Raw genomic sequence first — 144,179 nt, 5'->3', positions numbered from 1 at the left:
GCTGTAGTGCTCTCTAGTTCGGGAATCAAGATCTGGGTGGCAAAACTCAGGTCCTGTGAGCATTTCTGATGATGCATGGGGAACTGAAGCCTGGGGCACTGGACCGTGAAACACGTGAGCCTGGGGAACCACAGTCCTGGACACCAAAAAAATAAGGCACTGGAGATAAAGACCCCAGAACATGGGGCACTAAAGACTCGGGGAGCAGAGCCCAGGGCAGCAGAACATGGGGCAGTGATGTGAGGCATACAAAAGAGCTGGGAAACAGCTGTTTTTGTTCGCGTGTGGATCAGGCCTGCTCCAGGTGGACACAGCTACTTCCTATGAACTCAGTTCTAAATAAATCATTGAGAAAGCAACTTGAAACCCAAGTATTGTCTGTAGCTCTAAACTAGAATGTCTGGACAGGTGATTCAATTCCAAATAAAACTGCCAGATGTGCCTGGGCTACACAGAGGAATTCTGTCTCGAAAAACAAAAACAAAACAAAATATCAAAAAACCTACCAGGTGATTTCCAAACTGCAAATTCATTCCTAAAGCCACACAATCTCCCCTTTCACACTGAAGTCCCAGGAAGACACTACATTCTCACCAGATACCTGCTGGGCTATATTAGGGTTCCCTAGAGAACACAACCAGCAGGATGAATATTATATAATTTATTAAATCAACTTACCTTAAGATGTCAGCAACAGCTGAATCACCCTTGAGAGGCTGAGACCCTGGGAGGGGCTAGTCCCTGACACTTGGGCCTTAGCAGCTGGGGGCATCCCATGGTTGTCTCTCACCAGGGAGGCTGACAACCCGGTAGTTCCTGGGTCCTTGGGGCTGGGAGCCTCAGTAGTCCCAATCTGGCACTGAAAACCTGGAAAGTTCCTGGGGAGTCACTGATCCTTAGTCAGTGATGGAATTAGCCAGTGAAGGAATCAGCAGCAGCAGCAGCCATAAGCCAGATCAACTCAGCAGCAAAAGGGAAGGCCAAGCCAGCTAAACACAGGCACCCTCCCTCTGCCATGCCCTTTCCACCTGGGGTGCTGCCGGAAGGTGCCACCCACATTTGGGGTGGGTCTGCCTGCACCAACTAGCAACTATGAACAAGCCTCACAGACTTGCCACAGGCCAAACCGATAGAGGCTTGTGTCAAGTTGACAGCTGACGTTAACTATGCCAGGTGGGCCAGCCTGGAGACAGGCACTCTTGGCGTTCAGATGTAGCCCATCTCAGAAGGCAAGGTCAGGTGGATCTGATGATCTCCCACCTGACGGGTGCGTGGCCTAGAGCATCTCCAGCTCCATAACCGCCACAGGTTGATGGGGGCATGGCGGAGGAGGGAGCATGATGGGGACATGATGGGAGGAGGGGGCACAATGGAGGACATGATGGGAGGAGGGGGCACAATGGGAGGACATGATGGGAGGAGGGCGCACAATGGAGGACATGATGGGAGGAGGGGGTATGATGGGGACATGATGGGAGGGGGGGTACAATGGGAGGACATGATGGGAGGAGGGGGCACAATGGAGGACATGATGGGAGGAGGGGGCACAATGGGGGACATGATGGGAGGAGGGGGCACAATGGAGGACATGATGGGAGGAGGGGGCACAATGGAGGACATGATGGGAGGAGGGGGTACAATGGGAGGACATGATGGGAGGAGGGGGTATGATGGGGACATGATGGGAGGAGGGGGTACAATGGGAGGACATGATGGGAGGAGGGGGTACAATGGGAGGACATGATGGGAGGAGGGGGCACAATGGGGGACATGATGGGAGGAGGGGGCACAATGGGGGACATGATGGGAGGAGGGGGTACAATGGGAGGACATGATGGGAGGAGGGGGTACAATGGGAGGACATGATGGGAGGAGGGAGTATGATGGGGACATGATGGGAGGAGGGGGCACAATGGAGGACATGATGGGAGGAGGGGGCACAATGGGGGACATGATGGGAGGAGGGGGCACAATGGAGGACATGATGGGAGGAGGGGGCACAATGGGAGGACATGATGGGAGGAGGGAGTATGATGGGGACATGATGGGAGGAGGGGGCACAATGGAGGACATGATGGGAGGAGGGGGCACAATGGGGGACATGATGGGAGGAGGGGGCACAATGGGGGACGTGATGGGAGGAGGGGGCATGATGGGAAGAGGGGACACTATGGAGGACACAATTGGAGGAGGGGCACAATGGAAAGGAATCACAATACAAAGGGGTCAGAACGTGAAGGGGATCCCAATAGGGTTATCACAATGAAAGGTAGAGAGGAGCATGGCAATTCTAGGACCAGAGACATTCTCCCGAGAGATGCCTTCACATTTGTGCCTTCACATGACTTTCCTTCTTTCTTTTTGTTTTAGGATGCTTTGAAACAGGGTCTCATATAGCCCAGGCTGGCCACAGACTCACTATGTAGCTAAGGCTGGCTTTGAAATCCAGATCTCCCTCCTTTTACCTCTTGAGAATAGGAATCACAGGGGTGCACCTGTATTTACCCAGCTAACATGTGCTGTCCTTTTTAAACTTCATCTGTCCCCTAGAACACAGGCAGCCCCGGACATGCCGTGACCAAGGAATCTGCAGGGCCAGATGGCAGGCACAGGCTGAAGGGGGTGGAAAACCTGTGGTCTGCACATCTGGGGAGCTGAGGGTGGAGGAAGCTGTGCAAAGGAGAGCCTGCCCTGGGCCTGGGAGCATTCCAGTAGCCAGAAAGAACTCCGACCCTCTGGGGGATCCCCCCGCCCCAGACCTGGCTGGCCACCATGGCTCTTCACCTAGAAGGCCATGCTTCTCCACTATGTAAAACTCCATCGGTGACCCTGGAGGCTATGGAGTGAAATCAGCCCCACCAGCACAGCACCCGGGGCCACCCTGCTCTCTCCAGCACAGCACCCGGGGCCACCCTGCTCTCTCCAGCACAGCACCCGGGGCCACCCTGCTCTCTCCAGCACAGCACCCGGGGCCACCCTGCTCTCTCCAGCACAGCACCCGGGGCCACCCTGCTCTCTCCAGCACAGCACCCGGGGCCACCCTGCTCTCTCCAGCACAGCACCCGGGGCCACCCTGCTCTCTCCAGCACAGCACCCGGGACCACCCTGCTCTCTCCAGCACAGCACCCGGGGCCACCCTGCTCTCTCCAGCACTGCCCTCACCTGCCACCCCTGATGCTGGCTGTAGGGCTACCTCTCTCTTATACGGTATCCATGTCTTTGCCTCTTCCAAGACCACCTGGGAGAGCTCTGCAATCCTGGAGGTCCCCAGAGGTGACTCCCATGCCCCGAGCTCCTGCAGATGGCCTGTGGCAGGCAGGAGTGAGCAGCCCCTGCTCTCCGTTCCCTCCTTTGAGACACAGTGAGACATAGTGCTGCTGCTGAGACTCACTGCAGGGAGGAGGAGGGGTCACATGTCAGGGTCAAGGACACATCTGAATGGAGACCTCCCTGGCCCTAGAAGGCAGTCTGAGAGAGGGGTGATACCCCTGCAGTTCACCCCAATCCACTTTGTACTCTTTTGGTATTGTCCCAAGTTGAGGCAAGAGGCTGGTCATAGATCCAGAGTGAAGGCTGTGGCCATGGGGATGCTTCCAGTGGCCGGGGCATCCTGCAGAGGAGGAGCAGCTCTGACCTCTCTGCTGGGTGACAAATTCTTCACTGCTGGGGTCCAAATAGCGCATCAGAGCATGCCTACTCTCCCCTGAGGGGAGACTCTGACTTCTGAATTCCCATGACCGGAGCACATGTCTTTAAGGAGAAAACATAACAAATTTTCTTCTCTTGAATTAAACACGCTACGGTCAGGGCTTTCTTCTCCCCCTGGTGTCTTCAGGGCAGTGGAGCTTCCCGCTGCTCTTTCGGTGTCCACTGTGACCACCAGATCAGCTCAGACCTCTTCTCTCTGAGCACTCAAAGAGAGAAAGCCTTCTCTTGCTGGGGACCTGCTGGAAGGAGAAGACTCCAGTGTCTCTCCAGTCTGGGGACCCGGCTACAGAGCCGACAGTGATGGGTGAGTGATAGGTGAGTGACACACACATCTCAGAAGTCACTGCTTCTGCCCCATGGGAGTCTAAGGCATCAAAGTCCTGAGCGTGTGTGCACACACACACACACACATAAATATATACATACACACACAAACATACACACAAACATATACACACATATACATACACATAAACACACACACGCATGCATGCAAGCATGCACACAGAATTGCTAAGGGTTGCTAGGGAGCTATATGTCAGAGTGACCCAATTACCTTTGCTTGCAGAGACTATGTTGCTGGGCCTCTGACTGCTAAGTACATTGGTAGGAAAGAGGTACATATGCTAAGTAGGGTCCTGGGTTCTAAGCTATACCTAGGTTTTCCTGCCTCCGGGCAACTAAACTGAAGGCCTTACTAGCCAAGGGGAGTCTCCAGGAGTGGAGACACCAAGCCACAGCATGGGCCAGCTGAGTCCAAGACAAGTGGCCCTGCCCTGGCTTCCCCAGGCTTACTTCCTCCACTTCTGCGTTGGGTACATCCGACACGTTCTGAGGAGACCACCCAGGTTGAGGTAGCCCAGGGAACTGAATACTAGGAAGATCCAGCAGGATGGAACATTTTCATCCCCGAGGAAACTGCTACACAACAGCACAGTCCTCTGATTGGTGGCTGCTGAGCACTTGTGTGCTGGAGGGGGTGATGCGGAGGAGGGGGACTGGAAAGTGGTGTAACTTTGCCTTGAGGCAGGGCAGGGATACAGCAGTGGCTCTGGACATGTGGCAATTTGGGTTTTCCCAAATGCTGACCACACTGAGGGTCCACGGTGGACAGAGCCACGGTGTCAGAAAGACAAGGTCCAGAGTGGTCCGTACACCTGCCAGCGCACTGGGAAGCACTGTCCAGTGGGCTGGATGCTTCATGAACGATGCTGGTGTATTGGGCCACTGATCCCCACAGCAGAGGCAAGAGGCTGAAGGGGTGATTTACTGTTGAAAAGGCAGCCCTGGAGACTCCCCTCAGCTATCAAGGGTCACCCTCAGACAGGTATGCTGCCCTCAGCCCTGAGTCCTGGATGCTAAAGAACTAAGGGATTCCATGAGTACAATCACCCTGACACTGATGAACACAGACCTCACAAAGAGATGCTTTATTCTGAGCCAAATATGAGTGACGTAGATTCAGGTCACATGGAACCGTGTTCCAACGTGGAAGCAGATTCATGGTTCTTGATAGGTACAGCACAAAAGAGAGTCCTAAATCAAGGCACTTGCCACATGTATTTGGTAGAGACATAGGTGGCCGGTTACACCAAAGAGGGGACATTCTGCTGTGGGTTTCTGACATCAGATGGTATCTTTGCTTTTCAGTGGAAGCTAGTGGTCTGCGAAGACTACATCCCCAAAAATGCATCTGATATTTAAAGGGACATAAGTCAGACAGAGAGATGGGCAGTCACTGCTATTGAAGAAACTGAAGAGAGCTCAAGATAACCTAGCTCTGGACGTGCAAATCCCAACTCTCCACAGTCAAGCAGAGTCTTCTACCAGGGTGGGGGTAGGGTGTGAGGGAGGCCTTTTTTCTGGGAATGCTAGTTTACAATGGTAGTCACAGAATAATTCCTGTCGCCCAAGTTCTGTTCATGAGTCACTGTTCCATACATGAGATTCTAAATAACCTTAAGAGTCTCTGTAGGTCTCTCCCTCCATCCCTCCCCCCTCCCCCTCCCTCCCTTCTTCTCTCTCTCTCCCTCCCCCCTTCCTTTATTTTAGCTCAAAATTGACGTCTGGGGGCTGGACTCAGCCCTTTCAAATCACAAAACATTCTGCCCACGGAAAAACCGTGCCAGCCTGGGCAGGCCGTGGTGCCAGGCGCCCTCTGGTGTCCACATCTGGGATAGTCAGTCTGGGAACTTTCATCCGAGGTCAGAAAGGGCCTGAGGGAGACACATGGGCACCTGTGCCTTTCCTACCCTGCAAAGCTGAGAAATCACACAGCCCAGGGAGCGGGTACAGCTGGGCACCTTCACTCCTGCCTACCCTCCCCGCCCACCAGTCCTCATAGCTCAATTCACAGAATCCTTTTGGCTTCCCTGTTAAACCATAAACACAGATTACCATTCCTGATCAGTAGTAGTTCACTTGGTAAACACACACACACACACACACACACACACACACACACACTTCTAAGAATTCCCTCTGAACTACTAATGGGGTCCATCTTTTCAAATACAGTTACATATAAGTAGTTGGGAATTTAGCAAGAGAAATATGAGACAGCCAGGTAAATTTGAATTTCAGATAAATCCTGAACACTTTTTTTTTACCATCAGCATGTCCTGTGAAAACTTAGACTATGCCATAAATAGCATGTGGGACACAATTATACTAAAACACAGGTTGCTGTCTACTTGTTGAACTGGGTGTCCTGTATTTGATCTGACAAACAAATTTACGAGCTATCTAAGGCAATCTTCTAGTACTTGAGGTTCTGGACACATGAAGGACAGAGATGATGTGTGTTCTAGAAGGTGGAAGGTATCCAGAGAGACATGAAGGCATGTCCACCAAGGAGGTAGCAACAGGTGCCCTAGAGCGGGTCTTTGGAGTGCATTTAACAGGTGAGGAAGAAATGACTTTATTATTCATGGGCAGCTGTGGTTTCTTTATAGTCAAAGAACACACTCATTAAGTGCCCTGAGCCCTGTTTGGAACTGTGGGTGACCACAGGAATCTAGTTGGCATGAATGATTTCCTTGTGAGTGAGCATGAGGAAAGGACAGCAATGGCTGTGTCTCCGGGTTACCCACAAACTATCCAAACACTGTGGGGAGAGTCGCTGGGCCTTCTGGAGGACAAGGTGAAGAACATGAACGAAGCAGATCCTTGAGTGGGCTCAACCAGACTCTCAGCTGATGGTCCCCATCTAACTCCCTCCTGCCTTCCGTGCTCCTCTAGAAATAAGTGAAACCAAGTATGCTGGGGTATGCCTGAGGCAGAGGGATTGTGAGTTCTAGACCAGCCCGAGCTATACAGCAAAACTCTATCCCAAAACAACGTCTCTCTCTTCTATTTCTCTCTCTCTCTCCTTCACTCCCTCCCTCTCCCTCCCCTTTGGTTTTTCCATTTGCAGGCACAGAAGATTGATTCATTTTGGGTGTGTCTGCATGTATATTTGTACACCATGTGTGTGCTGGCACCATCAGGAGCCAGAAGAGAGTATCAGATCTCTGGGACTAAAGTACAGACAGTTGTGAGTTGTCATGTGGGTGCTAAGAATCAAATCCAGGTCCTCTGGAAAAGTAGCCAGTGTTCTTAACCACTGAGCCATCTCTCCAACCCACAATACCATAAAATATTAGTGATCTGCCTGCCCTCACACAATAGAGTCAGAAGCTACAATTATTTTGTTATGATAATGAAAAAAATCAAAACACTAATCCTTAGGGCTTTCAGGCACAAATACGTCAACACTGTTTATTAAGCACACAGAGCAAATACCTCCCCAAGCCTTAGTTTCCCTATGGGTAAGAAGCAATGAGGACCCTGACTGACAGTTTTGTGAGATGTGGCAGCGGTACACAGGAAGCATGTTGGGGCCGTTTTTCAAGACCAGTGGCCCGAAAACAGATGCCTAGACCAGTCGGACAGAACAGAGCCCAGTGAGAATTGCTTTCGTTCCCCCCGCCCACCCCCCACCCCCGCACAGTTCCAAAGGTCTACACACCCCACGGTCAGGTTAGTCAGTAGCAACGGCCTCACTCTTATACTGGTTTTCAGTTACTGTTCTCATTGCTGTGACCAAAATGTCTGTCAAAATCAACTTAAGGGAGAAAGGGCTTGTTGGGGCTCCCAGTTTCAGGTTACAGAGCAACAAAACAGGGAAGGCGTGGCATTGGGGAAGGCGTGGCAGCAGGGAGGGCGTGGCGTCGGGGAGGGCGTGGCGTCGGGGAGGGCGTGGCAGCAGGGAGGGCGTGGCAGCAGGGAGGGCGTGGCAGCAGGAGCAAGGAGGCTGGTTACATTGAGTCTGCAATCAGGAAGCCGGGGAGAGAGAAGAGAGGGATGGTAATGTTCACTTCCTTCTCCTTTTTATTCAGCCCAGGACCCCATCCCACGGTGGAGCCTCCCACAGTTCTTCCCCACCTCGGTTAATCCAGTCTAGAAACACTTCCATGTACCTGCCTGGAGGTTTGTCTCCTAGGTGACTCTAGGACATGACGGTGGCTGTAAGCAGTAAGTACTGTGCATTTGAAAATTACTGAGAGTAGATCTCAGAGTTTCTCACCAGAAAATTATAACTACAAAGCTGAGTGCAGTGGTGCCCACCTGCCATCCCAACAGATGGGAGGTGCAGACAAGACTACCAAGAGTTCAAGTCCATCCTTGGCTGCCTCATGAGTTTTAGACCAGCCTGAGTTATATGAGAGCATGACCCATAAATAAATAATAATAATAAATGTAAATGGATTTTTCTTTAGGCTGCCAGCTCACAAAAAAAATGACACGGAGACTTACTATTAATTATGAAAGCTTGGCTTATAGCTTAGGCTTGTCCTGTAACACAAATCTTAGATGGTCTTTAGTAAAAAACCCAGTACCAGATATTGGGGTAAAAGCTGAAAGATCAGAGAAGCAGAGCAAGCCACAGCCACCACCTATTACCTCACAAATCCTCTGACTGAAAAGCTCTGAGTCCTCACCCGAATGGGTCTCAGCTGAACTGCTTTAGTTCCTGTTTCCTCATGCCTTATATACCTTTCTCTGCCCTGTCGTCACTTCCTGGGATTAAAGGTGAAAGAGAAAAATCAGTAGCCATCTTGAGACGCTTCCCCTTCCCCTCTTCCAAAGGTATTTGCTGACCAGCAGTTTTAGAAGTGACCAGAAGTTGAACTTATAAGGCTGGGACAAGAAATCTATGTATCCTGGACTTGGTAAAACAAGATACGGGGAGTAATGGACTCAACTGACCAGAAGTTGACCTCAGAGGAGAGTGGGACTGGAACAATAGATCTGAATGTATATATCTTGAGTTCAAGAAAAACAGGACATAGGGAGTAAAAAAAATTTATGTCTCTGTAGATACCCTGCGTCCTGTTAGCCATCAGTAACCTCATGCTTATAGTTCAGCCAGTAACTTCAAAGAACTACCTCACCCCTAGCCCCCTCGTCCAAGCCCAAGCTGCATGTAAACCTTTCCTATATAAACCCCTTCAAGTGAGTGCTCGGGGCGTCCTCCTCCACCTGCTGTGTTAGATGTTGGACCAAGTCCCGGGCGCGCTTGTTTTGTTATTAAAAAAAACCTCTGTGTGCTTGCATCAGATATCAGCTCTGTGGTGGTCTTGCTTGGGGGTCTTGCAACCTGGGCACAACAAATGCATGTGTGTTTCCCAGTACTGGGATTAAAGGTGTGTGCCACCACTGCCTGACTTTGTTTCCAGTGTGGCCTTGAACTCACAGAGATCCAGACAATCTCTGCCTCCAAGTGATAGGATTAAGGGTGTGCACCACCACGGCCTGACCTCTATGTCTAATCTAGTGGCTGGCTCTGTCCTCTGATCCTCTAGCAAGCTTTATTGGGGTACACAATATATCACCACATGTCCCACTAGCTCTTACAACTTAAATTAACCCATTTATATTAATCTACATTTTGCCTCGTGGTTTTTTACCTCTATTTCATCTTGTACCTCCTGTTTCTTCTCTGTGTCCTCTCCCGAGCCTAGCTTAATCTCCTCATCTCTCTCTACCCGGAAGTCCCACCTAACCTCTTCCTGCCTAGCTATTAACCATTCAGCTCTTTATTAAACCAATCAGAAGGCGCCTTGGCAAAGACACATCTTCACAAAGTACAAAAAGATTATTCCACAACAAATTAAGTAGTCATTTTTAGTCTGGTGCACAGGTCTTATCCTTACAGCTCTACTCTCTCCACACCCTAGACATTCCTGCTGAATTGCCTGAAGGTTAGGACCCCACTTCCTGATGGCTCAAGTCCCCAGAGTCCCCTGCACAACAGGCCTGGGAACCACCTGGAGGAAAAATGTAAGTTTTGTTACCCTATCCACAGAGTACCTCAGACAGGCCACATGACTTTAATTTTAATATAAATACATGTCCAGGGCAACCAGAAGTTCAAACGTGAGCAGCAACCACAGCAGTGGTTACTGAGTCCTGGTTAGTCTCCACCAGCGGAACACACATTAAACAGGCATAGAGGAGCAGGCACAAAGGAGCATGTGCCGGCCTCCAGCTGGGATGTAATTAACAAGACAGGCACACTGGACACTCAGCCTGGAGCACCTTGCTCTTACCGACTCAAAGTTTGTGTGAGGAATCAGGTCACGCAATGAAATTTGTTTTTCTGACCTGTCAAATCTCTGTATTCTATATGCATTCATGGAGCCCTTGGACATGTGACTCCTCACCCCATGCTTGAGCACGCCGAGCACGCAGTGTGGCCTTGCCCTCAGAGCCAGCCTTTGTCCCTACAAACTGCACAGTTCCCCGTCGACGTCGCTGAATTTTCTGTTTCAATTTCCTCGTCTGTGAAGTGAGTATTGAAAGGGTCCCCATTGCACCTGGCTTCTTGTACATACTGTACATGTGTTACCGGGGATGACTATGAATGTCATTAGCTTTTCCAAACTAAAATACAAGACAAAAGCAACCATCAGATATTTATTGCATCTGGAGAGACAGGCAATAAAATGGGAGGTGAGGAGCCAGGACTGAAAGCAGATGGGCAAAGGCACTGGAGGCTGAATGGCTGCTGTCAGCATCCAGGGCCTGATCCTGAACAAGCACCTGAGCTTGCTCCTACAGGAGCCGGACACTTGGGATTCTGGAGACCATGTGCAAGTGGTTTGCTGAAACGAACTGTGAGAAGGGGAGCATGCCCGTGGGCCTTTGCCTCAGATGCAAACACTCACAGAGCCAGCAGCACAGTCCCAGGAATCCTGGTGTGTGGAGTTCAACTCACCTTAGACCACTCTTTCCAACTACAGGTGAATACCTCCATTTTCCAGGCCCCTGCGTCCTTCCCTCCTTTCCACATTGCCGGCAGTCCACTCAAACACCCCAGTGGTGACCAGTACTATCCACAGGTCGGTGTGTCTCAGGGGCACCAGGTAGACACAGACCTTGACACCCACTGGGGCAGGTGATGAGGCCGGACTTGGATGGGGTGCAAGGTCTGGGTGGGAACCCGGCACGATAATGGCCTCAGCTCCACTGCCTTCCCTGGCACGTCCTTGAAGACATTTCAGAGATGACTACTTGGGTTCAAAAAGAGAGCACGCCAATTCCCTTAATGCTTGAAGATGCATGTTTCCCAGCCCACTGATTTACATTTGTGCAGAGCTGTTGAGAATTCCCTTATCTGCCTCTGGCAAGGCGCCATCCCAGCAAGGTCTTCATTACTTCCCAATTGTCACAATTTATTCGCTTCATTTTTCTTGTTAGGAAACATTTAAAAAATTAATCTCCAATCTTGGGCTTCTGCTAATTTAAAAGTCCCTCCTCATTGATTAATGGCATTTTTATTTCAGTGATACTCCACCACACATACCCTGCCATGCACGCATGTGCAGGTGCTGACATGCATACACTGTCATACAAACATGCCCACGCTGTCCTGCATCCACTGCCGCACACACATTCGCATGTGCTATCACGCACACACATAAACACCCTGCTTGCTGTACACACATGTGCACACCTATCAGGTAAGCATTTCCTTTCAAAGTAGAGAGTCAAGTGTGTTCAAGTGGCGTGTCATGCATACACTGACATGAACACACATGTACACATGCTGTCAGGAATATGCAGTATCATGAGCACACGTATCCACAGGCTGTCATGCACATGGCATGTGCACAGACACCCACATGCTGTTATGCACACACATGCACACACGGCATATGCAACTGATTAAAGGACCACCAAGTCCTTTCTTTTCTCCCTCTTCCTGGTTAAAACTTGATTCTTTCATTTATTCCAGTGCCACTGTCAATATAGCATGCACTTGACTCTCACAAAGGGAGGTGAATTTCCAGGAAAGACTGCAAATGAACCGCCTTATGAGTCAGGAGGCTCAGCACTGGGCTGGAGGGATGGCTAAGAGCACTCACTGCTCTTGCAGAGGACCCAGGTTTGATTCCCAGCACTCATATGATCTTTCACAACTTGTGACCAGGAGATCCGGTGCCCTCTTCTGGTCTCCATGGGTACTGCATGCATGTGGTGCACATATATACAGGCAGGCAAAACAACCACACACGGAAAATAAAAATAAATCTTAAAAAAAAAAAGTGTAATAAAAGACAGACTCTATTCCAAAGAGAACTTCAGGAATTCACAAAGGTGGTGACAGGACAGCTGGGAAATGCAGAGAAAAAGACAAGACAAGCCCAGCTCTAGTCACATGATTCCAGCATGTGGAAGGAGCCGGTGGACACTCATCAAAAAGGAAGCCATGTGGCCCTGGTGAAGTGAGACTGGCAGTCCCTCCCTCAGGACAAACCCACAGCGTTCACAAACCTCAAATGCAGCTGCAGGTTCCTTTGGCGAGTGGGTCAGCAGTGGAGAGGCGTTCCATTCGGTCACCCCCTACGACTCAGGGGGCTGTGGTCAGGCGCTATCCTCAGGAGGACTCTATCGTTCAATGCAGAGCTATGCCGAGGATCTGAGAATAGGAAGTGACCGACCACAAGGCAGGGAGTGTGAAGGTAACGTGCCTGCTCCAGTGAGAGAGACGGTCCAAGGGAGCTGTTATGAAGAGTGGAAGGCCCGGGTGCCGAGGAGCCAAAGAAGGCAGGTAGCAAGGGCCTCAGCTCAGCGGGTGAAATGCACAGGAAAGGGAGCTCCGACCTCGGTGGCTCAGCACAGACCTTTCCCTACTTTGTGTCCAACTCTCATTAGCTCCTAAGCTCTCCACACAGCTCTACGGCATCGGGAGGCCGCAAGTGTTCATTGCGAAATTAATTAGAGGATACTTAAGAGGCAAAAAAACAATCTGCTTCATTAACCAGCATCCACAAAGAGCCTCCCCGGAAGCCGCAGAGCAAACAGGTTTCCTCTCAAGAGCCCGCTCTAAACAATCACAGCCACGGCCTCTTCCAGGTCATTCTGCAGCGGAGTCTGTTCTCCGAAGGAAATGGAGTGATGGCGGCACCCCAGAATCAGCCTGGCCTTGGGGGGTGTGGTGTGGATAGGTTCAGGTTCCGCCAGTCAGAGTCCTCCACAGGACCGAGCCAAAGGGTCTGTCTGTGGAGAAACAAAGTCAGGGGACTTTTAAGGAACTGATTCACGAGGTGGAGGAAAGGCTGGTGCTTGCAGGCAGAGTCACAGGCTGGGAACTCCCACAGGTTAGGCAGAAGCCCTCCCTCCCTCCTAGGTAACATGCCTTACTGCTAACTAGACAAGGCCCACCCATGCAGTGGAGGATGGTCTTCTGTGACGAAGGCCTCCTGATCACATCCACAAACCACCTTCCCAGCAACAATGTGCAAAACACCTGGATTAGTCTTCTGTTGCTGTGATGAAACACCTTGATCAAGGCAACTTAAGGAAGAGAAGGTTGATTTGGGCCAATGGTTCCAGCAGGACAAGAGTTCATGATGGAGCAGCAGAGCTGTGACAAGTGGCTGACATGGCGGCCTGAGAGCTCACATCTCGAACCGCAAACAGGAAGGGGAAAGAGGAAACTGGAAACATACTTTCCCCATCAAGGCAACACTTCTGAAATCTCCACAAACAGTTACGTCAACAAGAGACCAAATACATGAGGCTATGGGGGACATTTTCATCAAACTACCATAATGTCTGACCAAGAAATCTTGCCCTGCAGTTCAGCCAACGTGGCGCATGAACCAGCCACCACAGGAACTGTGAAAGCCTTCTGTTTAGAAGTATCACCTCATCTCCAAAGCCATGCTCTGGGTCAACACCCGCCCCGCAAAGCCAGCCAGCCAGCCCCTCAGCAGACAGGGGCTCCATGGGACTCTGAGAGTCTCAACAGAATATGACATGCACAAAGCTGTGCTCGATCACAGAATGCAGAGGACGTGTGTGCTCCATGACTGAGAACTGAAGAAACATTCATTGAGCATCAGGTTATTGCCACTCTCTGGGAGGCCTCTAATTTCCTGAGTCAGGAGTCTCCTCCCCAAGCTGAGGTGGGAGAGGATTGAAAGAAAAAGAAAAACAAACAAACAAACAAAGTTAATACCCAATGGGCACTAAAATAAGTGGATTTTCCACTCGAAAGCAAGAGGCAACTGCTACAGTAAATCAGCTTCCTCCTGCTCGTGGTCTCTGTCCACAGTGATGCAGAGTTAGTTGGTTCCGTTATAAGTGCACCACTAATTAGAGTTTCTGAAAGTTCTGTGTCAAACACCAATGGCCCTCTTCCACCGTCCTTTTCTATCCTCCTTGCCCCAGTGCTTGTCTCAACCCTCTGTCAGTCCCGACGCATGCACCAATCCCGTCTCAACCCTCTGTCAGTCCTGACGCATGCACCAATCAATCCCCCTGAAGACAGCCACAAGTGGTCACCTGTTGCTGGGAGCCTGTTAGTGACCAAGCATGTCCATTTCCTTAATTTTGTCCCAGGTTACAAAAGTTGTCCTCCACAAACTCTTGCCAGCCAATAGAGGTCACACGGCTTTACCTGGCTCTTGCCTAAGAGTCCCCATCCACAGCACCACGTGACATCTGTAGATTATCTGCCCCCTGTAACTCCAGCTCCAGGGGATCTGGCACCCTCTTTTAGCCCTCTTCCATGGGCACACACGCATATACATGGCATATACAGACATTCACAAATAAAAATAAAATATGAGACCTTTCTATAACTTGCCAGGGAGGTATGGAAAATTTCCATTAATAAAAATAAAAAGAAGGGCTAGAGAGATGGCCCTTGACTGGGTGTCCCACCACCTCCTCTGCCCTGGAGTGCTGACCATGACTAGACCTGGAAATGGGAGGGAGGGGCTTTACTCACCAGCTGGACAGAAGTCAGCGCTCACCAGAAAGAGGCGCCAAGGAGCGGCTGTGGCAGGAAGGGCCTGCTGTCACCCTAGGTGTACAGCTCTGATCGCTGAAACATTTTCTGTGGCTTTCACAACAGAAATTTTGAGCCCATGTCTGGCAGGCCTGTGCTCCTGGGGCTCAGTCACTGGATAGCACTTTGACTTACAAAAGGACTGAGTTTGACCACATACAAGTACAGCTTAAGGACATTTGAAACAAGAATTTGTGTCTTCAAGTATCTCCCAACAAGGAGGGTGGGCAGCTGCTGCCCTCCACAGGCCATTTTCCTTTGTCTCTCTTCAGTTCTTTTGCCCCACCTCCGTGTGTGTGTGTGTGTGTGTGTGTGTGTGTGTGTGTGTGTGTGTGTGTGTGTGTATTCTCATACACATGTGCTTTTATGGGTTTTGTGAGACAGGGTCTCATGTAACCCAGGCTAGCCTAACATTATGAAGCCCAGGATAACCTTGAACTCCTGATCTTCTGCCCAGGTCTCTCTAGTACCAGGATTGCAGGCATGCACCACAACAACAGCTCTGCTCTCTCTCTCTCTCTCTCTCTCTCTCTCTCTCTCTCTCTCTCTCTCTCTCTCTCTCTCTCTCTGGATGCGTTATCTGACATCTTTGCTCTGCTTCCTGGGAGCGACTCATTTGGCACCTAACCTCTTTAAACACTGTCCGGGTGTATGGACACGGATGAGGTGCCATATCTAGGGTTAGTGGTGACACAGGAAGGTAGGAAAGGAGCAGCGAGGGCTGAGGCAGCTAACAGGAACTAAGTATTTAGTTGCTTCCTCCAAGGGCACTAGCTTAGGCAACAAACCTAGAAGAGAGCCTTACCCAGCAGGACTGCCCCTCACCGTCCCACCCGGGACAGCCACTGCACAGGAAGCCACCATCTTTCCAGGAGGGTGAGTGTCTCCCTAAGACCTTCCTGACCTCAGACTGAAGCACTGGCTCTGGGTCACAATCAAATGCTTGTTTGTTTGTTTGTTTGTTTGTTTGGGGGCAGGGTCTATCTCTATAGGCCAGGCAGGCCTTCTCCTGCCTCATCTTCCCAAGCACGGGAATTACAGGCGTGTGCCACCACGTCCAGCTGTAATCAAATGCTTTACGCTGACAGACAAGATGTGAACTGCCTTCACCAGCACTCCTGGGAGCTTCTCCCAACAAGAGCAAAACCATGTGGGCATGAGGCTGTACTGCCCAGGACTGTGGGAGGTCATGGATGGGGAGCTTCCTGTCTGAAGAGGGAAGGGAATGGGCAGGGGATAAGCCTGATGTGGGAAGGGCAGGTTAAGGCGGCAGATGGGAGTAAGGTAACAAGAGACTACAGCTCTGTACATGGAACCTTCCTCTGTGGAACCTTCTATTCCAGGCCCCAAAAGGTCAGCAGAAGCTTGAGGCCCACCTCCCAGGTGACCAGGGTGTGCCAAAGCAGTAAGCAGCAGCCACACAGTCAGCTGTCCAAAGCCAGTGGCTGAGGAAGGCCCTGGGACAGCCCACAGGCCCTGGGACAGAACGTGCTCCCCGACTCCACCCCAGGCTGCCATGTTCCTGTCTGAGTGGCACTGCCCATGCTCCCCCTGGTAGTGTGAAGCTGGCTTACACTCTTGGGTTCATCGTGGAATCTGAGACAAACCTTATCTCACAGCAAGGCACAACATTTACCATGCTGTAGCTAAACGCAAACACACACTATTTCTCAGGAATTCTACACTAAACCTCTACAGTCATGCTGTCAGGAGTTAGACTCAAAAGATGACAAATACAAGCTAGTTCTGTGCCAGAGTTTGTTAAAATCCAGAGTAACCACTGGATTAACCAATGTTAATCCAATTGTTATTGTTCTCAAAGTGTATCTACCTCCAAGCTTTGCAAACGGGCGATGAAGGGCCATCTTGGGCCCTGCCGAAGCGGCATGAGAAAACCATGCCTTGTCATCGGTAAGCTCGGGAGGGAAAATGAAGACAAGACCTGACCAAATAAACTTGGGTTTTACCTGATTCCAATGCAGTCAGTTTGACAACCAAGACTAGCCATCACACCCACGGTTAAGAGGGTCATTCTGATCTGAGTTATGATCCATTATGACAAGGGACAGGGTGAATCCAGGGGAAGAATCCAGAGGCAGCACCCAGGCCTCTAGGAGTGTAGCCTCCAACTGTCCCTCACAGTGGAGGAATTACAGTCCTGTGGTGTGCTAAGTGATAATCTCAGTAGCGGCAACTGAGGATGCCACACAGGCTGTGTCCAGTGTCCACTGGGCTCAGGCACAAAGGAAGGAGTCAGGCTCCACATGGCAGACCTTCTACCTCCAGACCCAGAGGCCTCAGGTCCCAGGCCCTATGGTAAGTCCCACCTCAGCCTGGACTATGGGGAGCAAGTCCAACAAGATCGTTCAGCTCAGGGAGGACACCCTAGGATACCAGAACATAGGCCAGAGACTTCACGGTAAAGAAAGCTTTGGATTGCACAGTAAAAAACAAATAACCAGGATACAGGGTGCCAAATGTTTATCAGCAGAGAACAGAACAAACCCTTCCTGAACTTGAGGTCACGGGAGCAGTGCAGGCAGGAAGCCAGAACCTTCTAGGTGCCTTGTCCCATCACCCTGATTCATCATCCAAGTGTAAATGTTTAACAAGATCCACTTGAAATTAAAATGTAGCTTTGGCCCATAACTGCTTCTTCTCTTCCCCGATTTATAAGAAGACTTGTGAGTCAATAAATATGATGGCCAGATGCCCCATGGCTTATTTATTATAGCCTAATCCACCAAAGAAACACAGCATTGTTAAGAATAGGTGTGATTAGGGCTGAAAGGGAACTGGGAACTTCACAGTCAAATCTCCTCCCTGCAGGAGGAGGGCGCTGTGACTGGAGGGCAGCTGTGGGTGAGGTCTATGCAGCTCAGCCCACAGCATCTCTCTTCCTCCATGCCCACTCACCTGCATCCAAGGTCACCAAGGATCTTTGGAACAGTGTGTTTCTGGGAGACCCTGAAATATCAGAGTCCAGTTTCATGGGCATCTAACACAAGATTCTGCCCCAGGTGAAGCTACCTGCTCTCTGCATCCTGAACCTCTGCTGTTTGTGCTAACAAGGGCTTTGTTTCATTTCTCACAGGATCTGCAAAGGAAGTGCCTGTCAGTTACCAGTCAACACAGTGGCTTCAAGGCCCTGCCCCAGAGGAACTGGAAACTCGGAGAAGAGGAGTCTGCATGCCAAAAAGCTCAGAGGCTGGAAAGACCTGGGAGAAACATGACACCTGCATTGTGCCTCTCACAATCTGCTTCAGAGAGGCTACAGTGGGCTGGCCCCCCCTAGAGACTCTTAGGAAAGGATATCTTCCCATGAGCCACAACACCCAGCCCCTGGCCATGCTGGTTTCCACCATGGGCTCAGAGCTTGCTTCCTAGTAGGCAGAGGCAGAGGCAAAGACAGAGGCAGAGGCAGGTGGATCTTCATGAGTTTGTGGCCAGCCTGGTCTACAGAGCGAGTTCCAGGACAGCCAGGGCTGTGACACAGAGAAATCCTGTCTCGAAAACAAACAAACAAAAAAAAAAAACCACAGATGACTCACATGACTCCACATCATGGATTCAGGATGGGAACAACCAACTTTCACATTTTGAAAACTGAGTGATGAGAAAACAAAGACAGACACAAACACCTGCCACCAATTGTGTGGCAGTGTCTTTAACATGCGAACGATAAACTGAGACTAAGCCATGTATGAACAAAACAGACAGGACTTTTTTATGAGGACATTAGCCCAGTGAGCTTTAGGCTGGCAGCCAGCAAGTCCCAGCAATCCTCCTGTCTCTGTCCTGCTACTGCTGGTGTTATAGACACATGCAGTCACACCTGGTTTGATATGTGGGTGCTCGGATCCAAACGCAGGTCTTCGTGTGAGAGCAGCAACTGGTTTTGCCCACTGAGCCATGTGCTCAGCCCAGAAAGCAGCTTTAATATAGCCTCTTCTTCACATTCTCCAGAGAGGAGGCATGGGGCCACCCTGAAGTCCCACAGCCAAGGGCAGGACGAAAGGTAGAAATGGCAGGGCCCACACAGCTTGGAACAAAGCATCATCCAGTTTATAAGTGACACTGGAAACTTTATCTGAACCCCCAACACAATGTCACTAAAATTACCCAAATGAACAGAAATTATTTTCCTCTTTCAAAAACCTCCCTCAAGCACATACCTTTTAAACATGAAGCATGAAAATGGAGCACAGAGCTCCCTAGTCCCTCCTGGAGCAAGCTCCATGGGACACCACATCCTTCTCACTCCCTCTCACTCATGACCAGAGGCTAAAAGACAGAAATCTGATGTCACTGTGACCCCATGGCCACACTCTACAATCTCCACCTGTCAGCACTGCTGAGATCCCCAAGTGTCTGGTTCCGTCCCCTTGGGCTATTGTGTTCACATAACAATCCCAGTTAAAGAACTCTGCTTCTTTTTCAAAGGCTGCTTAAATGCAGCCTGAGGAGAGCTCAGTCCAGATGAGGATGAGCACAAGAATGAGATGAAAGATACAGCAAGAGCCAAGAGCCCCATTTTGCTACTTACAATCTTTCTGCAAAGTGCCCAGTAACTGGAATTCCCCTTAATTATTTATTACCAATGGACATCAAAAGCGCATCATCTTTTCTCATTGGCTCACAATAAAAGTAATATCCTGAAGTTTAAATCTTTTCCTTTCTAGAACCCTTGGGTTCTCTTCCATATTCAATGCAGTCCTCCAGGAACAGTGATGAAAGCATCTTCCATTAGCCAACCCATCTGAGGACAAACGGACAGAACCATCTAAGGGTGGCTGTTCCAGGGTGTCTGGCCAAGACTGACTCCCATACCCTGTTCCCACTGGTTTGCAGCTGGATGTGAGATGATGGCACGGGATCTGTAATATATCTCAAACACTGCTTACAGCACCCTAAAACCTCTTAAAGCCCCCAGCTAGCATTCATGTTCCACTGTAAATCCAAAGTTCCCTAAACCTTAGAACTTGCCCAAATTCCACTCTCCTACGCATGCTCAGGAGCAACTGCTGAGAATGAAGCCCAGTTCACTTGGGAGCTGTCTTAGTTAGGGTTTCAACTGCTGTGAAGCCCAGTTCACTTGGGAGCTGTCTTACTTAGGGTTTCTACTGCTGTGAAGAGACACAATGACCACAGCAACTCTTATAAAGGAAAAACATTTAATTGGGGTGCCTTACATTTTCAGAGGTTTAGTTCATTATCATCATGGTGGGAGATGGCAGCATGCAGGCAGACATGGTGCTGGAGAAAAAGCTGAGATTCTTACATCTTGACCTACAAACAACAGGAAGTAGTCTGAGACACTGGGCGTGGCTTGAGCATATATGAGACCTCAAAGCCCACCTCCACAGTGACACAATTCCTCCAACAAGACCACACCTACTCCAATAAGGCCACACCTCCTAATAGTGCCACTCCCTTTGGGGGCTATTTTCTTTCAAACCACCACAGAAGTCAACTGAGTCGCCTTTATTGGATCCTTATGCAAGGCTCACTAGTGACTCCTGTGTGGTCCTGGGAAGCGACACTGGCCCGTGGGACACAGCAGAGGATGGTAAGCTCCTCACATCACCCATTGCCTCCTTGGTATATAGGGAGGGTGGAAGAGGTGAGCTGCCCATCTCCAACAGTGGGGAGGAGACATCACATCTACTCCCTGATCATCTAGAGGTGGTCCTCCCTTACACTTGGAGGGAGTAATCGCAGTGTTCGTACCGGACAGCCCTCGGACAACCCACTGAAATGATAGTGCTTGGGGAGGAGGGGGATGACCGTAAGGGCACATGAGCACTCAGAAATGCTGCTTCAGCGGGTTTTCTTCGTTCAAAAAGAGGAGGAGGAGGGGGGGGGAGGAGGGGGAGGAGGGGGAGGAGGGGAAGGAGGAAAGGCCCAGTGAGACGGCTCAGTGTTTGCTGCAAAGCCTGGCGACCTGAGTTCTAGCCCTGGGTCCCACATGCTGAAAGGACAGAACCAGCTCCCACAAGCTGTCCTCTGACCCTCTCATGTGTGTTGTGGCATGTGTGCATGCCTTTATACAAACACAAAAGTTAATAAGTAAGCGTAAATTACCCAGCAGGTAGGTAATAATAAATGAATCCCTGCAAAGCTGTCCTGGGCCATGGCTACTGTACCCTATGATTATGGATGCCACCCCACTTCCGTGTGAAATCAAGTACCACTTCACTATATCACGAACAGAACCACTTCCCAGGGTACCAGCATAGGAAATGAGGCACCCTGTTCTTAGTGACTAGCTCTAAATCAGAGGACACTCCCTGCTGGGGTTGCTACTGCTGGGCCTAAAGTCTCTGCTCAGAGCTACCAGCTCTGTAGAAGTCACCCATCCGTAAATCAACCTAGACCTAAAGTGCACATTACTAGAAATTTTATAATGCTATTAATACTTGCTGTTAGGGGACACTGAGGTCACATAGAGTACGGCAGTAACTTCCTTAAACTCTAATTCAGAGAGCTGTAATTACATCACGCAACCATGTTTTGATTACCTATAAAGTTTAATTTATTGTGGGCATAAGACCTAATGAATAAATATGTTAAAACATGCTCATTCAGCTCAAGGAAACGACTGCATAATCAGAATGGCAGGTTGAGTCTACTACCCTAATTAAGATAAAAGATGTCATAGGAAGGCTTCAGCTCGGCATCTAGGCCTTCACGTCGCACAGTTACTCTGCTAGCTAGTTTATTTCTAATTATCATTTGCGTCCGACTCCTGTAGGATGATGTACCTTAAGTTCTTCTTCGGTAGCTCTCCAGGACCACTGCAGGGACAGATCACACTGGGGCTTTTCTTTTTCTCTACAAAATAAACAAGTACAGTCGGAAGAGAGAGAGGGAGTGAGGGGGAGAGAGAGAGAGAGAGAGAGAGAGAGAGAGAGAGAGAGAGAGAGAGAGAGAGAGAGAGAGAATAAGGGGGAAAGAATAAGCAAATACTTCTGAATTTGGCCATTAAATGCTCTTATTGGTAGCTCCAGTTTTAAAACTAAAAACCAGGAACTAGAGCGATGGCCCAGTGGCTAAGAGCACTGGCTGCTCTTCCAGAACCAGAAGACTGTGTTTCAACTCCCAACACCCACAGGGCAGCTCACACTATCTGTAATTCCATTTCCAAGGGATCTGATGCTCTCTTCTTGCCTTCATGGGCACCAGGCATGCAGATGGCTCACAGACATGCAGGCAGGCAGAACACCCACACACACACACACCCACACACACACACACACACACACACACACACACACACACACAAATCTAAATCAAAACTACCTTTTCCCACTAGCCGTGCGTTTGATGGTAATAAACTGTGGCTGTGTCACACATCTGAAGGTGATGGTGTCCGGCCATTCTGACCTCTCCTTTCCTTCTCACAGCCCTTGTTAACTTCACCCACAGCTTGATAGCGGGGGGTGGGGGGGCACGAATATGTCACCACCCCTCCCCCACTCTGTCACTCCACCTAGTCCGGCTGCATTCACAGTGTTTCTTCACCTAGCACTGGCCAGCAGAGGTCGTCTGTCATATACAGTCAGGGTCTCCTCTCTTCCCCAGGTCTGCTCAGCGACTAGAGAAAAGCCCTTGATTAAAACTTGGGGTGTTTGGCCATCCCATCACCAGAGTAGGTCAGTTCGGGCTGTCTCTCAACCATTGCCAGCAGTCTGTTGTGGGAGTATCTTTGTGGATTTCTGTGGGCCTCTCTAGCACTTTGCTTCTTCCTATTCTCATGTGGTCTTCATTTACCATGGTCTCCTATTCCTTGTTCTCCCTCTCTGTTCTTGATCCAGCTGGGATCTCCCGCTCCCCCAAGCTCTCTTTCCCTCAACCCTCGCCTTTCATTACCCCCACTCATGTCCAGGCTGTTCATGTAGATCTCCTTCCATTTCTCTGTCATTGGGCGATCCCTGTGCCAGATCTTGTGCTCATTGCATGAGTTGGCTGTTTGAAACCTGGGGCCTATGCAGGATTGTTTGGCTCGGCCTGGGAGGAGGGGACTAGACCTACCTGGACTGAGTCTACCAGGTTGACCTCAGTCTGTGGGGAAGGCTTTGCCCTGGAGGAGATGGGAATGGGGGGGGGGGGGTTGGGGGGAAGGTGAGGGGGACGGGAGGGGGGAGAACAAGGGAATCCGTAGCTGATATGTAGAACTGAATTGTACTGCAAAATAAATTAAAATAAATTAAAAAAAATAAACAGAAAAGAAAATGAAAAAAAAAAAACTTGGGGTGTCCACTCTGCCGCTCCTGAGTATTTACCCAAGCCAGTGCTGGGAAGCCTTCAGACTCACTCAGTAGGTGCTAATGTAGCCAAGAGCACGCTTAGTGGAGTTCATTGGCTTCATCGATCTGACCCCCAAATATTGGAATTGCAGAGAAAGCCATGTCATTAAATTTTTATTTGACACCATAAACCCCTAGGTTTACAATTATTCACTTTTAATAATTTAAAACTATATTTCATCAATTAAATTTTTATAATTCCTAGTGGCTGTATATTAACTGAGGAATATATATGTAACTATGCAGGAATGCACACACATACCCAGCAAGAGCAATGCATAGCATCCCAAACTAAAAAAAAAAGAAAGTAGAGGGTAAATAGCTGCTTCCTTAATTGAGAACAATACAGGGTTTGTAAAAAGCTTGTATTTTTTAAAACTTAACCTTATATAATACTGAGATGAAGCTACAGCTTCTTTTTTAATATTTACTTTCAATTTTTATTTATATGTATGCGTCCGCGTACAAGCATCCAGTGTGCATGCAGTGCCTGTGGAGGCCAGAAGAGGGCATCAGATCCCCTGGAGCTGGAGTTATAGGCAGTTGTAAGCAACCCTGCATGGGTATTGGGGGGCGGAAGGTGATGGTAGCCAAACTCAAGTCCTCTAGGAAAACACCAAGCATCCTTAACTACAAAGCCATCTCTGCAGCCCCTCTTCTCTCTCTAAAAAGATTTCTTTCCATGTGACCAAGAAAATTTGAAGAAACTGCCAATCGGTGTCCCACGCAATTGCCTGCAATTTACCTTGCCAATCAATTTATATTTCTATTTAGCTAGCCCGACAGTTACTTTAAAAAGAAAACATTATGGAATAGTCTTTAGTTAAGTAAAGAATCATTGAACAAATATTCTTAACAGGGCACTCTTAGGATTCTAAATGGGCTGGCACTTGATTAAGCTGAGAGGTTGACACAAACCATATCGTCAGTGGTTGAGAATAAAAGGGGAGGCGCATAAAGAATGAGCGAGTCACAGGTCTGACCTTCAGTCACGCGAGAGCCTGCTATTCGCGTTAGGAAGTTGTAGCATGAACTATCACCAACCTGAAACACACTCACGCCTTCAAGCCTTCTGTGGATGATTTCTCTTCCCTCTCTTGCTAAGAGAAGATTTCTCACGGCCACCCTCCAGTTATTACCGGTCTGGAGGAACCACCTGAGACTTGCTACATCGACACACAGGCTCAGTCATCTACTCTCTAAGTGCATGAACCACCTGCTGGATTTGAAATTCAATTTTGATTTTTATGATACCATTAAAATCCTTGAGATCGGGGTCATTCATATCCCAACAGTCAAAACCCAGCCTCCACTAAGGGTAGCTGCCGGGCGACGCGCCTCAGTAGTAGGGCACACACCCCCTGGACAACGGTAATGGAGTCCCCAACTCTGGCAACGTCTATTTTCCTCCTGTATTTATTTTTCCCTTAAACTTGGCCTGGGTCGTAACAAGTCATCAAAACCTCAAGTTCTCTATCCTCATTTGGAAACTTAAACCAGAAGGAGCAGCTTGTGGATGTCTGCATTTTTTAAAATGGGAGGCTTTTCCTGCGAGGGCACGGCAAAGAACAACTCTGAGCTAGCCTCGGCAGCTTGTGGGGAAGATGTGTTCATAATCCAGGAGGAAGGAAGTAGAGTAGGGAGGCGTAGGAGGAATTCCAGGTCACGGGAGGTGAGGGGTTAGGGGGGAGGTGGGAGGGAAGGAGAGAGAGAGAGACTGAGAGATTCACATACCAGTACCAGTGTTTTTGTTTTTTAATTGACAGATAAAGCTATTTGCCTCTCTCTTGTACAACACGAGGCTTTAAAGTCCATATTCCTTGTGGGACAGCTAAATCATATGAGGTTTTTCTAAATTAAAGCCATATAATTTATAATACTTTTTTCAACACAGAGGAGAGTTTGTGTCTCAACATGTTAAACAGAACAAAGCAACTTATACACTATCAAAACACTTTAACAGGTCTAAGGATGGCTGGCTTATCATTTTAGGGTATGTTTGTTAAAAACTATACTGATTGACGTATTAGGTTACATGTCCTGGTTAGATTTTTGTCAACTTGACACAAGCTAGAGTTATCTCCTAAGAGGAACCTCAATTGAGAGCCTCAGATTGCCTACAGACAAGGGCATTTTCTTGACTCATGATTGATGTGGGAGGGCCTGGGAATGGTGCCACCCCTTGGCAAGTGGTGTAAGAAAGCAGGCTGAGCAAGCTACAGGGAGCAATCCAGTAAGCAGCACTCCTCCACGGGCTCTGCTTCAGTTCCTGCCTCCAGGTTCCTGTCTTGACTTCCTTTCATGGTAGGCTGTAATCAGGACATGTAAGCCTGAGGAACCCTTTCCTCTCGAGTTGCTTTTGACCATGGTCACGGTCTTGATCACAGCAATAGGAAGCCAGCTAAGGCACGAGTAATCTACAGGACACGTCACTCGGAGACGTGGACCTTTTCCTCACGGGAGCATGACTTTACCATCAGTTCTACTACATTATGATCTAGGCTAAGCCAACCTGAACAAAAGGTGTGTGGGGATTTTCTTTAAATTAGTAATCTAATTCTTTCCTTATAAAGTGACCAACGCACATTACCAAATCCTATTTTAGTTTTCTATACAGTATCTGGTAGATGCAATAAATATACGAAAAGCCTTAAACTCAGACCTACTGACAGCAACTGGGCCCTTACAATGCTTGGGAAACTGAGGAAAGAGGGGACTGGGTATCATTCACTTAAGGAACAGCCAAAATGCATACTTACATGTCCGAGTCAAAAGGTCTCTTTGTCAGGGTTTGTAGGCTGGCACCACCTAGGAGTCTGAAACCAGAAACAAACCATGGGCACCCTCCTTGTTCGCCCCCAACCCCCACTTCTGACTCTTTGTCTAAGATGCATCTGAGCCAGGGTTGCAGGGTACAGTCCTGTTGCAATGGAACACACTGCTCTCTCTATATTTTATATCTAAAATAAACTGCTCAGTTGGTGAAGTGCCTGCCATCCAAGCCTGAGGATCTGAGTTTGGATCCTCAGTGTCTATTAAAAAGTTAGCCATTGTGGCACATGCCTACAACTCCAGCATGGAGATGGGGGAAGGGCAAAGAAAGGAGGCCACTGGCCAGCCAGTCTAGCCAAATTGATGAGCTACAGGTTCGCTGAGAATCTCTGTCCCAAAAACTACAGAGTGATTGAGGAAGACACCTCGCACTGACCCCCCACGGGTATGAACACACATGTGTGCACTCACATGAACACATACTCACATCATACATACACACCCAAGTTTAATGAAAGGAAAATGAATAAACAAAAGGCTTTCAACAACAATCTTGTGGCCCATAGGAGCAGGGAAACTTTAGATGGTCTGGGTCTGAGACCAGGTTATGGTGGCTCTAGTTTGGCCAGCATGAGTGCCAACGCTGACATACAGAAGAAGCCTGATGCTGGAAGCCTGGAGAAGGCGGATCAAAGCAGCGGCCAGCAGAGCAGAGAAAGACAGTCGTCACTGGGAAAACCACAAAGCGCACTGTGTGCAGAAGGCTGAAGACCCAGACAGGAAGGCACACACCCAGATTTTCAGGTTGGAAGGAAGCTTCCAGGGAGGCACCATGGCTGCAAAACAGTACGCAAATATCTTTGCTTGCTTCTCCGATGCTGTGATAAAGCACAGACCAAAAGTAGCTAGGGGAGGGAAGGCTTACATGTCCTCATCACAGACCACCATGGAGGGCAGGAACTCAAGCAGTAGTAGAGGCAGGAACCATGGAGAAACTGCTAACCTGCTTGCTCTGCGGCTTGCTCTGCCAGCTTTCTTATGCAGCCCAGGTCCATCTGCCCAGGGATGGTGCCACCCACCAACCATGGGCTACACCCACCAATATCAATCATCAACCAAGAAAACGAGGCAGAGATTCGTCCACAGGCCAATCCGATGGGAGACAATTCCATGACTGAGGCTCCCTCTTCCCAGATGACTCTAGCTTGTGTCAAGTTGACAAAAAAAAAAAAAAAAAACCCACCCAGTTTAACAATCAGGATGTGAGTGGTAGGAAGTACTCTCCGTCCATGCATAGGCTGCAGAGGGAGTGTGACTGAGGCAGACAGACCAGCCAGGGATTTGTTGAAATAAAACCGCTGGAAAGTGCAGAGAAATGTGTGTCTGGATGAAAGACAACTAAAGGCCCCAAACCCTCGAGAGGGAAATGGTGGTTGAGCATCCCTGCAACACAGGAAACAGCACAGGATACTGTAGGCTTCTCCACTGATGGGGGATGTGGTCCATGCACCCCGCCCCCTGCTCAGCATATGTCTGAAACAAGTAGTGCCCCCCCCCCGCTACACTCTGCCCTATCCTACCCATAAATACCTACAGCTGTGGCCTGGGTGCACTTTGTGAGGGTCTCCGTTCCCTCCTTTCGTACTGGGTGCTGGAGATCAAACTCGGGTTGTCAGGCTGGCACAGCAGAGCTTTTACTCAGCGACGATCTCACTGTCAGAGTCTTGCTATGTATCTCCCTGGCTGGCCTGGAGCCCATTATATAGAGGGCCTTTGGGTCACACTAGGAGCTCTGTCCTCAGAAGAGATTAAGGTAATTCCTAGGAGAGGGTCATTAGGAAAGCCTGAGTCCTGCCCCACCCAGTGTTCTGTGGCTTCCTGAACCCAGATACAGCCCTCACACCTACAACGATCCCCACTGTGACCATCCACAGGATGTGAGCAAACTAAGGGTCCTCAGCAGCGCCAAACTAGTGCCCTTGAACCTCTGAGATCAGCAGCTGAGCAAAGCTCTTTCCTTCCTGAGCACCATCTCACCTGATAGCGCACTAGTACACCTAGAGCATTTAATTCAGACATGCAGACAACACCCTGACTGAAATCGTTCTTGGAATTTTTCACACTCCCAATTTTGTTCTCTGTTGTTCCAGACTAGCAACGTGGCCCGTCACACTCGCTTGTGAAGTGTGGCAGCCGCCGCCGTAAGCTGTAACTCAGTCACACACGCCATCATGGGGGAGACACGCCCCTACGGCACGCTAGGCTGCCAGCATGGCACAATGGTGTTTTACATTCTCTCATGTCTGCACAGTGCCCGTGTGTGCAGTCAACAGTCTGTCACAAAGCTGGCTTTGGGTTAGGTAACTGCCCACGCGTAGGCTCACATGACTGTGATGAGTACACCTAAAGAGTCTCCGCTTGGCTACGATGTTCAGCAGGTGCACTCAACACCCTGGATGTAGAGTTCTCAATGGGCTTATTGGTACACAGCCATATCATAAGCCACATCACATCTCTGTTTGTGTAAGAGTACATATATTTATTTATGTATATATTGGGTTTTGCTATTCTTTTTAACTATTGAAAATATTTTATTAGTAGCATATATGTGTATGCGCATGAGCGTATTTACCACAGCATATAGGTAGAAGTCAGAAGACAACCTTGGGGTCTGGGTTCTCTCCCTCCACTAAGGGTGCGGGAAACCAAACTCAGGGTGTCAGGCTTACACAGCAGAGCTTTTACTCGGGGAGCCATCTCACAGGCCAAGTGAGGGTCTCTGCTCTTACGTGTCCTGGCTGACCTGAAACCCACTGTGCAGAACAGGCAGACCTCAGACGTGTAGTGGCCCTTCTCCCTCTGCCTTGTAAATGCTGAGATTATAAGCATACAAGTACTACCATGCTGGGGTGTGTGTGTGTGTGCATATGTGTGTATGTGTATGTGTGTGCACATGCACACATGCAGAATGGCATACAAGTACTACCATGCTGGTGTGTGTGTGTGTGTGTGTGTGTGCATATGTATGTGTGTGCACACGCACACATGCAGAATGGCATACAAGTACTACCATGCTGGTGTGTGTGTGTGTGTGTGTGTGTGTGTGTGTGTGTGTGTGTATGTGTATGTGTGTGTATGCACACATACAGACTGGCAAGCACGTTGGCAAGCAGAGTAGATGAAGTGTATATTTACTTAATAAATATCCATTAAGTATTTAAAAATAATAAAGTTCAATTAGAGCAAATACAATTACACTGTAATAAAGCTGCATGAGGGGCAAGTGAGATGGCTTGGCAGGTAAAGGCACTTGCTTCAGAAACCTGGAGACCCGAGTTCAATCCCTGGATCCACACAAAGGTGGAAGGCGAGGACTGACTCCAAAAAGTTGTCCTCTGCCCTCCACATGTGGACCCTGGCACTTACACTCACACGTATGCACACCATGCACTCATACAATAATAATATATTTTTAAATCATTGACAGTTAACTGAATATAGACTCTCTGCTTATCAAATTTTCCACTGAATATTCTCAGGCTCGAGATGGCTGTGAGCAACTGAAGATAAAGGAGGCCGCAGAGCTCAAACTTGTTTCCACATGTAAATAGTAAAACCAAATGGTTACAAGGGCAAGTTTTCTGAGGGTAAAACAGACTCACAAGAAGGATTATGGGGGAAAGGGCGGGCACACAGGATCTACTAACCTCCATTTGAGTGAGGGAGGGACTCAGCAGGTATCAGAGACGCAATGGAATCTTTCCTAGGAAGAGGGCCTGGACAGCCTACCCCACCCAAAACACATCAAGCAGGTTATCCACCCACTCCTGGGGATAGAGTGCCATCACTTTTCAGTCTCTCTCTCTCCCTCCCTCCCTCCCTCTCTCTCTCTCTCTCTCTCTCTCTCTCTCTCTCTCTCTCTCTCTCTCTCTCTCCCTCCCTCCCTCCCTCCCTCCCTCCCTCTCTCTCTCTCTCTCTCTCTCCACACACACACACACACACACACACACACACACACACACACACACACACACACACACACACAGAGTATCGATTGATCATCAAATCCTCTGCCGACCTATAACAGAGCCCAGGGTTCTCTGAATGGATGGGGGAGCCAGAAGACATCACAAGGAACAGTTATAAAGATTCTAGCAGCTTTTATTACAACAGTGCGGATAGTATTTCATCCAATGCTCAGCAACATTAACCCATCATCTTCTATAAAACAGCCCAGGAAGCTAAGATACATCTGTAGCAACTCTCACACAACACTGGTGAGTGTTCAGACTTCACATCACCCCAATAACATGTGATCATTTCCCAGCAGACATGTGGCATATAGCCTGCTGTTTTGTTTGCCTATACACACATCAGATCATGCCTCACAATGAAACACTTTATTACAGAACTCTGTGACATCCAGACTTACTCATGCTTAGTATCAGCCGGTTATACCAAATACCATAAAATACAAAATGATAGGAAATATAAACATCAATTTGTATTTCAAGTTTATAACATTTTATTTACAAAAATAGGCTGGGAAGGCCAGGGGTCCGCCCCACATTCTTTCCTGGAGAAACCACTTTGCATCACGTGTTCCTTGAGAAGTTTCTAAGGTTGCAATGAACTCCTTCAGAGCTGTATTTGTCAACTAGAAGCTCAGATGGAAAGGAGAGAACGTGGGAGGGGAAGGAGAGGAGGGCCACGAGGAGGGGGGCTGGGGGGAGGAGGAGGGCCACGAACAGTCACTGGATAAATGGCTTTACTGGAAAGATGGCACCCGGCCCCACGCCCTGGTGATGAAAGCACGCTGCTCACACACCAGTACCACACCGCTATTTACAGGAGCCGTGGCTGCTCTGGGTTCTGAAGGACACTTATTCCCAACGCGACACTGTCAGACGACGCTCCACGCTCCAAGGCAGACACTAGGACATGACTCCGAAGACAGGGTTGTGGCGGCAGATGCTGGGGCCGTACTCCTCATAGTCCTTCTTGGTGTGGCAGACCTGAAAGAACTCCGGCTGCAGGAGGGGCAGCAGGAGGGAGATGATGAGCAGTGGGGGAGGAGGAAACCATCCAGCAAACCTGACCTGGGTGCCATCCCAGGCAGAAGTTCGCTGCACGTTTACAGTTTCACTCAGCAATTCCCGGCACCAGAAGACAACAAGTGTACTCAGTTTCCACTTAGTGGGATCAAATACTTGTTAACCTGAACTAAACATAGCTGCTAACAAACTCAAGGGGGTGGGATAGTAATAAATAAGTAAATAAATCACTTGGAAAGGACCCAAGGAGGTGCTGGGAAGATGGCACAGTTGGTACATGCTTGTCACACAAACATGAGAACCTGAGCTCATCCACACACCCTAGGAAAAGCCAGGGGTGGCAGTGTACACCTTTAATCCTAGTGCTGGGGAAACAGACAGGTGGAGCCCTGGAGACCCCTGGCCAGCCAGTCTAGGCTAATTGGTGAGTCAGGTCCTAGTGAGAACCCTGTCTCAAAAAAAAAAAAAAAAAAAAAAAAAAAAAGGTGATTGAAGAAGATATCTAACATCGACCTCTGGCCCCTTCACACAATTTGCACATTTGTGCATGAACACACACACACACACACACATGCGCACACATACACGCACACATGCACATGCACACGAGAAAGCCAGGATGCTCTAGATTACTTTTAGATCTCACATACCCATGTTTATCTGTAACCCACAATTAGCAGGGTGCTTGTGAATGAGATATACAATTTAAATGATAACTAAAATATTTTCACATCGAATAGAATTTATTTTGTCTGTTTAAAGCCATGCAAACAGACCACATGCAATTTAACTTTCACAGGCAGTATGCATCCAAACTCCACAGAGACGCACAAATGACTCCACAACAGTTAGAAAGGGACTTACAGTTGAGGCCAGCATAGAGCCTCCAAACCACACGGCATAGCGCTGCATGTGGTGTGTTATGACCTGCACCTCCACAGGCTTAGGCTGTAAAAGAAAGCAACTGTGTTTAGTCTGCACCGTACGTCCTTATCAACCCAGGTGTCAGATGACAGACAACAGACTCCTCCAGCGACAGCCTCAGCCACACTGCAGTGCCAGCCCCAGGAGATTCAGGAAAGGAAGTGCTCATGCCTAGCTGAGACCCTCTCTTCCAGTACTTGATCCCTGGTCCAGGTGGCATCCCAGCAGCTAAGAGCTGTGATGGACCCAGCCTCACTCCCTGGTCCAGGAGGCATCCCAGTGGCTAAGAGCTGTGATGGACACAGCCTCGCTCCCTGGTTCAGGAGGCATCCCAGTGGCTAAGAGCTGTGATGGACACAGCCTCGCTCCCTGGTCCAGGAGGCATCCCAGTGGCTAAGAGCTGTGATGGACACAGCCTCACTCCCTGGTCCAGGAGGCATCCCAGTGGCTAAGAGCTGTGATGGACACAGCCTCGCTCCCTGGTTCAGGAGGCATTCCAGTGGCTAAGAGCTGTGATGGACACAGCCTCACTCCCTGGTCCAGGAGGCATCCCAGTGGCTAAGAGCTGTGATGGACACAGCCTCGCTCCCTGGTCCAGGAGGCATCCCAGTGGCTAAGAGCTGTGATGGACACAGCCTCGCTCCCTGGTCCAGGTGGCATCCCAGTGGCTAAGAGCTGTGATGGACACAGCCTCGCTCCCTGGTCCAGGAGGCATCCCAGTGGCTAAGAGCTGTGATGGACACAGCCTCGCTCCCCGCATGCATTAGTTGCCTCACTTTAACAAGAACATTTCCTCACCGTAAAATCATCTTGTCTCTATAGCACCCTGTTCACATACACCCACACTTGATCTTGCAATAGAGGGTATGAGTGGTCTGAAAGGTGTCCTCCAGTACAGGCGTCCAACCCCAGCTGTCCCTTGCTCGCCGTGTTGGAGGACATCGAGCCTGCACCCAGCCCCCTACCTTTATCCTGCCCCCACTGAGCTCTTCACTCAGCTTTAACCGGGCATCCACCACTCTTTTCAAATCTCTCTGCAATCGACGTCCAAAATCTCTGAACATGGTGGAGCCTCCAGAGAGAACGACATTCTGAAAGACAAAAGCGGACAGTGAGCGGCCTTGGGTGAGAGCAAGCAGCCTGTGATGGTCCAGTAATTCCTCCACAGCAGGCCTGCTTGAGTGACTAACGCTGACACAGACACAAAGACACGAACCGAAGCCTCAGCCCTCCCTTCTCCCAGTCTCACAGGGCTACGGTGGCAGCCTCCCCACACCGCTCCCCACTTCCCTGAAGTCTGCAAAGTGTCAACAAGAATTCCTGGAAAGGAACCGTGACTGCAAAGACTCAGTAGAACTGTAGTGATGTGGAGAGGTTGGAATGTTGCAGCTCTAGAGGCAAGTTAGCCATCCCAGGCCAGCTTCGGCCCTCTGAATTCTTTGCTCACCTCTGTGACCAAACTAAGCATCCTGTGACTAATAGCTAAAAACCTCTTATAATCTACTAACTTAGAAGGCCCCTAGCTTCCGCCAAACCAAAAGACAGTCATCAAATTGTATCTGAGGCCCTATAGAAAAGCTCCCCCATCTTGCCTTATCTACCTCTCTAATATGCCCACCAATGCATTTTAAACTTGCCCTGGTTTATTACTTTCTTTTTTTCTGTAAAACTATAAAACTTCATGAAACTGCTTTCGTGTTGGAACATGGAATTTGGGGCAACCTACATCCGTATTTCTGGGACATGGTCACTCAAATTGAGCTCCAAAATAAAATCTTATTTCCTTTAAGGTGAGAGCTGTATTTGTCATCTCCAAGGAGATGACAGCCTGGCTGCAGACTCCTTCCGAGACACCTTCCTCCTTCCTCAGAGACCTATAAAAAGGGGCCTCCACTCCTGCTCCACTCAGGGGTTGATTCTCCTCAGAGCTCTACCATGCTGTCTGTCTGTGGAGCTGGGGCCTGAACTCCTCAGAGTCCCCAACGTGTCTGACTGTCTACCCTGTATTAATAACTATGCCCCCCTTGAACTCCTCACCTGAGACCTTCCACTAGCTCTGAATCACAGGTCATATGCTTTCCTCATTCCCCTCAGTACTCTCCTCCACTGTAAGGAGCTGAAAGCACAAAGCTACTCATGGCTGCGCTCGCCCCGCCCTGCCCCAACCCCAGGCAGAACCCTCACGAGAGCCAAGAAACCAGAAAAGCTATGCTAACCGACAGAGGTTCCCAACAAATCACTAACATTGATCCTCAACTGTTTTGCCTTAATAATGAACCAGGCCTTCCGTTCATACTGGAACCCCTTCAGAGGGGCGATGTGGGAAGAAAGCATACTCAAACCACCTGGGGAAACAATTTCAAATGAGTCCTCCCTCTGCCCACAGCCCATGAGCACTCCAGCCTCAGTCATGTGACTGCATCCGACGTTTGGTGGGTGAAGAAGGACGAGAATCATTAAACCGTCCGGCTGTTACAATGAAAGATAACAGCTCTATTCTCTCAGGCTACAGAATATTACTTAGGACAATGAAAGTGAAATTACCCTCATTTAACTTTCTGACAGAAAATATCATTTGAGAAAACTATAAAGAAAATAAAAATCATCCTTCAAGGAACCCCAAGTCCCCAACCTTGCCTTCTGGGATACCTTGTGGAGCTGCAGGGCCTCGGCAGCCAAGCATTCCCTCAGCCAGCAAACCCTTCACAAGTTTATGGGGAAGGGATGTCATACAGGCCCAGGCCAGAGAGCCCAGGTTATGGTGGGTTTTTTCTGCTCACTGCTGTTCCCCACCAGGGAGGGTCTGCCAAGCTGAGGGCCACTGTGGCAGAGGCAGGATTTGCAGGGCAGGCAGTAGAAACAGAGGCAGAAAAGAAGAGCCATGTGAAGCCACCTCAGATCTGGTCCTCTGCCTTGGGACTTATTCCAGTTCCAACCCGAGTATATGTAGAAATTCCCCTTTAATAACATACCCGTAGACTTGGGAAAGCCTACAAGAAGCCCTCACTGTTCCAAGAGCTAAGCCGAGGACCTTCAGGGATAACACATGACAGGCCATGACAGGCCTGAGCCATGAGGCCATGAGAAACACAGGTGAGTGGCCACTGTGATCTCCAATCAGACGTCTTTGGGAGGGTCCTGGAGGCACTTGCAGGTCAGATGTGAAGCACCTCTGAGGCGAACCTTCCAGAGTTCCCCAGGAGGTAGAGATCCTCCAAGGCCACACCCTGACCAGCCCTGGAGCTTTCCCCAGTTCACTCTTCAACAGGAGAACTACACTAAGCAAGTGGTCCCTTTCTCATGGAGCCCACCTAGTAACAGGTGTGTTGGGCAAAGCAAACCAGAAGTGTGCCATCTGTCCTCGCTTGGGCTCCGGTGGTAAAAGCACCTGGTACCGGAAGTTCTGAAAGCCTGGTGAGTAGGGGAAGCAGGCTGCTGCTGACCCCTTTCTTAGACAGGGCATCTCCCATACTCCTCACCACCCAGACTAAGATCTACTAAGCATCTGCCTCCTTCCTGGTGACTGGTTACGTCTAGACTTCCCAGGTCAGTGTCCTGACCACGCTGTCTCCTGTTGCATGTGGAGAACCCCTCAGGACAAAGTGTGACTGTCAGAGACCAGACTCATCAGCACAGTTATGCCATGCTCGGAGTGGCTTGTCTCAGCATTCATGTCAAGTGTCCCCAAAAGGTGAGACAAGCAGCAACGTTAAAGAATGAGTGTGTACTGACCCAGCTCCTCTCAGGCACGGACCTTATCCCCACATTGCTGTTTACTGTTAGGAAGACTTTAAAAGTGTTCCTGGCACTCGTGTCTGTAGGAAAAGCCTCAAGCGGCCACGGGCACCTCTCTCTAACAGACACAAGCCAATTATTCCTGGAGCAACAGATGCTGGATTCTGTCCAATTAAGAATTAACTGAGGGCTGAGGATGGACAAGGATGGAATGTGACTTAACTGTGTGTTTCTAAGGGTACTCTGGACGGGTTTCTACTTTATTTTCTGACCACTATAAATAAATCCTTCTTGAAATCTTTCAGACTGCAATTACTCTAGTCTGTCAGAATCCTGGGACCCTGGTCACACAGCTCCTGGGGAGCCTGGGCCCCACCTCCAAATGGAGAGAAGACACCTCAGTGCCAGGTGCTTCTGTGGTTGTCACAGAAGGTCATTATCCTTACACATGACGGCCAAAGCAGGGCACCCGCATTAGAATCCAACTCCGGACACACAAGTGCATCTCACAAAGACTTCCCCACCTTAACCTCAAAACTGTGGCCTTGTCCCTCTAAGAGATAAGGAGATGGGTATGGACTTCCCCACCCTAACCTAAGAGATAAGGAGACGGGTATGGACTATGCCTACTCCTCTTCCTACCACAGCAGACACTGCGGGAGAGTTCTCACGGGCTCAGTACTCTTCTGTAGTATCCAACCAAAGGACTTTTTTCAGGCTAAGCAGACTACTGCCGAGACAGGTGAGGGTGGGGCTGAGGAGGGTCTAGAGAGGAATGCCCCAGTCCCAGTGTCAGGAAACCCTGGCCCCTGAGCAGACACAACTGGCGGTAGTACAGCGGTTCCGCTTCTCACAGGCCCTGCGACTTCCATCACCGAGTCTTCCTCTTCCCCGGCTGCCAGAAGGCTCAGTGCCGGGCTGTGGGGACTGTGGGGACGTGGAGCCACTGCCCTTGGCCTGCTGTCCACACTCTCCTATCCTGATCCCTCTAGCTAGTTCCTTCTTTTCTGCCGGACAAGCTTCCCTGGCGGTCTCACACTCCGTACTCAGACAGGCAGCCAGCTGGGAAGGAAGATGAGCGCATCAGAGCTAGACAAACCGAACACGGAAAGAGAATTATCTCCACGCAAAATAGGGACAGGTGACCAGACGAGCGTTCACTAGAGAGTGCGTGGTGCACAGGCAACGAAGGACTGCTGAGATGAGAGAATCAATCAGTCTTCACCAGGAATGAATGAAGCCCTCGCTGGTTACCCGGAACCAGTGGTCAGTCCTGAAATCATCACATACATACAAGCAACACTCAATGGACTGAGCAAGTTGTATGTATACATTTATGCGTGTGAGCATGTGTGTGTGTGTGTGTGTGTGTGTGTGTGTGTGTGTGTGTGTGTGTGTGTGTAGCAATAACACTTAAAGATAGAGAGGCCATAAGTCTGAAAGGGGATGGAGAAGGAATGAACGAAGGATGAGTTGGAGGGAGGAGAGGAAGGGGGAAATGGTACAATTATATTTTAATTTTTAAAATGAAAAATAAATTTTAAGAAATTCAAAAGAATGTCTGGTCCTCCAACAGAATTCCCTTTCTCCCTTCTCTCTATGGAGTCTCAAAGCCTGAGCACTGTGACAGACAGGGCACAGTCCCTCACACAGCACTGTCACCAGGCAAAGGCACTAACCAACACCTAAGGAGCACTGAGCAGACCCTGGACCAATGGGAGCATGACCCGGCCTGAAGAAGGGCTTCAGACCTCTCAATCCAGACACTCTTAAAGGGGCCATGACCTTAAAATGTAAAAATCACATTTCAAGACAGAAGCCTCCTGTCATCCTAGAGAAAAACATTTTAGAAAGACTATTTTGGATCTGATAATAGCATTCATTTCAGATTCTCCAAGAAAAAGAACTGTGCTTGTTCCTTAGATGTAGAACGTGAAGGACTGGGCTAGGGAAATGGCTCGGTGGGTAAAAGCGCTTGTCACACGCGTGTGAGGACCAGAGCATGTCTGCGATCCCAGCCTCCTAAGGTGAGGTAGGGGGTGGGAACAGGGGACTCTGAAGATCACAGGGCAGCCATCGTGATGGATGCGGTGAACAAGAGGCAAAGTGGAGGGTGAGAACCAACACCCGGGGCTGTCCTCTGACCACAACACACCGGCACTCACACCCGCAAATGCCCCCCCACACACATATCACACACACACACACACACACACACACACACACACACACACACACACACACACACACAAAGAAAGGGGGTTGGGGTTTTTTGTTTTTAAGCAAAAGTTTTCTCCAGGAAGCACATGTGGCAACTTCCAAGTGCCCAGGAGACAGGTCTGAGAGCTGTGAAGCCTGGGCTTGCAGGGCAGAAAGGGACCCTGCATGACGTCACACTGTCCCTCGGGTACCCCAGAGAATGCTGTGGCAGCACACACACACAGGGACCCTGCCAACAGCCCTGAACAAGAGCCGACAGCTCACTGTCACAATGCCTGTTTGCTATGTGAAATCCGCACTTCCTCGCTGAGAAACGTTCCATGAGCCGAGGGTTCAGGGCTCGGCACAATGACCGTGCTCACACCACGGAGGTCAGCACAGTGGCCATGCTCACACCATGGAGGTCAGCACAGTGGCTGTGCTCACACCACGGAGGTCAGCACAGTGGCCGTGCTCACACCACGGAGGTCAGCACAGTGGCCATGCTCACACCATGGAGGTCAGCACAGTGGCCATGCTCACACCACGGAGGTCAGCACAGTGGCCGTGCTCACACCACGGAGGTCAGCACAGTGGCCGTGCTCACACCACGGAGGTCAGCACAGTGGCCGTGCTCACACCATGGAGGTCAGCACAGTGGCTGTGCTCACACCATGGAGGTCAGCAGAGTGGCCTTGCTCACACCATGGAGGTCAGCACAGTGGCCATGCTCACACCATGGAGGTCAGCACAGTGGCCATGCTCACACCACGGAGGTCAGCACAGTGGCCATGCTCACACCATGGAGGTCAGCACAGTGGCCATGCTCACACCACAGAGGTCAGCACAGTGGCCATACTCACACCACGGAGGTCAGCACAGTGGCTGTGCTCACACCACGGAGGTCAGCACAGTGGCCGTGCTCACACCATGGAGGTCAGCACAGTGGCTGTGCTCACACACACCATGGAGGTCAGCACAGTGGCCGTGCTCACACCATGGAGTCAGCACAGTGACCATGCTCACACCATGGAGTCAGCACAGTGACCATGCTCACACCATGGAGTCAGCACAGTGACCATGCTCACACCATGGAGGTCAGCACAGTGGCTGTGCTCACACACACCATGGAGGTCAGCACAGTGGCCGTGCTCATACCACGGAGGTCAGCACAATGACCGTGCTCACACCACGGAGGTCAGCACAGTGGCCATGCTCACACCACGGAGGTCAGCACAGTGGCCATGCTCACACCACGGAGGTCAGCACAGTGACCATGCTCACACCATGGAGGTCAGCACAGTGGCTGTGCTCACACACACCACGGAGGTCAGCACAGTGGCCATGCTCACACCACAGAAGTCAGCACAGTGGCCATGCTCACACCACGGAAGTCAGCACAGTGGCCGTGCTCACACCACGGAAGTCAGCACAGTGGCCGTGCTCACACCACGGAAGTCAGCACAGTGGCCGTGCTCACACCACGGAAGTCAGCACAGTGGCCGTGCTCACACCACGGAAGTCAGCACAGTGGCCGTGCTCACACCACGGAAGTCAGCACAGTGGCCGTGCTCACACCATGGAGGTCAGCACAGTGGCCGTGCTCACATCATGGAGGTCAGCACAGTGGCTGTGCTCACACACACCATGGAGGTCAGCACAGTGGCCGTGCTCACACCACGGAGGTCAGCACAGTGGCTGTGCTCACACACACCATGGAGGTCAGCACAGTGGCCGTGCTCACACACACCATGGAGGTCAGCACAGTGGCCGTGCTCACACCACGGAGGTCAGCACAGTGACCATGCTCACACCATGGAGGTCAGCACAGTGGCCGTGCTCACACCACGGAGGTCAGCACAGTGGCCGTGCTCACACCACGGAGGTCAGCACAGTGACCATGCTCACACCATGGAGGTCAGCACAGTGGCCGTGCTCACATCATGGAGGTCAGCACAGTGGCCGTGCTCACACCACGGAGGTCAGCACAGTGGCTGTGCTCACACACACCATGGAGGTCAGCACAGTGGCCATGCTCACACCATGGAGGTCAGCACAGTGGCCGTGCTCACATCATGGAGGTCAGCACAGTGGCCGTGCTCACATCATGGAGGTCAGCACAGTGGCCGTGCTCACATCATGGAGGTCAGCACAGTGGCCGTGCTCACACCACGGAGGTCAGCACAGTGGCCGTGCTCACATCATGGAGGTCAGCACAGTGGCCGTGCTCACATCACGGAGGTCAGCATGGGCAGCAGCTCGAAGGGAACAAAAATCACCTCACTGTGTGACCAAAGCTGAAAACACGGCAGCATGAATACAGGCAAGGGGCGGGCAGCCTCGGCCTTTGAGAATGGCTCTCAGAAGTTAGGAAATTCACTAAGCCCTATCCTGATCTCAGAAAGTACTTGGCACTGTTAAGAACATGAACAGGCCGGGCGGTGGTGGCGCACGCCTTTAATGCCAGCACTCGGGAGGCAGAGGCAGGCGGATCTCTGTGAGTTCGAGGCCAGCCTGGGCTACCAAGTGAGTTCCAGGAAAGGCGCAAAGCTACACAGAGAAACCCTGTCTCGAAAAACAAAAAAGCAAACAAACAAAAAAAAAGAACATGAACAGAGGAGACAGTGAAGAGGTGGATGGGACAGTAAAAAGGGAGTGGGCACAGAAGGACATCTAATTACACAAATAAGTCATGTGTAAATGTGTCTGTAGACATTACAGCAGCGGTGAGGCGTAGGAGAACGAAGCCCCTGAAGGAAGCAAACAGGGGGACAAGAGCAATGAGTCGCCTGAGAAGTGCCTCTTTTTGAGAGGCTGTCCTGACTCCCGCTAAGTCCTCTCCGTTCCCCACCCTGTGAGCAAGCCATCTGGATCTGACATCCTGCAGGCTTGTTTGTGGACTTTGTTGAGGCAGAAAATTGATCAAACACGGAACAGGACTTGAAACACAAGTCAGTTCACATTTAAGATCTTGGCGCAGCAGCTGAACTTAATGGCAAGTCTATCCTCTCCACAAAGGCTTATTGGCCGGTTTTGTGCATATGGCCTGGTAATCATCTCAATAGTTCATCTCCATCAAGCTAGTTATCCAAAAGACACTGAAGAAGATAAGACTGATCATTAAGAAACTTCTAATAAGCAGTTTGCCCAACACAACTCTGGCTTCAGAAACAGACCGCAATACAGGACATCATCACAGTGATACCTCACACCTAGAATGGCCGTCCATTTTGTCAAGGAAATGTCTTTTCATAGGCTGGGGATGTTACTCGGAGCAGAGAGCCTACCTTAGCATGCATAAGGCCCAGGAGCTCAACCCCAACAACAACAAAATTCCTATTCGCTTAAAAAAAATAAGTCACTGTTAACAACGATTTTTCACATTTAAACACTCCATTCATAGACAGGGGCAAATACTAAGAAGCGAGTTAATGTAATGTCCTCTCCTGTCCCCTCCAGTGTCTTGTTATGTAGCTCCTGTTTCAGAGACTACAGGCATATGTTACATGAATTTGTTACATCATTTTGTATCTGAGCAATTTTCTATTTAGAGATAACACCAAGTTAGCAGGAGTGATGTGCCCTGTGGTGTAGGGGATCTTTCATGAACATGGGGCCAGTCATGTTCCCTCCAGCCATCACTACCTTCTTTTTAACCCGAGACCGTCAGGTTCCCTCCTCAACATTTAGATGTGCTCTTATTAAAAATGCTACTACTGTCCAGCTGCTGTCTCCAGAGCTGCATCATAAATACCGTTCCTTTCCTGCCCTGAGACTTCGCCTTTTAACAACTTTTACAGCATTTTCCCTTGCAGTCCAAAATCCAGTCTGATTTTACAATTACCTGTCATGTCTCTGCAATGGATTTCTTAATTAAAAAAATAATAATTCACTAGGGTATAACATAAATGTTCACCAGAATCCTTCTGAAGTGCTGTAAGATCTTCAGTTGCCTCTAGAGGTGGAACACGTCGGGTTCATCTGGCTTCTCTGTGGCTTCAGAGAGGAAGCACCACACAGAGACTATACACAGCACCGCACTGAAACACATCCCCGAGGTGCCTCACTGGGAAAGAGCCACCTCTCCAGACAAATGGTGTGGGAATCAGCGACATCCACACATCACTCTCACCTTACACCAGACGCACAAGTTGACTGGAAACAGACCTCGGACCTAGATACAAGAGCTAAAGACAGAATTTCTAAAACTAATTAATGATATATAAATGTATATATTTCTAAAGCTTTAAGACATGAGGGTGAATTAAATAGTTAGATAGTACATAAAAAGCAAAAAACAAAATAGACAAAAAATAAATAAACTGAACTTCATGAATTCAACATTTCTGTTCTTGTTCAAAATATGTAAGAAAATTAAGGCAATCCACAGACTAGGGGAAAAAATATCTGCAACTCACACACCTGACTAAAGATTATAGAAAGAACGTTTATAACCCAGTAATAATAATAAACTAACCAGTAAAACGTGGGTTGAAGATCAAGCATTCACCTTCCCAGGATACTGCCGCGCAGAGTTCCTTCCTGGCATACCCTGGAGTCTGCTCCGTAAGCCCTTCCCACACTACCTGAGGACACACAGCCCTGAGCTGGCTCCTTCCGTGTCCACTGGACACAGGCTAGAGTCATCTGGGAATGGGAACCTCACGGTCAGACCGGGCAAGCCTGTGGTGCATTTTCTCGGCTGATGATTGGTGTGGGAGGGCCAGCTCACCGTGGCTGGTGCCACCCCGGGCTGCTGGTTCTGGGTGCTGTAAGACAGCAGACCGAGCAAGCTAAGGGGAGCAAGGCAGTAAGTGGCATTCCTCTCTGGCCTCGGCTTCAGTTCCTGGTGATGGAGTGTGACCTTGAGATAGTTGTGGAAGGGAATAATGCCCTTCTTCCTCAACTTGTTTTTGGTCCTGGTGTTTCACCACAGCAACAGAAACCTAACTAAAACAAGCTCTGTGGTGGTATTGTGCTCCCCAAAATATTGTGCACCCTAATAAACTAATCTGGGGGGTCAGGGCACAGAACAGCCACTAGATACAGAGGCTAGAAAATGGTGGCACTCACACCTTTAATCCTAGCACTCCAGAGGTAGAAATCCCTCTGGATCTCTGTGAGTTCAAGGCCACATTGGAAATGGCCAGGCATGGTGACTCACGCCTTTAATCCCAAGAAGTGAGCCTTTAATCCCAGGGAGTGATGGTAGAAGGCAGAAAGATATATAAGGGCGTGAAGACCAGGAACTGGAAGCATTTGGCTGGTTAAGCTTTCAGGCTTTCGAGCAGCAGTTCAGCTGAGACCCATTCTGATAAGGACACAGAGGCATCCAGTCTGAGGAAACAGGATCAGCTGAGGAACTGGCGAGGTGAGGTAGCTGTGGCTTGTTCTGCTTCTCTGATCCTCCAGCAATCACCCCAATAACTGGCCTCAGGTTTGATTTTATTAATAAGAACTTTTAAGATTCCTGCTACAAAGCCTTACACCATAAGCCCGACTACCCCTTCCCCCTTTCCTGTTTCCCTTTCCTCCTTCGCTCTTACAGTGGTTCACTCCCTCACCCACCGTCCTGCTGCCCACAACAGCATCATCCACACAGTGGCCAGGATTCTGTCCCCATTCAAGTGGCAGCTAACCCTACAGCAGATAGCAGGTCCTCTAAGCACCAATGAGGGAGCGGACCTCACAGGGCTGGGTCAGCCCCTGTGCCACCAGCCCCACCCCCACCCCCCAAAACACACACACACACACACACACTTCAGTGCCTTCCTTACCTCCTACCTCCCCTGGCCAGAGCTCCGCTCCCGCCCTGGATCCTCAGCAAACCAGCCTCAGGTGAAGGGGTCCCCTCTCCCCTTCATTTTCATAATATGTAACCTTCATGAGAGTCTTATCATCAGAATCAAAACATACATACATACTCAGCTGCTGGAGATCAAAACCAATCTGACTTATTACAGTCACAGCACAGAACCTCCCCTCTCCTCCATGGGCTTAATTCAGCTAATACAATTTATACAAGTGTCCCATCAGATAAGATAACTGTAGCATTTTCTCTGGACTAAATCTAAGCTGATCTGGAATCGTCTCCAGTCCCCAGCTGCCCCACCTGATCAGAGTCTGCTCCGTGACCCCGCATCCCTCTGCTTTATCTCCACTTGTCCACTTTAATTAGTGAGGCTCCTCCCGGCTGATCAGCAGTGGCACCAGAAACAGCAGCTCAGAGTTACAGCTGGCATGTGAATTGTCTCCCACAGGCTCCTCCTGTATTTGAATATTTGTCCCCAGCCGGTGGCGCTGCTTTTGGAAGGTTGTAGAACTTTGGGAAATTGGACAAAGCGGGTCTCTGGGGAGATGGCCTTGGGGTTTATAGCCTGCCTCTGCTTCTTTTTCTATCTTTGCCATCTGGTTACTGGTTTATGAGAAAGCAGCTGCCACCACACAGGCCCAATAACACATGCCCACCGCCAGGCACCCCCACCACCACACAGGCCCACTATCACATGCCCACCGCCAGGCACCCCCACCACCACACAGGCCCACTATCACATGCCCACCACCAGGCACCCCACCACCACACAGGCCCACTATCACATGCCCACCACCAGGCACCCCCACCACCACACAGGCCCACTAACACATGCCCACCGCCAGGCACCCCCACCACACAGATCCACTATCACATGCCCACCGCCAGGCACCCCCACCACCACACAGGCCCACTGTCACAAGCCCACCGCCAGGCACCCCCACCAGCGCAAAGGCCCACTATCACATGCCCACCACCAGACACCCCCACCACCACACAGGCCCACTAACACACGCCCACCACCAGGCACCCCCACCACCACACAGGCCCACTATCACACGCCCACCGCCAGGCACCCCCACCACCACACAGGCCCACTAACACATGCCCACCGCCAGGCACCCCCACCAGCACAAAGGCCCCCTGTCACAAAGCCACCCACCCACCACCATCCCTCCCCTGACACTATGGATTGTATTACCTTGAACTGTGAGCCAAGGTAAAATGACTTTTAGGCATTGATCACAGAGATGAGAAAAGTGACTCATACTCAACATGTGTCAGCTTCTATGCTACATGCTGTTTGTCCCCCAGAAGCCTCACATCATCCTTAAGGCCTCCTAACCCCTTCTTCTCTTAAAGGACCAGTAGATGGAAGTTAAAGAACTGGCCCAGAGGCACATGGCTAGGAAGCTGCAGACATGCCTCACACAGAGCTCAAGAACTTGGGAGAAAGGCAACACAATCATTTACTTAGAAACTAAATTACTTAACCCTGCACATATTTCCTGTGTGCCAAATACTGCTGGATGCCTTTACAAGTATTATCTAGTTTTATCAGCCAACAGACCTCTGACACCACAAACCTCTGGCACCACGGCATCCCTGTGTGGGCCTTGCTCTAAGCAAGCAAGGCTAGGAAACTGGGGGATCAGGCATGATGATGCTCATGCATGGCTCAGCCAATACACAGCCCAGGCTGTCTGCTCCGGAGCACCCACTCCTGACCATGAAGACAGGGAGATGGTGGGGGATGGTGCTTCTCAAGAAGCTTTCAACAGGAGCCAGAACTTGGTGTGTGCCCCTCTGAAGGGAACCCGACAGAGAGCAATGTTCTTCGTTAGACAATCAACACAGTTCGTGGGTGCCAGTCCTGGCTATAGCGATATATAAAAGACATTTTCCTATACCCAGCCACTCCCACAGACCCACATCGTCTTTGAAGATCCAAATGTACCCAAAGGCCTGGTGAGGTGGGAAGGCATCTTAGTCAGCAAGAGCCAGTTCTGCTCCAATCAAAAAGTTCTCAAATTAGAACCATTCAACTCAAAAGCACAGGAAACAGGGACTCCCTTCTAGGTTAGAGTACGCCCTAAAACATAACAGTGAAGAAAAATGTGACCTAAGTATAGAAAAACACCAAATGCCCAAACACAGGAAAGAGTCAGCATTGAAACAGACTTCATTAAAAAGGATGTTTCTGAGAAGTTTTGACTTGGTAAGTGCTTACCACACTGTGCTAAGTGAAACACACAGGATACAGAATATAAATATGGCAGGGCACATCCATCTACCTACTTATGTTTCAGGGCAGTAAGAAAAGCTCAGCAATGCTGATAATCAGGGACTACAGAGTGACGTCTGTTTTCATGGGAGCTTTTGGGGCATCTCAAGTTTCCTACCTGGAACATTCATTTTAAATGAGAAATAATGCCCTTTGCCCCTCTACAGTGTCTAAACTTCCTATGATGAAGTAGGTTGTTATACCCTAATGCTTTGTCCCCTGCCCAAGTGGCTCTGGCTCCGTCTACAGTGACTCTGCTCAGTATGAGGGTGTCAAGGGTTTGTGAAACCCAATGTCTTATTAGTGTGGTTCTGCAATTACCTCCCTGCCAAAAAGTCTCCATTTTAAGTTATCTTTGCACATGGAAAGGTCCCTTCTCTCTGCTGGCAGAGAAAGCCAGGATACCATATCAGTCACACACATATAACCTGTCAGTCTCCTGAAGTTTAAGTGAGAAAGGTTTAAAATAAAATCTGTACCACCAGCAAGTTCATTTGATAATCTCTAATATGGGCTGGGGGTGTAGCTCTCTGGTAGGGGGCTGGCCAAGTGCAAGGCACTAAGTCCCTCCTCCAATACCTGTTCAAAAAAGGTAACACAACATCAAAAATAAACCTCCAGCTTCTGTTAACATCAATGCATCTCACGCTTGAGGCACTCCTAATTCAGTTTTGATAGGTACATGGCGCCACCTATGAGCCGCCATGTGTAACTGCAGGTATAGTGTTACCGCCGGATCTGGTGGTCCACTACCGCAATCCCAGCTACTCTGGAGGCTGAGGAAAGAGGACTGAAAGCAAGATCTGCCTGGGCTAAGACCAAGTCCAAGGCCACCCTTAGTGGCTTAATGGGACCTTGTCTCAAAAAGAAATTTTAAGGGGCTGAGAATGTAGCTCCGTGGTACAGCACTTGCCTAGCATACACATGGCCCTAGGTTCAGACCCCAGCACAGGAGAAAAGGGACACACTTGCACAGCATGTGGGGTTCTACCGGTTCCATTCCCTGTAGGAAGGACAAGAAACATACAGAGAGGCTGCCTCTCCTTTCCTGAAGTTTAGATGCTACAGTAGCTACAGGTTCACAACTAAAGTACACCAAGGTTGAGCAAAAACCCAAGTAACACACAACTGTGTGACACGCAAGCGTGTCCCTGGTGAAATCCAAGCAGATGTCCGGGGCTGGCCCTGGGCGCTGTTACCACCCAGTAACAACTAATGCAGGGATCACTCACATCTCTTCGTTTCCTTCAACTCCATTACTCCCTCTGTACATCTCCCCTCCCAAAGCTGTTCTGGGGGACAGTGGGGACAGCGTCACCCGGCAGGCCCAGGGACAGTGATCTTCCAGTGTTCTCTCTGAGACTCTCTTAGCTTCTAGGGTGATTAAGTTTGTGTGTTGACTTGCCTCACTATCACACCTGGTGACTGAACCAAACTTGAACGCAGACGTTGCTAACGGTAAGTGACACGCTGTGGAAGGTGATGACCCGGTCAGCTGAAGGCCAGAAGAGCAGTCTTCACTGTCCCCAGAATGGGATTCTATCTCAGCATGCAGTGGCAGTGCCTGCCTGAGTTTCCAGCCTGCTCTACAAATCCCAGGCTCGGCAGTTCCACCGTTCACATATGCCAATCCTTACAACACATCTTGTAGTAATTTCACTATGGGGGAGGAGGAGGGAGAGACGGGAGGGAAGGGAGGAATGGGGAGAGAGAGAACAGAGATGGGCAGAAGAGAGGAAGGGAGGGAGGGAGGGAGGGAAGGGAAAAGCATTGCTGCTTCTGCTCCTCAGCTTTGGCCACTGCACATCCTTTCCAAAATCTTCAGTGGCCCTCAGGACAAACTCAGTTTCTACCCAAGAGTCACAGCCAGCACACGGTGGCTCACCCCTTGCCTCCAGACCCCATGTGATCTGGCTCTTTGCACATCTCAGGCTCCCTGCTCACTTCCATGTTTAAATATCAGGTCCAGGAATGCCGGATCCCTTTTCACCCACAACACACTCTACTCCTGGCCCTGCAAATAGATTCTCCCTTTTAAAGATTTATTTTATTTTTTTACTTATGTATATGTATGTGTACATCTCTATATGTGTATGTTCATACATATGTGCAGGTGCCTGCAGAGGCCAGCAGAGAGCACTGGAACCCCTGGAGCTGGGGTGCAAGCTGTTGTGAGCCACCCAATGTGCTAGGTTCTGTGCAAGAGCAGTACATGCTCTTAACTAGTGAGCCATCTCTCTAGCCCCAAATGGATTGCTTTCATTTAGTTTTAGTTTTGCTTTTGTTTTTTCAAGACAGGTTCTCTGTGTAGCTCTGTGTAGTTCCTGGAACTCACTCTGTAGACCAGACTGGCCTTGACCTCAAAGATCTGCCTGCCTCTGCCTCCCAAGTGCTGGGATCAAAGGCATGTGCCACCACCGCCCAGCCAAATGGTTTGTTTTTATTTCCTATCTGTGCGGCTTTCCGTATTCTGAGCAGGTCACACCAGCCTGCAGGACTTCCGTCTGAGCTGTCCCACAGTGGAGCCCTTAGTCCAGTACTGCTATTTATATCTGTATCAGTTAAAATTAAACAAAATTTGAGTGCTTTCCTGTGGCAACAACACGTTTGAAGGATGCAGCAGCCACACGTGGCTGGTGGCACTGCCCTAGATGCTACAGCTGCAGACATATCTACTGTGGTGCAACAGTCAGGGAACACCAGCTCCAGGGAGCCCCTGGTGTACCATGTCCAACCTGGGCTCCCACAAATCATCACGCTCAAGTCACTATATGCAGCTGCATGCCTGCATCCTGGGTGCCTGTGCTGGGCCTGGCAAGTGGCCAACAGATGCCCCTCAGTGGGGCATTATGGGACATCTTCATCTTATCACTGCAATAAATATTATGGCAATATCATGGCAATTCAGTAAGCCACGACCAGTTGTTTACATCAGGCTTCCCTTCCCACTAAGACAAAAACGAATCTTACTGTTTTAGAGTGCATTAGCAGGGAGCATAGTTAAAAGTTATGGGTAAATAGTGTAGGCGTGGGTTTGAAGGTTCTGGAACTGTTCAAGCCCATGACCCTACTCCAATCTAAGCAGCTGCCTTCTTATCTGCTCTCATCTTAGACTTCACCCTGGATTTCAGCTGGGAAAGGATTATTTGGAAAGGACGGTGGGTTGAGCTGTAGCTCACTAGTTGGAGTGCCTGCCCAGAATGACCTGCGCTTGATCCCCAGTACTGAAGGGTGGGGAAGAAAAGGGATCAAAACGCCACTGGTAGATATGTTTTCTAATTTTCTGCTTCAACTACTGCAGGTATTGGAACTATTCACCATTAACAAAAAATGTACACATCTCACTTGCTTTGCACCATGCTGTTCTGATTTAAAAGGCATTAAGATAATTACTACAATAGACCTGACTCAAGCCACTAATTACAGGAAAACTAACTATGAGCATATCAAGATACACTCACATCTTCTGGACAATAGAACAAATAGGGACTTTTCCCAACCTCCAACCCAGGGCCAAAGCAGGATGACAGACATCCTCCTAAGGTCGCCTCCCCCAGCCCTGCTGCACCCCAGGCTTCAGGAAGGGTGAATTCCTTATGTGCCCCTAGGTCCCCACTTTATGCTCAGAGTCCTCCACCAGGCCAGCCTCTCCCACACCAGCTCCGCAGGCCAGGTCTGACTGGCTTATAAGGTACCTTCTCCAAGCCTCTCTCGATCCCCTCTAATTAAATGCAATCTGCTCATCCCTCAATTACCATAATTGCATGATTCACTTTAATGACATTTAGCTTGTAGTGGTTCCCGTTCATTATTTCAGTATTTTCGGGTTTTTGATCAATTCCCAAAGACAAGAACACCACACATACATATTAAATCTCCTTAAAGTTAACAATAAGCCTAGTACCAGCAGGTACCCAAGACACCTCACAAACTGGAGGAAAAGATACCCAGTTACATGACAGAGCAATTGTAACTGCTCCACCTTCATGCAGAGCAGACAAATTAATACCAGAAAATCCAAGAAAGAACCAGCTGCTGACAGCGGCTGTCAGCTTAGCCAAACTCTAGAAATGCTTTTTTTTTTTTTTTTTTTTTTTTTGGTTTTTCGAGACAGGGTTTCTCTGTGTAGCTTTGCACCTTTCCTGGAACTCACTTGGTAGCCCAGGCTGGCCTCGAACTCACAGAGATCCGCCTGGCTCTGCCTCCCGAGTGCTGGGATTAAAGGCGTGCGCCACCACCGCCCGGCTAGAAATGCTTTTAATACGCAGGTATCCACCTCCACCCTAGCCCAGGCCCAGCTACATGATGATCTGGGGGACAGGACGCAGGTTACGGTCTAATAATGAGGTAGATTGTCCATGCGAATCTGCTGAGAGTAGATCTTAAGCGTCCTAGTACATACACACACAGGAAGCTACGTGAGGTGGGGAGTAAATTAGTCAGCCTACCTTGGCAGGTTTCTGTGATGGACACAGACATCAAATCAACCTGGGTACACCTTAAACATACACAGTTTTGATGTCAACCACACCTCAACAGAGATGAGTGAACAGTCCAAATTGTCAGAGCCATCTTTTATTCTTACCATTTTTTTCTTCTTGCCTGAGAGCCAGGAAAGTCTCAGATCTTCCAGCAGTCTAAAGTGAGCCACCTCTTACTCACTAGATCATAATAAACCCCCTGCAGGTCACCAAGATTGTGAAGGAGGAAAATATGATAGCCTTGGCCCTACAGGTCTGGATTACTCAATGAAGGAGAAGGTCCACACAAGAAGAAAGATAACCACACAGAGAGAAAGGACTCTCTCTGGTTCCCCTTCTTGCTATTCTGTCCACCACCACTGTCTAGGTCAGTGGTTCTCAACCTTCCTAATGCTTCAACCCTTTAATAAACAATTCCTCATGTTGTGGTGACCCCCAAACAAAAAATTATTTGTTGCTACTTCATAACTGTAATTTGGCTATTATTATGAATCTTAATGTAAATATATGTTTTCCAATGGTCTTAGGTAACCCTGTGAAAGGGTCATTCAACCCCCAAAGGGGTCTCATCCCACAGGTTGGGAACAGCTGGTCTAGACAGAGCTGTAAGACTGGAGGGAAGACACACAAGAAGATGAGGTCAGGAAGTCAACATCCTCAGTCCTGGGAGAGAGCATCTTACCACCCAGAATCCAGCAGCTGTGTTATTTCCTCTTTTCTATTCTGAGTTTCCCTGGACCTAGACCACGTTTTCCTATCATTCTGATCCACTGATTGCTGCCTCGGTGTGAAAGGGGCCTGGGCCACTGGCAAGAATGAGTCCAACATTGGTCATGGAGAAGAGAAGCACCTGGGAACAAGAATAAAAAAGAGGCATCCCCTCTAGACACCTGCAGGTGTTTGGCTATGGACAGAAAGACATCCATGTGTGGTCCAGATTACTCAGTGTATTTTCTTACCTATTTTGTTTAGATGCTCACACACCTATTATCTGTACATTCAGCCACTATGAAACAGAGGTAGAAGGATATTTTTCATGACAAACTTCTGTCCACACTCAGGAGAAGGAGCTAGAAAGGGGTCCCAGAATAGAGCATGCCCTGCACAGGAGTAAATCATGATAGTGAAACATCGTTTGCTCCAAGATGCTGGTTCCAGAGAATGCTTCTTCCATCCCGCAGTGTCGGTCCATCTGGGCAAAGGACTGACCACTTCCAAATACCCAGAGGAAGTGCTGCCTCAGCAACCTGCAGCTTGCCCTGGGCAGTGCCAGTCAAAGCCACAAACTCTAGAGTGCCAGAAGCCCAGCAACCATAATTCCATCAAGTCTTCTCTAGACACAGCCCTGATGGGCTGATGAAGAACCACACACCTGTACACACAGCCAGCCGGAATGAAGTCCCACCTAACTCTCAAAGACATAGAAAGCACTACAACTAGGAACTAGTGACTCAACTGTCTATAGCAAACTGCCTGCCTGTTTTTGTAAATACCGTTTTATGGAATCCAGCCTCTTCTAGTGATGCCCATATTGTCTGCCACAGCACTGGCAGAATGGAGTAAATGCAACAGAGACCATATGGCTTCTGCAAAGCCAAAAAGATTTACCATCTGGCCCTTTACAGAAAAAGTTGGCCAACTCCTGGTTTGAGATTGCCATAGAGAAAGAATCCTCTCTAACGGCTGCACCTGGTGGGTTAACGCACATCGAGTGGGTATCTGTACGTCTCAACATGAAACCTCAATTGACTCATCACACCCCAGGCTTTGGAAAGCAGTCCCTTTCTTAGTGGTTGTAGTAGAAGCTGTGGTGCCCACCAAACACTGCCAGAGACAGAAACGTGCCCCCAGGGCAGCCTATCCTGCAGCAACAACCAAGGAGTGACAGCTTCCTGAAGCAGTCACAAGATGACGCCACTGAGGTTCCACAATGAGCAATACCATGAGAAAGACGGAAAAAACCTCCACACGTGAGCCTGAGATTCATTTCCCATGTCAGGATCTAGTCTACACCGATGAATGTCTCGGGAGACAGAGCAGAGGGCAGCCTCATCCGACTCTCTTCTCCTGCAGTGTTAATGACAAAAAAATGTGTGGCCAACTCTACTGTACTCAGCCTTCCCAACTCTCTGTGGGACCTGAATTCTAAATCAATCCCAAGGCTACAATAACAACTAGCAGCCCCATATCTACCTGCCTGCCAGCCTGCCTGCCTTCCTACTCACTACTACACTGATAACTAACTTTTATGTCAACTTGACACAAGCTAAAGTTATGTGGGAAGAGAGAACCTCAATTGAGAAAATGTCTCCCACTAGATTGGCCTGTGGGTAAGCCTGTGGTGCATTTCCTTGACTGATGGATAGGCAGGGCCCAGTTTACTGCAGGTGGTGCCACCCCTAGACAGATGGTCCTGGGTGCTATAAGAAAGCAGGCTGAGTAGACCATGTGGGGCAAGCCAGTAAGCAGCTCCCCTTCAAGGCTTGTTTTTTTTTTATTTATAGGATGATGCTGTGTGGCCTAGGTCAGCTCCTGCCTCCAGGTTCCTTGCCTTGAGCACCTGCCCTGACTCTCCTTCATGACAGACCATGGTTGGGACACACAAACCAAATAGACTCTGCACTCTTTGGGTTGTTTCTGCTCATAGAAACCCTCACTAAGACAGCCACCTGCATATCTACTACCTTCTTACACACACAAATACAGCTGATAGTACACTAGTTACTGGAACAAACTGGATTGTCAGCCAAGGAGTGGTTATCCTAGGGAGAAACAGACTAGGTTTCCTTCAGTCTGTCTGCAATATGGGGATAGAAACAGCAGCCCCCACAAGGAGTGGCCGTAGGCAACTGCTTAATCCAGTTTTTAAACATATACACACTCAATGCACCACAGCTATTTCCTAAATGATTTAAGGCCTAGGATTAATCATATAATTCCAAGAACAATCTGTTCAGATGGAAGAAGTTCAAGGTTGCTTCTGGACAGCAACAGGACCTAGAAAGCAACAAGACACAAAAACTCGATCTGGAATTATATACACTTATCATGTGGTTAGTCTCAGCACAGGACTAATGAAAACTGACACTTTTAAAATTAGTAAGTGCTATAATACAGCAACCAGGGGCTAAGGCAAAGGACTGCAAGTTCAGGGCCAACCTAGGCTACATAGCAACATCCTATAAATAAAAAAAAAATAAGAGAATGCAAGTAACTATGTTAAAACCCCCATATAGTTATTTACTGGGCTACTTGTCTCAGTCCTTACTCAGACAGAGTCTCTTCTGTGACCATGTAGTCCTCCATCAATCCTGACCCTAACCACAATGAACTCTGGTCTCACCTCTTTTAAATAAATGACCCATAGAAAACTGTTGGCTTGTACATCTACCACTACCCAAAATAATTACAGTAGACTGTAGTAGGAAGTTTCTGTCCCACCAGAAACTCCCAAATACCCAGCAGCTGCTTCCCAAATAATTGACTGGGAAGCTCAATATTACTTATAAATATTCGGCCAGTAGCTCAGGCTTGTTACTAACTCTCAGCCTTAAATTAACCCATAATTCTTATCTATGTTTAGCCACATGGCTTGGTACCTTTTCTCAGTACAACATTCTCATCTTCTGCCTCTGGCTGATGACTCCTGACTCCACCCTTCCTCTTCCCAGCATTCTTAGTTTGGTCACCCTGCCTACACTTCCTGTCTGCCTACTGGCCAATGAGCATTTTATTAAACCAATTCAAGTGACAAATCTTTGCAGTGTATAAGAGCATTATCCCACCGCAGTAGATGGCCAATACCCCATTTCTACTTTTTATATACAACCACTGTAGGAACAGCTCTGGGGCATGGTGGTGCACTTCTGTAATCCCAATACTCCGGAGGCTGAGGTAGGAGAACGACAAGTCCAAGGCCAGCATATTGAAAAGCCAGAGGCTGGGGAATGTAGTTCCCTATACATTTGATCCAGAGAGCAGGAGAGAGACAGAAGCTCTAAAGAGACATGCATAGCTGATCAGCATCTCATCCTATCTCCTGATATCAGGATGCCACCATTAGTGTCAGACTTTGACATCCTTGATGTACCTCAGCAATCACAGTTACAGTGACCTGGAAAGGAGTACCAGAATTGCGGACAAAATGGTAAACAGGGATTATCTCTACACAGCTTTTGAGGGGCTAAGGAATAGTTAACCAGCCATGTCTAGAAAGAGATGGAAGCCGGGTTTGCTGGCTCACACCTGTAATCCCAACTCTTGAGAGGCTGAGACAGGATGATCCTCATGAATTTGAAGCCTAACTGGGCTACACAGTGAGTTCCAGGTAAACCTGACCTAAGGTATGAGACCCTATCAAAAAAAAAAAAAAAAGCATATGGAAATTTAAAGTGGACTCTCCATGGAGCAGTGGTGAGGGAGGAGGGGGTTTCAGGTCAAAGCAAGGCTACTGTAACATCCCCTGCAGAAGACACCCCCATACCCCCATTCCTAGCCCAACACTCACTTCCTCTTCTTCATAAGCCACTCTCCTTCCCACTTGTAACCCATCACTCCCTCACTCCAACATCAAACCTGACACAGGACCTCATTTGCTGGGCCGACCCCACCTTTTACACAATGAACTGTACGCATGTGACCTAGCACACCTACGGAGGTTATCTTGCTAGTTTATAAAGCTTCCTGGAGTTCAGGGTTAGCACATTCTGCAGTGTTACCTAATAACTGAGTAATTCCAAAATGGAAAGGGCACCAGGCTATATCACCAGACCAAAAGGAGGATCATGCAGGAGAGTGATGCCTTATTCAAACTACCTTCAGTTTGAATCAATGGAGTTAAAAAACTGAAAACTTGAGTTGGGGATTTATTTAGCTCAGTGGTAGAGCACTTGCCTAGCTAGCAAGCGCAAGGCCCTGGGTTCAGTCCTCAGCTCCAGAAAAAAAAAATGAAAACTTCCTTAATGAAATAAACACAACAAGAGCCCACCCTGCCTTTCACCTGTCCATAATGTACAGGATCACCATGCTTTAAGGGCTGGTCTGAATGACCTCCAGGGCCCCCCTCTGCCTCAAGGTCTGTCAAATCCTATGAGATAAGCGGGCTGCATTAGTACAGTTCTCATTCAGCAGAGCTATAACTATGCAGTGTGTGCTCCTAGCCTTCACCAGCAAGACCACACAACCATGCAAGCGAGACTGAAGAGTGGCATAGGGAACACACGCCACCTTACTTAACTACCCAGTCTAGTTAGTGTATCTTTCCTGGTACTCTTATTTGAGGAAGGGGTTTAATTTGGGGCATGAAATAAATAAATATAGAATCATAATTTATTTTTACCTATATAAAGTTACCTATAGAAAAAATTTTCCAAGTAAAAATAATATTAACTCTAAAATCTCAAACAATTTTGAAACACAAAGAGGAAAAAGCAGAAGTTAACCATAAGCCTACCGCAGAGATCCTTTAACTGTTTGGTATCTATCACTCCAAACCATCAAATACACTCATATGAGCTGCATATTAGTAGCTTCATGGCCAACCAGAAGCTTCTTCATGAGAATGCAGCTGATTTACCTCATTCTTTCAAAAGGTACATGCTATCTACCGTGGAATGGAGCAACAGCTACGACATTGTGACTCAGAATCTTTCTGTTGAAAATGCGGATGTCCGAGCGTGCAGAGCGTAATACGGGATCATGGAGCTGAGTGTCAAAGGCTTGATGCACACATGCAAATGTTAGCTGAAGATGAAGGAGTGATTTCTGCTCTTGCTAACTGGCTGTCAGCAATATTTCCTTTTATGAAATAATTACTAGAGTTCTCTCATTTCAAGCTTTACAATTCCGGACAATCAAAGAATTCTGAAAAAAAACTCCACGTGCATATTTGATCTGATTGTCCCACTTGAAGCTCTGTCATGCTACCTCCGCACTGACCCTAAATGCCCATGGACCAGTAAGAGCAGTTCCCAGACAGCCTGAAGGGGGCACACCTTCCTCTTTCAATCGGTACATACTGCCCAGACTGTCACACTTCAAATCCAATTTGCCAGGTAAGAAGAAAAGATAGCTCAAGCTAGGCATGGAGATACATAGGCCTGAAACCCCAGGCAGGAGAGTCACAAGTTCTAAGCCTAAGCCAGCCTGGGCCCAAGAAGAAGGGGAAGAAGGAGGGTGAGGAAGGAGGAAAAGAGTTTTAAAAATCCCTCGGTTGGTGGTGTCATATTCCTAAACATTCCACTCCTCTCCTCTCTGAGTAAAAGCTTGTTAAACTATTGGAACGAGTCCCAGGAGCAGGCGGAACGGGGATGAAGGTGTGCTTCATGGGTAGCTCACAACTACAGCCTTTAATGCGGGAAGGAAGTCGAGGCGCCTTACCTTATACAGCGGCCGACGCACATCTATGGGACAGTTCTGTATGACTTCATCAACCACATCCGAGATGGACTCCATAAAGTCTGGGTTGGCAAACTAAATTTTATATAAATATAAAAGAAACATTATGCATTTTCCTCCAATAACACAAAACTATTTTCAAACAACATTTTAAGACTTTAAGTTTAAAAATGTGTGTAAGTGTGTGTCTGAGTGTGGGTTTGTGTACGTGAGTGTGGCGCACACAGAGACCGGAAGAGGACATCCGATCCTCTGGAGCTGGAGTTGCAGATAGCTGTGAACCACCAGACTGGGTACCGGAACTGAACTGGGATCCTCTGCAAGAGCAGTCCATGCTATTAGCCCTGGGGCATGTCTCTAGGCCCCCCAAAAAACATTTCTTTAAAAGTAACTAACAAACATACAACTCACTGGAACTGAAAACCCGTTACATGAAAATAAAAGGGTGTCAAAGGAATGTCACATGACTGACCACATGTCCATGGAGTGGTGTGAACATGAACTGGGTGAGTTTAGAGAAGGGAAAACATCCACCAGGCAGAAGGACAGACAGCCCTGCTGAGGAGGACACAGCACCTCATGCCAGTGAGAGAAAGGGCAGGGCACGTACACCAGCCGCACGGCTTGCAGTCCGAACTACACTTGTGAGTATTAATACCATGGAGAAGGTAGCCCGGCTGTGAGGGGGACACGTGCGGTGGTGACGGCAGTGGCTTCAGAACAAAACAGTCCATGCAACAGTCACGGCGAATAAACCAACACCTTTGGATTCAACAGTACAGGTTCAACGAACTAAAGTATGAAAACGTCGACTCTAAACACACTTCAAAACCCAGTTCACGGTCAACATTCATCTCGGAGGAAGGAAGCAACGTCCAGCCATTCACCAGCTGGGCATGCACTGGTTTTAGATGGACAGTCACAAAGCTGGACGGACTGTCTTAATCCCACTTCTAAGCAGGGGCCAGTGCATGACAGTCCTCGGGATTAGTGATTTATATTACCACCGGCCCCTTGAGGTCAGTTTCAAATCCATTTTCTTCTACTGATCTTCAAAGTTCCTCCTCATCTCTAGAAGGATAACCCAACCTTAACTGTTAAAGCGGATAAGTCTACGGCAAGGCAGACCAGGCAGCCACACGGCAGCGGGAACCACCACGGGAACCAGCCAACTTGCTCACTGAGAACTTTACTGAAAATTACTCCTTGTGTACACTGGGGGGCAGCATTGTTCCACATGCACCATACTCTGTACACTCAGAGACAGCTCTTACCTCGGGGTGAAAGAATATTTCCGGTCCCAGGAACCTTTCATAACCAACATCTATAATGAACTTTTTCTGGTTGATCGCATTGATCCCTGTGTACTGTTTGATCCACTTCCGGGGATCCATGTCATACTTAGCAAATTCTTTGACAATATCAGGGCAAATGTAACAGTACTTCTCCTGTGTATACACAAAAAGATACCGCCAAGCATTAATAACTGCCAGTGTCTCTGCCCTCTGACAAATACACAGGAACTCACACATTATAGACACCTCCAAATCCATCTCTGGCTATACTGTAACTCCTGTGGATGACGTTCAAGCTCATATCCTCTCTGAGTCTTTCAGCTCAGAGAGGACTATGCTTGAGCAGGCAAGTCTGCTTTCTCTGCAACTTGGTTATTCATCACTACCATAGTCTCCCTAATTTTGCTGCCATATTTTCTGAAATACTATCTGTCTGTAAACATCAGGACCTTGCCTCCATCCAGGCTCTGCATGCTCCCTCAGGCTCCTTCTCAGGTGCCTGTCTCACTTCTGCGCATGTCTGGATCAGCAAACTAAGTTTGCTCCTCTCTAGAGTACAGTAACCAACCACATTCTAACGTGTGCGTGTGTGTGCGTGTTTGCGTGTGTGTGTGTGTGTGTGTGTGTGTGTGTGTGTGTGTGTATGATACTGAGGGAGTACTCTCTATCCTCCTGCTAGATGTCTGCTTACAGAGGGATCCCCTGGCCCACACTGTGCCTGAGGATGTGCCTTGCTGGTCAGTCACTTGATCAACACTGGAGATACAGTCAATGAAATACTTAGATCCTGTCAGAAACCATCTAGCTGAGAGTCAAGCACGAGGCAGCTGAAATAAGTAAGTAAACGGCATGCTATCATACAGCAGACATTATAGAATAAAAGCAGAAATCAGGCAGGAACACTGGGGTTGCTAATAGACGGCTGCCGGTGAAGAACGGGAAACCCCTGGGAATATTGTAGCCTGCGGAGAAAGTCCTGAGACACCTTGCAGACCTCTCCCCAGTGGAGAAGGGACCAGTCCCTCCCCTTTGCTTTAGCACTGAGAGCCTCCCCAATCCCGGAAAGTCCAGGCCCAGAAGCAGGGATGGGTGGCAACTTTTTGTAGGAGCCTGCCCGGTATCTGCCCCATCCCAAAAGGATTGTTTTCAAGGAGTATCAGCCAAATATGGAAATCCTGTCTCATGCTTCCTTGCACTCAGCCAGCCTGAGGAGACGCTCAGCTGAGAGCAAAACAGCAGGGGTTAGCCCTCACCATCACCCCTACCCCCGCAACCACCCTGCGCCTCAAAACCAGAGCTATGTGAGAAAGGAGATAACTCAAGGCCACATGTCACACCCCACCTAAGACTCTTCTCCGGATCCAAAGAGAATCCTTCCTCCTTCTCTCTACACAATGATCAGCCTTGGACTCTTAAGAATCTCTTGCATTTTGATTTTTTTTTTAATGTGTTATGGTTTTGATGGCCGAAAAGAAAAAATTCCTTTAAAAGGGTCTGCAACTGCTGTACCCAGAACAATACAGAGATGGGTCAGGTCAAGCAGCCGCTCTAAACAATGACCGACGAGCCACTTTGCTTCTTTCGTTACTAAATTCTAAAATGTCCTGCCACTGTTCTAGGGTGGAACTGAGGTCTGGAGACACGCGGGTGGGTTGCGCTGAGGGAGTCTGAGACTTAGACTGGCCGGGTTCTGAGGTGTATGCTCAGGGCACCAAGGCAGGCAGACACCACTGGGATCGTGACAGCTACTGCTGCGGCTGTGACTTGCGCCCTGATTCTAAAAGGAAGCATGAGAGAGAGATTGGGAAGCAGCGTGCAGCTAATTGAAGGTTTTGTTTAATTAGGCTCCAATTAAACGATGCTCTACTGCACACGCCGGTGGCTCGGCATCAACCACCAGGCTGCTCTCCGTGTGGAAGAGCGTGTTGAGCCTCAAGTCCCCAGCACTCTGAACTCGACGACGGCAAAACAACCAAGGCCCACACTCTCGGGGGGATAGGAAGGGAGCAGGAGGGGGAGGATGGCATCGAGGGGAACGTCCAAACACCATTTCTCTCTCACCCCCAAACCAGCCAGGTTCCCTTCCGTTTTTACCTTAATGGCTTTTGCGGTCTCCAGTGACTGCTCAGGAGGGATTCCCACCTCCCTCTCCCTTAGCAGCTGTTGAATGAAATACGTAATATCTCTACCTGCAATTGGGATGTGTTTGATGCAGCTTCCAATTACATAACCTTCTGCCTGAAGAGGAAGAGGAGACAGGGCAGCCATGTCAGTAACCGCAGTCCAGAGCCAGCTGGACCCAGGAGGTCCCCAGCCCCGCCTTCTCAGCCCCTACTCTGAGCGCTGAACTAGCATGTAGTGGCCCCACTCACGAGGTTTAACACGTAAGGTCCTTTTAAATGACTGCATCTGCAGTTCCATTAATATTTGAAATTCTAAACAATGCCAATAACCCGAATCTCCATAAGCAACCAAAATGCTGTTTTCATTAGGAACATGGGAGAAACTGCTTAGGTTAGTTCATTTCTAGAAGATGATGCTATCTGGGAGAACAGTAAACTCAACAGTAATGTTTTCTTCTAACTAAACAGGAACAACTTTGTCTACATGCTGTTAAACCAACTATAAATCCCCTCCTAATTCAAAGTTAGCAATGAGGCCTGTGATCCCAAAACAACCTGGTTCCAAACCCTGGATCCACAGACTTCTACCTTCATCCCTAGTATAGAACAAATACCCTGAGGGCATTTATGGTGTAGATGAGATCAAGCCTTGCCTGCCAGATATGTGCTTTATGGCAGATACTACATATTCAAGAAATGGTTCTGTCCAGCACAGTGAAAAATGACTCAAAAAAAAAACTAACCAACCAGCGCCGTGTGCAGACCAGTGTGGTTCAGGAGCTGGATTCTCCCTGATGCCTTCCTTAGCTACTGAAGGCATGCCTGGAAGGGACCCATGCAGAGCCCACAATGACTCTGCTTTCACAAGCAGGGCTAATGCCAAGAGTTCACATGCCCATAGCAGTGATGGGCCCAAAAGTCCCCTCACTGACCTTTTGTGGGCACCGACTTGCCACAGAAGCCACAAGCCGGGCCACCCATCCAGTTTGTCTGCAAAGACACAGATGTGGGGACACTGGTGGTCGAGTTTCTCATTCTAGCATTGCATGGCTTCTGTGCCACAAGGCCCAAGGGAAAGAGGGCGTGGAGGTGGACGGCTGCTCCACGCTGCAGGTGTGCACTCTCAGCACAGGCACAGGTGGAGTCACCAATAAGCCGCCAGGACCACCTTCCCAAGTCTTCCTGGGCTTTGTGCCCATGTTCCTAACTTCTAGACAAAAGATTAGGCCTTTCTGTAAAGTACAAGTATTTGTAACATATTTTAAGATAGAGATAAAGGTATGTACAAGTGATTAGTACTTCCTAACACATGGACTCTTCACAGTCACATTCTAAGCCATGGACACAACTTCCTAAAATGAGCATTAAGTACTGCAGCATGTCACACACCCAGCAGCAGAAAAGTCAGCACGATGCCACTTTAGGGCCACACACCATGGCTTTAGGTAATTATTTTTCATAGAATATTTGGCCATAAAAAAGTATCATTAAACTAATATGCAAGATATAACTTTAGTATTATTTATATGGTTAGAATACAAACTAGATGTAGGATATCCCAATTTAAAACGTGAACATGTGTATACAAATGTTTGCGTCTTAATCAAAGCTTGAAAGGCTGTGCAGTTTAGAATATGGTTGTCTGAATGGGCTTATGGGTAATTTCATTTTCTTACTGTTTATTCTTTTACCCAAATTTTCAGTAACAAATTAGCTTTTGTAAACGGGGGAAGAAACTAAACTAATCCACGGTGAAGAGTTACAAAACACCTCTCTCTGGATCTGGGTTCTATGTGTGATGTTTTCTTTTCCTACCACCCTGGGAGCTGAGTGACTCTGGACAAATGAACAAGCGATTCAAGAACAGGCTTCTGCCTCACCCTCATCCACGGCGTGCAGATGATGAAGAACCAGCGCAAGCAGATCTGGGACCACACACCTGGGGTGAGTCCTGCTGCTCCTCAAGGTACGGCATCAGAAAGAAAGCCAGGAGCCAGCCAGAGTGCCATCAACTCTTCCAACAATCCCCACAAGAGCCAGAGCCTGAGACTGCTCTAAAGGAACTCCAGTCTGGCTCACACTTGGAAGGGAGAGGGGGCCGCTCCTCCATGGAGGGGACACATGAGCAGGGGTACAAGGGTGAGAGAGACTTGGATGGTCCTTCCTGACCATTAAGACTCTCACAACTTTAGCCTTTCGGCAGACACAAACACAGCAGAATGTCGGTCCTTCAGTAACTGAGATGAAATCGTGATTATCGTTTCTCAATTAAAGGAAATGCACTTGTTTTGCCTGGCTTTGGCTTAGCTGTGCTTTTGTTTGTTTTTAGTTTGTTTGTTTTGTGTGTAAGTGAGCGTGGATGCACATGTACATGCAGGTGCCTATGGAGGCAGGTGTCAAAGTCTATGGAGTTGGTTGAGACAAGGTCTTAACCCTAAGTATCCAGGCTGGACTTAAACTCAGTATACATCCAAGAATAACCTTTAGCTTCTGGACCTCCTGTGTTCACCTCCAAAATGCTGGAATTATAAGGCATGTGTTGTAGAATATTCCTTTACACTGTATGAAGATATGTCACTCTGAATGGCTTAATAAAAATCTATCTCTGTGAGTTTGAGGCCAGCCTGGGCTACCAAGTGAGTTCCAGGAAAGGTGCAAAGCTACACAGAGAAACCCTGTCTCGAAAAACAAAAACAAAAACAAAAACAAAACAAAACAAAACAAAAAAGGCTAAATGGCCAATAGCTAGGCAGGATTTTCGGGGGAAGAGAGACTGCTGGGAAGAAGAAGGGTGGAGAAGTCAGACATGGAACAAGTCAGACACACATAATGGGATAGAGGTAAAAGCTACATGGTAGAATGTAGATGAATAAAAATATGGGTTAATTTAAGTTATAAGAGTTAGTTAGGCCGGGCGGTGGTGGCGCACGCCTTTAATCCCAGCACTCGGGAGGCAGAGCCAGGCGGATCTCTGTGAGTTCGAGGCCAGCCTGGGCTACCAAGTGAGTTCCAGGAAAGGGGCAAAGCTACACAGAGAAACCCTGTCTCGAAAAACCAAAAAAAAAAAAAAAAGAGTTAGTTAGGAACAGGCCTAAGCTATCAGCTGAGCCTTCATAATTAATAATAAGTCTCCATGTCATTTTTTGTGAGCTGGCGGCCCAAAAAGAAAAATCTGCCTATAGCCATGTGCCGCCCCACTCAGCTTTGGATTTTTTAATACACTAATTTGTATTTTAAAAATAGGTTTAGGGGCTGGAGAAATGACTCAGCGGTTAAGATAATGTACTGCTCTTGCAGTGGACTGACATTCTGTTCCCAGCAATGACATTCAACAGTTTAAAACCACCCAAAACTCCAGCTCCGGGGGTTCCAATGCCTCTGGCCTCTGGGGGTACCTGCATTCACATACATGCACAAACCCATACAGAGACATATAATATAATTTAATAAACCTTTTAAAAAAAATTTCAAACCTTGAACTTGAGGCCTGGTAAAATGACTTAACAGATAAAGGAGCTCGATCTAAGGTGATCCCTGAAACCCACATGGTGGAATGAATGAAATGACTCCCACAGGTCACCCTCTGACTGCTCCATATGACCATGGCATGCACTCCCATGCAAGCGCACACACACACACACACACACACACACACACACACACACACACACACTATTTTTCAAAAGCAAAAATCTTCAAACTTAAACAGAGCTCCATATATGTATATGCGTGTGTTATGGTTACCGAGGAAACCTGAAGTGGGGTGAGCAGGCATTGACTGACTTTCCACTGACACTAGTTGATTTTCAGAAGAATCGTTTTTAAATAACTCCTTGGACCAGAAGAAAGAGACCAAAGCCTCCTGAAGTTGGAGTTAGGAGTCATTTCTTTAGTATATCGTAAGGACTTCTGCAAGTTGAAACATGAGCTCTCCTTCCTAGCTCTTAAATACATGCAGAGGAAAGAGCAAGTTCTCCAAGGCCCCAGCTGAGCAAAGCCCCTCACTGGGCATGTCCTGACCCTCAACTCTGGCATCCACAATCACGTCTAGCTGTAGTAGTTCGAATGATGAGTCAGGACACTGACTGACACCTGTGGGAATACAACAGAAGCCTTGCCCCCGCCCCAAAAAAATGACTATAGAATTTGTTCCATGGTTTCCAAACTGCCAAAGGCACAAACATGGCATTCTTTTGAACTCTTTTTCACCTTCCTAGGCTTCTTAAATTCCCATTGCCAAGACCAGGTATGGTGGCACACACTTTTTTAATCCCAGCACTTGAGAGCAAAGGCAAATGAATCTCGGTGAGTTTAAAGCCAGCCTGATCTACACAGGGAGTTCCAGGCCAGCCAGGGAGACCCTGTCTCAGAAAAAAGAGAGAGAGGGAGGGAGGGAGGGAAAGAAGAGGGAAGGAGGGAGGGAGGGGGAGGAGAGGGAGGGAGGGAGAGAGGAAGGGAGGGAGGGAGGATCCCATTGCTGTTTCTAAGAACACCGTGGATAAAAGGTGGTATTTTAGTTAGGGGGGTTGAGTTTTATTCTGCCTTCTTCAATTCTTCTCTTACCTCAGGACAGGTTAAGTCTCAGAGAGTAAAATAGGAAGCCTCTGCTTACCACTGGGATAACGTGGGTGACGCCATCTCCACTGTCTATGACTATCCCTGTCAGTGTGCGTTCACCAACTTGTCGGGATGTCCACGAGGCTGCCAGAGCCAGCACCGCCTGGAGAGAGACACAGAACATCTTCTGAAGAGACAGCACGCAGAGCAGCAGCCATGGCTCAGCTGGCCTCAGGTGCTGCAGTGAACTCTTTCTTAATAAGTCTAGAAACTTCCCTCTCCCTACCTCACATCTCCCAATTCTCACTTAGCTGACTGGCATGCCAGTTTTCCTTTCAAATGAAGGAGTCAGGTTTTCAACAAAAACCAATAAAATGGAATTCCACTGCTAAATCACTTCTAATCTACAGGTGTTCCAAGTGCAGCCACAAACATGGAGGGTTTGTTTGTCTGGGAGCTTGCTTGTGGCTTGAGGTGGGGTCTCTTGTAACCCAGGCTGGCTTCAAACTCCTCCTCCAGCTAAGGATGGCCCTGAACTCATGATCCTCCTACCTCTAGCCCCGGAGTACTAGGAATTCTGATGTGCAGCACCATTCACAGTTTCTACCATACTTGGGATCAAACCCAGTGTTTTGTGCTGGGCAAGCACGCTACCAAGCGAGTTACAAGCCCAGCCTATACGGAGCTCTTCTCTAACAGATGCTGAGGCCATCCATCCAGGAACTCTGATGGGCTAGGTACAAGACAGTGGCTCTCAGCCAGAGGCAGCTCCGCTCTTCACAGGACGTTTGGCCCCGTCTGTCATTGCTCCCTGTCAACAATTATCGTCGGAGAGGAGGCCGGGACTGGTTGTGGCTCTGTACTCTGCAACGCACAGGACACCCTACAGCAAGGAACTGTCCAGCCCACAGCCAGGCCAAGACGGAACACAGGAATTTACACTTGTGAAAAGCATGTTCCGGGTGAAGTTGGCAAACAGACCATCTTAAGAACCATTGTCCTTGTGGGACATGGTGGCACATGCCTTTCATCACAGAGTTCAAGAGGTTGGGGCAGGAGGATCACCCTGAGTTTAAAGGCCAGAGTAGGCTATAGAGTAAGGTCTTATATTAATAATAATAATAACAATAAATTCAGTGTTTTGAGTACCTCCCTGTTCTATAAACTATATTTGTCTTGGGAAAGAACACTATGTTAACAGGCACTATGATTCATCACGGGGACACAACAGCATCTCCAAAGTGCATTTCTCCATGGAACTCTTCTTTCTTAGAAGGAAGTAATACTACACAGGAAATTTTGAAGAAAGACTCATCTCAGTTACTCCTCAAAACTCCAACCAACTTCCTTTTTATAACAACCAAAGCAACAATAAAACTCTAAGCAAAAAAAAAAAAAAAAAAAAAAAGAAGAAGAAGAAGAAGCTTCAAGATGAGTTCTGGAAGCTCCTGGGAGCTCAGGGCCTCTCAGAGCAAAGTTCATGGAACTAATGGAGCCTAATCACGGGGCTCTCCCAAGGCATTTACTTTGTTCTGGCTTTTGTTTGCTCTGTCTTTGAGACAGGGTCTCACTTTGTAACCCAAACTTACCTCAGAACGCATGTTATAGCCCAGGGTGACCTAGATCCTCCTGCCTCATCCTCCCAAGAGGTGGGATCATGGCTTGAGCTTAGTTTGTTTTCCATAGATGTTATGCTGTCTGTTCATTTCATTTTGGTTGTTGTTTTTGTATGTTTGTTTGCTTGCTGTTTCTTATACTTACAGTGACCCAAAGTAAGTGTAAGAAGCTTAAAAAAAAAAAGAAAAGAAAAGAAAAAAGAAACACATCTATTCCTCTAACTTGACACCCAAATAATAACACATGGGACTCTGCATAGGAAAACTGTAGAACCATACCAACTTTATATCAGTGGCAGTTATATAAAAATAAATTACAGACACGTTTCTTTATGGTGATTTGATTCAAACCTGAACAGCTTGGTGACGGGGTACACATCAAGAGAGAGAAAAGAGGAATGTCTAGCCCAGTCTGCGCACAAAGGGCCTTGGGATTCCTGCTTCTTGTACTGTCAGAATCACAGGACAACGCTGTTTTTACCTGTACTGCAATGTAGAGTCCTGGTACGTTAAATGATTCAAACATGATTTCTGCAAGGTACTCTCTGTTTTCTGGTGTGTTCAGTGGAGGTTCTGTCTGTAAGAAAACATTAGATTTAATGTTCTCTCCAATTTCATGTAACTACATCAGAATTATAAAAGGGCTAGCCTAAAGACATGCTGACCAGCGTATTACAGAACTCCCTAGTTGTAAAGGTGGGGTTCACTAAAGGTGACTAGTTAAAGGTCTCTTACTACAGGTCTTAAAAGCTTTGACAAGGCAGAGTGAAGACTCCGTGGGGCTTTTGCTCTCAGGACTCACCTAAAGTTCAAAGTTCAACAAGTCACAGAAAAAGAGGAGCTCGTTCACTACCTACATTACACCTAACATCCCTGAAACTGGGAACTGTGATGCAGGACGCCAAAGGCCATGGAATACAGCCAAGAGTGAAGACTCATGATGCTATTTCCAGCACCCAGACCAGAGATAGATGAGTTCTCCAAAGAACAGGCAAAGGGCATGCTTCAAGCCACAGAAGCTTTCTCCCACCTGGCACTCACAGTGGCAAGCTCAGTCCACCACAATCCAGGATGGCCGCCATGCCCCCCAAGCACCAATCTCCTGGGTCTACCAAGCCCACAATCACACATGCAACAAAAGCAAATGATACCAGCCAATATTACATGCTAAAATAAAGAGAAAGAGAAAAGTAATCAAAACACAAATGGAGACAAAAAAAAAAAAAAACAAACATACACATGGGAAGCATCCTAAGATGCCCCAAACCTGAAACTCAATACCAACCTGACATCACAGTGATCTTATCTGACAGGTGTCAGTCAACACACAGGTACACGAAAAACACTGCATAAAATTACCCTCTGGCTATGTGTACAGATCTTTATGAAACATAAATACAGTTAGCACTTAGACCTCAGTCCTAACCCCATGATATCTCATTATATATGTTTAAGTACTCCAAACTCCAAATTCTGAAAGCTTCTGATTGTATGCATTTTGAGTAATACTGAGTAATACCTAGAATAATATAAAAGCAAAGCAGATGTAAATCTTAAAAGACGGTCAACAAGTCAAACCCTTTTTAAAACAGTAAATATTATCAAATAGGATAAAAATCATCAGACAACAGACAAATTAAAACAAGGTGCTATATTTTTCCCAAACAACAAAGATCTACATCTTATATTTACATGAACTACAAAAATAAATGAAAATGTTCTGAACCTTTTAGCAAAAAGTCCACATTACCTTTTATTATGGACTGAATTGTGATTCCCCCAAAATTCATGCATTAAAATCCTAGCCCACAAACTTCCCCTCCCTCTTCCTCTCCCTTCCATATTCCTCTCTCCCTCTCTCTCTGGCTGTCTGCCTCTCTCCTTCCCTCTTGTAGAATATTCCTTTACACTGTGTGAATATATGTCACGGTGACTGGTTTAATAAAAAGCTAAACAGCCAATAGGTAAGCAGGATTTGGGAGCAGAGAGAATGCTGGGAAAAAGAAGGGTAGAGATGCCAGGAGTCACCAGCCAGACGCAGAACGAGTTGGACACACAAGATGGGATAGAGGTAAAAGCCACATGGTAGGATGTAAATTAAAAGATATGAGTTAATTTAAGTTATAAGAACTAGTTAGAAACAAGCCTGAGCTATCAGCTGAGCGTTTATAATTAATAAGAAGTCTCTGCATCATTATTGGGGAGTCAGCGGTACCAATGAAAAGGTCTGGTTACACCATCCTTCTTCCTTACACGCATTAGCACTGAGAAAACGCCAAGAACATAGCCATCCAAAAGCCAGGAAGAGGGCTCTGGCCAGGAACCATCCCAGCTGTACCTCCCTAATCTTGAACTTGCAGTCTCCAGAACTTTGAAAAAATAAGCTTCTCTTGTTTAAGCCGCTTCATCTGTGGCATTCTGTCAAGACAGCAGAGCATGCCACTAACACTTCAAGCAGGGGATAAAGCCTCTGGTTTCAGAATGGCTACTTTAACTCTATGGCACACAGGGCCATACTTAAGAGTCTCTCCATGGCGGGAAGGACAACCCAATAATTTGGTATCTGGACACGATGTCAATCCAGCATTTTGCAAAACCAAAATATCTTTAACTGTGTATAAACTCAGAAAGTCTATATTAATGCTAAGAAGGCCTTTTATATACTGCTCAGGGTGAGGTAAGGTGTTACACTGTACACAATCACAGCACTATTACTGCTCTAGACCCCAAAATTAAATCCTAATTATCTTTAAATAAAGAATGCTCAGACAAAGGTCCTCCCCAAGGATTAGCTTTCATAGTATCAGAAGACACTATGCAAGCTGCCAAAGGAGGTTGGCAATTAATAGCTCTACCCAACTGTGATGCCTATGAACCACAACAACGACCAGCCCTGCAAGACGGTTCTAAAGAGTGGACTCAGACTTCTTGGTAACCAACAGCTCTCCAATTGGACCTAAGGCCTTCTCAACAGCATGGTACCGAAAACCTAGCCACTACCTGGGGCTATTGTGGTCATCAATCTTAGAGGAGAACCTACTAACACCACTCTACTAGAACAGCATGACTCCCACTGCACTCCAAATACTGATCCTTATACCCACAGGTAAGTGTCCACTGCACTCCAAATACTGATCCTTATACCCACAGGTAAGTGTCCACTGCACTCTAAATACGGATCCTTATACCCACAGGTAAGTGTCCACTGCACTCTAAATACGGATCCTTATACCCACAGGTAAGTGTCCACTGCACTCTAAATACGGATCCTTATACCCACAGGTAAGTGTCCACTGCACTCTAAATACTGATCCTTATACCCACAGGTAAGTGTCCACTGCACTCTAAATACGGATCCTTATACCCACAGGTAAGTGTCCACTGCACTCTAAATACTGATCCTTATACCCACAGATAAGTGTCCACTGCACTCTAAATACTGATCCTTATACCCACAGGTAAGTGTCCACTGCACTCTAAATACGGATTCTTATACCCACAGGTAAGTGTCCACTGCACTCTAAATACTGATCCTTATACCCACAGGTAAGTGTCCACTGCACTCTAAATACTGATCCTTATACCCACAGGTAAGTGTCCACTGCACTCTAAATACTGATCCTTATACCCACAGGTAAGTGTCCACTGCACTCTAAATACGGATTCTTATACCCACAGGTAAGTGTCCACTGCACTCTAAATACGGATCCTTACACTCACAGGTAAGTGTCCACTGCACTCTAAATACTTATCCTTATACCCCAGGTAAGTGTCCACTGCACTCTAAGTACTGATTCTTATGCCCACAGGTAAGTGTCCACTGCACTCTAAATACTGATCCTTATACCCACAGGTAAGTGTCCACTGCACTCTAAGTACTGATTCTTATACCCACAGGTAAGTGTCCACTGCACTCTAAATACTGATCCTTATACCCACAGGTAAGTGTCCACTGCACTCTAAATACGGATCCTTACACCCACAGGTAAGTGTCCACTGCACTCTAAATACTGATCCTTATACCCACAGGTAAGTGTCCACTGCACTCTAAATACGGATCCTTATACCCACAGGTAAGTGTCCACTGCACTCTAAATACTGATCCTTATACCCACAGGTAAGTGTCCACTGCACTCTAAATACTGATCCTTACACCCACAGGTAAGTGTCGCTCCCCTCCCTCATCAGAATTTGTCTTTGCAGGAAATGGAGACCACCACAGAAAACCACAACTGGTCAAAATACAAAGACGAACAGATCAGGAGGGCCCAGCCACAACAAATGCACCTACCACACAACTCCTGCACCTAAGGCTCAGGGAACATCAAAGAAGAGAGACTAGAAAGAGTGTAGGAGCCAGGGGACCAGGAAGTCTGCTTTGAGATCGTGTCTTTTAGAAATGACAGGGAAGCTTCACCCCTGATACTGCAACAATATGGCTGCTTAACCAAGATCCAAACAACAACACTAATACACATGCTGAGGTGCAAGCGGGAACGCTCATGAGGCTCCACCCCTAGACAAGCACCTAAGCACTGCTGAGAGAGGAAGAATTCGATTTTCCCAGGGGTGAGCCCCCTAACTGGCTATACAATACCAAGTGGTCAGCCCTGAAATCATGGACATACAAGCAACACTAAATGGACTCAACAAGTTATATTTATATATTTATGCGTTTATATATGTAATAATACTAACAGTAGACAAAGAAGTAATGAATTTGAAAGAGAGTGAGGGGCACACTGGAGGAGCTGGAGCAAGAGGACACTGCTGTTTTAACCTCTGCACAATGGCTGCGCCTTAGTCCACTGCTATCTCCGCCAGCAACCGCCGCTCCACAGCTACCAGCCTGCTTCTCTAGCAGGAACCTGGCCGCTCAGGCCTGGGCCTGGTGAGAATTCCGCTCCCACAGGCACCGACCCTGTTGCTGCCACTAAAGGCAGCTCTAACTAAATCTCTAGCATTCTAATTGTGAATAAAAGTCAAGACTCAAAGTCTGGGGTGAGAACCTGAGAGCTCAGAGAGGCTGAGTAGCAGCTACCTAACCCTTTCTCCTTGCTGGCATCCACGGAAGACCCATGCTTCCGCTCAACAAACCAGAAAAAGCTGAGATGCTCCAAACCCCATCCTACTACTTCCTGTGTCTGTCTCTCCAGGATGTCCTCTGAGGCTCTCTGATTCCTTTCTGTCAACTAGTTGCTAACTCAGCCTCCTGACCCAAGGTTAATTTTATTTAATGAACGCAAACGCAAACTCAGAGTTCACAGTGTGACCGGATATCCCCAAACAGAACACAGGGGAGGGGGGATGATTGGAAGGAGGAAAGGAAGGCCGGGCGGTGGTGGTGCACGTCTTTAATCCCAGCACTCCGGAGGCAGAGCCAGGCGGATCTCTAAGAGTTCGAGACCAGCCTGTAGAGCAAGTTCCAGGACAGGTTCCAAAGCTACACAGAGAAGCCCTGTCTCAACAAAAAAAAAAAAAAAAAAAAAAAAAAAAAAAAAAAAAAAAAAAAAAAAAAAGAAAGAAAACAAGAATGGTCTAGAATAACACAGTATATAGAGCTGTGCATGGTGGCACACACCTTTTATCCCAGCACTCAGGAGGCAGAGGTAGGCAGATCTCTGTGAGTTCGAGGCCAGCCTGGTCCACAGAGTGAGTGCCAGGACAGGCTCCAAAGTTACACAGAGAAACCCTGTTGGGGAGGTGTGAGATGCTCTAGAATAACACGGTACATAGAGCTATACATGGTGGCACACAACTTTTATCCCAGCACTCAGGAGGCAGTGGCAGGAAGATCTATGAGTTCAAAGCCAGGCTGGTCTACATAGGGAGATCGAGGTCAGCCAGTGCTACATAGTGAGACAACAACAACAACCAAACCAAAAAACCTGTATCCCTTTACCCACAAAGATCACACTGTTCCTTAGAAATCAGAAGCACAAGGCAATGTCTGAAAACAGAACAAGTACAAACAGGAGCCAGCGGCTGGCTGTATAACCACACAGCTGCTCCGATGATGACTGTGGAAACTGGTGGTTTGAATGAGAAGTGTCTCCCATGGGCTCCTGAACATAGACCCTGTAGGTGAAACTTCTGGAGGGTTCAGGAGATGCAGCCTTACTGAAGGAAGTATGTCACTGGGAGTGGGCCTTGAGATTTGACAGCCTCACCCACTTCCTGTCCACTCTCTCTGCCTCCTGTCTGCAGTTGAAGATGTGACCTCTCAGCTTCCTGGACCTGTCACCATGCCTGGCGCTTGCTGCCATGCCTCCCGGTCATGATAGACTCTTCTCTCTCTGGAACCACAAGCCAAAAGGAAACTCTTCCTTAAGTTGCCTTTGGTCACAGCGTCTTATCACAGCAACAGAAAAGTAACTAATACAGAAACTGCAAATAAAAATGGAGCAAGGGCCACCATGATGACCCAGTGCATGACGGTACTTGCCACCAAGCCTCACGACCTGAGTTCAATCCCCAGGGCCGACATGGAAGAGAGAACTGACTCCTTCAAGTTGTCTTGTGACCTCCACATGAGCGCACACACAAACACAAAAATAAATACACAAACAAGAAGATGGAGTATAATGCTCTATATAAAATATAAAAACATGGGTTAAAAGTGAAAAACGACTAAATGTTAACAATCTCTGCATTAATGTGATGGGACTGAGAAAGGCACAGACATCATTTCCAAACATTCTGATTCCTCCCTTCGTCTCTACTGGTACAGGGAAGAAGCTCACACACGTGAGTGAGACTCTAGACCAGGACCTGCGCACCCCCTCACATAGCAATGCAACCCCCTTAGCCACAGACCAAGCACTGAGCAGAAATAAACCCCATCAGAGCTGGAGCACACAGCACGACCATGGCACTCCTGGCCCACCAGGTCCCTGATGTCTGGCACTCAAGGTGGACAGAATGCAGCAGGAGGCGTGAAGCAGCTGAGCTCTATTGGAGCTGCCATCTCAGGCCTGTGAATTAACTCACTCTGGCAGGTACTACAAGCTGTACTTTATTAGCACGGAGTGGTCATTACTGATTAGTTATTGATTGCTACTGTTAATGGCAACAGGTCCAGACAAAAAGCATATCCCAGACTTCTTTGTGGACAAAGAATGGGTAAGCTGAGTAGGTGAGCTCTGGCCAGTGAGATGAAAATAGTACCAAATAGTAGAACCTCTTTGCCCCTCCCCCTCCCTCTTCCTTTAGAATAAGGGGATGACTGAAGCTACAGTAACCTACCTCGGAATAGTCAGCATCCTTACCAGGGAAGCCAAACGTCAAATACACTAGGGAAGAGAAATTCCTCAGGCACTAGACAGCTGCCATGCCCAGCACCAACTGCCTGCCATAAGCTGATTTCATCAAGAAAATTAAAACCCCTAACTTGTTTGTACTACTATTTTTAGACTCCTATCACTGACTACCAATCACAGTTCACCATCTTTGAAGAATTAAACTCTCTACTTCAACATCAGGAAATATTTGTTATGTAGTCCCGTTCTCTGGTTCTGGCATCAAAGTATTCTTTTTGTGTGTTTGTTTGGTTTGGTTGTTTGCTTTTCGAGACAGGGTTTCTCAGTGTAGCTCTGGCTGTCCTGGAACTCACTCTGTAGACCAGGCTGACCTCGAACTCAGAGATCACCTGCCTCTGCCTCTGCCTCTGCCTCTACCTCCCGAGTGCTGGGATTAAAGGTGTGTGCCACCCACCACCACCCAGCTCAAAGTCCGTATTCTTAAGTGCCTATGTCTTTTTTTGTTTGTTTTTTGTTTTTGTTTTTGTTTTTGTTTTTGAGACATGGTTTCTCTGTGTAGCTTAGGAGTCTGTCCTGGAACTTACTCTGTAGACCAGGCTGGCCTCGAACTCACAGAGATCCACCTGCCTCTGCCCTCCAAGTGCTGGGATTTAAAGGCATGTGCCACCACCACCCAAAGTCCATATTCTTAAGGCTATGTCCTCATAACCTATTTCCTCCTTGGTCTATGTCCATCACCAAAGGCACAGGATGTATTCCTTTGGAAGACACACTTAAATAAAACATCCCCAAACAATTACACAAGATCACAGTTTTCTTATTGTCTTAATATTGAAGCATATGATTAGAATATCACATAAAAGCAAACTACATGAACATTATAATTCATAGCAATAGTAAGATTATCACCTGGTACTTATTCAAAATGAATAATTAATAAGTATTATCAAAAATAACCTGTATCTCCCTATGAGATAAAAAACTGAATGCACATTCCTAGAATTAGTTCCACCTTTAAACCCCTCCATAAATGCAGTAGAGAAATGGTTTATTATTGGTCTGTGTGTGCACATGAGCACAGGTACTCAAGTGTCACACGCACCAGAGGAGGCCAGAGGATAACTTTCGGGCATCAGCTTTCTCCTTTCACGGTGGGTTCTGGTGATCAAACTCAGAATGCACGTTTACCTACGGAGCCATCTGGACCACCCAAGAAACTATTTTTAAAATATAAACACTCAATGAAAAGAGAGCAGGAGAAGAAACCACAACACACCTGAAGCTCGGAGGCAGGTGGACCAGCACAGACTGAACAAGCCCATGTAGCCCATCTCTGTGCTGGCTAGTGGCCACTGAACTGGGGAGAGCATGTCTGAACCACCATTCACATGCTGGCTAGTTTTACGTCAACTTGACACAAGCTAGGGTATCTGAAAGGAGGAAACCTCAATTGAAAAACTGTCTCCATAAGATCCAGCTATATTTTCTTAATTAGTGACTGATGGAGGAGGGCCCAGACCTTTGTGGTTCTGAGTTCTATAAGAAAACAGGCTGAGTAAGCCAGTAAGCAACAACCCTCCATGGCCTCTGCATCAGCTCCTGACTCCAGGTTCCTGCCATGTTTGAGTTCCCATCCTGACTTCCTTCAGTGATGAAGAGTGAGACGTAAGTGTAAACAAAATAAACCCTTTCCTCCCCAACTTGCTTTTTGCATGGCATTTCATCACAGTAATATAAAACCCTAACCAAGACTATTAAGAATCCAGGGAATTCCAGAGCATGACATCGATGTATGAAACTGTCACAGAGAAATGCATTTCACATTTGCTAACCAAAAACCTAATTTAAAAAAAAAAAAAAAACGAAGAAGCTGGGTATGGTGGCACATGCCTATAATCCCAGAACTGGCAACAAGGAGACAGGTGGATCCCTAAAGCTTGAGCTTGACGGCCAAGCCTGGGCTACTTGGTAAGTTTCAGAACAGTTCAGAGAACATATGTCTGTCACACACACACACACACACACACACAGAGAGAGAGAGAGAGAGAGAGAGAGAGAGAGAGAGAGAGAGAGAGAGAGAGAGAGAGAGAGAGAGAGAGTCAATGCCTGCCCTCTCCACTCTCAAAATCACTCAGCCCAGTCACACAGCTCCACCTCTTCCTATCACACCATGGCCCGCCCATCGCCCTTCTTCACCCCTCATTCACTGGCTCTCTAGTTACACCACTTTAGTCAGCTCTTCAAGGCTGCCATGCTCTCACTGCTGGTGGTCTGCAAGCAGATGCTTCTAGGTTCATATAAAACATTACCTCCTACTTCTTCCCGGCAAGTGATTAGATTTTACCAGTTTATAGATATGCCAGCTACACCAGGGAAGGGGGTGTGTGTGTGTGTGTGTGTGTGTGTGTGTGTGTGTGTGTGTGTGTGTGAGAGAGAGAGAGAGAGAGAGAGAGACAGAGAGACAGAGAGAGACAGAGACAGAGACAGAGAGAGACAGAGACAGAGAGAGACAGAGAGAGACAGAGAGAGACAGAAACAGAGAGAGGAGGAGGAGGAGGAGAAGAAAACAGAGACAGAAAGAAAATCTGTGTGGCTGTTTTCTTTTCTTTTTTTAAATTTCCCAGTCAAAATGTCCTGTGACATGTATCTGCACTTACTCCACAGGCCTCAGATTAGATACGCTGTAAATTGGAGGCGGAGGAGATGTCCCAGCACACTCGGCTGAAGCAGGCAGAAGGACGCAGCTGGGCATGGTGCCTGGCCTAAAACCCCATCCACAGGTAGTTAGTGATAAGCTAGAACAGGAAAAGTGCCAACCCAGGCAGGTGGAATCTGAGATGTGTTTTGGCTGCAGACAAAGTAACTCATACGCTGTCAGTTACCTGGTTCCGTTAATTTAATATAACCACTGTGTGTGTTCAGGAGAGGAAATGCAAAGGCCTGTAAAACACAGTAGCCACACTTGACATTCTGAGTTTAAAGGTCAGAGCACCTTTTAAGATCTGCCTTGATTAATATAATTAAAATAATAATATCATTATAATTAATAATAATTGTATATATTCTATTTTATAATATATTACACATTATATATTATATAATTAATATATTCTATATATGTTACACATATATAGACTACTATAACTATTAGCCTTATAGTTACCACTTTCTTTTTTTTTAATAATCTGTTTATTTTTATTTTATTTGCATTGGTGTTTTGCCTGCATGTATGTCTGTGTGAGGGTGTCAGATCTTATAGACAGTTGTTAGCTGCCATGTGGGTTCTGGGAATTGAACCCAGGTCCTCTGGAAGAGCACTCAGTGCTCTTAACTGCCAAGCCATCTCTCCACCTCATCATTTTCTAATAAAATATTATATTACATATTATATATTATTATAATATAATAATAATTAATATACATTAAATATACAGACTCTGTAACTACTAGCCTTGTAGTTTCTTCTTTTAGTTTTCCAAGGCAGGGTTTCTCTGTGTAACAGCCCTGGATATCCTGGAACTCGCTCTGTAGACCAGACTAGCCTCAAACTCACAGAGATCCGCCTGCCTCTGCCTCTCAAGTGCTGGGATTAAAGGCGTGTGCCACCACCGCCCGGATGCACCACCGCTGTCTGGCTTAGTTATCACTTTCTAAACCAGACAATGCTAAAGAGCATGTGTAGTAAAACATTAAAGAATTATAGCTGGATATTGAACCATTTGACAATGTACTTGCATAGAAAAATCCAAAGCTAACTCATGTAAGTTTAAATACACAGCTTATGTTGTATAGAGTTGCTATTTATGAAGCAAGTATTTTATCCATGAGACTGTTTTTAATGTAAAAACAATATTCCATGGAAGGAAACAGTACGTTGACTAGAACAATTAGATCCCATAGATCCCAAGAAGTATTTCTTCCCATTGCTCTATGCTGTTTGGTTTGACACAATATTTAAGTACCATAATCAGGGTCCAGAACTCAGCTCAGTTCCCTTTGACAATATGACCTAAACACTGGAAAAAGAACATCTTGATGGATGTTTCTCCACTATAACAGAAGTAATAGTCACAGCATCCACTTAATTCTCAAGGGCACTGGAGGACATAACAGCTTCCCACACAAGCCGTGCCTCCTTCTCAAGACCCTGCGCTGAAAGTCTGCTACAGTACTTACCTGCCTCCCAGTCTAAGAAACCCACAGACAGCTCAGGCACATGGGGCAAAATCACGGGAAGGCTCCTAAGAATGGCTTCTAGATTGCAGGAAAAGCCTTCTCTCTACTGCTGAGCAGAAACACGTTAAGACTCTGAGGAGGCAGCGCAGAAGGCTGGACAGCCATCCTGGGGCACCAGAGAGCCAACAGGAGAGGTCACACTAAAAGATGGGGCCATCTCCAAGCTGCCGAACTGAGCACCCCAGGGCAGCCAGACTCTGGTCTTCCTGCTCTGCAGGGCGGTAAGCCTTTTAGGTTCTGGATACACACACACACACACACACACACACACACGCGCGCGCGCGCGCGCGCGCATAGCTTTCTGGTATTTGCCCCTAAAGCATCCTGGTTCATGCAAAAGTCTTTAGAAGGACTTTGTGTTTAAAAAGCTAAGTAAGTCTTTAGAAGGACTTTAGTGTTTAACAATCTAAGTAATTTGGAATTCACAGGAGCATATTCTTCTTGGCTCCAACTACTCACCATTAAAAAATAATGGTCCTCAGGTTCAGCACGAAGATACTTAAAGACCACTTGCTCCATGAACCTTTCCATAAGATCCCAGTCTTCAATGATGCCATGTCGTATAGGCCACTGGAGCAGAGGAAGCAAGATGTGTCCAGATAGTAAGAAATGGATATGAGCAACAGCTTCACAGCACAAGAGCAAAGGAGGCTGTGTGGCCCAACAGAATAAAGGCCTCCCAGTGGGAAGCTCACGGTGATTCACACATAAACAACACACTTTAACAAGAGACCAAGTTCTACGCTGTATTTCACTGCATCACCTCTAAGTACACAGAACTACCTGGATGGCAGCAGGCAGAGCTCCTCTACCATCCAACTCCCTCTGGTCCTTCTCTTTTTACTGCAGAAAGACCTGCTTTGCTGGTGAACAAGTGGAGAAACAGGAACTATTGCACAGTGCTGGAGGGACTGTAAACTGAGGTAACTGCTGTCAACATCATGTGAAGGTTCCTAAAAAGAACTAAAAATGGGGTTGGGGATTTAGCTCAGTGGTAGAGCACCTGTCTAGCAAGCGCAAGGCCCTGGGTTCGGTCCTCAGCTCTGGGGAAAAAAAAAAAAAAAGAACTAAAAACACAACTACTGTACAGCCCAGGGAGACCACGCGTGGGTATATACCTGAAGGACTCCAAGTCAATAAATCAGAGGCATGTGCACATCTGTGGTGACTGAAAGCAAAGGGGGAACATGAGTGGGGAGGAAGTGGCCTTAAGGGAGGAGGGAGAAAAGGAGAATAATGTAACACACGTGTCGTGAGGGCAGAAAGGAGGCAAATCTGGAGGAAGAGAGAGAACCAGCAAGAGTGGGCAGGTAGATGAGAGAAGTCAGGAGGTCATCAGAGGAAGTGGAGGTGAATGAGAATGAAGTAAAACGACATGTATGTGTGTATGAAAATGTCATAATGCAATCCATCACTTCGTACGCTAAGCTTAAAAAGTAATTTACATTATTTTTAGAAGATATACCTGCTTTAATATTAGTGCTTTCTTCTTTTTTTTTTTTTTTTTTTTTTTTTTTTGGTTTTTTCGAGACAGGGTTTCTTTGTGTAGCTTTGCGCCTTTCCTGGAATTCGCTTTGGAGACCAGGCTGGCCTCGAACTCACAGAGATCCACCTGCCTCTGCCTCCCGAGTGCTGGGATTAAAGGCGTGCGCCACCACCGCCCGGCCTAGTGCTTTCTTCTTAACTGCTCAGTCTGCAAGTTTCCAAATCTGACAGGTGTGCCAGTCAACCTGTAACTCCCCAGAAGGGCAGACCTTGCTCACACTGCTGACAACTGTGTGACTCGGGCCTTTATTAACTCACTTGGTCCTCCACCCGGAAATCCACCTCTTCAGAAACAACTCCCTCTGTTCAACTAACCACCTCCACCCAAACATAAGAATGAAGCCGCATCCACAACTCACAGGTACCATTTCCAGACAACCTATCATTCGCTCAGTCAGTCTACGCTCTGTTCTGGGCTCCGCGCTCACACACGCAGACCGCTGGCACAACTTTACCTTGGTGGCGTAGGTAGGTTTATCAATGGCTTCATCCCCTATGAAAAAGTCAAGGTCATCAACTCCTCTCAACACCCTCCTTTGGGCTTGATCAACTACCTTTGCAGATTCTCTGATGGCGATACCTGAAGGGAAAAAAATGTTTTTTTCTTTCACAAAGATGCCATCACTATCCACGTGTTATCTGAATTATCTGGAACAGTGAACATAATCTGTAGGTTTGGACAGTAAATGGTGACCGCTGAAGTTTTATCTGGGGTTGGGGTGCTCACAGGAGATGTGATGAACACATGAAATAACAGAGAAACAAACAACTCTTTCCCAGTAGCATCTCAGTATAATGCAAGGGAACTGTTTTTAATATTGGCACAGAAGCAATATTAGTAATCGGCCTCTTCTGCAGAAACCCCTTAAGAAAGCAGGAGATGTTACGGCCTGTACACCCATCACATGTTGATTGTAAAATACAGCTTGGAGGGGACAAAATTCTATACAACATAGACGAGGAAGGGAAACTGAAAAATAATGCTTATATGCTCTTAAGTCATTTTCATAAAATGACATCAAATAGTTTTTAAATATATAGTCTAATATAGGGAGGGGGAGCTGTGACTTCCAATTAAAATGAAAAAAAAAAAAAACTACAAGGCTGTGGACCAGCATCTGTTGCAAAAAGAGAAATGCAATATTCAAACAAGCATATTACTGAAGATCTTAACAGTACATATTTGCAACTATACTTAGTAATAAATAGCCATATAAACCTCGCTCCAGAATTTAACATCTAATAAAACTGTGAAATGCTTCACAAAGATTGAATTTGCATTGACACTCCTAACCCCTGGTCACAATCAGAGCTCCCTTCAACTCCTCCTCATCATCAGGTCTCTGTGGAATGCCCTCCCCTCCCTGCAAACTTTCCCTGACGACCTAGTAACTGGAGGCATGTTCTCAACGGCCACTGGCCCTTCACACTTCCATGAATGCATTTTTCACAAAGAATGTTAACCAGTCCACACAAGACTACAGACACCTCCAAGTCAGAAAATGCACGTCTTCCGCAGCTGCTCTAAGGGCAGGCACGTGCAAATCGCCAAAGGAAGAAGCCCTTTGGTTTACCAAGCACTCAGCAATTTCTTTTTGTACACGGTGTTACTGAGTCTTCATAGGAGCCTATCAGGAAGGTACTACTATTTCAGCAATCAAGGCCATGCCGCTTCCGAGAGACAGCTAGGCTTTGCACCTCAGCAGCTGCCCCCAGTGAGCACCAGAGAAATGTGTGTCGTCTTAATATCCTACTCTATTGAAAGGCTGATTGTGAATTTGGAAAATGTTCCAACTATGTCAAATTATTCTAACATAAGCCTGATTCTGTAACTATGCCAACAGAGCCTCCAAAGGGGTTGAATGTACGTTTGGTGAAGCCACAGTCACCAGCAAAAATAGACAGGAGTGCCAAGTGAAGTTCCTCAGTTGAAAATGAAGAAAATGAAAATCCTGTGTCTACCTCAGAAGCGGGGGAGGTACCTGATCATTCTGACATGACCTAACCATTCCAGCAGTGTGGCAGTTTCACAAGGCGAAGTCCCCGCTGAACATGGAGCTCAGCGCTGTACAGCTAGCTGCCCTGGAGGAAGTGCTCTTACCATGAGAGGAAGGGACATGTCCTGCCACCTCCTCTGCAGGCCTGCCGCACCGCTTAGTGCACACAGACACTCATTGGGGACACAGCACTACCCAGTGATAGCATTAACCACACTGGAATGTGCCTGAACACTTCAGAGGCAGCAAGATGGAACCACTCTCAGGAGAAATCAGGAAACACTGTGACAATGGATTTATCCAATAATCCAGCTTTTAAAAGTCACTCTAAAGGAGTGTCAGAGTGAGTAAAGGTACAAATTGAAGGATGTTCTGTAGAACTAATCATAATAGCAAGGTGCAGGTAGGGGTCCTAACCCATCTGATGTCAGAGTTGGTCACACTGCATCAAAGCCTTAGACAGAGCTACTAAGTAGACTTTCAGAACCCCATGTAGCAGCTCCATTTCAGTAACTTACAGACCACCCCGTAAGGGAGGGGGGGGGCTGAGATTGTCAGCCAAAGCAGGACACAGCCGACGCTAGGCAGCAGGACCACAGCGGCTAACCCTGGGCACCAGGACCACAGCGGCTAACCCTGGGCACCAGGACCACAGTGGCTAACCCTGGGCACCAGGACCACAGCAGCTAACCCTGGGCACCAGGACCACAGTGGCTAACCCTGGGCACCAGGACCACAGTGGCTGTTGTTTCTAACTACCGAACATATTAGCTTTTCAATTATGGGGGTGGGAGGGAAGATAACAGAATTCAAATGTTGGTGCAAACTAACACATTCTAACCTGTTACTCTCAAATTCATTGACCCTAACAGGTTGTATCTGGCTTTTGGCATCTCTACACAAAGTCATCTACAAAGTTCACAGTTAAGAACAGCACTACCGAGTTAAGTGAGTTTGTAACTTTGTGGCCACAGCCCCATCATCCTAAGCTGCAGGCAGCCCCATGCAGCCCATAGGCTACAGGCTGGACACCCATTACTTCCACAGTTGGAAACTTAAAACAAGCCCAACTACAGACCTGTCTCAAACGATAAGATATTAGCTCTGCTGTAGATTTATCTTCAAAATTATTCCAGGGCCAAGAAGATGCCTCAGTGGTAATGGCACTTGTCACCAAACCTGTGGTGTGAGTTCAATCTCCGGGACCAATGTGGTAGGAGAAAACTGACTCCAGCAGGTTGTCCTCTGATCTCTGTGCACACCATGCACACACAAGTACATGTACACAAACACACACCCCAATAATAATAATAATAATTAATAATACTAAATAAGTAAATGTAACACATTCCAAACAAGTAAATATATACATACAATTATGACTAAAAATATATTTTTCTGACACCCTCAAATTATTGCAAATATAGAATTAAAACAGTATTTTAAGAGTGAATTGGCTGTCTTTTTTTTCCCCTCAGAAGAGATTATAAAGTAATGGTGAAAAGAAAAGGCTACAAGAAGGACCTGGAGAGATGGCTCAGTGGTTAAGAGCACTTGTTGCTCCTGCAAACGACCTGGGTTTTATTCCCAGCATCCATATAGTGGCTGGCAACCACCTGTAACTACAGTTCCAGAAGAATCTGACGCCCTCTTCTGACCTCTGTGGGCAAGGAACAAATGTGGTTCACAGACATGTGCAAGCAAGATACCCACACACATACAATATTCTTTCTAAAAGGGAAAGGATACAGAGTCATTTTGTTCTCTGGCAAGATCAAGCTAAATTATGTATAAATTTCAGATTAAACTGTCAAGCCACAATAACAGAATGTGGGGTGGTAAAGGAAAAAAGACCCTACAATTCATGACATCCACTCAAGTTTGCCAAGAATCTGAGGGCAAAACATGAACCAAAAGAAAAAGAAGAGCCATATACCACCCCCAACACACACACACACACACACACACACACACACACACACACACTTTAACAGGAAATAAAGGAGGACAACAAAAATTTAAATGACAATAAAGTAAATATCATCCCCCCCCCCCAGAAAACTAACTAAATAGTGTGAACCCGGGTCATAACAGAGCTAAGTTTTGGTTGGGGATGGAGGGGCGGGGATAGAGAGGTGGGAGGGGAGAAGGAAGTCGGGAGAGGCAGATGGTATTTCTTTTAACAATTAGATGGCAAGCAACAGAATCCAAGCAAAGCAATAAAGATACACAGAGCTTGGGCTAGAGGAGAGGCTCAGTGGTAGAGCGCTTGTCTAACTAATGATCTAGGTCACCCAGCTAAGCCAGCGCCCACAGCAAGCTACAGAGCCCTGATGTCTTTCCCACCCAGCAGTGACACAGAGACCCTTTCCAACCAGGTGCCCAAAAAAGGAGAAGTAGAAGACTTGCTCTTTTACCCCCAAAACGGCAGAAACAAAGAGTCATTCTCCCTTAAAATAAGATCAAGAATCTCATAGCACAATAAACCAAATTCCTGGATTTAGTTTTTGAAAATGAAATTCTCATCCTAGCAAGAGTCAGAAATATCAACAACTGCTAGACAAGATGGAGATGGCACCGATATTAAATTATTAAACAAGGGCCCTAGAACAAGAACGATAACATTCTTCAGGTGCAGCCTCAAACACAGAATGTGCACACATGTAATATCAAAGTCAGTTCCCTGGAATACAATAGGATTTTATTGTTTGGTTGGCTTTTGAGACAAGCTCTTCTTGCTATGTGGTCCAGGCTGGTCCCAAGCTCTCCATCCTTCTGTCTCGGCCTCCTGAATGCTAGGATTACAGGCCTGGAGCACCCTGTCCAGCTCCCAGATTGTTTCTTTTTTCTAGTTATCGTTGTTTCTCTTTTTAGTTTTTAAGACATTTAAGACAGCCAGTCTAATGTCTGGCTTTGAACTCACTACATAACTAAAAATAACCTTCAACTCAACAATTTCCTATTTATAGAGAACACTTTTCATCCTACCGAGCCAGTCCATTTGTCTAATGACTATATACACGGTCTAAACTGCAAAATATCTGTAAATGTGTATATACTATAAATACACACCACACTTGCATTTCTCCGGGCCAAACTGCATTATCCTTCTCTCTCTCCTTCCCCTCTCTCTCTCCCCTTCCCTTCTCTCTCACCTTATGCAGCACCAGGCACAGCTCTAAGAACACTGTTAAAATTTGGAACAGCATGGCCATAAAAACCTATATAGAACCGCTAATGAGACACTAAAACCATGTTCTCTTTAAAGTCAGTAAGATAAAAGTGCCAGCTACCCAGTTCTAGTCACTATTTTAATAGAGGTTCTAGCCAACATACAGCCTCCAAAGACCAGCCGGATGGCTTAAGGAGTAAAGGTGCTTGCCACCAAGTCCGATGACCTGAGTTTGATCCCTGGGACCCATATGGGAGAAAAGAATTGACTCTTGAAAGTTGTCCTTCCCGTGTATACTGTGACATGTGTACCCACATACAATAAATAAATAAATGTGAAAAAAAACTAATAAAAACAGCCACAATAAGGAAACACAGTAAGACTAGAATCAGAAGCCAAGCATAACCATTACTTGCAGGCAATACAACAGCCTGCAGATGGGGCTCAATCAGTAAAGTGCGTCCTGTGCAAGCGGAAGAACCCGAGTTTGGATCCCCAGCATCCAAGTAAAGGCCAAGCACAGAGACTTATGTATCCAGAATCTCGGTGCTGGGGAGGCAGAAACAGGAGTTCATTGGCTGGCCAGTCAGCCTAGCAGAGCTCATGAGCTCTAGGTTAATAGAGATCCTGTCTCAAAAATTACATGGAGAGCAATGAACAAAGACAGTCAATATCAACCTCTGGCCTCCACACGCAGCCTGCACATGTGCACACACCCACGTGAACATGTACATATACCACAAACACAGAGAGAGGTGGTGGGAATCTATCTGCAGACTATCAAACAAATGTTGCTGGATGCAAGAACAAATGACAAATCTCAAGAACATTATTGTTTATGATTTATTTTATCTTAAATTATGCATATATGTCTGCATTTATATGTGGGAATGTGCATGTGTATGGCAGATGATCACATGGTCCAGAAGAGGGCATAGGATTACCTAAGAGCTGGAGGTACAGGTGGTTGTGAGCTGCCTAATATGAGTGCTGGGTACTGAACCCAGATCCTCTGAAAGTGCAGCACACACTCTCAGCTGCTCCAACACAAGAGTGTTCTTATGTGCTAGTAATAACTAATTAGAAAACTTAATTTTAAAAATAAATTCACACACAATAAAACATAAACATCTCTAAAAATAAATCTAGCAAAAAAGCATGTAGAAGTATTTAAGTAACATTATAAAGCATTACTGAAAACCCCACAAGATATGAATGAACAATGAAACACCTCTACTGCATTCATGGACAGGAACTGAATATTCAATTCTTATCCATGAATATCAAATTAAATGCAAAAATTTTTAATTAGCCTACAAAAGAGTATCTCTAATCAAGACCTCATTATAGTCTGTTATAATTAACTTAAACTGATTCTAAAATTTATAGTATAAAGGAAAAACCAAATCATTCAAAAAAAATGAAAAAATCAAACCCACTAAAGAAAAAAACGTATGATGCAAATGGGACTCAAACTGCATACTTCGAGCAGAGACAGAAAAATGCAACAACAAAGCCAAATAAAGACCAAAATGTTTCGAAGCATAGGGCAGGCATGGGGACACACATCTGTAATCCTAGCACTCTGGGGACTGAGGCAGGAGGATTGAAAGTTCTGAGCTATGTGGTGAAATTCTGTCAAGAAAAATCTTCCCAAGCATCAACACTACTTCAATATGACAAAAAAAGAATATCAAATTGGAAAGTACTTTTCGATCACTGGTGTTGGGGCAACTGGCTTGTACTTGAAAATAAGATCAGCTAGCTATCTTTCATACATATTCAAAACTTTAAAAATGTAAAATTCCTTTTGAGTTCTTTGGAATAGGAATGCACTTTTTAAAATAGAAACATTACAAGCCGAAAAACATTGAAATTTTTGCCTCTTGTCAAAATTTAAAATTTCTAGATGACAAAAAAAAAATTTAAAAATGTCACAGTGTGCTAGGAATGTCGCTCAATGTTTAGAACAAACACACAAGGTTTTGTCCCAGTGCCACAAAAATAAACAAATAATCACAAAATAGGAGGCAGTATCTGTAACAAGTCAGTGCGTGATGCCTAGTATCCCTAGGACACCAAAAATTATCAAAAAATGCAGTTATAAAAATGGACAAAAACATGGAGAGGCACTGAATGATGCTCAGCTTTACTGCTAATCAGCATAGTTTTACGTTCACTGAACTTGAGGATAACGGTGAGAAAGTAGAACCTCACTCATGTTGCCAGTGGGCTGAGGTCAACACAGAACTCAGGAGATGCCAACGGCACAGCTGCCATGAAACCAGAGCATCTCCGATCCCTTCTTGGGGAAACAGTGTATGTGCATAAGGCGGTGTTCACTACACTGTTTTGTAATGTAATAAAACTAGAAAACACTCATGTTTCAAAATTTTTAGCTGGACATACGGCCCATGTCTGTAATCCCAGCACAGGGAGGCCAAGGCGAGAGGGTTGTGAGTTTAAGATCTGGTCTACAAAAGGAGACTAAGTCGTACATTCACATTAGACTCTAGCTTTAGACCTGCATACATTAGCAGTGATAGATACTAAAAACAACACTGAAGAGGTTGTTTGTTTTTTTTTTTTAAATAATGCTGAAACTTTGCAGGAAATGGTTTTAAGCATTCACAGAGCAGTGAGCACATATGATGTAAAGCTGAAACACAAGACTAGAAACCTAGACAGAAAATATCCACCAGAGGAAGGGGGAGCAAGGAAAGGGCTAGGAAGGAAGAGAGGTGCTGAGACTCGGCCTGAAAGATGTCAATTACAGACATCTGTCATCGGAGAAACTCACTTCGGGTGATCTCATAGCAGGTGTATTTACACTAAGTAAAGCATCTCCCAAGGCCTCTGTCACATGCAGGCCAGTACTGGCCAGCACTTCCTTATATAGCACAGGACTGTATGTGTTTACTCTGACATGAAAGTGGAATGTTAGTGTGCTTACTGTGGGTAGTGGGTTCAAGGGTCTTTACCATATTCTCTTTTGCATTTTATTACCCAAACCAAATTTTTAAAAATTTATATTTAATTAAAGGGAAAAAAAAAAAACAGGCCAGGAATGGTGGCACACATTTAATCTCAGCACTCAGGGAGGCAGAGACAAGTAGATCTGTGTGAGGCCAGCCAGGGCTACATAGAGAGTTCTAGGCCAGCCAGGGCTACATAGAGAGTTCTAGGCCAGCCAGGGCTACATAGAGAGTTCTAGGCCAGCCAGGGCTACATAGAGAGTTCTAGGCCAGCCAGGGCTACATAGAGAGTTCTAGGCCAGCCAGGGCTACATAGAGAGTTCTAGGCCAGCCAGGGCTACATAGAGAGTTCTAGGCCAGCCAGGGCTACATAGAGAGTTCTAGGCCAGCCAGGGCTACATAGTAAGACCTGCCTCAAAAAAGAACAACAACCCCAGCACCTCAGGACCCCCTCTGCAGTCAAGCTCTCATCCAGAGCTTTCAGCCTCTCCCCTAATCACCTTCTGGCAACTTTCCCAGCATGCACTGGAACTCCCTTTCTCCCCCGCAAGTCCCTGTCCCTCTGTCCTCTTTCTATTGCTGTGGTCCCCAATGCTCTCCTCAGACTGAACCTTTCAGCGGCCCCCAATAGTCTCCACAACCTCAAAACAAACATACATGAGAAAGAATAAACCTCCTCCAAACAATGAGGCCTCAACAAACCAGACACAAACGGGGCCTGGACAGATGGACTGACAGTCTAGCACCAGTGCCCAGGCCCTGAGGGAAGCCCACGGGACCCAGTGAACGTGGAAAATGCAGTTCTCCAGAAAGACAATGCAGGCTTTCTCACATGGCTCTTCTGCAAACTTCAGGCTGCATGGAGCTTCCACTAGCTTCCACTTCTCCACACCCAAATCTGACCTGGAGCCCCTGGGGAATCACAGTCTTGCTCCAGTCCTCAACACACACCCTCCCTCCCTCTCTCTGCCCCTCTTCCTGTCCATCTTCCCTTCCCCCCTCCTTCTTTCTCTCCTGCACTATGAAACACAGGTCTGTTGCATATCAGGCAAGCTCTGGGGCTTACCTCCACATCCAGCTCTCCTGAAGCCCATGCGGCATGCACTTCCTTGAACTCAACCTGTAAATGAGACCTCTGCATACAGAAAAACAGTTCCACTCTCAGTACTGAGATGAGCAGTGGGTCTGGCCTCCTGGGTAACTGAAGCCCTGTACCTATGTAAACACCCTCATGTCTGCCCTAACATCTTCAACTGTGCTTCCTGCCATTCTCCCTGAGAAGTTCAGCCAACAGTATCACCATTCTTGGGGCTGGAGAGAAGGCTCAGTGGTTAAAAGCACATCCTACTGTTGCAGAGGACTTGAATTTGTCTCCTAGCACCCATCTCAGGTGGCTCAGGCTGCCTTAAGCTCCAGCTCCAAGGGACTTGATGTCCTCTTCTGGACTCTGCAGGCATCTGCACTCACGAACACACACACACACCAACATAAATTACAAACTAAAATGAGGATAGAGATGACTCAGCAGTTAAGAGCACGCCCCCTCTTCCAGAGAACCTGAGTTCAATTCCCAGCACCCACAATGTGGCTTAAAAATCATCTTTAACTCCAGTCCCAGAGGATCCAATGCCCTCTTCTGGCCTCTGCAGGCACTGCACACACACACAATGCACAGATATACATGCTGGCACAACACCCATACACGTAAAAATAAGTAAATAAAATTTCAAACAGATGAGACAAATCTTTTTTTAATAGTGCCACCCTTGACATTCCTTGTCTTCTGGCTTCTGCCACTGCTAAGGTTCTGACAGCCCCCGTCTGAGAGCTCCCCTGTCTCTGGACAGTGAATCCTGCTAATAACAGCCTTCGATCCCCTCTATGAACGATGACAGGTTAAGTGGTACCACCAGCTGGTGCTGAGTTTTAGATGGCAGCAGAGCAAAGCAAAGGGGACATGGTCAGTTCTCTTTAGCTGACGCACTTAACAAAATTAAAAAAAAATCTAATCTCTGCTTTCAAAAACCAGGAAGTCCAATTTGTCAACTCAGCATGAACTGATGATCACTCGTCCTAATAAAACGCACAGTGACGGATCACCGCACAGCTGTCGGATGTCATGGACCTAACTATGGCTCCACAAAATGAAGCCCCAACTTCCAGCACAACTGAGTTTGGAGACAGGACTTCTATGAATATCAGTGAATTTTAAAAGGTCACGAGGTAATCAGAGTGGTGGCCTTACAGAAAGAGACGCCAGCTCTCTCACACACACATTCTCACATGGAGAAAAGGCGACATGAGGCACACTGGGACAAAAGACGCCCAGAAAAAGACACTTCACCAGACACCAAGCATGGCAGCACCTTGAACTTGGACTCTGGACTTCCGGAACTGTGTTACGGTTCTGTTGAGTAAGTCCCCTTGTCTGCTGTTTACTGGGCAGCCTTTCCTGAAAAAACACTCCACTTTATGAATTTTAAATGAGGACATGTCAGACCAGTAACACCCATCACCAGGAATAGCCAGCCCATGTGAGGCATCTACATGCCCCAAGAAGGCCAGAGCTGTGTTCGCTATCCCCCAAGTACAGAACTGGAGCTTGTGGCTTAAACCCCCTCAAGGAATCTGGAGTGCACTGTCTAGTGATCTGAGGCTCACACTAACCACAAAACAGCTTTGGCCTTGACCTGAGTACATTCTAACCAAGCTCTCCTCCATTAATGTCCAAGCTGGGTCCTAGGAGCTCAGCAGGGACATATTATGGGAAGTCAAGTTTCCCCTTGGTGCTGGGTTCATTCGCCTTTCCCTTGGACAAAACTGTCTCTGGGATTCAAACCAGAGAACTCTACTTCTAAAGCCAGACCAGCCCTTGGAGAGACTCCGTGGGCAATAAGGAACAGGCAGCATGAGCCCAACGTTTGACACCTAAATGCATCACCCTTTGCTGACGAAAAGTTAAACAAAATAGAACACTTCTGAACAGTAAGAACAATCAGTAGACCTCTCATTTCCACTAAAAAAAAAAGTCTTTCAACAGTGCCTGGTGCCATGCACCAGACACTCAGCTAGGCCAGCGAAACTGTGCATCCTTACAATTACAGAACAGTCTTGAAGAATCAGAGCGAGTGGTCCAGGCAGTAGGGACACTTACGACACACTGAAAGGCCCCTGGCAGCTTCCCAAGGTAAAACTAGAAAGCCAATGACAAAGAAAGGAATCCAGGACAAGAGTGCTGCTGAGGAGGTTCTGGTTCAGGGCCACCTCCTGGAGCAATTTTCAAAATAGGCAGCCCTTCCCAGGGACTGGAGTGATGGTCTTAAAGAAGACGCTAAAAACATTCAAACACCTTGATGCACAGAACTGGAATGCTTTAAGATGCTGAGAAACACAAGCCTTTAGAACCCAAGGAAGAGCTTTACTTACATGATGGAATAATGAACTGTGGCTCAGTGTTGCCTGCGTAGCCAAGCTTGGTATACCTAAAAGCACAAAGTCATCAACACAGGTTTAGATGGCAAGGCTCCCAACCACATCCCACTCATGTCTTTCATTATAAGCACACCAAGCCCTGAAACACCGAGCCTAGAATACTCCCTTGAAATAAAAAAAAATACAGAGAAAAACAAACTGTGCTCACTGGGGATCATTTCAAAGTAGGGTGGAAGCTGACAGTGTCAGCTTGTTTGTGTCAGAACAGAAACGGGGCTAACACTCGTGTCTGTCTCTCTGGCCCTCCTGACTCTCACCGTGCTCGCATACTCTTCTCACCTTCACAAGAACACAAAGAAAACATGATTATCCCAGTTTTGCAGACAGGAAAACCGGAACACTGAAAAGCTAAGCTGCCCAGACTACAGAGCTAGCGAAAGGCAGAAAAGGAACTCAAGTCTAACTATGCAGCTAACTCCAGTGCAGGCTCTGTAGAAAGTACTTACTTCCTAACTCCCTCAAGTTTTGGAGCGTTAGAGATTGATTATATAATTTTCTTGAAATGCCGTGGCATATGTCTAGACGCAGCTCCTGCCATCCCCTGGGGATCATCGACGGGAGCATCTCTCTACCATCACGCTTCAAAAGAAGCCCACTTTCTGTCAAGATACTCTGGTAGATTCCAAAAGTCTTTACGAAAACAAATGCCAAAATACTACTTTCTGTTCCAAAAGCATTCGATAATCTCCTAAATATAAAAGGGGGGAGGGTGACACATCACTCAGACCATCTGCTGGAAGGGTACACGGAAATGCAGTCTTGGGAGCTGAGGATCAGCGCCCCCCTCCCTCTGCAGGGCTGATCACAGCAGTCAGCGCAGCCAGCCTTTGCTTACAGGGCTAAAACACTTCCCAGGACTAGACAGGAACAGTGGATTTGTTCTCATTTACAAATTATTTCAAGATGTTTGATATTAAATGCTTCCATTTGATATTTCTCAATTCTTATAATTTAATTATTTTTTAAAATATACTCTACCATATGCTGGCTTTGGTATTTTTTGAAAGCACAGTGAGTGACAGCAGCAAGCTGGCTGCCCTCACATCACACCTATTGTCCACCTTCCACGGGACGTGAGTTCTTCATACCACCACAGAGGGCAAGGCCAGACTCTGAGACTCCTAGGCCCTACAAGACAAGACCCATCTGAAGCCCCTACCATCCCACACACTTTAGAGCTGGGAACAGAAATTAATAATCAAACGGATCCCCAGTCTCCCATGTCAGGGATCACAGACCTACAGGAGAGGAAGTTTCTAGGCCAACCGAGAGCCTGAAGACTTTGGAGAATGAAGCCAACACAGATTGAACTTGAGAATCCAAGACCAGCACAGCACGGTGTCGCAGCCTATGATCCCAGCACTAGGGAGGCTGAGGCAGGAAAACAGCCAGTTCGAGGCCAGCTACATAGTGCCAGACTCAACAAAGACAGCCAGCTCATCCCTAACATGACCATCATTCTGGAGATGCTCCAAAGAACTGAGTTACTGGCCCAAGGCTAAAAAGCTTCCAGAACCAATAAGCGGGCCGGAAATCACTAAATCGTGAAGCCGAATTACATGGGTTTTTTTTGTTGTTGTTTTTTTGTTTTTTGGGTTTTTTTTGTTTTTGTTTTTGTTTTTTTTTTTGGTTTTTCGAGACAGGGTTTCTCTGTGTAGCTTTGCACCTTTCCTGGAACTCGCTTTGGAGACCAGGCTGGCCTCGAACTCACAGAGATCCGCCTGGCTCTGCCTCCCGAGTGCTGGGATTAAAGGCGTGCGCCACCACCGCCTGGCCGAATTACGTGTTTTTTAACAAGCCATGTCACTCATTAGCCACCTACTCCCCCAAACTCTACCCTTGCACTTAAGTCACTTAAATAAACCCATTCTTTCCCCCTGTTAGCTTGTGAGTTCCTGGCGTTTACCGCCCTATCTCTGCTCCCTGCAACAGTACCTGGGCGCGCAGCAGAATTTCCTAAGTACCTGCTGATTGTACTCTTGCCAGATGCTGAGCTACTGGGAGCAAGACTGATGTTTAACAAGGAGATGATTAAGGTCATGGGAACAAAAAGTGATGAAACCAGAAAAAAAAAAATCAGACTCTGATACAAACTACTGTTCAGATGAGAAAAGATCTACCACATGTAATGTGTTCAAACTACGGCAATATGTAGGCATTTATTAATATTAGGTGCTAAGTATCACTCGTGTTTGCTATTTTTTTAATCAAGTGTTTTTGTTGTTGTTGTGATTTAAGACTATGCTCTTTCATAATGGCACAGGCCTTTAATCTCAGCACTTGGGAGGCAGAGACAGGTGTATCTCTGTGAGTTCTAGGCCAGCCTGGTCTACAGACCAAATTCTAGGACAACCAGAGCTACATAATAAGACCCCATCTCAAAAACAAACAAACAACAACAACAACAACAAAATAAGACCATATCCTTTGGCACCAGATGTCCTGGATTCAAATCCTACCTTGCTATTTGCCAAATCTGAGAAAACTACTTCACTTCTTTGTATGTTGATTTCCCTACCCCTTCAGTATAGTTGGGGCAATAATACAATGGAGATAACATATATAAAAGTGATACAATGTTACCTCTTTGTATGCTGATTTCCCTACCCCTTCAGTATTGTTGGGGCAATAATACAATGGAGATAACATATATAAAAATGATACAATATTGTGCTTTTAAGTTTCACTTATTATTTTACTATCATTTTTTCCTAGATGTTTGAAATATATCTTTAGTTAAAAATTTGAACGGTAGTCAGGTATGGTAGCACACACTTATAATCCTAGCACTTGGAAGGCAGAGGCAGAAAGATTGAGAGCTCAAGGTCATCCTCAGCTTCTGCATCACAGCAAGTATAGGACCAGCCTGGGCTATGTGAGACCCTCAGCACAAAATAAACAAACAAACAAAAACCTATTTTTTATAAAAAAGCAAAAGTACTATTTTTTATGTTTTTAATGTACTTTGTCTTCTTCATTTGAGATGCTTCAGCAAAAATATTTTTTTAATGTTTCATTTTTTTAAATGTACTTTGCTCTAAACCACAATGATCACTCTTTGTACCAGAGTCAGTCTGACTTGAGGACTAGTGAGGATGAAACGGCCCTTAATGGTGACTCTAGTAGACACCAGATAGCCTTCATCAGCTCCATCCCATCTTCAGGCCACAGTGCTCTTCCCTGCACCCTAACCAATGCCCACTGCAACAAGATGTCAGACGAGAGAAATGCACAGGAACTCTTAGGACCTACTGCTCCAAACTCCAACCAAAACTGTCAGTGCCACTCAGAACATCTGGAGTAACAACCTGAGCCCACACATCCATTAGCACCTGTCCCCCACAGTGTTGTGAGGGCACCTTAAGCACCTTAAACACTATGCAGTGATTTTCACACCTGAGGCGAACCACCATAAAGATATATTACATTTTTTTTTTTTTTTTTTTTTTTTTTTTGGTTTTTCGAGACAGGGTTTCTCTGTGTAGCTTTGCACCTTTCCTGGAACTCGCTTTGGAGACCAGGCTGGCCTCAAACTCACAGAGATCCGCCTGGCTCTGCCTCCCGAGTGCTGGGATTAAAGGCGTGCGCCACCACCGCCCGGCAAGATATATTACATTTTTACACACTGAATTGTGAGACTCTTTCTAACCCTCCATGGAGTACTAGAGCCAGGAGGGGGGGGGGGGGAGGCACTCACTGGCAAAGACAGACTATAATCACATCATGGTGATTAAATGTCTTTCAGATTTCCTGTACTGTTCTCTATAAAGTAGCAAATATCTTTGACTTTTATTACTTCAAATAATCATGATGTAAGGAATATCTAACACAAATTTTCAAATTCAAAATTTTAGTAAATTCTCTATCAATATAGGCTCCCACCAGACTTCTCTGAGAATCTATGAATTATAACTGTAAAAGTAACCCATAAGGTGCCTATTTCCAAATACTTTCCAGAATCTTCCCCCTCCAAACAATCAACAAGAAAAACCCAATCCTTAAGTCTGGAAAGTGTTCAAGCTCCCATTTACAAACCAAGCTTCCCATGGGTACTGGGACTAGAATCCACGTAGCTCACACTGTTGAGTCACCTAGAACACTGAAGGGGAGAAGGGAAACAATCCAAAGATCTTCAGAATGGTCCTTAAAATGTCTATTAAAAACGTGACTTCAAATTGAATCTCATAAGCAAGTTTAAGATCATCTGAGCAGGCACCTGGAAAGCATCAGCCACCCATGACAAAACCTACCATACACGTTCCCAGGCCCAGAGCAAGACCTGCAGAAAGAACCTGGCACCTGCACTTTAACATCTTAATTCCTTTGCTCCCATGGGTTCTAACTGTCAGCCAGCCTAGAACTGATTCCCAGACCTATAACCTACGTCACATACAATCACCTTTCCATTATGCAATGCAAGCTCCCGACCTCACGGTCACATTCAAATGAAGTAACTCGCTACTCACCACAATCATGAAATAAAACACATCTATACGTTCAGGTTTAATAATGACCAGATGAAAGGTCCAAATGAAAGGACCCAGGTACAACAATAAGAGCACTCTGCTTAGGCATTCCAGGAAGAAAATGCATTTCTATTTAAAATATTACACAATTTACAAGTAGAGAAACAAACCAGACCCAAGGAGCAATGAAAAGAACATACGCTCATGACAGAAACACTGAATCCTTGCAAGGTGACAAGGGCTAGGGATCTCTCAAACCATGACCATGAAGTCTGGACACTTCTCTACTGAAATCAAGAATCAGCCAAGGAAACTATAGCTGCTTCTCTGGTTTAACCTTGTCTGGGGAAAATTAGATAGTACAAATCACATGAAAAACCAAAAAAAAAAAAAAAAATCTAGCAAATAAATGTTGGGGAAGAGGAAACAAAAATAATTTTTGAGATTTATTTTTATGTTTATGTGTTTATTAAATGTGTACAAGTGTTTTGCCTGCATGTATAGACATGCTTGCAGACATCAGAGGAGGGCATCGAATCTCATGGAACTGGAGTTACAGATGGTTGTGAGCAGCCATGTAGGTGCTGGAAACCAAACCTAAGTCCTCTAGGAGAGCACTCTGAAACTCTGAGGTATCCCTCCAAGCCCTACAAAGATAATTTGTGAGTGATTATTATATAATATATCCTATAATCATATTTCAGAATGTTATCATACTATGTATTATAATTATAGAATGCCTGAGGAAAGTTAAGTAACAAAAAGCAATAAGGAATTTGGTAAGATGATAGCTACTAAACAGACAAAAACTAACAGGGGCACTTGCTGAATGAAAAGATCTCATTCAGAATTCTTTAACCACAGAGCACCAGCCTTAATCCTGAACTACATGTGTGAAGACCTCTCCATACACACAAGCAGACACACTGAGGCATCCTGACACAGGAAGACTCGGTATTTTTAAAGAAACATCAAATGTCACTAAATCCATCTGTAAAAAATGGATTACGAACCATTCAAATGTGGCTAATATTAAAGTCGGGGGTAGGTTCCGCACTGGTGGCAATGGGGAGTTGAAGAACAATTGTAAAGGGCAGCTTCAGCTTATCTATCAAAATGTTCAGTGTGTAGAGCCTATTATACAGCCAGTAACTGTCTAGGAATTCACCACCAGAAGAGCATTTTGCATGTATGCAAAGACATGCACAAAAAAAGTGCACTGCAGTATGCAGTACTATAACAGCAAGAAGAAAAAAACTGGCAAAACAGAGGGTGTGCTAAATAAATTACATCCATTCAATAAAATGGGAAGCCACAAGCCAAAAGGAGTATTTGTTGTTACTTTCATACACAGATACATAACACAATTGATATTACTGCAAACAGTACATGGCTGTGACGTGAGACAGTTTCATGGCACCACAAAATTGAGATCAAGTCCCAAAACCAGTCACGTGATTTCAGGTAAATAATTTAATCCCTCTATATCCACTCCCTTCATCTGAATTTCTATCCTGACCTCCCAATGTTTAGATTTACCGTTTTTTTTTTTTTTTTTGGAAATATTTCCTAAGTCAAAGGGCAAACATGATGTCACCATCAATGTTGTTTTGCTACTGAACAGTATTTCATAGATACTTTCTTCCATAACTTAGCTGCAGTCTCCAATAGAATTTAGTGTCTATCAACCAATTCTTTGTAAACTCTTTCCACACTGATATTAACATCTGCTTATATAAATTGATGATTTCCTCACTGTTGCTTATCTTGAGTTATACAGTTAGGAGTCACTCAGCAAGGATACATACTAAGAATGCACTATCAGGTGACTTTGTCACGATTGCGTGAATATCATGGACCATGCTTACACACTCATCACTAAGGTAGCTATCACCTCACACACTGATATAAGCCTTGGAACCACCACCATGCATGCAGTGCACTGAAATGTACATTTCCCATACTGTTATTAGTTAAACAGGCTAGGCAATCATGTCTACCACATTTTTTCCTTAGGGCCGCCTGCATTATGTTTCTACTTTGAAAGTCCCCCCCACACACACACACACACATACTGAACTCTGCATTTTTCCTCTGGTGTCGCATGTGTTTTGAATCCCATGGGAAGAACTATGCTAACCAGGTTTTCCCAAACAAGTTGTAAGCATGTAAGGCCATCAACTTTCACTGGAAAAATGGGCCAAGCCTGTAATCAGCACTTAGGTGGCCAAGACAGGAAGATTGACTTGGGTTTGAGGCCGGCCTGGGCTACATAAGTCCCAGACCAGACTTGTAGTGAGACCCTGACTCAAAAAGAAGAAAGAAAGAGAGAGAGAGGGAGGGAGGAAGGAAGGAGGAAGGGAGGAAGGGAGGAAGGAAGGAAGGAAGGAAGGAAGGAAGGAAGGAAGGAAGGAAGGAAGGAAGGGAGAGAGAGAAAGAAAGAGAAAGAAAGAAAGAGAGAGAGAGAGAGAAAGAAAGAAAGAAAGAAAGAAAGAAAGAAAGAAAGAAAGGGAAAGGAAAAAGGAGGGAGGGAGGGAGGAAAAGTACTTAATTTTTGTATTAAAAGCCCTTGGTTCTGTGTTTTAATACTTCTTTCAAAAGCCATCCAGAATGGCCGAGAAGGCACCATTCTCAGAATCACATAAACCAGCTTATCTATACTCACTTAATATGACCTTCCACACTCCCTGACCTGAGACTACCCACATGGAAATCCAGAAAGACAGAAGGAGAAGCTAAGGATGGCACACTTCAACAGTGGTGTAAAGCAATGCCAATGTTACCCTTTGCTTTCTGAAAGAACGTGGCCCCCAGGTTCAAAATCAAAATCAAAGGTATTCACTGAGGGGCTAAGGGTGGTGGCGCATGCCTTTAGGCCCAGCACTCAGATGGCAGAGGCAGATAGATTTTGGGAGTTCTAGGCCAGACTGATGCACAAAGTGAGTTCCCAGCCAGCAAGGTCTACATAATGAGACCATGTCTTGGGTGTGTGTGTGTGTGTGTGTGTGTGTGTGTGTGTGTGTGTGTGTGTGTGTGTGAGAGAGAGAGAGAGAGAGAGAGAGAGAGAGAGAGGTGTCCACTGAGGCCTCACTCCCTCTCGTTCACCCAACCTTGCTTTTCTATTCTAGTCCCTTCCACATCCCTTCCCTAACAGCACTGTATCCTTATCTGCCCCATACATTCTAAACAGTCCTAGAACAGACTCTCCCTCTTCCTCTGAAATGCCACTATCTTTCAGCAGCACATGGAGACTTAATTCTGCTAAGTCAGGAGAATTAGCTGACTGAACATACTTCTATATAATCAAAATTCCTCCTACAGCCATGTGCTTTGAGCAGAAGGTGACAATGTAAGCTCATTATTTTATGTTCCAAAGTGGAAAAGTTACATCTCAAACTGTTTTCTGTCTTTATATGGTGCTCTGAAACTGTACCCTGGAAAAGGTTTTTTTGAGTGAGACCCTTGTAAAGTCCTGTCTCAGTCCCTAGATTTCAACCAGAACTGCCCCAATCCCCGCTACGATTTCACACTGAATTGTTAGCTGATCTTAACGGTATAGTTTTTAAATGAAACCAATTCTCACATTGTGCACTGGAAATACAACAAATTTTTTAAATGTTCCTCAGGTTACTTTATAGAAAACTACAGTGTCTGTTTATGGAACAAAGAGTTGCTATATGTTCAAAGTTATTAATTTTACCTCAATTTATTTGTTTTGTTTTGTTTTGTTTTGTTTTGAAGATAGGGTCTCATTATGTAGTCCTGGCTGTCCTGGAACTCACTATCTAGACAAACCTGGCCTTGAACTCATAAAGATTTGTGTGCCTCTGTCTCTCAAATGCTGAGCTTAAAGATAGGCCCCACCACACCTGGCTTAAATCTTTTAATCTACTTAATCTGCCTTTACATTTTAAATTACCTAGTATATTTGTATCTTGTATATTTCTCATCCCAGATGCTTATTTTCCCCCTTTATAGTATTTTGGTAAATGCACCATAATGAAGGACTTCTCACTTGTGGACTCTCGGTATTATAAGATAATATTTTAATCTTTAAAACACTATTTTAACTCTTTAAATGGTGAAGTAAGCATAAGCTACTTCATTCTTTCCCAAAGTTCCCTAGAAGCAAAGAAAAATGACTTTTTAAGTCTGTAAGAAGGAGTTGGAGAGGAGGATCCACAACTGTGGTGGTTTGAATGAAAATAGCCCCTATAGGGAGTGGCACTTCTAGGAGGTGTGGCCTTGTTGGAGTAGGTGTGGTGTTGTTGGAGGAAGTGTGTCATTGGGGGTGGGCTTGGAGGTCTCAAATGCTCAAGTCAGGCCCCATGTGGTTCTCTCTTCCTACTGTCTGTGGTTCAGGATGTAGAACTCTCAGCTCCTTCTCCAGCACCATGTCTGCCTGCACACCACCATGCTTCCCACCTTGGTGATAATGGACTAAACCTCTGAACCTGTAAGCCACTCCAGTTAAATGCTTTCTTTATTAAGAGTTGCTGTGGTCATAGTGTCTCTTCACAGCAATAAAACCCTAAGACAACAACCATCTGTAACTCTGGTTAGAGGAGATCCTATGCCTTCATCTGATCTCCCTGGACACCAAGCATACATGTAGTGCACAGATATATATGCAGGCAAAATACTTACATGTAAAATAAAATGAATAAGTCTAATTTTAAATTTTGTTTTAATCTGTATGAAGCCACAAAGAGAGAAGAAATAATAGCAAAATCTTGCCCTGGAGAGCTGGTGATCAACTTTGGTCATTAAAAACGTGTGGATCTCTGTAAGTTCGAGGCCAGTCTGGGGTATGGAGTGAGTTCTAGGAAAGGCTCCAAAGCTACAGAGAGAAATCCTGTTCAAAAAAAAAAAAAAAAAAAGTGTGGTGGTTTGGATAAGAATGGCCCCCATAGGCTCACAGATCTGAATGTTTAGTCATTAGGGAGTGACACTACTTGAGAAGGATTATGCAGTGTGGCCTTGTTGGAGGAAGTGTGTCACTTGGGCTCTGAGGTTTCAAAAGTTCAAGCCAAGCCCAGTGTCACTCTCTTCCTGCTGCCTGTGTATCAGGATGTAGAGCACTCAGCTACCTCTCTTCCTGCATGCCGCCATGCTCCCCACAATGATGATAATGGACGAAACCTCTGAAACTGTAAGCAAGTCCCTACTAAATGCTTTCTTTTATAAAAGTCGCCTTGATCATGGTGTCTCTTCACAGCAATAGAACACTAAGACAGAAAGCTAGCGGCAGCAAAAGTTGCAAAGTAGACCCACATAACACCTCAGATCCTCAGCAGCTCTGACCTCAGCAACTCCAGAGAGCAACACACCAGGCCATTTTTGTAGGTGGGCCTTGGTGAGCACACTTCCCCATGCCGACGCCTGCTACTCTCTGGATGCAGCTCTGTCTGAGGTGATTCTCTGCACTGCAGCACTCTTTCAAAGCTTAGCTTCGCATTCAAATAATAGTCCTGCTCTCTTCTAGTCTGAATTTGTTTTTCTGTTTTTTAACTATTTTATTGTATGTGTGTGGGTGCTGTATCTGCACACGTGTTTGTTCATTACACGTGTGCCTAGTGTGTATGGAGGCCACAAGAGGGTGTCGGAGACCCTGGAACTGGAATTACAGACAGTTGTTAACCACCATGTGGGCGCTGGGAATGAAGCCCAGGTCCTGTAGAAGAGTAGCCAGTACCCTCAACCTCTGGCCCATCGCTCTCAGCCTGTTTGTGTATTTTTGACCACTCATTCACTTTTCTGAATGGTTTTACTTACAAGTAACCAGCACAGTTCTAGTTTAGAAAAGAATATTAATTTAGGAATAGTGAGGTGGCTCAGTAAGTAAACACGCTTGCTGCCCAGTCTGATGACCTGAATTTGGTCCCCAGGACCCACACAGCAGAGGGAAAAAACAACTTACCACAGGTTGTCCTCTGACCTCCTCCCAGGTACCATGGTAGCCCCCCCACACACACACCCTACATACATACACACAATAAGCTAAATGTAATTAATTTCTATGTATGTGGATGTGCATGTGCCTTGTGAACTTAATGTGTACCATGTGCGTGCAGGTGTTCTCAGAAGCCAGAAGGGGGCGCCAGATCCCCTGGAGCTGAAGGTACTAACAGTTGTGAGTCACCTGACATGGGTGCTGGGATCCAAACCTGGTCCTCCAGAAGAGTAAGCTCTCTTAACCTAGAAGCCATTTCTAAGCCCGGTTGTATTTAAATTTTAATAAAAGACTGTTACATTGTTCAGCCAATGTCAGATGAGTTCACCCTGGGCAACAGACTTAAGTCTTACCCTTATTTTAATCGTTACATTATTCATTATCATTGACTTTGTTTTCTATTTTGCTCAATACTGTGTGTGTGTAGGTGTGTGAGAGTGCTTGGGTTCAAAACCAGGCACTCACACATACTAAATCAGGCTCCATACCACTGAGTTAGATGTCTAGTCTTTGAAATAATCTATTCTTCTTTGGTTATTTTTCTTCCTCCCAATTTGCCGATTTCAAAGTTATATACACAAGTCAGTGGTAAGAGTAGTAAGAGCCTTCTCAACTGACCGAAGTCAAAACTCAGTCTTCCTTGACACATTATAAAGGATGGAGCATGTAACAGGTATCCCCTGTCCACACTTCCCTGCTCCACTGCTTAACCTAGTTCTTCATTATGCTGGCCTTTCGGGGATTTTTGCAGTCCTGTTATCTTTATGTTGATACTTTTTTAATGTTCTGCATTAGCATGTATTATACATAATGAGCTTCATTATGACATTTTCTTACTCGTACATAATGTATTTAGATATTCATCACCCCCATTAGCCTCTCATCCCCCTCCCCCTCCCACTAACCCTCTTCCTCTTCCCATATGTTGATCCTGTCAGTGTTTATTCGGTTTTTTAAAGGTGGTATGTTCACACTTCAGCACCTCCATTTGTAGACTCCTCGATAGTTCACCTTCTACTGGCTGGGTGAGATCTACAAGTAGGCTTTTCAGTGAGGTTTGTGAATGCTACAGTTCCTGAGCTTTTGCACATTTGAGAATGTCATCATGCTGCACTTTAATGGCATTTCAATCAGATCACATTGTCACTCCAGCACATTGCCCCCACTACCTTCAGGCAAGTTACACTGCTCAGAAGTTCACATTGAACTGATTTTATAGTTTCCATGATAGGTGGCCATCTGCATGTAAGCAAGCCTATTATCAGTTACTCCTTTTGTGGCTGCAAGAAAATAACTAACAAAAAGCAACTTGAGGAAGGTTCACAGTTCAAGGGTCCACCATGGCAGAGAGAGTGTGGAGGCAGAAACACGAGACAGCTGATCACAGTGCACCCACAGTCAGGAAACAGAGACAGGAACACTGGTGATGCTCAGCTCACCTTCTCCTTGTTATGTAGCCTATGACCCCAGGCCATGGGATAGTACTGCACACAGTTAGGGTGAGACTTCCCACCTCCATTGGCCCTATCTAGAAACTATATTACAGACATATCCCGAGGACCATCTCCTCTCTTCAACTGTTCTGGATCCTGTCAAGTTAATCATCAATATTAAACATCGCTTCCTATTTAAATATGTATATGATTCCTTCTTCGTCTTTCTGGATAATTCAGCAGGGTATGTCTCCATTTTAATGAGTGTTCACTGAACTTGTACCAGTTCATAGTGAGCCCTTCTATAAATGTAATTAAATGAATGTTTCATCTTTTCTTCATATTCCAATCTCTTGAGAACACCAGCTCTGTCTGTGGTATAGTTCTTTGCAGCCAGAAGATTTCCTGTGTCCCAGCCTGCCGGCGGTCTAAACAAATCTCTCCCACTCGCGTCTCCCAAGTAAACACACAGAGACTTATATTAATTATAATTGCTTGGCCATTAGCTCAGGCTAACTCCTGACTAGCTCTTACACTTAAACTCAGCCCAGTTCTGTGTTCCGTGGCTTTACCTGTGTGCTATTACATGCTGCTCCCTGGACAGTGGGCTGGCATCTCCTGACTCAGCCTTCCTCTACCCAGAATTCTCCTTGTCTGCTTATCCTGCCTATATTTCCTGCCTGACTACTGGCCAATCAGCGTTTTATTAAACCAGTGTACAAAAGCATTATTCCACAGCAGTTCTTCAGCTCTGTAATGTACATTATACGGGTAAATGTCTGTATGCTACTTGAGCTCACTGAGAAGCTGGCCCAGAAGCAGTTACTGCCTCCCATTTCAGACCCAAGCATGTTTGTCTAAAATGTCCACTCAGGCCTCTTGTCTGGGGACAGGCAGGCCTCCCTAACTACACACAAGGAGAGCAGAGAACAGGAAAATTGCCCAAGAATAAAGACATTGTAACCATTTCCAACAGATGTTACTGTTGTTTGTAAAAGGATGTTGGTAGGAAAGAGAAGCCAGAAGTTGAGCGAGGGGAACTTCAGCTGACTGCCTCAACTCGCCCAGCTGGTTTCTACTGGTGTTGTGAGCACCTGAATTGATGATGCCATCTCCGTCTGTTGCAGTTTGTTCCTCTATTTGGAATCATCACACGAGGGGACACACTATTCTTCCCAGACTGTGTCAGAAACTCCAGCCTTAAAGGGGCTTCCAGAGTCCATTTCAGTGAATGTTTTAAGCACCTGATTTGATTATGTTCTGCTACTTATCTGTCTATCACCTATCAGCACTTGCTATTTATTCTTTTTCGTTGGCCTGTTATACACTTAAACCCATCCATTCAAAACAGAAAGCATGGCTACAGCAGCTCGTTCTCCAGACCCTACAGAAGCTCAGAGCCCCCACCCTCTTTCCTCTTTCCAGACGCTTGTCCTCGTGGAACTGAGACTTCCCAGGCACTGGTGCTATTGCCTGATGTTTCCAACACTCTCTCCCTTTCTGGAATTCTTACAGTAGCAGAAAAGGCCCATTAAGGAAGCTACTTCCTTCTGGTCAAGAGAAGGGATCTCTAGCCTAGATGAGGACCTCACACTCCAGCTGGGCCCAACCCTCAGGAAGGTGGATTCACCTTACGCCATGATAAAGAAATAGAAGGAATATTTATCCCTTTAATGAGATAATGTTCTTTTCCTTTCTAGATAGCTGGTTTCTAGGGCAGACGTTTATGGAGGTGCAGCCTGGCTGTTGGGGTACTATCTTAGCCTGACTGACCAGCTCCCAAAACTGCTTCAGGGTTGGAAACAGAATGCATTCAGAGTAGCGGGACTTAGAAATAATTCTTATCTATCTGAGGGAATAAGACTCAAACAGGCACTGACGATTGTTCTCTTTATTTTTCTCATGCTTCTCTCTCTCCTCCCTGTTTTACCTCCCCCTACATACATCAAGGAAACAATAAAGAGTGACACCTGAGGGGAGTGAGTAACCACGGAACAAGCTGCTGAGGAATTTTTGTAGGGAGTTAGGTCTTTATCAGCCAGACTTAGCAGCAGGGAACTGGCACCAAAGTTGCTTTGTGCCTGACCTTGGTTCCACAATCGGATACTTGGGAATTTGTCCTTGTGTATTATCCGTGAAGGTTTAACTTATGAGGCATTTAAGTCTAGTTCTAATTTGCTTTGAGGCCTAAAATCAGCTCATTGTAAGTAGCTTGTCTTAGGACTGAGAAGAATCTGCTGTTTTCTTTATGCCAGTCTGAGTTAATGATATAAAACAAGCTTAAGTGTCTTACAGTCCTCACGGAAGCAATAGATCTAGTTGTGAAGCATATCTCAGTATATTTTCTATTTATCAAGATTACACAGCTTAATGATGAGTCATCTTTAGACCGTCTACCGATATAAGTACCCACAAGCTTGCGATGTGATCATGAGATTCCATGTACACATTATACAAGATTACACATTACAGTGCAGATGTTGGGGAGACACCACAGCTGGTTCTGCACACATGACATTACGGACAGAAGCAACTGTGTTCAGAGTCTGTGGCCCCGTAAGCTTTGCTTGAATGGGCTTTCTCCATCAGACAATCATTCATCTGGTGGGTTGACACCTGAACTATCAATTGCCATCTGCTGTATATTCTTGTGGCCTCTGGTAAAACCACTGCTACCAGGTGCAGCTCTCAGCAGGGTAAGCCTGCCCACTTTTCTGAATTACTCAGAAAAAGCTTAACTTTTCATTTCTCTTCTTCTTTTGTGCTTTTGGATGCTGGCCAGAATCTAAACAGGCTTCCTCTGCGCTGGGAGTGGTGGCGCACACCTTCAGTCCCAGCACTCGGGAGGCAGAGGCAGGTGGGTCTCTGTGAGTTCTAGGCCAGCCTGGTCTACACAGCGAGTTCCAGGCTATTTAGAGCTACACAGTGAGACTCTGTCCCAAAAAAGAAAAAACAAAGTCTGCTTTCTCTGGTACTGGGGCTTTTTCATCACTCTTTCTGGGAAGGCCTCCGCCTAGCAGTGTGGCTCCCTGCCTTTCCCCCACGTGGCTGATTTCCATAGCTGCTTAACTACAATGGCATGGCTTTCTCTCTTCCCATTTTCCATCCTCCTCCTCTAAGCAGATGCTGAGCTTGCCTCCCTGGGGGTTTTTCTTTTAAATGTAAATAAAACTGTCCTCAAACTCAGAGTTCATTCTTAAATTCATGCACTCATTCACTCACTTTAAGACAGGTTCTCTCTATGTAGTCATGGCTATCCTGAGGCTCACTGTGTAAGACCTGCCTCTGCCTCCTGAGTGCTAGGATTAAAGGCATGTGCCACTACACTGGCTTGCTTCTTAAATTCTTTTATTAATTCATAAAAACCCCAGGAGAAAACTCTAATCTCCCCAGAAATAAAATGACTTTCAAAATTATTTATTTATTATAGTGGTGTGGGGGGGAGGGGGTACAAGCAGGCTATACTTCCCGAGGAGCACACATGTAGCAATTTCCTCTAAGATAGAAAGCCTTCTATCTTAGAGCGAAGTATTAAGATGCAGAATGTTCTAAAGAGAGATGAAACATTGTATCCTGTAAGGAAACTTGATAAACTAAGGAAGTAAAGAACTCAAAGGTTTCTGGAAGTCCCTGAAACTGACCAGATTCACTAAGCCTCTCCCTCCCCAACGTTATATAAGCAGTAAGAACCAGCCACCAAGCTGCCTGGAAAAAACATTATTCAACCTATTGCACTGCTGGGAGGCTGCGCAGTGCGCCCCAGGTTTCCAGCTTTTATGAATCGTCGCCATTCTGGTGTAACCTTTGGTGATGCAGCTGTCTTTGAGTCACTTCTGCTACAATAAGTAACTTTTCACCTCTATTCCCACTGGTTCACCAAACTTGGTTCACCAAAGTTGGATTTCAGTGGTATCTGTTACTTTGTTCTGTTACCAGTTCCTTTCTAGGATGAGTGCTCACATCTTCCCAAGAACAGTGTCACACAACAGGACATCAGAAAATGGCTTGAGAGAGTCAGATCTTCAGAAACAATAGTGAAAGAATGGGCAAAAACGTGTAGCAAGCAAGTACAACGAGAAGCAAGCAGGAGTCCTGCGTCCTTATATACAATGAAGCGGAATTCACGCTGGAAAACAGTAGGGAGGAGGCTGCTTTTCCATGCTAAGACACTTCTGGAAAACACAAGTGATTTGCTAGCACCCAGTAAGGTAGCAACAACTTCCTAAACTACAGGAGCCACAAGGAAAAAAAGAAACATAGTATCACCAGGACACTTGCCACACCAACACCATTTAAGTGGGCCAAAAACATCAAAAGCTGGAATACCTAGATAGCATCATGAATAAGGCAGCTGATACAGGCACATGCCAAACTCTGAACACAAAGAGGTAATACTTGCTTTTCAAAAACATTCACAAAACAATCCTGGAGGAAACATGAAGTCCCAAGAACAGAAATAACATGAACAGCATTCTTTAAACAAAATGAAACAAAAACATAATTACAAATAAAATCAAAGAATAAAAAGGCTTCCTACAGGAAGTTTTTATACACATAATAATATACATTGTATCAAGTGGGAAGTCAAAAGCAAAAACGAGAGAAATTTCTTCAAATCGATAACCAAAATATCCAAATCTAAGAATTCGGATAGCTAAAGACATATCTAAGATTCATCTCTGTCAATACTGTGTACTATTAAATAGCTTTTCAATATAAAGGAGAAACTAAACAACACACTGAAAACAACAAAACAAAGAAAAGCAATAGGGCCAGGCATGCCGTGCACACCTGTGGGGTTCCAGCACTTGGAGGCTAAAGCAGGAGGATCACAAGTTCAAGGCCAGCCTTGACTCTACCACAAATTCTGTCCCAAATGAGAAAGGGAGCAGCAAGGAATTAAGAACAATAAATGCAGAGAAGAGTCTCACTCAAAAAAGACAGAAATAAAACAAAATAAACCCCAAAGTTTGTCTTTAAAAAGAGAGAGAGAGAAGTTTGAAGTGCTGATAATAATCCTTATGACTAATTACCAACAAAAAGGGATAAAACTGGAATGCCTAAATATACATCACAAACAGAAAGACATCAGATCTTTAAAATTCAAAGAGCTACCATGCACATGCAATGGAAAATCTAGGTGAGGTGGACATTTTAAACAAATGAAACATAGAAACTGATTCTACCGGAGAAAAAATAATTAAACAGACTTCAAGAAATGGAGGAGACCTCCTCCTTAAGCCACCAAGCCCAAGGAGTCACTGCAGAATCCTGCCAAGACTTCCATGCAGGCTGTCCGAGCCCCACTGAAATGACATCAGGGCACACAGAAACAACAGCCAATGTGTTCTATGAAGACAGTGTAATACTGATCACCAACCCTGACGGACTGCACACACAAAATAAATAAATAAATAAATAAATAAATAAATAAATAAATAAATAAATAAATAAATAAATGATAAAAACATACAAAATCAACTACATTTAGACTTCTGTAATAATCTAAATAAAACGCTAACAGGACATAGTTTCACATCAAAATACACTGCAAGCACAGGGTAAAGATGTAGCTTGGTCGGAAGAACGCTTGCCTAGTATATATAAAGCCCTGTGTTTGATCCCCAGCACTGGACACAATAGCTGAACTGGCACATATCTGTAATCTTAGCACTTGGCAGGTAGAGGCACCAGGATCAGAAGGTCAGGGTCATCTTCAGCAACTGCAAGAGTTCAAGGACAACCTGGGTTACCCAAGACTGCCCCATATGTCTGCCCCATATATATAATGCATCATGATCAAGTGGGAATTATCCTCAAATGCAACACTAAATGATTTAAAAAATACATTGGCATAATCCATCACATTAATTGTCTCCATTTAGGACAAAGTTATCTAACATCTAACGCTCATTCAGGATATAAAAAATATAAACTGACAGAATCTTTCCCAACATGACATATAGATGCGTGTGTGTGTGTGTGTGTGTGTGTGTGTGTGTGTGTGTGTGTGTGTGTGTAATACAGGTATTTATAGGCATATACATGTATGTACACACAAGCAAATAGAGTAGCCCAAAGCACCCTCCTTATTTTAGAAACAGCAGTTACTGCCGGGCATGGTGGCGCACACCTTTAATCCCAGCACTCAGGAGGCAAAGGTGGAGGATCTCTGTGACTCAAGGCAATCTACATAGTTACAAGACAGCCTGACTACATGGGGAGACCTGTCTCAGAAAGAAAAGAAACACCAGCTGCTAGTCGGGCATCGTATCATACATCCCAAAACTTCAAAGATTGAGGCAAGAGAATCAGGAATTTAAGACTGGCCTTTACATATTCAAGAAAAGAAGGAACCAGAAGCCCGACTCAGTACACAGACTATACTTAACATGAGCAGGCCCTGGGGAAAAGATAAAAATTAAATAGAAAATACTATTTATGACAGACAAAAAAGAAAATCAAAGAGATCAGGAGTGTCTAAGTGGCACAGAGCTTACCTACCATGTATGAAGCCCTGGGTTTAATTCCCAGCATGGCAGAGGGCGGGAAGGACCCAAGTGTAAATTTAAGAAATAACAGGTATGATAGTATACACCTATAATCCCAGTACTTGATTTTTTATTTTTTATTTTCTCTGAAACAGGTTCCTGCTGTGTAGACCAGACTAGCCTCAAACTCACACTTATGCCAGGCAATAATCCCAGCATTTAGGAGGATAAGGCAAGAACGTCTTGAGTTAGAGGCCGGGCTGGATTACACAGCTTTGGAGGAGTGGGAATCCATCTGAGAAAAACAAACAAACAAACATACAACAAAAACCACAACGTTCCTAAAAGACAAACCAGAGTTGGCACAGAAAGAAAAACTATGTTCTTGATGACAAGACAGCTTTATCAGACAACGGTCAGTCGTTAAAGGAAAGCTAATATCTCAGCAAATTCCATCAGGCATCTTATCCTGGACCTGGAGAGGCTGAATGTAAGATCCATTTGGAGTAACAAACAAGAATAAAATGGAAACCCCTGAAACACGAGGTAGGACAGAAAAGCTGTGTCAGCAGATGTCAAACCTTCAACAGCCGCAAAGGCTCATGGTCCTACTGTATGAGTAGACCAACAGATCAATACAACAAAGGTGAGATACAGAATGAACAGCTGCAAACACGAGGCAAAGGCAACATGTCCAGCCATGGCTTTTGTTTTGTTTCATGAGTAATGTTGAGATACACAGGACAGTCAAAAGGAGAAAAAGAAGCTGACTCAAATGGGTCTACTCCTCATACCAACCTACAGAATAAACTTCATGTGAACTAGAGGTTTAAATGAAAGGAAAAAAAATTATACAAGGTCTGATGTAGTCCAGGCCAGCCTTGAACTCTCTCCGCAGCCACGGATGACCTTAAACTTCTGATCCTCCTGTGTCTACATTCTGAGTGCTGGGATGGCTGCCATGCCTGATTATGCCGTACTGGGAATCAAAACCAAGGCCTCCCATATGCCGGGCAAGCACGCTACTAACTGAACTACTTCCCGGTCCAAATAACATTTTTAAAAATAAGATCTGGAAGCCAGGCGTGGTGGCACACGTCTTTAATCCCAGCACTCAGGAGGCAGAGGAAGATGGATCTCTGAATTCCGGGCCAGCCTAGTCTACAGAGTAAGTTCTAGGGCAGTCAGGGCTACGCAGAGAAACCCTGTCTCTAAATATTAATTAATTAAGAAAGAAAGATCTGGCAATTAAAAAATAAAAATTTATTTGGCTCAAAATCAAGAAGGAAAAGATGGGCCAATGTAACTGCTGAAAATCTTGCATGGTGAAAGAAAATAAACAAGGAAAATGAATATATACATCATAAATGAACAAAAAAAAGGGGGGGTGAAAACAATAAAATTAAAAAGTGGGAGTGAACAGACCTGAGCCCACTCCTTGGATAGGCCTGTTTGCCAGTGTGGCCTTTGGCTGGCATCTAAGGAACTGACAAGACAGCTCAGGAAGATTCCTACCATTCCCTAAACGATAATGATGGCTCACTGGCTACATGGCCCAAACAACTCCATGTATAAGGAGCCCTTCGGTGACTTGGAATCTTGTTGCTGTTAATTTTTATTTATCTTTATTTTATGTGCACGGGTGTTTTGCCTGCCTATATATGTCTGTGCACCACCTGTGAGCCTGGTGCCCCCGGAGGCCACTGAATCCCCTGGGACTGGAGTTAGACAGGTATGAGTCACCGTGGGGATGCTGGGAATCAACACAGGTCCCCTGGAAAAGGACTACAGGAGCAGCTCCAGTGACAGCCGTGGGCACCTGGTGTCCGGCTGGTTCTCCTGGAAACAACACTGCCGTGTGTTGCCACACACAGTTCACCAGGAAGAACTGGGTCCACCCTGTCACTGGTGCACCCCGTCACTGGTGCACCCCGTCACTGGTGCACCCCGTCACTGGTGCACCCCATCGCTCGCTGCACAGAAGGAGAGGAGGAGGGGCCTCAGCAGTTTGCACCGGGTTCCCTCCAGATTCCTTCCCACGCTCCCTTCGGACTGTTTCTGTTCTGTAATGAGTCTTCCCAGCAAATCACTGAACCCGAGAGTGTCTGTGGAACCCCACCCCCACACATATCCTAATATATGAAGAGCTTCTAAAAATAAAACAGAGAACCAACACCCGGAGAAAAACAGTTACAGAAATGGAGATAAAAGAAAACACAAAAGGCTTTTAAGCATGTGAAAGATATCTAGCTCCCCCACCTAACAAGAACGATGAGATAGCACTGCTCATCTTCCAGGTTGGTTAAAAAAAAAAAAAATCAAAAACTGTGGCAACATGCTGTGACGGTGGGGTCTGCACACTACTGCAGAGAACATCCAGCTGCCCTCCACCCAGAGATCCCACTCCTAGGAACTTGTTCTAGAAACACACAGACACAAAGTACGTACACACACACACACACACACACACACACACACACACACACACACACACCTCCCTTCTATGCTCCCCTCACACACCCAGTGTCACGTGGGCAGGCAGCTCCGCCCACTCTCCTCTTGCTCTAGATTGCCTTTTCCCTTTCCTCATTCTTTCTGTCTGCACTTTGCACTCCCAAGGAGCAGAGTCTGGCCTAGTCTGCAGAGTCCCTGGGTCTCAGCTTCCTGAGACAGGAACTGTTCTGTTACCACAGTGCCTCTTTCTTTACCTCTGCACTCTACCTTCAGCCATAATTCCTTCATCCCCCACCCTACTTGCTTTTGCCTGTGTGGGTGGGTGGGGGGATACTTGTATACTCGGGTGCACAGGCATATGTGCATGTATGAACATGTGCACAGGAAAGTTCAAAGTGAACACTGGGTGTCTTCTTCAATCAATTTCCACATTATTTAATGAGGCTAGGTCTCCTGCTGAACCCAGAGCTTGCCAAGTCTAGCTAGTCCAGGTGACTGGCTTGCCCAGGGATCCCTTGTCTATGCGTCCTGAGTGCTGGGGTTACAAGCAGCTGCCATGACTGTCACCTGGATGCTGGGATACAGACTGGTTCTTATGCTTTCCCAGCACTCACTCTATCACCCAGCCACCTCCCCAGCCTTCACCCCACTTTTTCTTCTTGTCCCTTAAGTTCTACCTTCTATTTACCTCTCTCTTCTACTTTTTATCATTTTTACACTAGTCACTGTTCTGGAGTCTTCTTTTTCTTTCCATTTATTCCCACAATAACTAATATGTTAGTAAACACAGAACAGTCAATGTCTCTTTACTGCCTAAAATGACTGTCACCGAAGAAGTAAATGTTCCACAGCTAACTATGACTCTATTTTCAGAGCATTCATTCTACCCCTGGGTAGTGACTGTTGTTACAGGTGATAGAGCCTGGTGTCCTGAACACCAGTCTAACAGAAAATAAAAATAAAAATAAAAAAAAACCAGCAGCTCAACCCTACTTAGAACTTGGTCTCTCCAAAACATTGCACACACATCCACTGAAACAAGAAGGGCAATTAAACAAATTTAAATTTAAAAAAATAATAAATGCAAGTAACATGAAAAAAAAGAAAAGAAAATCTCTCCTCTAAAATCTACTAATCCCAAAGTAATGTTCACCCAGTAAGAGTGAGTTACATGACATTCTAGACAGAGAAGTCAAAATCATGATGACAAATGTGTTCAAAGAAATTAAGACATAAATTAAGCTATCAAGAGATGGCTCCGTGGGTAGCAGTACTAGTTGCTCTCCCAGAGGAACTGGAAGGTTTGACTCCCAGCACCCACATGGCAGCTCACAACCAGGGGATCCGATGCCCTCTTCTACCCTGTGGACACCAAACACATAAGTGGTCTAGATATACATACATACATACATACAGACAGACAGACAGACAGACAGACAGGTTAAGCACCTATGCACATAAAATATAAAATATTTTTAATTATTAAAGCAAAAGGAAAGAAATGAAAACATGAGTGAACTTCTGAATAAATGTCAAGAAAGCACAAACAGAGAAAACAGGGCTGAAGAAAGGGCTCCATGGTTAAGAACACCGGCTGCTCTTGCAAAGGATCTGGATTTGATTCCCAGCACCCACACAGTGGCTCACAACCACCCATAACTCCAGCTCCAGGTTAATGCCCTCTGATGCCCTCTTCCTGACTCGATGGGTACCTGCAAGCATGTTTACATATTCTCTCTCAAAAAAAAATATTTAAAAATATACAAATGGTACATGCAAGGTCTTTTGGACACCATAAAAAGATTAAATCTATGAATTATGAGCACAGAAGAAGAACTCCATGACAAAGTTGTAGAAAATACTTTCAATACAATTATAGCAGAAAAATTCCCAAGTCTAGGGAAAGAGAGGTCCATCCCAATACCAGAAGCACATACACCATCCCCAAACAGAAAGGACCAGAAAAGAAACTCTCTATGTCATAGCAGAGTTAAAATACCAAGTATACAGAACAAAATATAAGTATTAGAAGCTGTAAGAGAGAAACACCAAGTCATATACCAAAACAAACCCATGAGAATAACAGCTGATTTCTCAATAGAAACCTTAAAAGTCAAAAGGTCATGGAACAATGTATTTCAAGTTCTGAAAGGCCACAGCTGCCAACCCAACTAACTACTATAAAATTGTGACTAACCACTATAAGACTGTCATACCTGCTGACATCCCACGCAACCCGAGTCAGAAACTCATTATTTAATAAAAGGGGGACCTGTAAGTCCCTGGACCCGTTTTGGGTAACTGTTGCCTTGCTTGCAGATCTTGACCTTGATATCCTCCCTATGCTAATTCCCTGCCAGGTTCCACCCTCCTGAATGCTTAAGGGAAGTTCCTTGTCTGTGTATCCTGAATAATGGGCGTTAATAGCTTAGATGCAAGATTGTGAAACATCAGTAGCGAACTTCTGCCCTCCGGGGTTCTCCCATTGTGCTGTAAGCCTGTATTTAAGACCTCTCCCTCCTTCAATAAATGACATTCGGCATTTAAAATTTAAATATATACATATATATATTTGAATGAATACTGCGAATGTAATCTATGAATACCACAAATGTGATTAATATCATGAGTGTAATTAATGAATATCATGAGTGTAATTTAAAATATAAAAAATAAAAAAGACTGTCATAATTGAGACGAAAAGCATTCTATAATAAAGGCAGACTAAAAGGATTTGTGTTCATTAAGCAGGCTCTATGGAGAATTCCAAAAGAAATTACTTGGGCCGAGAGAATGATACACACATCCAAGTGGCTACAGCAGAAAAAAAATTAAATATATTGGAACAGTAGTTTAACAAATGAGAATTAAGATAACACCAACTACTACAAAATCAGCAAAATGCTAAGAATTAATACATACTTTTCAATAATAATCCTGAATACTAATGTCTCTGTTCTCAATCAAAAGACAACACAGACTAAGAGACTGGATTTGTTGTTTGTTTGTTTTTCGAGACAGGGTTTCTCTGTGTAGTTTTGGAGCCTGTCCTGGATCTCACTCTGTAGACCAGGCTAGCCTTGAACTCACAGAGATCCGCCTGCCTCTGCCTCCCAAGTGCTGGATTAAAGATGTGAGCCACCACTGCCCAGCTTAGGAGACTGGATTTTAAAACAAGATCCATTTGTTTCCTGCCTTCACAAAACACACCTCACCATCAAAGACAGACACTATCTTAGGGGGGCAAGGATGGAAAAGGTATTCCACACAAATGGAACCAGGAAATAAAGGAGTTGTGTTGTTTTAGCAACCGGCAAAATGGTCTTCAAACCAAAACTACTCAGTGGGGATTTTTTAAGATTTAATTGTGTGTGTGTATGTGTGTGTGTCTGTGTGTGTGTGTGTGTGTCTGTGTCTGTGTCTGTATCTGTCCTGTCTTTAGGTGCCCAAGGTGTCAGAGTCCCCCAGCTACAGGCTGTTGTGAACTACCATGTGGGTGCTGGGATGTGAACTTCAGTCCTCTTCAATAGCCGTATGTGCTCTTAACTGCTGAGCCACCTTTCCAGCCCAGGATTTTATTATTTTTATTTTTATTTTCACATATATGCGAGTGGGAGGTGTTCATGTGAATGAAGTACCTAACAGGGCCAGAAGAGGGCAACAGATTGCCTGGAGCTTGAGTTACAGGTGATTAAGTGCTACTGAAAAGCATTGAGTTTAGGTCTGATTGACATTCTCCTAGTGGGAGAAAGAGCACTCATGTTACCTTTATACTGTAAGGCCAACAACATTCAAGGTAATTAATTGCACGAGTCTTTAGAATAAACTGATCAAAAAGACCAGGACATATTCTCAAAAAAGCTAGACTGTAAGCCACCCAACACGGGTGCTGGGAACGGAACTCTGCAGAACAGTAGTACATCTTCTTAAATCCTGAGCATCTCTCCAGCACCATCAGTGGAGATTTTTCAAGACGGTCACTCATCCTAACTAATGGAACCATCCATCAAGAGCACATTACAAATCTAAACATACTCATTGAACATGGGAGCACCCAATTCCACAGAACAAATACTCTTAGCTATAAAGCCAGAAGTTAACCCCAACACAGTAAGAGTGACTTCAATATTCCATTCTCATCGATAGACAGGTCATCCTAACAAAAAATGATAAACATCAGAGCTAGATGACATCATAAGTCAAAGGGACCTAACAGATGTCTACAGAACAGCTCATCCAAACACTGCAGAATACACATCCTCTTCGGCAGTCTATGGAATGTCCTACAACAGATCATATATTAGGACATAAAACAAGTCTCAACACACACAAGAAAAGTAAAATAACTTTTTGTATCCCACCTGGCCACAGTTGAATAAAGCTAGAAGTCAGCAGGAGGAGAAACGAAAGACAATTCAGAAACTAAACAATACACTATTTAATAATAAACAGTTTGCTAAGGAAATCAAGAAGAAAAATTTAAAATTTCTGGAACTGATTGAAAATGAAAACACAACATACCAAAAACCTCTACAATACAACGAAACCAGTCCTCAATGAGAAATCCAAACCTTAAAAAATCAGAGCAATCTCAAGCTGGAAAGATAGGTCAGAGGTTAAGAGCACTGGCTGCTCTTCAAGAGGTCCTGAGTTCAATTTCCAGCAACCACATGGTGGCTCACAACCATCTATAATGGGATCTGGTGCCCTCTTCTGGCCTGCAGGTAGAACACTGTATACATAATAAATAAATCTTTTTTTAAAAAAATCAGAGCAATCTCAAGTAAATAGCTTAAGTATGTACCTTATAGCCTTGGAAAACAAGAATAAGTCAAACTCACAAGCAGCAGCTGTAAAAAGATAGTTCAGAGCAGAGGGGGCTAGAGGGACCGCTCAGCAGGAAGAGGTGTTCGCCACCAAGACTGAGAGCCTGAGCTCGATCCCCAGGAACCACACAACAGAAGAGAGAACAGACTCACACAAACTATCTATCCTCTGACCTCCCCATGTGTGCTGTGGTGGGCCTGCCACGGCATACGTGCACGACTCTGTGTGCACCACACAACACACAGCTCCCAAATAAATAAATGTGGTGTTTTAATCTTTTAAGATATTAAAAAATATCAAGGCAAAAATTAATGAACTGGAAACAAAAAATACAAAGAATTGATGAAATGGTGCTCTTTAAAAATATAAAAAAGATCAATAACTCCTTAGCCAGAAAAATCGAAAAAAGATCCAAATTAATCAAATTACAGATGAAATGGAAAATATTATAACAGATACCAATGAAACTCAGAAAATCATAAGGACACACCTTAAAAACTTATATTCCATGCGGGAGGAGGGGAGGGATGGGAAACTGTGGTTGGTATGTAAAATGAAAAAAAATTTAAATAAAAAAATTTATATTCCACTAAAGTGGAAAATCTAAATGAAAGATGAACTTCTAGTGCACATGACCTATCAAAAGTTAAACCAAGATGAGACAATTTAAACAGACCGATGATAAGCAGTAACATAAAAGCAGTAATTAAAAATCTCCCAATAAGAGTGGGAGGAGGAATTGTGGGAGCTAGAGGGGTCAAAGACACTTGGACAGCATGGCCAGTGGAATCAACTGAGCAGGGCTCATGGGAGCTCACAGAGACTGAAGGGGCGATCTTGGGTCCTCTGCATATGTTATGGTTGTTGGCTTGGTGTTTGGGGGAGACTCCTGACAGTGGAAGTGGGGGTGTCTCTGACTCTCTTGCCTGCTTTTGGGACTCTTTTCCTCCTACAGGGTTACCTCGCCCAGCCCAGTCAGAATGTATTGTATGAGAGAAGAATAAATAATTTTTTTAAATCTCCAAGTTGAAAAAAATAGGCTAGGCCTAAAGGAAAACTAACATCAACCTTTCTCAAATTATCCCATAAATCCCATAAAACAGAAAAGGAATACTTCCAAATTCATTTTACAAAGGCAGATACCAAATGCAGATAAACACACACACACACACACACACACACACACACACACACACACACACACTACAGACTAACCTCTTGATGAACTTAGACAAAAAAAATTGTCAATAAAATACTTGCAAACAAAAACTCAAGATCACATTTAAAAACAAATCGTTCACCACAATGAAGTTGCTCCATTCTGGAGACAGCATGGATGGTTCAATACATGCAAATCAAGAAATATATCACACAAATGGACTCAAAGACAGATATCACATTACCACCTCAAGAGAGGCAGAAAGGCTTTAGACTAAATACAATATCCCTTCATAACTAAAACCATAAAGATACTAAAAATAGGCCAGGTGGTGGTGGCACATGCCTTTAATCCCAGCACTCAGGAAGCAGAGGTAGGTGGATCTCTGTGAGTTTGAGGCCACCCTGGTCTACATAGTGAGTTCCAGGACAGGCTCCAAAAGCTAAGCAGAGAAACCCTGTCTTGGAAAGAAAAAAAAAAGGCCATCTACCCACATAATAAAAGCTATATATAACCAACTTAGAGCCAATTCGTGACAAACGGAGAAAAACTTTATGAAATCATTTCCACTGAGATCAGGAACAAGACAAGGTGTCCACGCTGTCCACTCCTACTCCACAGAGTGCTTGATGTCTTAGCAGAGTAGTAAGGGACACAGATAGGAAAAGAAGTCAAAGAATCCTTACTGCAGATGATATGGATCTACACATGAGACCCTAGACTTTATCATAGAGCTGACATTTTCAACAAAATGGCAGAATACAAAATTAACATACAAAGGTCAACAGCTTTCCCACGTACCAATGACCAACATACCGAGAATAAAATCAGGAAAGCAATTCCATATACCATGACCACAAAAAAAAATGATAATGATAACAAAATACCTGGGAATACACTTCGCCAAAGAAGAGATAGACCTGTACAATGAAAACTTCGAAGAAGTGGGTAAGAAAACTGAGGAAGACAATAGAAAATGGAAAGACCTCCTATGCTCACTGGAAGAACAGCAAAAGCAATCTACGCATTCAATGCAGTCTCTAACAAAATCCCAACACCTTATTACAATTCACACAGAACGAGCAGGGAAAGATGGCTCTGCAGTTAAGAGCACCTGCTGCTCTTGCAGAAGACCCAGGTTTGGTTCCCAGCAACCATATGGTGGCCCACAATCATCCATAACTCCAGTTTCATGGGATCCAATGCCCTCTTCTGACCTCCACAGGCATTTCACACACGTGGTACACATATATACAGGCAGGCAAAACATGCGTATACATAAAGGTTAAAGGTCTAAAAGATTTTAACTCGAGATTTCATCTCACTTGAGTTAGAATGATTATTAACAACAAAAAAAAAGATGATAACAAACAAATGCTAGCAAGGATATGAGGGGAAAAGAACCCTCATCATTACTAGTGGTGATGTAAACTTATACAGCCACTATAAAAATCAGTGTGGAGGTTTCTCACAAAACTGAAAACAGAAATTCCATGACCTAGCTATACCACCCCTGGGTATATGCCCAAAGAACTCTGAATCTTATCACAGGGACTACAGCACGTCTGTATTTATCACTGCTGTAGTCACAACAGCTAAGACAAACAGCCAAGATGACCGTCAACTAATGAATGGACAAGGAAAAGGTGGTGCCTGGAACAATAGATTCTATTCAACCATAAAGAAAAATGAAATTCGCGTTAAAATGTATGGGACTGAAAAACAGGATATTAAATGAGATAGTCCAGCCGGGCGGTGGTGGCACACGCCTTTAATCCCAGCACTCGGGAGGCAGAGCCAGGCGGATCTCTGTGAGTTCGAGGCCAGCCTGGGCTACCAAGTGAGTTCCAGGAGAGGCGCAAAGCTACACAGAGAAACCCTGTCTCGAAAAACCAAAAAAACAAAAAAACAAAAAAAAAAAAAAAAAACAAAAACAAAATGAGATAGTCCAGGTTCAGAATGCCAAAGACAACATGATTTCTAAAATGCAGGTCCTGGCTTCTAAGCTTTATACATGCATATACGTGGGAGGATGTATAGAGCCCAGGAAACTAGAAAGGGACCCATGAGAAGGGAGAAAAGAGAGCTTGGTGAGGTGGGCAGTAGAACTCATGTGCTACACAAGCAAAAGGAGAATGCCAGATGTTTAAATGATTAATCAGGAAAAGACGGGCAGAGATACGGGGCAGGAAGAGAGTCAGCCAAAGCTAATGAAGTGCTTAGGTGCCTTAAGAAAATCTAATACCTGATAAATTTTTTAAAAATAATAATTAAAAAAAAATAAGAGCTGGGCATGGTGGCACCCGACTTATACCCCAGCACTTGGGAGTCAGTGGCAGGGGAAACTTCATGAGTTCGAGGGCAAACTGGGCTACATAGAGAATTCTAGGCCAGCCAGATCTACACAGTGAGACCCTGTCTCCAAAAATCTACAAAATTGGGGACTGGAGAGATGGCTCATGGGTTAAGAGCACTTGCTGCTCTTCCAGAGGACCAAGGTTCCATTCCCAGCACCCACATGCTAACAACCATCTGTAACTGGTTCCAGGGAATCTAACACCCTCCTCTGATCTCCATAGGCGACCAGGCATGCCCGTGGTGTACATACATACATGCAGACAAAGCACTCATATACATAAAAAAAAATAACTCATTCCTTTTAAAAATTAAAAAAAAACAATTTAAAAAGAGTTTAAACAGTTAACCCACATGAGGAGATAAAGCTGCTCCCAGAAGCCGTAAGTTACTGAACAAAAATCTCAGTGCCAGGCGTGAGCTACCTCCCTCTGAGTTAGTAAGGAAGGCCCTAAACAATATAAGCAATTGCCGCCGCTGTGGTTGCCCGCCAGAGCTAAGACCCTATCGCTGGAGGTATCCTGTGCCTTGTCTATGCCCATACAGTAATGCTGCTCTCAGTTTTGCTCGGAAAAGCATCTCCTGCTCCACCCCCACCGCCATGGTCAGCAGTGGCTACAGAGACTTAGAAAAAAACGCCTGTTGAATGACAACCAGTGGGAAATCTATATGACCCCCTCCAAGGCTCAGGGAACATTTCAGAAAAAGAGGTGGAAATCGCATCAAAAACCGGAGGAGGTGGTGGGTGCAACGCTGAGTTCCAGCAGCACTCTTGAACTCACAGCATCGATGATTACCTGCGCAAGAGCTACACAAAATTGGACCAGTTGCCTTGTCATGGAAGGGAGGGGGCTCATGAGCCCCACTCCTCTCTCAAGATTTCTACAGAATTAATGGGGGGAGGGAGGGAGAAGCGTTTTCTTTAGTAGTGTAGCCACGAGTAAGGTGCCTGTGCTTCTGTAAATAACCCTCATGAAACTCACTACACCCCCCACCCCCCCACCCCCCCACCCCCGCCAAGCAAAAAGCATGAAAGGCGGGTGGGGAGGGAGCTAGTTAGGAAGAGGAAGGGGATTAGCAGGAAGGAGTTTGAAAGAACAAGAGAAGGTGCGGGGGAGCTGAATATGATTCAAACACATTCTGGGAGCTGAACTCTTGTCTTTCTGATTGTGAGCCTAGCTTTTAATGGCTAAGCTGACTTTTCAGCCCTGAAACACACTTTGTACATGTATGAAAATGTCATAATAAAACATAATATTACCAATAAAACCAATCATTATGTATAATTAATATACACTAATACACTTTATAAAAAATGAGGTACAAAAAGCCAACAGCATTCTACAGCAGCCCTTAAAAACTGCACAACCTGTATCTACCAGAAACACCAGACAGCCAAAATTGAGGGACATTATACAAAACTCACTATCAAACTGAAAAAAGATGGCTAAGGAACTATTCCTGAAAACATGAGACATGAATGACATAATGGCCATGTGTGGCAGTCTGCGCCTATAATCCCAGCACTCAGGAGGCTGAAGCAGAAGGATCACAAGTTAAGACCAGCCTGGGCTACATAACAGGACCTTCACCCCTTCTCCTGAAAAAAGGGAGGAGGGAGCCGGGCGGTGGCGGCACACACCTTTAATCCCAGCACTCGGGAGGCAGAGCCAGGCAGATCTCTGTGAGTTCGAGGCCAGCCTGGGCTACCAAGTGAGTTCCAGGAAAGGGCGCAAAGCTACACAGAGAAACCCTGTCTCGAAAAACCAAAAAAAAAAAAAAAAAAGGGAGGAGGGGTTGGAGAGACGGCTCAGCTGGTAAGAGCAGTGGCTGCTCTTCCAGAGGACCAGGGTTCGATTCCCAGAACTCACATGGCAGCTCAAGACTGTAACTCCAGTTCCAGGGGTTTCAACACCCTCATACAGGCATCAATGTACATTAAATAATAAAATAAAATAAGGATGACCACCAAATGCAGTGTACGGCACAATGGCAGACAGACAGGGCTAGACTCCAAGAAAGACAAGAAATGAAAGTGTCCACAAGTACAGCTTGCAGATAGAACAAACAATACTGCCACATAAATGTTAACTTTTCTGACTTTAGTAACTGGTCTATGACTGTATAAGGCCTTGCTCTCAGAAAGTAGACATTAAAACGTGTTAAGAGGATGGTGCCTACAACCTTCTTCTAAACAGCTCAGAAAAGTAACAATACATCAGGAATAGAGAATGATACAACAAATGTTAAAAATAACGCCTTTAATCCCAGCACTGGGGAGACAAAGCCAGGCCGATCTCCGTGAGTTCGAGGCCAGCCTGGTCTACAGAGCAAGATCCAGGACAGGGAACAAAACTACACAGAGAAACCCTGTCTTATAAAAAAAAAAAAAAAAAAAAAAAAGCGAAACTAGAAGAGTACATACTGACTGGATTTTGTTCTCTCCCAGTTTTCAGTAGACTTGGAATTATTACAAAATAGGTTTAACTATGGAAAACTACTTTAAGCATTTGGTTGAGATATGAGACTGGATTTATGGAGTTTTCCTTGAGAGCTCAGCAACCTAGTCATCCCTTAAATAGCTGAGACTTTATTTTTGGAGCTCATAGATCCCTTTGTCTGTTACTAGCTTGGCCCCAGCATCCTTGTGTACATTCAGCTGGTCTGAGGGTTCATCAGATTTGAAGTCACCAGAAGAAACATATTTACTATAAAACACAAGCCAGACGAGCACAGTGACTCACACCTATAATCCTAAAACTTAGGAGGCTGAGGCAGGAGGATTTCTCCAAGTCCAGTATAGTCTGGGGAAACCCAGGCAAGCCTAGGCTGTACAGTGAGAAGACTGGGGGATGGGGCGGGGGGACAGAGAGAGAAAAACAGAAACAGAGAGACAGAGAAAAAGTCAGACAGGGAACACACAGATAGACAAGACCAGGACCTAGGGTGCAATTACTGGTAGAGGCATCACTTACCAAAGTCTCTGGGTTCAAATTCCACCACCACCAAAGCACACATACACACACACACACACACACACACACACAAAAAAAAAAAAAAAAAAAAAAAAAAACCTGTTCATTTCATCAGCAGCACTCACTGTGATCTCTCAAGTCTGCTCTATCCCTCAATCCCTGACATCTTTAGCTGCATTTTACATCTTGTTCTATTCTGAGGCAAAACTCAGTCCAAAATGATTGCGCTCTCTAAGAAATACAATCATCACTAATACGCAGAAGCTGGTAAATTCAGGCCATGCAGTCTTCCTCCTGCTCACACACCGGGCACTTGGGACTCACAATACCCACAGGGGCTTCGACAGCAGAAAACACCCATAGGAAACCCGCAGGTGTTCCCTGTCACCGTGTCCAAAGCCCGTGACACCCTGCAGCACAGCTTTGGGCCATGATGGTCTATTGAAGGTGAGAGAAACATCCATCACTCACTTCCAAAGGTCAAAACTGAGCACATTTTAGATATTTATAGCAAGAACAATGAATAAGATCTCAGCTTACTAATATAAAATAAAGCACTGACGAACTCAGGGAGCATTGTTTGGCTGCTACCACTATGCAGTGCTTTATATTTCAGCAGTTTGGGCAACACAAAAACAAAAATCTCACATGCAGACATTAAGATGAGAGCCTTTTACATATTGCCTTCCTTCCTGACACTACCAGGCTGAAGGGAGTGTCAGAGGCAGGGTGAGACTGTGCCCAGGGGAGCCAGCGAATGGGGAGTGGGGCTGTAATAGCAATACTGATTTAAGCTTGTGTTTGGGGAAGCAAGCAACTTCTCAAATACACAGCCACAAAACTTCTCCATAATGTGTCTTTCCAAAAGAAGAATGAGCACAAATAAAAAGTGTTTTCCAGCTTGTAATCACTTCTGGTTTCTGAGCAACAAAAGGAAAGACTATCAGTAGGAGATGGACTGTAGCAAATTAGAAGACACCCCCACAAGGTTGTCAAGGAAACCAAACCACGTATATTTTTCTACAAAAAAAAAAAAAAAAAAGAAAAGAATCGCAGGTAAGGTGTACGTGCCACAGCATATTTGGTGACAAAGGACTACCATCCCTTGGAAAACGTTTTAAGAGGCTAAATCGATTTGCAAGCTATTTATGAAGTACTTTGTCCGCAAAGCCAGCAGGTATTCCCAAACTCCCAGGTTGGAGGATTCTGCTGCTGCCTTCCTAAAAGCAGCTAAGCCTGAGCCACTGACAGGGCAAAACATGTCCTAAGGTCTTTTCCGAAAAATTAACATCATCAAAAAAAGAAAGGAACTATCCCCGCCCCCTCCCAAAAAAAAAAAGAGAGAGGAGAATTCCTAATTTTAGACTTTTTTTTTTTTTCAAAATGGAAGTCTTTTTTAAATGCATTGCTGTGCGGGTGCGGGTGTGTGTATGTGTGCTTTAAGAGCAAAGACTGAGTGTATGCAAACCAAAGCAATAGCTGAGCTTGGCTGTGCCATTTCAGAGTGAAAAAAGACCAAAGTGGGAAGGGGGACAGGGTGTCAAGTTGGCAGGGCACGTGTAAACATCTCCACGAGTAGGTGGTTGGTACATCAGCAAGGCAAGGTGACACGCTTGTGAGAGCATTGGATGAGGACCGCTGACAAGCACCAAGGGAGGGGAGAGGACGACACGGACACACCGTGAGTTCTCAGGTGTAAGGCCTGCAGCGAAAGCATCTGCAGCAGCACCCCTGTGAGGTGCAGCCCGCCCAGGAACCCCGCAGTCCCATCCCCTCAGCACCCCATCATCTCAGAGCCCCATCCCTCAGCTCTCTATGCCCTCGGATGGAGCCCCGACCTCTCAGCTCCCCATCCCCCAGATGGAGCCCTATCCTTCAAACTCCCCATGCCCTCAGACTGAGCTCCATCCCTCTGCGCACCACCCCTGCGCGCTCCTCCCGCCGTCTGACCCCCAGGGGGAAATAAATGGCTTCGGGACGCCCAGCGAAGCGTGAGTGGGCGAGATGGGGCGCGGCTCTTACCCGGTGCCGCAGTCAACCACGCAGGGAGGCAGAGAGCCCGCCATGCTCGGCCACGAGGAGCTCGGTCCCCGCCTGCGCCCCAGTCTGCGCCCCGGAGCCCAGCGCCCCGATGCCGGTTCGCCGCCGGCACCGCTCCTCCCTAGGATCCGCGGGGAGCCCAGAGGCGCCGCCGTCGCATGACGTCACTCTATAGTTAGCCAATCGGGAACGCGCACGCTCCGCCCTCTTGTCTGCCATCCGTAGTGCTGGCAGCGAGGCGTTTTAGCCTACGCACCCATCCAGTTGAAGCGATTGGAGTTTATTTTTAACTGGCATAAGGTGAATATGACCCTACTTACGAGGCCTGAATTCTTTCTCTTCTCTCTTTTTTTAATTTTTTTAAAGATTTATTGTGTGTGTCTGTCTGTCTGTCTGTATGTATGTATGTATGTATGTACGTTGGTATGTGTATGTGAGTACAGGTACTCTTGGAGCCAGAGACATAGGCTGACCTGGAGCTAGAATTAGAGACAGCTGTGAGCTTCTTGATGTGGGTACTGGGAACCGGACTTGGTTCCCCTGGAAAAGCCGCAAATGCTCTTAATGGCTGAGCCGTCTCTCCAGCGCCTTTCTCATCTCTTAATTCTCACTTCAAACGTTCACTTCATTTTCTACCCCAACAATCCCTTGATTTTATTCCTAACACTTAAGCTGGTTTGGGTACTAATTTATTTGTAGTTGGTCACCTCTACCGGACTATAGGTTCTCCTGGGACGGGGGCTCATGCTTCACACATTTGGTGCTCAGATAGAAGTCCCCTGAATGTTGAATGAATAACCTCCACTATAGGAAAAAGTACTTTCAACTGTCTATCTGATAGAGCATTGCACAATTTATCCTGGGAGAAAATCAACAGATACATAGCTAGACTTAAGGAATAAATGGCCTTAGTCAACACCATACCAACATTATTATTAGGAAATATTTTCTAATATCAAAGATAGGGTGGTTATCCAGCATCACTATGGAAACCAGAGACTAAAGAAGAAAAACACCTACCGACTGCTAGTTCTAAAGGTACCAGCAGTCCCATTTGCACCCAACTCCTTACCCTCTAAAGTTCTGGACTGTGATGCCTGAGGAACTCAATTCTCTTGGTCTTTACTGGGACTTAAAGCATTGTGTTTTTTCCACAGGAGAAGAATTAGATTAGGTAACTCATTATCTTTTTTTTTCTCTTCTGCATTCAAGGGAACAAATAATAAACAAATAGTCCTAGACCTAGAAAATATTCAGGGGAACTAGAGAGAGAAGTAGAAGAAGAGTATGGAACATCCCAAATGGGACCCAGAACCAGAGACAAGACTGTCTCCTTCTGTGCATGTTACCAATGCCCTGCCCAACTCTGACTGTTTGTTTGTTTGTTTTTGAAACCTGGGCCAGAGCAGCAAAATCCTACTACAGGTTGTTGCACTGGCATGTATTTTAGTGTCACTTACTTGATGTAAATTTGTTATATTGGTCGTGCTTTAACAGGGTGATTGATGGTTAATGTTGATTGACAACTTGACAGCACCTAGAACACCTAGGAACAAACCCCCGGGGCATGTCTGTGAGGAAGTTTTTATACTATGTTGACTGAGGTGGGAAGCCCCATCCTAAATGTGGTTGGGATCCCAGGATGAGGGAAAAGGAGAAGGCCAACTGAACACTACTGCTCATCTCTCTTTGCTACAGACACGGTATGACCAGATGCCTCCCACTTCTGTAACCATGGCAAGGATTTCATGCTCAAACTGTGAGATAATAAAATGTCCTTGATACTGCCTTTGTCTGGCATTTTGTCACAGCAGGAGAAAGTAACTAATGCAAACAGTAAACAAGACGCTTACAGTATCTGGCTCCAGAGTCTGGTGAGAGGTAGCACCTGTGATCAAAAGATTATAATATAAATGCTAGATACGGGAAGTGCGAGGTTCCCACAAAGCCATTAGGGCCCCCCTGACCCTGACTTTTGGACCAAGTAGGCTTCTCCCGAAGCCATGGAGTATAGGTAGAGAGAGCAGCTAGGTAGAGGGGGATACGGAATGTGTGTGTACTTCTGGGAGAGGAAGCTTATCAAAGCCAGGACAACCCCAGAGCCCAGCTGTTGCCCTGTCTACTTCACCAGGAAGAAACTGTTACAGAAACTTGACCTGGCCAGTAGCAAAGAGTGTGCCTTTCCTGGAATCGTCCCCACTGCATAGGACTTACTGGGAAGGACGGCCACTCAGTCACTAGGAGGAGAAAGCTATTTCTGACTTCAGCAATTTCCTCTAGACACCACTAGCCCTAAAGATTATCAAAGATGTTTTTGTGCCAGGGTTATACCTATTTTTCCCTCACTTGGGAGGCTAAAGAGAGAGGACGGGACATTCGAGGCCATCCTAGGATACAGCGTTAGGCCATGTCCCAAACAAATTAAAAAAAAAAAAAAAAGATATTGTTGTGGGCAGCCAGTAGAACACAAACGTAACTAGATTCCCTAGAATGAGCAAATTGTGCTATCTCATTTTGTAACTCAGACAGCTCAGCAGTTCAATGGTGTCATCAGGAGCCTATACATCCTGTCCCAGCAGGCCCTGCACACTGGCCTTGTGTGTGCTTATCCTCTTCACTTTCAACATGGCTACAGCAGTTCCATATGCAGAACTATAATGATAAATTCCCTCTGAGAGAGAGAAGAGGAAACTGAAGAGGCAGTGTCCCCTCTGCCTCCCCTTTTGTTCCCCTAACCAATGCTTCTTTCCTAGTGGAAATCTAGGAATCTAGTGGGTCACGAGAAATCACCACAAATGGAGTGGCCTAATACGTATGCTTTCACCATTCAAGAGGCCTACAGGCCAATATCAAGATGTAGATGGGGCTACGTTCTCTAAAGACTGTAGGGAGCTTCTGTTCTGTGCCTTTTACCCACTTCCAGGAGCTGCTGGCAACTCGTGGGTTCCTTGGCTTGTGCATGTATCACTCATCTCTGCCTGCGTCATCAAGCATGTGTGTTTATCTGTTTTCTGTGTTTCTGTGGGATTCTCTCTCTCTCTCTCTCTCTCTCTCTCTCTCTCTCTCTCTCTCTCTCTCTCTCTCCATATGTGTGTGTAGATGTTCATGCACAAGTATGTGCATGCATGTAGAGGCCAGATCTGGATCAACCTTAGGTATCATTTCTAAGGCACTATCCACCTTTTTTTTCTTTTTTTTCTTTGAAACAGGGTCTCTCACTGGCCTGGAATTCCTCTAGTAGGCTAGGCTGACTGGCCAGTGAACCCCAAGAATCTACCTACCATCACCTCCCAGCACGGATTTTATGAGTGCACACCATCCTTGAATCTTCCTCATGGGTTCTCGGAATCAAACTCAAGTCCTTGGGCTTCCACAGCAAGTGCTTTACCCTCTTAGCCATCTCCCCAGCCCCAGTGATCCCCCCCCAGCCCCAATGATCCCCCCCCAGCCCCTAATGGTCCTCCTTCTAAGGAAGCCAGTTATGTTGAATTAATTTACTCACCTATGCAAATATATTCTGAATAAGATCACATTTACAGATACACAAGGTTAAGACTTCAACATGTCCTTTTAGGAGATGCTGATCAACCCATAACACCAGCTATGCCGGAAGTAGTCATCAGTGCTGTGTTGACTGTTACAGATAACCCCTCTGTCTGGAGATCAGCCTCATGACCTTTGAAGCCTTTGGGGCCCAACACCTGCCTCGCATGTGCATTGATTTACCAGAAGGGGGGATTGCTATTTCATAAAACACACTATGTCAGGGTGCAAAGGAAGCTGCCTGCAAGTGAAGAAGAGGCCCCATCAGGACCCAACCACACGAGCATCACAATCTCAGAGTTCCACCCTTTAGAACTGTAAAAGAAAGTTCTGGTGCTCAACGGGAAAGCCAGTGTGTCATGGCAGTCTGAGCAAACTAAAATGGTGCTCAGAGCACCTTCCTGTCTTCCTTAGATTGGAAGCTCATATGAATCAGGTACCAATTGCCTCTGCTTTGACCATGCCTAGGGCAAAACACCCACAGAAGTACAAATCTCACATTCTGTAAAAAGTTTTTTTTTGTTGTTTTTGTTTTTGGTTTGTTTTTTTTGTTTTGTTTTGTTTTGTTTTGTTTTTGTTTTTTCGAGACAGGGTTTCTCTGTGTAGCTTTGCGCCTTTCCTGGAACTCGCTTTGGAGACCAGGCTGGCCTCGAACTCACAGAGATCCGCCTGGCTCTGCCTCCCGAGTGCTGGGATTAAAGGCGTGCGCCACCACGCCCGGCAACATTCTGTAAAAAGTAAAGCACAATTTTTGATCATTGTATTAACAACGAAGTATGTGCTCTCCAATACGGGCAAAACTCTGGCTACTAAATGCTTATTAACCCAGGGTGTATTTCCCTGTGAGTGCCTGGCCTGCCTCTCTCATTTGTAGCCTGAATTCAACTGGTAATGAGAGAAATGTTTGAAGGAGCTTTCATTTGCAGGAAAGGCATCTCTATTTTTGCTTCTCCTTGGCAATGGCTTCGCACTGAAAGGAGAGCTCCTATATAGAATGATGCATGGCCTTGTGGTAGATGTCATAGCTACCGTCCTGACCTCTGAAGCAGCCCAGCACTAGTCTCTCAAATGAACCGTTATAAACATCTTTCAATGATGCATATTTATATGCATATGATGAAGATGGCCAGAATAAAATAATCAAGTCTTAGAGATTGTCTAATTCATGGAACTTAGCCCATGAGTAACTGAGTAATACAATCTTACTTCCTGTATTTAACTAGTAGTACAGGGCCAAGAAAGAAAAAGAACACAAAAACTAAAGACTCTCTTCAAAAACTGCCCACCCAGCAGCTCTATAAACCTTAAATCTCAGAGCTGTAGGCAGGGTCGAGCTGGGTGTTCTCTGTTGCCATGAGGATTCAAACAGAGGAAAGAGAACCAAAAAATTAGAACCCAGTTCCTTTCAAAGTATCTGGCATTCTCCTTTAAGAGGAAGGGCCTGTCACTCCTCTCAATGGACCTCCATGGTGTCCTGGCAACAGCGGGAGAAAATGATCCAAGCAGGAGTCGATTGGCTAAATGTTCAGAGTGTGTTAGAGAGTCGATAACAGAGCAAAGCCACAAGACTTCAGGAAATAATCTAGAGATCTGAGCATGTTCACAGCTATGCTTTGTTTCTGTCTCCGTTCTGGGCAATTACTCAGGCTGAAGCCTGGTCCTCTACACCCCCTCTGACCCTCTCTTCCTAAGCTACCCAGCTGCAAAGTCTCACTATCCAGGCCCCCCACCACTTCCTTTTCATCTGCCTCTGTTGTTTCCTCCTCCTCTTCCTCCTTTTCTTTCAATGAAGAAGGGTCTCGTGTAACCCAGGCTAGCTAACATTGAACCCAGTATGTGTCAAAAGATGACCTTGAGCTCCTTATCCTCCTGCCTCCACATCCCAAGTGCTGGGGTTTGTGCAGCACCAGGTATCAAGCCAGGGTCCTATGCACTGCAGGCAAGAACTCTCTACCAGCTGAGCTGTGTCCCAGCCTTAGTCCCTGCTTCTTATTCCTACTGTCGTTCTCGCTGTCTCCAGGCATTCTTTTGCCTCCCTAAGACGTTTTCTTATAGATTGGACTGCTGTGACAGACATCATTACCAAACACAGAAAGTTCACATAACATGTCAGTTTCCCCCCTCCCAAACCTTCTTCAATACACTAATATTATAGAATTTGGTCCAAACCAGAAGTGTAGCATTCCACTCCTGACACACACACACACACACACACACACACACACACAAAAAAAAAAAAAAAAAAAAAAAAAAAAAAAGAAAGAAAGAAAGAGAAAGAGAGAAAGAAAGAAGTGTGGCATTCATGGTCCTGTGATCTGCTCCTAAGTTAGCACCCTACTTTCACCCCATATTATGTCCCTGGACACATCTGTATAGACCAAGCCACACTGCTTCTCAGACCCTCTGAATTATCATGCAACCCCATCCCCCATCTAGAACCTTCTTCACCTGCCTCATCCTCTTTGTCCTTCAAGACTCTCTTCAAAGCTCACTCACCCTTCCAATTTTAATTCACTTCTCTGTATTCATTCCACAAAACACTCTGAGTGCTTCCTCATACCTCTCCTCAGTGACAGTCACTAAGCCTGTACCTGTGTTCAGCATCCAGAGGTGAAATTGGAGGTCTGCATCTCAATAAGATGCTCTGCAGTACCAAACAGTGCTTCTGTTCCCTACCCGGCTCATAAGGAGAGTCGTATTACAATATCTTCATTTACAGTACATTTCACCTTGACTCGTTAGAACATCCCCACAAGATACGTATTACAAATAGATGTGTATTACAAATAGCCTTTTAATCAAATAAGAATACCAGGCACATAGTTTTAAAATTAGCATAGATTAAAATCTTATTTCCTTCTGAGCACCTTCAAACTGCTCCCTAGAGAAAACAGGAAAACACTGAGTCCTTACAAAAATCAGCATCTGGTAGACACAGGTATAAAGGACGTTAGGGCCAGGAAGACTCTCAGCCTGCAGTGCATGTAGCCCCAGCCCTTTATGAGTTCAGCTGCACTCTCAGCCTGCAGTATAGTCCCAGCACCTTGATGATTTCAGATGCACTTTCCTGCTCTTGAGCTCTTTAATGGTTTCTATTTCCAGTAACGAATCCTATGAATTCCCACGAGGCGATCCCTGTGTGCTCTTCACTAAGTAGTATCCAGCCGAAAAATCATTTTGCCAATACGGAATGAAACTGCTGAGTGGCCGTAATTGGGCTCCAAGCGACTCGGACAGTGTGTGCTGCCAAAGGCTAGGGCTTGGGTTTCTTGCCATTGCTCAGTCACACAAGCAACAGGTTTGGATGAGTAGGCATCTCAGGACTCAATCTCTCCTTCCTTCCTTCCTTCCTTCCTTCCTTCCTTCCTTCCTTCCTTCCTTCCTTCCTTTCCTTCTTTTTTTCTTTCTTTCTTTTTTTCTGTTTTGTTTGTTCTCACCATATATTTCTGACTAACCTGGAATTGTAATGTAGCAGATGTAGCAGGAGGGGACTCAAACTTAAAGCCATCCTCCTGCCTCTTCCTCACAAGTGCTTGGACTACAGACATATGACACCACAGCCACTTTTTTTTTTTCCAGTGTAGAAGTTAGGTAGAGTTTATTATGGTACAGTCACACTCACATGAACACACACACACACACACACACACACACACACACGTTTAGGGAAGCGTGGAATGTGAAGGTATGGTGGTAGGGATTTCGAGATTGACTTGAGCACCATTCCACTAACCTCCCCGACAATAGAACAACTGGCCTTTCCCCACATCCCCTTGGTTGAAAGAAATGAGGACAGGGACTGTGCCTTCTCCTCTGTCTTAGTCTGATCTCTGTTACTAAAATAAAATGACTGGAACTAGGTCCTTCATAAAGAAGAGGAGCAGATTTAGCTCACCGTTATGGTGGTTTGAGGGCATGGTCCCAGCATCTCCTGGGCTCCTCCGTGAGCCTTGTAGCAGGCAGATGGTGTCACTGCATTGGAAGCCCACAAGAAAGCAGTGAGTGTTCCATGTGGAGAGGGATTCATGGGGGCACAACTCTTCTCAATAGAGTGTAGTCCTGTGAGACTTCAGTCCGCTCAGGAGAGCAGTGTCCCCGACCTCACCATCTCCCGTTAAGCCTAACATCTTAAAGGCTCCACAGTGTCCACAACACCACATGAGACTAGATTCTGACACGTAAATTACTGATAGCAAACCTTAGCACCCCCAAAGCCCAAGCTTGCTGTCATGTCTCTTCGCTGGCACAGTGAATTCTCCCTTGACGGTTTCGTTTCTGCTTGGTGGCTTTAGCACGAGTAACTCTGTTTTTACTTTTTTTCTGCACATTTATTTCGTTATTAGTTAGTTGGGGGTGTACTCATGCCACAGCACCCATTTGGAGGTCAGAGGACAGCTTACTGGAGTAAGTTCTCTCCTTTTACCATGTGAGGCCAAGAGATCCAACAGGTTGTGCCGTTTGGAGACAAGCGCCAGTACCTAATTAGCCATCTTGCTGGCCCTCCATTTTGAGTTTAAGTTTGGTTTGTTAGGCCACAAGGCAGGAGTGTAGTCTAAAACCATAGCCTTCTGTGATTTTTATTTAGCAGAGGAGTGAATATGTTATAAGGTACATATATATGTATGTATGTGTGTGTACGTATATGTATACGTATATGTGTGCGTGTGTGTGTGTGTATATGTATATATATATATATATATACATATATATATATATTATGTTGTAGAAGCATAGAAAGTGAAGATATGGTGTTCCAAAATGCAACTGTACTCGGAAAAAAAAATCCTATGTGTTTCATCATTTGTCATCATTAAGTCCACTCTGCCAGGGACTAAGTGATTGGGGTGTGAAAGATAGCTGAAGGGTTTCAGAGCCAGGACAGTGGGATATCTGAGGATCACCAAGGCAAGGGCTATCAGCTCTGATTAGATGTACTATTCCACAGAGGGACCAACTTCAAAAGCGTCAAATAATCAGAGTGCAGAGGGAGAGAAGCATTGCCAGAGGCCAGGGGTGACTCGGGAAGGAGCTGGAGGAGGGAACAGACATAGACATGTGAGCACTTGAGGCTGAAAGGAAGGTTTGAAATCAAAAGGTTTCAGTTCTGTCCTACAACATTGCTACTTTATGCTATACAGGAAGCATCCAAAGGCAGTGTTTTGTTTTTAAGACAGGATGTCTATAGTCTACACTGGCCTAGAACTCACTCTGATAGACCAGTCTAACCTTGAACTTGTGGTATCTAATTGCTATGCCTCAGCAATTAGATTTTTTTTTCTTTTTCCCGAAAAAAGGGGTTTTTTTCCTGAAAAGTAAAGTTGTGTGTGTGTGTTTCTGTGTAAGCATATATATGTTTGTGTCTATTTGCATATGTCTATGTGTATTTGTCCATCTATGCATGTGTGTGCATTTGTGCATGTTCCTGTATTTATCCATGCATTTGTGTGTGCTCATTTCTGGCTGTATATCTATATGTTTATCTGCATCTATCTGCACATCTGTATATGCCTCTGTGTCTCTGTGTCTCTGTATGGGTCTGTATATCCAGTTCATGTATTACTGGATAAGAGTACAGAGGGTAGGTACAGACATTAACTAGAGAGCCACAGGGTGGGGTTATAGATAGATGATTATGGTGTCAATAGGATTAGCAAAGGCATCGCCCAGCTATAAACAACGATCTCTGAAGCTGTTGGATTGAAAATGAGGGAAAGGCAAATACAAATTACATGTCCTTGGGTACAGTGAGGCTTTGCCTCGGAGGTGACGTCCGCAGAGAGATGCTCAGAATGGAGGGGTTGTGGATCTGAAGCTGAGCAGAAGGCAGACACTATTCACTGTTCTAGTTCCCCAGAGCCTACCTGACCCTCCCTGAGCTGGGAGAGGTGATCAGCAGGTTATTCATCCCTGTCAGTGCCTGGCAGGAGAGATACAGAAACGCCAACTGTCTTTTCTCAGCTCCTGAGTTTCCTCTCCCCGTCTTCCTCAGAGCTCTGCCAGCTTCCAAGACCTTGGCAGACCTCCCAACTTAATTATTCATTCCGTTGTCCCCAGATTTGTTTGTACGTTTCAGAACTGGTGTCCCAGTTTAGGGCTCGGATGGTCTGTGTCCCTTGGCCATCAGCTGTCCTGAGCCTTGCCTCTTGCCTCTGGCTTGAGCATCCTTTTCCTCTCCCACAGATGCAGGGACAGCCTTGACGTGGTCTCCCAGCCACGTGACCTATGGGAGGCTCCACAAGCTCCTGGTGTTTTGTAAGAATCCCTCTGTCTTACAATTCCAGGACTTTTTTTTCCTTTTTTTTTTCTTTGTGTGTGTGTGTGTGTGTGTGTGTGTGTGTGTGTGTGTGTGTGTGTGTGTCCATCAAAGAGTGAAAGAACAGCTTTTGAAACTTGGCTCTCTCCTTCAACCATGTGAGTTCCAGGGATCTAACTCAGGTCATCAGCTTCACAGCCAGTGTCCCTTACCCAGTGAGCCACCTTGCAGATCGTTATATAGAAACTTTGCCTCAAGAGATGGAAAACAGAGCTAGGGATGTATCTCAGTTGGTTGAGTGTTTGCCCCGCTGGCAAGGAGCCCTTGGTTCCTCGCCAGCCAGCACCACACAAAGGAGGCATGGTACTGCGTGCTTATAATCCCTGTACTTGGGAGGCTGAAGCAGGAGGATTGCATGACTTCCAGGCTAGCCTGAGATATAGAGTAGATGCTGCCGAGAGAGAGAGAGAGAGAGAGAGAGAGAGAGAGAGAGAGAGAGAGAGAGAGAGAGAGAGAGAGAGAGAGAGAGAGAGAGAGAGAGAGAGAGAGAGAGAGAGAGAGAGAGAGAGAGAGAGAGAATCAATGGAAAAAATGAAAGAATCTATGAAGAAAATGGCCTCGTTGAACTTTTAGACATGGGTAGTCAGTCCTGAAGTCCATCAGTCTGAAATGGGGAGTGGGGGTGGGAAGGGTTGGTGAGTCATTCCCGTAAGACTGTAAGATTCTTGGGCATAGTGGCACATGCCTTTAATCCCAGCACTTGGGAATCATAGCTAGTCGAATCTCTAAATTTGAGACCAGCCTAGTCTACATAGTGAGTTCCAAGACAGCCAGAGCTACATAGTGAGACCATGTCTCAAAAGGGGGGGGGGGAAGAATGTTATTATTAACATCCCCCTGAGACAGGTTTTGGAATTGCTCTCCAGGTCATAGTTGAAATTCTAGATTCCACCCATTAAAATCATAAACATCTCTGAGAAGGGCAGGGGCTGCAGGGCTTACACACCACATTGTAAATTAATTGCTGTTTCCTGAGCCAGTAAGTAAGGATGCAGAGAGACGGGAAAGGGGGTGTTTATTTTTTTTAAAGTTTGGGCAACTGCCAGTGGTGCTGAAAATTTAATTACTGCTGCAGAAGAGTAATTAAATTTTGAAAGCAGGAAACCTATGGCCCAGAAGTTTAAGGCAGCTCAGGGGCTCCTAGGGAGAAAGCTCTATGGTACGGTGACTGGCACCTCCCCATCTCCACCCAGCTTATGGCTGCCAGGCTTGTGATGCAGGCTAGGCAGTGCTTGTAGCTTGTTGTCATAGTCGTCAGAGATAGACCAGGGCATGGCACAGGGGTAGAGCACGTGCTGAGCCTGCATCAGGTCCTGGGTTCAATCCCTGGCATCTACCTAAAAAATAGTACGGTCATGAAGAAGTAGCAGGATGTTGCCGTGTGACTTCTCCTGGGGAGACTACCCACCCTCGAAGGAGAGGGTGCCAACAGACTAAAGGAAGGATTCCGTCCAGGTCCAGTTCAGTGAGCCCAAGAGTTTACTGGGGTTACTTCTGGGTGCACAAGGGACTCCCGGGCAACTACCCCACTGAAGAGCCCCACCCAGGTTGACTCTTCCTTTCACATAACCTCAGGAGGAGAGGTCTAGGAGGATCCATGTGGCCTCCTGAGCTCCGTGAGCCCCATTCTCTCCCCATGAGGGATGTGAACACAACTGCTCCAAGACAACAATGGTACACCCAACATGGAGGAAACAGCCGCAGGACAGATGTCTAAGACAGGATCTGTAGCCCAGGCTAGCCTCGGACTCCCTAGATGAACTTCTGATCCTCCTGCCTCCACCTCCCTAGTGCTGGAGTCAAAGACTGATGCCACAACACCTGGTTGTGCAGAGCTGATAGTCAGCCCAGTGCTTCCTACATGCTTCCTACATGCTTCCTACATGCTAGGCCAGCACATCCCCAGCCCCTGCCATTCTTTGTAGAAGTAGATACCTTCTAAGGCTGGGATGTAAGGGGAAGTTTTGAAACTCAGTCCATATTTAGAATGAATGGGGTAACTTGTCTGTCTTTGCACAGGTCTGCATACGTACGTGGTGTTACAGGTGCTACATAAGGGCTATATCAGTGCCAGTTTTAAAGTTACTCATGGCTCCACTCAGAGCTTTGCACGAGTGACCTCATGTAGTCCCATAGTCTCCCCGAGACTGGCACTGTTATTTGGTTTTACAGAGAAGGCGGGTTTAGAAAACCCATTTGAGATTCAGGATTTAAAAATACCAGCAAGCCCCACACACCGCATGCTTCCAAGACACCATAAGGATTGACAGCGCTCAGGACTGGTCTCCTGTTTTCAGTCCAGAAAGAAGCAAAGGCTGTCACTGATCAAGGTGATGCTGAGTGTCCCCAAGAGAGATGGTATACTGCTGAGTAGGGATCTCATGACAAATAGACGACAACATTCATGTTCTGGCCGTGCACCTATCTGCTGCGCCTCTTTGGCCGCAATTCTCATTCTTGGGCTATTTGCTGCATTCATCTGTAAAACCGTGGGTCAGGGGCTGCTGACCTTGTAGACACACAGGAATACTGAGCAGACAGACATAAGGTGTGTGACATTTGACAGCATGCTGTGAGTAACAGCCATTCCATGTCTGTCCCTGCGACGGTGGCCGAAGTTCAGCCCTGGAGTGAGCACATGGGGACACAAAATAGCTGACAACAAAAAACAATTCAATGAGGATGGGCCCGGTGTGGTGGTGCTCATCCAAAATCCCAGCGCTGAGGCAGGAGACTGACTGCAAGTGCCAGGCCAGCCTGGGCTACAAAATGAGACCCAACTATACACAAATAGGTATGTTTTCACCAAAACAGTAGAGTTGGGTAATGCCTTCTTCTGCTTCTCTTGAACTTCAGGAACTTTATTCCAAGATATTAGACAAATTACCAAAATAATTTTCCCCATCCCGGAGAGCAGGCTCTTTGCTGTAATTCAGTTACATTTAGAGCCCCCATTGGGATTATCTGTAGCTGACAAGAGAGAAACCTGAAAGTTCTCAAGCTACATTATTTGTCCTGTTTTGCAATGTAGAAGGAAATCTGGAAATGGGTTCTGATTATTTGCAGGAGGCATTCATCTAAACCTTCCCACAGAAGTGGGGTGCAGTGGCTCATGCTTGCAATCCCAGCATGCAGAAAGCAGAGGGATAAGGCTTGACACATTCTAGTCCAGCCTCAGTAACCAGCAAGTTCCAGATCAACGTAGATTTCAGCATGAGACCCTAGCTAAACAAACAGACAAACAAATCCGAATATTTAATGTGCTAATTAAACCTGCCCCCAGATTCATCAGTGTCTGAAGCTGAGGCTGCAAACAGTCTGCCACGGACCTGTTTTCTGGTACAAGCCATGTAACCTCCAGTCCAGTTTGCTTATCGTCAGCACTGGAATGTGACAGCAGCCTCTTCACAGAGGCACAGGAGGAAAAGGATCACCAAACAGAGGCAAATGCCTCTGCTGTTTCCCACATAGCCCGAGCTGTGCTCCAGCAAGACCAGGGGGAACAGAAAAGGTGGTACTTGTCAACAGTGAGCCTGCCGCTACTCTAGGTATGCATGGGGGTGTCACACACACATAGAAAAGGGTCAGGGGTGGGATCGTGGAGAGGTGGAAGATGAGGCACATACTCACGTCTCAGTTCATAAAATCAGCTTTGCCTGAACCCGGAAGGGTAGCAGACCTCTCTGAGGTTGGCCATTGTGTCATTTCATAGCTGAGAGAACGTGTCCCAGGAGGTTTCAGAACTGCCCTAAGATCACAAGGCAGGTAGGCAACAAGTCAGTAATTGGAGTGGGACCCTCTGACACCAGGCTTTGAACACTAATGCATGTTACACACATGTAGTTAATTAGTAGCTTTCTCGAGGGGTACTTTGCCATTCTTATTTCATTTTAGCACTAGTCAAAATTTTTAAGTCCACTGCAGCAGCTTACAGACTTACACCCAGCTACTTGGGAGGCTGAGGCAGGAAGATCACTTGAAATCCAGGTCAAGGCCAGCCTGGGCAACTCACCGAGATCCTGCCTCTAAAACTAAAACTAAATAACCAAGGGGCTGGGCAGATGACTCATGGGTAAAGTGTTTGTTACTCAGGGGTAAAGACCTGAGTTCAGATCCCCAGCACCCATGTAAAGAGCCAAGCTCAGTAGTGTGTTCCTGTAACTCTGGCACTGCCAAGACAGGGACAGGCAAATCCCTGGGGCTGGCTGGCCAGAATGAGTGAGCTCCAGGTTCAGTGAGATACTATGTCTCACAAAGCAAGGTAGATAAGGACTGAGGAAGACACCCAGCGTCAACCTATGGCCTCAACACATACATGCACACGTGAGTATAACACACATGTTTACCACACATACAAACTAAACTAACAAATGACCAAAGCCATTAACCCAGATGTAGCTACTCAGAGTCAGCTCCAGAAACGAATGAGTGCCAGACTGATACCAGTCAGTCTTCAAAGTTTCACCATGGACTACTCCAAAAAGCACTTTTGAGTTTCCACTGTATATTTATAAATAAGGGTGTATGCCACATATACATATACATATACATATACATAATTATATGTACTACAGCACCAATATCATTCTAAAACAAATGCAAGAAGTAAAATGCCAAAGAAGGAAATAATTACTATTTTGAAATAATGTACATTGTATTTCACATATTAATGGAGCAAAGACTCATTGGCTTTGTGACTGAAAGACCAAAACCTTTCAGTGTTTCATGAGATCTGTATCTTAGGGAAACAGTTCTTCAAAGGCTGGTATCAAATTCAGTTTGTTTCCTGACTTCTTGTCATTGTCCAAACCACATAGCTTTGCATAAAAAGTTGTCACCAAGGCAGAGAAATGAGCAACACATTGCTGTATGCCAGACTCTGAAGCACTCTGTACTGAGGTATCCACTCCCCTAAGGTGTCCTAGAAAGTCCTTTGTGTAGAGCACATGCATTAAGGCCATGCAACACCTATGCGGCCACCCAGCCCTATGCACACACGCTGCTGAAGGCAAGGGGACATGCAGAGGTGCTTGGGAGTCACACACGTTCAGCTATGTTTTGTACCCCAAAGCTGATCGCACACTTAACACAAAACCTTGTGTTTTCAGAGACCGTTTTTTGCCTTCAGCTCTGCCTTGGGGAAAGTGGGTCCATGAGGGTTCCGATTGGCGCTTAGCCCCACAGAATCCTTTCTCAGGGTGAACATCAGCCTAATAATATGCTGTATATACTCCACAGCCCATTGTGTTACTCAGAAGGTAATAGCCAAGTCTCACTAAAACTGAAAGGTCTCAGCAATGTTCCACACCCCTCCAGAGCTATTCCTCACTCCATCCTACGGGAAAGTTAGCCTTGGTCTGATGAAAGCTGTCCTTTATGAGCCAGCGTTGGAGACGATTAGGTGTTTTTGTTTTTGTTTTTTTCTGTTTTTTGTTGTTGTTGGTGGTGTATTGTTTGTTTGTTTTGTTTTGTTTTTGTTTGTTTGAGGTTTTTTGGTTTTTTCGAGACAGGGTTTCTTTGTGTAGCCCTGGCTGTCCTGAAACTAGCTCAGTAGACCAGGCTGGCCTTGAACTTACAGAGATCTGCCTGCCTCTGCCTCCCTAATGCTGGGATTAAAGGTGTGCACCACCCAGCTTGAACGAAGTGGAATGGACCAGAATCGCCGTGTCTGTCCTTTCCCATTTTCTATACACAGGACACCAAGCTGCCTGTTCACTTTCCAATAGTGAGGTTCCTTTAGCATTTTACTTGCTGAAGTCTCCCAGCACAAGTTCATGTGGAGCTGCTCCCACAAAGACCTTGTCAAAAGGAAGCACCGATTTCTTATTCTGATTAAAAACAAAACAGAAAAACTCCTGGTGATAATGTGGTCAAAGATGTTTGAGAAGTATCTTGTCTTCTGCACCAAAGAAATCTTCTCCCTGCCTGTCAGCAATAATCAAGGACCCCAAGTTTTTGCTCTTGTCCCTTTCATTTATAGTGTTCTCTCTCTGTCTCTCTCTCTGTCTCTGTCTCTGTCTCTCTCTCTCCCTCTCTTTCTCTCTCTTTCTTCTTTGTTTTTAAAACAGGGTTTCATGTAACCCCAGCTGACCTCAAACTCACCATGAAGCCAAGGATGACCTTGAACTTCTGGTCCTCCTGCCTCCACCTCCTGGGAGCTGAGGTGACAGGTGTGTGCCGCCACATTTGGTTTATGTAGTACTGGAGACCAAACTTGAGGCTTTGTGCATGCCATGTGAACACAAGACCGATGGAGCCACCTCCCAGGTCTCAAGCAATCCCTTCTGCAAGGAAGTCTGGCAGGTATACAACCTGCCAGTTCCTATTAATCATTATCCTGCGTGGGGGGAATCATTATCTTAACTGACCATTTATTATTATAATCTGCTTTGAGAGATATTAAAAAGCACCAGTGAATTGGATTTTCTTTCTGTTTTCCCCTTTTGTTCTCAGAGCCTTGCTCACGCTAAGCAAGCCCTCAGCACTGAGCTGTGGCCCCAGGTTAATTTTCCATTTCTTTTATTACACAGTCTCAGCTTAACCTTAAAGGGAAATTCCTAATGATTTCAGACATCACTCCACTTAATAAGCCTCAGAACCAAGACATGTAACTGTCACGGGACCATGGATCCTCTTTGTTTTATGAGAACATTGAGAGGCATCCTGAAGGCACTTAATCATTGAAAACTATTTTTAAATTAATAGCTGTGGAAGGCTGTGAAATTCAAAATATGAAACTTAAATACTCAACTAAAATCAAAATATTACATCTTTTTCCTTTACTCTCTCTAGCAATCCAGACTGTTGAGGTGCACGGTGTAGCGCAGGTTGGTTGAAGAAAGAAGGCCCTCCAAGGTGAAATTTTAAGGACTGCGTGGCAGCAGGAAGGTCCAGCCTCTTAGATGGACTGAACCCAGAACAGCCATATAAAGGCGGATTTACTGATTGTTACACAAAGTATTTCCTCAGACCAAGGTCCCTAATCTAATTTACGTGTCTTACTAAAGAAGAGCATCCCATGCCCTCATGACTCTAGTCCTTTATTATGTATGCTTTGTAATACACAATAATGCAAGAGACTCAGGTGTGCCTGAGGCATCTTGTGACCAAAGTCATGCGATGGCTGCAATGCCCCTTCAGTAAAACAATTCTACAGATCACAGACAACAGCCACTGTTTTCCACAAAGATTCTTCAAGGTCAAAGCACTTCTAGAAAACAGCTGTTCATTCTAATGAACCCCAGATACCCTGCTAAATTCCTACAACATTTGTGAAATTCAAAATATGAAATTTAAATACTCAACTAAGGTCAAAAAATATTACACGTCTTTTTCCTTTACCCTCTCTAGCAATCCAGTCAGTCCACTGGAAAAAGAAAGCTAAAAATAGCCACTCACAGCATTGTCCTCACAGCTGTACTGACAGATGCTTGATTGACAGCTGTCAATCATTGTGCTAAAGTGGGATTAGTCAGAGTCTTAGGTGGACGAACGGAAAACTCAAAGATTTGATTAATTAATGAAAACTCTTTCAGGAGAGAAATAACATTCAACTAATCTTCCATTACTTCCTACTGGAAGCCACACCATCCATCCCCAACAGTGTTTGCCGAGGAATGTTGATTTTAGTAGAGCTCTTACCATCCAGCCTAAAAGTCTGAGTTCCATCCCCGGAACCCACATGGAGGAAGGCGAGAACTGACTCCCACCAAGTGTCATCTGACCTCCACACCCGTGCTAGCCCACACATACACAGAGAAATAAATAGGACAAAGTTTTAACAACAATTCATTATAATGCCTTATGCCGGGCATGGTCTCATGAGCCAGCGCTTGAGAAGTGGCGACAGGAGGATCAAGAGTTCAAACTCAGCCTCAGCGACATAGGGAGCTGTGTAGGCCCGCCTGGGACACATGACAGCCTGTCTTAAAAAAAAAAAAAAAAAAAGTGAGGCATACAGAGGAGGTCAGAGGACAGCTTTTCAGAGGTTGCGTCTCTCTTTTGGTCGTGTCCCTAGAATCGAATTCAGATTATCAGGCTTGGCACCAGGTGGCATAACCCACTAGGTCACCTTGCCAGCTCCTAACCAAAACTTTTTAACTACCTTTCAGACTCTCTCTGTCTCTCTCTGTCTCTCTCTGTCTCTCTGTCTCTCTCTCTCTCTCTCTCTCTCTCTCTCTCTCTCTCTCTCTCTCTCTCTCTCTCTCTCTCTCAGTCTCATGTATCCCAGGCTGGCCTCTAACTCTCTATGAAGCCAAGGATTATCCTCCTGCCTCCACCTCTGAGTGCCAGGCTCCCAGGCATGTGCCACCATGCCCAGTGTACGCAGTGGCTGGGGACTGATCCTAGAGCTTCATGCACCCTAGGTAAGCACTCTGACAACTGAGCTACGTCCCCAGTCCTGACACTCTTGGGGCACAGTACTCAATATAAAGATTCTATAAGTAACAACAACAAAGCCTTCCCCGGGCAGTGTGTGTAAGATGACAGAAATGATTGCATCTCAGCATAGCTCAGTTATTAACTGGAAAGCAGGCATTAGCCAAGGCCTTTTGTCCTGATTGCCACCCGTCACATGCCAGAAAGAGAGAACAGTACCTTTGCCATCAATGTATCTTGGAGGTCATGAGGTTAAGTGGAGAAATGATTACATTTGGAAGGCTTTGGAAATCAGTGACGCACTTGTCGGGTAGAAGCTTCCATAGCTGGCACTGAGCACAGGGAACAATGAAAACAAGCGTTCAGTAAACAGCTGAGGTGACTAATTACCACATTGTCACCAACACAGCTGCATCAGGAGCACCACCAAGACACACGGCCAGGCCGGATTGTTTTTATTGCTGGTTTTTTTTCTTTAATTATTTTGTTTTTGTATTTTTGTCATA

At 46.0% G+C, this 144,179-nt stretch overlaps 1 protein-coding gene across 4 annotated transcripts; it reads right to left on the bottom strand.

Annotated features, from left to right (window-relative positions):
• Window positions 1–30,273: 30,273 nt before the first annotated feature.
• Window positions 30,274–125,570, bottom strand: Actr3b (actin related protein 3B). Of its 4 annotated transcripts, XM_052719715.1 has the most exons (12): window positions 125,421–125,570; window positions 91,220–91,275; window positions 80,105–80,229; window positions 78,564–78,674; window positions 67,091–67,186; window positions 65,049–65,156; window positions 60,408–60,551; window positions 58,293–58,466; window positions 57,001–57,093; window positions 33,077–33,202; window positions 32,052–32,135; window positions 30,274–31,163 (listed from the first exon to the last, which is right to left on the bottom strand). In XM_052719715.1, exons 1-12 carry the CDS (start codon window positions 125,462–125,464, stop codon window positions 31,068–31,070), a joined length of 1,257 nt encoding a protein of 418 aa, XP_052575675.1. In that variant the 5' UTR covers window positions 125,465–125,570; the 3' UTR covers window positions 30,274–31,067. The 4 variants fall into 4 exon arrangements, with proteins under 4 accessions (XP_052575675.1, XP_052575677.1, XP_052575678.1 ...); XM_052719717.1 differs by lacking the exon at window positions 91,220–91,275 and having other exon boundaries at window positions 125,421–125,543; XM_052719718.1 differs by lacking the exons at window positions 78,564–78,674; window positions 80,105–80,229 and having other exon boundaries at window positions 125,421–125,543.
• Window positions 125,571–144,179: the final 18,609 nt, after the last annotated feature.

This window comes from Peromyscus californicus, unplaced genomic scaffold (assembly GCF_007827085.1).
Source record: "Peromyscus californicus insignis strain IS unplaced genomic scaffold, ASM782708v3 Scaffold_6__1_contigs__length_162567912, whole genome shotgun sequence".
NCBI lineage: Eukaryota > Metazoa > Chordata > Mammalia > Rodentia > Cricetidae > Peromyscus > Peromyscus californicus.
Note: the sequence above shows the minus strand (reverse complement) of the source record. Positions and strands in the feature narration are given on the sequence as shown.

Coding starts and splice junctions, on each gene's coding strand:
- Actr3b (XM_052719715.1), bottom strand. CDS start 125,464: ATGGCGGGCTCTCTGCCTCCCTGCGTGGTTGACTGCGGCACCGG. Junction 67,187..78,563: donor AGGACCATTATTTTTTAATG/GTGAGTAGTTGG, acceptor GTTTTCTTACAG/ACAGAACCTCCACTGAACAC. Junction 32,136..33,076: donor TCAGTGGGGGCAGGATAAAG/GTAGGGGGCTGG, acceptor TTTCTTTTACAG/CCTAAGCCTGTGGAGGTGCA.